Genomic DNA, 144,179 nt, shown 5'->3' with positions numbered 1-144,179 from the left:
TGAACAGATGATAAAAAACTGCTTTGCAAAATGGAACAGAATCAGTAATATTTTGGACTCTCAACTCAGTATGTTGTAGACTGACATACTTAAGAATAAGTAAACGAAGTCATTATTGATATTCTGCTTTATATCAATCCTTATTAGTTGGTGCACCTTTTGCTATTGATTTTCTCATTACATTAAACAAACATGACATATGAACACAGTGGTGTGAATTCCCATGCATTTGATTGAGAAATTAAATGGAGGATGAAGGCACACGACTTGAACTAACATGGTCATTAATTTTTAAATACAAGAAGATGAAAGATCTTCAAGATTAAAAATGGTCATTCATTTTGAAAAAACTTGATCATTATGAACATCAAGATAAACCATCAAATCTTAAAATTAAGCTTCTGGAATTATACAACTAGATCTTGAAGTTAAAATTTAATAGGTGCCTTTTATGTATTTGTTTATTGTGGGGAGAAGATTCCGCTGGGAACCTGAGAATCTTATGTATTTGTGTGTGCATAAATAGCTAAATTAGGTTATGCTGCCAAACCTGAATGGTTACTTTTATTGGGTGAAGTAAATTCCAACCACAAACAGAACAAATCGGTACTTGCCATTGCTGAACTTGTGCAGAATTGTATAGACAAACCAAAATCATGGTGATTCATGAGCTTTCATGGCATTATAAAATAATGTACCCTTTGGCTCTTCTGTGGGCCATATTCTGCAGGGTTGAATGCATCATAATGAGAGTCGTACTTCTGGCCAATCTCATACCGCAAAACGTTGAATGCCTGCAATATGGTGATATCCCCGCATTACTCAGACTAATAAAGAATTGACCTGAAATGAAAGGTTAATATATTTCAAATTTTTCAGGAAGATAACATAGGAAAACACAAAAGACGAAACATCAATTTTGTCAAGATACATTTTTTATGTTTTGTTTGTTGTATTAAAGAGACAAACCTAGGAGAATATATATGATATTCTTCGACATACACTTAAGATATGACATTCCCCACCAATGACAGATCAAATAGGCTACGTAAGGAGAAAATATATGTGGCTCAACTAAACCACAAAAACCAGGAACGTACAGAATTATTTTAGATAGCACAGTTTCATGGATGCATGATGCAAGCACTATGAAAGAATTGCAATGTGTTTCAGATTAAGAGAAAGCTAACTTAACCTAGGTCCCATTGTTCCTACAATATTCCCCCATTGTTGGCATGAATCAAATCATTATCAGAGAAGAATGTCCAGGATCTGGAGTTGTACATGCTATTGAATGGGAGAAGGCTTTAAGTTCAAACTGATAGTAGGAAACCTCAACATGAAATTGACCACATTTCTAGGACACACACACACACACACACACAAAAAAAGAAAAAAGAAAAAGGCAAACCATATACAGAAAAGTAGACTATAGAAAGATGATTCTTGAACAATATATAGATGATGTAACCAGCTCGACTCAAAAGAGACATTAACAATCATTATGAAGTGATTTCTATTGATAAAGACTATAATCTTAATCAAAAAGTGATTTCTCTTGATAAAGACTATAATCTTAATCAAAGCATCTTTAACTTTATTAGATATATATAAAACATGATTCTGTAGACATCTTTACATCTTTCTAACTCATCAAAGAGTATCCCTTAAACTGGAACGGTTTCATACATCCATTGTACGTGAACAAAGCAGATATTATTACACTGTCTGTGCAATTTATTTCCGTACTTTTAATGTCCTTAAAGAAAAAAAGAAAGGAAGGAGGCAAGTGACAGATTCGTATAAAATGTTCTAATAAAGAGAGATAAGAAAGAGGAAGACAAAGAAGAAGTAGAAGATATTTTATATTCATCTAGAAACCTACCTCTCCATGGGTTCTTGGTATCATTGTAACTTTAGAAATCTTTTGCTCAATAGCGTCCAAAATTCCTGCATCGTCTTCTGATGCACTAATAAATGTGCCTGAACTGTTATCAAGTACTAATAATATGTTAACTCCTACTAGCAAAAAAGAAAAAGCATATACGACATGAATACGTTCCAACTAATTGTTAATGCAAAATATAAAGGTAGAACCAAATAAACTTATTTTACAGAAAAAAATGGAATTACTTTGACAGCATATATGAGAATTGCTTTTCCATTCTTTTAATAGTTGCAACATACAACGTCGGTAAAGAATTTGTGATGCTTCGTGTAGAATCAAAGCATGTGTTTTAATGAAAAACTACGCAATTATCTGGCAGCAGGAATGAGAATGGCTTTTCTGTTTCCTAGATTATCACAAATATATAGGGTGGGTAAGAAAGAATTTGTAATACTTGTTTCAATAGCCACTTTTCTTATCTAAGAAAATAATTCATAAAAATAATATAAGAATGCCGATTTCATATTTATTCTCTAATTATTTATATGTAAAAGCAATACAGTGTAGTGACTCTATTCTACAAAGCGAACGTAAGGAAGGTTCTTTATAAAGATACCTTGTTCGGGTCCCCTTTGTGCTCTCATCAGTTTCTCCCTTCCGCAAAGCCAAGGTAGATGGCTTAAGATTAGACTTAGCCATCTCAATTATGCCTTCGCATTGTGCTGGTGTTGCAAATCGGGGGAAGTAAAGAGCTCGTGGTTTCCAGCTTAAAACCTGCATTCAAGTGTAATCAACAAACAAAATGAGATTAGGAAAATTAACAAATACTAACATCTCCTACAAACATTTGCATCTTTTCATTGTAAGTAACCAAACTATTCAAAGGACCCATACTCTTATCCCCAGTCGATGTTACACTTTCTCAGAAGCAACATTCTCATTTGAAATCCTAACATTCCTTGTGTTACTACTAATTTACTTCAATAACTTTATTGACACTTATCTGCGGACATGTTTCTCTTACAGTCTTTTACAGTTTCATATATACCAATACCACAATAGCAGCATAATGGTTGTAAAAAATCTGCCCTAAAAATTAATCAACTAAAATAGCATTGAAACTAATTGTTGAGCAGCTCAATAGCTTTAAGAAATGCAAAATAAGCAATTAGAAATTGAACCAAGGTTTGAACTTTGATGGGGAAGTAGATTGTGGATTCATGCAAAAAGGGTGTCTAAAACTAGGGATTGCATTGGAATCCAACAACACCAAAATCCAAGATTACATCGAAATCAGACGCAGAAAATTTCTAACTCTGAATTCAACTTTTTCACCTAATTGACTCGATCAGAATCTATCAATTCAGCATCAATCAATATATTAGCATAATTCCGACAAGCTAATTATATGCTACGCAAAGTGATTGAAAATTTTGGGACTTCCCAAAACAATAAAAGCATAATCAACGAACCTGTGTTCAAGTATAATCAACAAACAAAGAGATTAATTTAGCCAAAAAAACAAAAAACAAAAAACAAAAAGAAGCAAAAAATGAAAAAAACAAGCAAACAACAAGATTAGGAAAATGAACAAAGAGTAACATCTCCTATGAACAATTGCATCTCTTGCATCCTTACATTGTAAGCAACCAAACTATCCAAAGGACCTATATTCTTAACCCCAAATCGATGTTACGGTCTTTTATTAGAAGAAACATTCTCATTTGAAATCCTTTCTTATGTTTACACTGACTTACTTCCACAACTTTATTAACACTTACTGTGGACATGTTTCTTTTACAGTCTTTTTAATTACAGCTTAATCTGTACCACAATAGCAGCATATAATGGTTGTATAAAATCCTTCCTCAAAATCAATCGACAAAAATAACATAGAAACTACTTAATAATCACTGAGCCAAGTTTTGAACTTTGATGGGGAAGTAGATTTGTGGATTCAAGCAAAACGGGTGTCTAAAACTAGGAATTGCGTTGGAATCCAGCAACACCAAAATCTAAAACTACATAGAATCAGACCCAGAAAATTTCTAACCCCGAATTCAACTTTTTTTCATCTAGTTGACTCCATCAGAACGTATCAATTCAGCATCAATTGAAACACTAGCATAATCCCAACAAGCTGATTATAGTGCTACACGAAGTGATTGAAAAACTTGGGGACTTCCCCCCACCACCCCCAAAAAAAAAAAAAAAAAAAAAGCAGCAAATAAAGCACCTGAAATGGAATCGATTGGATATAACTATCTCCAGTCTCTCCGTGCGGCATGGCTTGGCTGTCTACTTCGACCGATTCCAGAATTCTCGAACCGTGTGGCAAACTTGGCGCATCCTGCGACTGTAATCAAATCCAAGCTCAACCCAAATCTCCAAATAGAACATGCATTCTAAAATAACATATTGTATATATTAATATAATTAGAGAGAAAAGAAAGAGAGACCTGAGAGAAAATGGTGGAGATGTAGAAACCAGCCAAGAAGAAGAGCAAACAAAGGAAGAAAACAATTGGTTTCCCAAACTTGGTCTTGGGGCTCTTAACTCTGCCTTTCATCTATTATGGTTATTATCTGAATATGACCGCCACCCTTTTCTTTCTTTCTTTCTTCTTATGATCCTTCAATGGAGGTCTATATGCATAACTATCATGTGGGGTTATGTGGGTTTTCGTCGATTCTATTTATTTATGTATGAATATTTTGAAACTCACACAGAGTTTCTGTTTGGTACTATTTTATAATTATTATTTTTGTGATTGTGCGTAGTTGGTTTTTCAACAATTGAAACACGAAACACGGTGATGGCGGGAGCGAGTTTTTCTTCAGTTTGACATCTGTGCGAGTCTTTTACATCCTTCCTCCCCACTAATCTCTGATAATAATGGTCCCTACCTTCCCTCCTCCTAGTCCTCCTCCTTGCGTCACCATTCCCATTTGTCCTTCTCCACTGCTTTTACTCTCCACCTTTCCCTTCCTATTTTTTTCATTTTTCCTTTTTCATACTATCGTTTACCAACAATTTTTTTTTTCCTAATAAAATAAGATAACTGATGAAGTTAGCCATCTTAATTATATTTGTGATCGACGAACCGGATAGCTTTAATAGTTGAGCAATTTTATTTATATTTATGAAAATATTAGTTCAAATAACATAGAATATGATTGATTTTGGATATTTTTGACATACCTAATGTATTTGATATAAAATACAGTTTTAGAGTTGTTTGATTTTTTTCATTTGCTGTTTTTATTATAGTAAGTATATTGTATGATTCAAACATTTTAAAAATTAGATTTAAAAATTAGATTTAAAAATAGTTTAAGGATCAAAATTGTTAAAGTAAATATACTTGTATGTTTTAAAATTGCTAAATATTAACTTGAAAATTAGTTTCAGGACCATAATGCATTAGAATATGAAGTTTAGGAATTAAAATATCAAAAGAAAATTTAAAGACTAAACTGCAAATATGAATATAATTAAAGTACCAACATTGCTGATTCTCCTAAAATTAAACTTACATAATTATATACATATTTATCAAAACCAAAAAAATAAATAAAAAATTACATGCATATTTGTTTTCGTAAGTACTATTTTTAAATTTATAATGAAATACATAATAATATAAACAATATTTAAGAATCCTATGTTCCAACTAAATTTTTAGTTTTAAATTTATTAATTAATGCATAGTTTATAAGACTTTTATTTTCTTTTTCTTTTTGGTGAATTGTAATGTCACCTAAGGCAATGATCTCGAATTAAATGTTTACATTAGAACGGTTATCAAATCATGTAAAGCAAGTTTGACATATAAATTGGCTAAATAAAAATAGTTATCCATGGAAATGCAAAAAAAAAAAATCATTCTTATTTATATATTTAGTAATAATATTGAATCAGTTTATAAGTTTAGCCTTCATAAAATATATATATATATAATTCAAAAATTTTCAAATTCAGTCAAAATTAATTAAAACTTAAGTTTTTATATTGATTTATATATTTTTATTATGCAATAATCCATCTTATTTAAATTTATTAAATATATAGTAAAGATATATTTAAATTTAACCCATATCATAACAAAAGAATAACAATTTTTGGAGGTCTTAAAAAGAATATTTATTCTCTTCAAAAGAAAAAATATATATTTATTCTCTTCAAAAGAAAAAGAAAATATTCTTAAAGACATATTTATTTCTATAGCTATTTCATCAAAAAATCTATCCAATAAAACAACTAAACATATAGAATATCTATTTTATTTTGCATACTAAATATGTCCATGTTTTAAAATGGATGGTTATAGAATTTTCTAGTTTATTTTTTGATTAAAGTTTGAACAAGTATTAAAAAAAAAAAAAAAAAGGAATAAAGAGCAAATTAATGATACGGTTAAATGTTCCCCACTTTCATAGGGAAGCATTTTTTTTGTGAAATTGTTTACAAGACGAGTACTTTAAGACCGTTGAATGTTTTGTGTTGGGTTTTCTTTAAATAAATACAAATTTCAAGTCACATGTCTAGGGTAGATTGGAAAAAAAGGTCAAGAAAAACATCAATTATCAAAGAGTTGGCTAAATTTTTTTCTTTCCTAAAAAGAGAATATTCAAAAATCTAATTATGAAAAGTCGGGCTGATAGTGTTGATCATGACCCTTGAAATTTATTTATTTATATTTTATGTTGGACTGGGGAAAAAAATAGTCATCGTATTAATAGTCTAAAATTAAACTTTGTATAATATAACATCGGATTAGATTGGGAGCACAGCAAAGTGTACGATTCCCAACAACATTTTTTTTAAGAGCAATATTCCCATTATTGATTCCGTGAAAGACTGAAAGTGGCTGCCATTTTGAACAAATTTTAAATTTTTTTTTTTAAATCGATTCCTAAGTATTTTCTTTATATTATTGAAATTAAAACCTGTTTAAAATAATTTGGTAAAAAATCACTTCTTCTCTAAGAAGTTGTTTAGCTAAAACTCTTTCCAGAAGGATAAAACCATTTTCTATTATATTTGGTAAAAAATTGTAGAATCACTTTTGGTGATTTTATTTTTGAAAAATCACCTATTTATAAGAATTATCAATTAAGAGAATTTTGAGAAATCATTAACTTATTAGTGATCCATTTTATAATTATATTATTTGCGTTGAATTGAATTCTTATGTTATGATTTAAATTGTCACTTTTAATATTAGTTAACTAACAATTATGAGAGTGAAAGATATATATATATATATATATAAATGCAAAATTAAATACAATTTCAAATTGTGTTTGCCATTGCAGTGATAAAGTCATCAGTTTTCCAGATAATAAGATGATTCAAATCCTCTCATCCCACCGTCAAGAAAAAAAATGTTGGTTTATTATTTATTATTATTATTATTTCATTTATGTTTTAGGTTAATTGGGCCGTAAATGGGTCACTACGTACAGATTTATCTTTGGACACATTACCATGTCCAAAAGGTCTGACGTTCATTTTTAACTATGTAAATCTGGCTTGTAAACAAGTTCCAGTTACAGTACTTAATTGGAAAAGAAAAATAATATTCCAATTCATCTTCACCTTTTGCTTTATTCAAAATGAATGTGCATTAATTAATCTTTTATTTTTATTTCTATAAAACATTCACCGCTTGTTAATTTACGGAACTTATTCCACATGCATGACCTATAAAGTACGCCACAACTTGTGTGTGGATATATGTATATATAGTGCATGTATTACTGCTAATTGATCTATGAGTCTCCCAAAACGCTTTCACAACTACATATACTACTCTCAATTGGTATAGAAATTTATACTCAAAAGCAATATGATGATGAGAGGTGGAGTCACCAAAACAAACATCTTCCTGCTTAGGTAATGTCATCATATATAGATTATACTTTTATACATACATACACACACACACACATACATATATATATATATGCTGTGTCTATGGTGTGGAGGATCCGCATGCGGATGATAAGTATTGATAGTTTTTTAAAAACCGTTATCAATATTTGTCTCTATATATGAGTATTGATTATAGTTTTTTAAATGGACTATGAGTATTCACGATGGTTTTTAAAAAAACCGTCATCAATATCTATGATCCACATGCGAACAGTTCACATTGTAGCATTTATATATATATATATAGTATACGAAAATTTTCAATTTGAGCTAATTAAAATAAAGTTAATAAATATTCTATTAGCGGCAATAGACCTCTATAACCACTAATAAATCAAGTTCATATAATTGTATCACTGCTGATAGAATGTTCTTGAATTTTAATTTTAACTAAAATCATATAGTATAAAAGTGCCTATGTATATATATATATATATATATATATGATCAAATCAAATGTTGTTTCATCGTTCTCCTCTTAATTAGGTGTTTTGTTTTATATATGCATGCACTAAGATTATAGTACTCTTAAGAAAATCCTTATTTAACATATTTGAATATGATTGACGAAGTAGATAGCTCTAGTAATTGAACATTCCTATTTATATCTATGAGTGCATGAGTTCGAATCACATGGAATATGGAGGATTTTGAATAGGTTGTAAATTAAGTAATTTGTTAAAAAGAAAAAAAAAACATATTTAAATATGACAATTCTTTTTATTATTATTATTACTATTATTATTTTTACATGTAGGGAAGCTAACAAGCAAGTAAAACGCCATTTTAACAAGCTCATGGGACGAGAAACTACGGCAGCAGAAAGTGGTAGAAACTCGAACAAAGGGCATGAAAAGGGTGCAGATCATGGTTTGTCATGCTGGGTTCCACATCCACATACAGGCATATATGTTCCCAAAGGCCATGAGAGGGTCATTGATGATGTTCCTGGTGGTGCTGCTTCTTTCAACCAAACTTACTGGTTGAGAGAAGTGGATGGTGTCGAAAAACCGGATTTTGATAATTTATCCGAATCTAACTTTCCAACAAATAATCTATGATTAAAATTAAAAATTAAAAAGAATTATATAAATTAATCTAGCATATGGTATGAATATATCTTAATTAGCTAGCTTATTAGCTAATAAAGTTGGGGATCATCAACTTCTTTTATATGTAGGAAAAACTAATGTCGGTTTTTAATTTCATCCTTGTAATACGGATATGCAATATTATGGTTATTAAGAAAGTGACTTTAAAACGGTACATGTCCTTTGTGAATATATGCTAATAACTTGAGTAATTGGGAATATGTTAGTATTCTATACATGTTTACTAAACTAGTAAGAATAAGATTAGTATTATTTCTTTACCCAAAAAAAAAAAAAAAAAAAAGATTAGTACTATTTCGTACGTCTCACAAAGAGGGGAAAAGAAAGTGCTTCAAATATATAATATGCCCAGGTTATGTATTCTATAATTTGAAATCATTATTCAGATGTATCTCTCTCAAATCATGAAAAATGTCCAACCAAAAATCTTTTATATAAGATTAATTGTTTGCGTGTGTTCCACACGTACGCCACCATATGAACCCAATGGACTAGCTCTAGTAATTGATTAATTTCGTCCAAGAATTGTATAATAAATCCTAAGAATTGGATAGGGTATATATGTTTGTACAAAAATTCTTTGGGTCACAAGTTCTGAATACGATATAAGTGTCATGGCAAATTGTGATCGTTCAGCCTGTTAGATTCGGATCAATCAATCACTTATAATTAAGGTATTCGTAACAACTTGTGATGCATAGTAAGTTGATGAATTTTAATTAAATTGAATATTGCGCATGCTGAGAGGGATACAATTTGACCTTTTCTTTCTACACTTTTCTTTCTTACATATAGATACAGACGCTTTCAAATTGTTAAGATCTTTACTAGATTTTATTCTCTCTATACTAAATAATAAGGGATTAATTTAACAAATTAAAAGCATTGAAACTTCTAAAAATACATTGCAAATTAAATCGAAATTGTTAATTCGAAAATAAAAATCAAGCAATGCTAACTGAGGTTGGAAGAATATCACTTGAGACTTATTTTACATCACTAAAATCATAATTTTGGGGGTAAAATTATAAAACTAATAAAAGATTAATTGTTTTAATTTTTTATTTTTTAATAAAACTTAAAAAGGAAAGTGTAACCCTGTCACATTTGTATGGAACTTACTGAAAATTGTTATCAAAGATTAATTGGATTATTTAAATTTGAATGATAATTTATTTTTCCTTGTGGCAACCAGCATGGATAATATGGTTTACCACATAGTATATTCTTATTATAAGATCTTCACAGCATACACTATGTCAAAATTATATAAGTTAGACTCATATCAAGACATATTATTAATATAAAATTTTATTTTATAAACCCTTTAATCAAATCAATAGCTAGAATTTAAAATTTTAAAAATTGTAAAATATCAGCACACGTTGTTAATATCAAGTTTTTCTTTAGTAATCTTGAATTATATCAATAACTAGAATTTAAAATTTTTAAAAAGATAAAATATAAATTTAATAACATATTAAACCATATTTAGGAAAAGTGAACCATTGAGACTTAGTGATTAATAAATTTAATTTTAAATTTTAGCTCATAATGCAATCTAAGGGCCAAAAAAAGAATTTCTAACATTAGTTTTAATATTAATGACTTGATTTGAGCCTAATTATACACATGTATATATATATATATATATATACACGGATTTAATATAGTAAAAGATTTATGGAGAGGAATTGTGAACAACATCTATCTATAACCATTAAATCACACAAATCATGTAGATCTAATAGATATTGTCTTATACAATCCTTTTTTATAAGTTTTTCGTTATATCAAAACTGTATAGTTTTGTATAATATATATCTATATATATTTTGGACAGTTTGCTTGATGTATGGGCCAACAAAAGAAACAAGAAGAAGAATATGAGTGAATACTAATAATTACGAAAAAAAAAAAAAAAAGAGTGCAAATTAATAAGGTCTATCTCATCTTGAACATCTTCCTTCTATTTGCAACTATTTAGTTTTGCCCACTTCTGATCCAATGCTATTTTAAATTCATTAGAATTCTAGAGAGATGATTCATGATACCGCAAATGGGGACTTGGATCCTCCACTTAATTTTTTTAATCTTTGTTTATGATACCCTTTTACTCATTGGCATTCATTTTCTAAGACATTGAATCTAAGGATCAAGACAAAAATCGCATTATAATTTAATATCATATGACTTATTCATGATCACTAAAACTAAAGTTATTGATTAAAACCCGCTACACAGCCAAACCTAACCGCAAATTCTCCATTTTCTTGCCAAACTGCCCCTACTTTCTTCACCATCAAATTCTCCATTTTTTTCATGAATGAAAAGATGTTCCATGATTGGCTGAAAGATTTTTTTTTCTTTTTATTTTTTATTTTTTATTTTTTATTTTATTTTATTTTATTTTTTTTGCATTTTCTTTTTGACATCAATTGGGTCTGTTAGATGATTTTCTAAAAGCCCAACAATTAAGAATCAAATAATCTTCTTTTTGGCCGGATGCAATTCTAAATTCTAATCCTTTTAAAGTTAATGTTTGTACTTGTTTTAAATAATATTATATTTCAATACTTTGTTTTTCCTTAATTGGCATCTTTGAAACTGATGCATAATCGTTGGCATACGTAGAAAGAGAATGAACTATTTTTTTTTTTTATTACCCTATTTATGTTGTATAAATACCACAATATGGGGAAAAAAACAAAAAAAAAGTCCCCAATAGTTGTTTATCTCTAAATCAAATTCCAAATAATGGACGGAGACTTCAATGCCACACAGGGAAACACAGTTTAACCCAAAAAAAAAAAAAAAAAAGGAAAAGAAAGAAAGAAAAGGAAACTATATATCGTAATACATTGTGGGGGTCCTCTAAGTGTACTAGTATTGCAATATGTATACTAGGAGTAGGACTCTTGCCTACCACCAAGTTAACCTGTTCTGTAAAATACCTAATCTCTCACTTCTGTAGAAGAAACTTTTACGAATAGAAAAAGTAGAAAAAAATTTCTCTTTCTGTTAAAAAGAAACAAATACAAATACAAATGGCTGAGGTTTCAAAGAAAAAGAAGATTACATTGAGGAGTTCGGATGGCGAGAGTTTTGAGGTAGAGGAGGCGATTGTAGTTCAATCACCGACGTTAAAGCACATGGTGGAGGATGTGCAATTGCACTGACAGTGGTATTCCTTTAACAAAAGTGAGCAATAAGATTTTGGCTATGCTCATCGGGTATTGCAACAAGTACAAGGACCATGAGGATCTTAAAACCTAGGACATCGACTACATAAAGTTGGACCACGCCACACTCTTCGATCTCATTCTGGCTGCCAATAATTGAACATCAAGAGGCTGCTGCACCTCATCATGTGCCAAACTCTTGCAGGCATGATCAACGAAAGTCCTTTACCAAGGATGACTTTACCGCATGACAGGTCTAAAAACCTTAAGAAGAATGAAGAGAAAAAAGAGAGAAACAGAGAAAAGAAAAAGAGAAGAAAAGGTGTCAGGACCCGTCCAAAATTCCTTATCGGAACCCTAGACAAGCCCTAATCCCAAGGAAACCTTACCGGACCCTCCAATGGAAAATCCGCCAGAACCTCCCCTAAGGGTTGGACTTACCACAAATTTCCTGCACTGAAAACACACTTCTATATTCATCCCCTTATTCCTCCCACATACTACAAATTGATTCCACAATTTTACAGCACTTCACAGGAATAACAATAATCCAGTGCATAAATAATACATAAGTGTCCAGAATAGTATACAGAGCTTCATGAAGTACTATTAAGCATAGAATACAACAGGGATGAAAGAAGTAATACAATTGAAATAAACGAATACAAAGGTACTTCTCGAACTACGATAGCGGCGGAGATTTGGTTCGCTCCGGAAGAACATCTACCACCCCTTGCATCTAAGGGAACGGAATTTAAAAATGTGAGATGCTAATCATCTCAGTGAGTGACCCTATCTACTGAACACTTTTAATATTAATAATATAACAAATAAGGGAATTTAATTAATACCGGCAATTAAATAGATAAATAAATAATAAACAATTGAAAGTAATAATTTCTCTCAAAACCCTCACTATTCACTCCGTGGGAAATGTTCCCTTTTTAAAACATTTTCTCAAAACCCGTTATTCGCATTTCCCGAAAACCAAGGGATCAAATAATTTAATAAACAATAGATAAATAAATACCCAAAATATAATTAAAATGTAATAAAATATGATAAATAATTTTGAACACTTTGGGGTTTGAAATTTCCATCCAAAAATTTATACTTGACGCACCACACCATATATCAGTGATGCCCTTCGATACCCAGCGTCCCGAGCACCGACTGGCGAGTGGTTAAAGAGAGAAACTTGCAAACGGCACTTCGGCGTCCCGACAGTACCGCTGTTGAAACCGTCATCCCGGCCAAGGAGGGGGACGGCTGTGGCCAATATCAAACTTGCCTGCTCACGGTCCAATGGCAACTCATGGGAGACATAATAACTTGCGCGCTAACCACATATACACCGGAACACCAATACTGTATGAGTGCGTCTAAAATAAATTATCAATTTAATTATTACCGTACCGATTTTCCAAAATCACCGTGGGAAATATACCAAATTTCAAATTTACCATCCCACATATTTTCCTTTAACATACCCAGTACGAAAACATCGATAACAATATACAAATAATTTTTCTCATAACATGAGGTTCAGCAAATAATATACCACGGACATAATTATAAAATTTAAACCACCAATTAAACAAATAATTTACTTAAAATATTTAAACCAATTATGCCCAAAAATAATATTAAAACCACATACGATTTATTACTGAAAGTACCTTGCTCATGCGTAATAAATAAAATTAAATCACAATAAAATAATAATTTTTCACAATTATAATTAAATTGCACCACATGAGCAAAATTCCAAATATCAATTAAACACCAATTAAATATAATTAATTGCCCCAAAATACTTTTAGAGGTGGGTCACTCATCTTAAGTACGTATATCAGCTAAGATCCTCCGCAGGATCAACTCCACTATCCCCACGTGCACCTAAAACATCCACAGTACACCAAATCAAATATATTAATATTTTAATCGGGTAACTCCCAAATGGGTACCTGGGGAGCGAACACAAACGACAACTAAAAATTACGAGTAATATACCGAATCGAAGCTTGAGTGACGAGGATCACGGATTTGGTCTTACTTCCCGGAGATCGAACCCGAGGTGGCCGGAATCTCGCTGGAAAGCTTTCGGGATTCAACTCCTTGATTCTCCCAAACCATCGCGAATTGGAGGAAAAGGATGCCGGATTTGGATTTAGGAGGTCGGAATTAGTGGAGAGAGACCGGCGGTGCAACTGGGTACTCGCCGGAACAGTGATTTCCGGCGAGCCGCCGCGGTCATCAGCAACCGTCGTTGGCGGCGGTGCGTCCGGTAGCCAATGGCTGAGATTTTTGGGGGTTTTGTAGATCGAGGGGATAGGGTTTCAATGGGACCGGCGGTGAGGCAAACGGAGGCCGGACGACAAAGAGATCGGGGTTTGAAGGTTTTCGGCACCTTGCCAAAAAATACTCCGATCCCAGCGCATCGGAGGTCCGGTGGCCATGAAATTTGGTAGGTAGGCCAGAATTCCCATGGGTGAGAGATCGGTCAAGCGCGTGTGGCTTGAAAATGGCCGGAAATGGGTCAAACGGCGGTGGAGGGGAAAAATCACCGCCGAGCTTCGCCAGCTCGATCTGGGCACGTCCGACGACCGGTGGTCATGAAATTTTGAGGGTTGGCTGGGAATGGAGAGCCGCTCTCGTCTGGCCAGCTCGTGTAGCAAGAATCGCTCGAAAAATTTGACAATTCCGGCAGCCAGTCGTTTCTCTCTCTCCCTCTCTCTCTCCTCTCTCTCTTTCTCTCTCCTCCTCGTCGTTTTTGCCAAATAAAAGCCACGTGGGTGACAATATTCACCCATGTGGACCAACCAGGTGTCGACACGTGGTGTTACTGTGCACTTAAGCCAGATATAATAAAATATTATGGTATCCGGCGAACTTCACACGTCCATAACTTTTTAACCAGATGTCTAATTTAAGCGTGCCACTAGTCTATGAACTCGTATCGACGAGTACTTTACAATCATACAAAAGTCAAAACAAAATTACACAATGATAAAAAGTCAACTCCCGACACCTTTTGGATAGTTTGCACCTCGACTTGCTTTGCCCATAACTTTCAAACCGTAGCTCCGTTTTCGACGTGCTACTAGTCTATAAACTCGGGGCATCATGTACTTCACCACGGTACCATGGTCAACTAGAAATGTCGACTGGAACAAAAATTAAACTTTTGACCCACTGGGTCAACGGTCAACGGTCAACCTCGGTCAATGTGCACGAATTCCGATGTGGTTTGGGTCGGGGTGTTACAAAAGGAGAGAATAACAGATTTTGTTTTTATTTTCTGGAAGTTTCAATTCTGTATTTTCATTAACCAAAATGGTATTTTATATGAAAGACAAACTACATATTCTTTTTTTACTAACAGAAACAGTTATTACCCATGTCATACCAGTAAACATTATGACGTGGCACTTCTTACAACATTTTGCTTTCAAACTCATTTTTGTCGTATGAAGAGATCTGACAAAAAAGAGTTTGAAAAAGAAAAAACATATTCCCCCTTTGATTTGGCTATCTTAAACGACAATAACAACCTTTAATTTTGTTTTTAAGCATAAAAACCTTATTGTGTCTAAAGCCTTTGTAGAAACATATGTTATCTATTCCTTTGTTTGTACATATCTAACTGTAATAAATTTGTCTAGTATCTTGTCTCAGACAAAATGTATATCAATTTCAATGTGTTTGGTTCTCTGAAGAAGAACAAGATTCAATGTCAAGGCAATAGCACTTCGACTATCTATCTAGATTAAAGGTGTTGACAGTTGAATTTGCAACTTTCTGAGTAAATTTTGCAACCAACATAATTCTAAAGTCATATAAGCTAAGGCTCTATATTCAGTTTCAATACTTGATCAAGCAACTACAGCTTACTTCTTAGAACTCAAAGAGATTAAATTTGAGCCAATAAAGATACCATAACTACTGGTGGATCTCCTAGCATCACGATCACTAGCCCAATCTGAAAAGAAGAAACCATGTATAACTAATTTTATAGAAGAATGTATCTATAAACGATGATCTACTATACCTTTTAAGTTTCTCGATAACCTTTCCCAATGAGAATAAGTTGGAGCATGAAAAAGTTGACTAAGTCTATTGACAGCAAAGCAAATGTCAGGTCTTGTTATAATGAGATATTGGAGACCTCTAATAATACTTCTAAAAGGTTCTGGATTTGATAGAACATCATCTTCGATCAAAGATAGAAGTTTGCGTACAATTATAGATAAAGGAGAAGGTTTAGCTCCATTTATTCCTGTTTTCTTAAGAAGTTCAAGAATATATTTAGTTTGAGTGAGTATCATGCCTTTTGAGCTTTGCTTAACTACAATTCTCAAGAAAAAATGTCAAGAAAAGATGTAAGTCACCCAAATCTTTTAAAGAAAATTGGGAATTAAGATCTAAAATTAGCTGCTTAATAAAAACATCATTAGATCCAGTAATGATAATATCATCAACATATACCAATGCCAAAGTATAAGCTAATTTAGTATTTAAAACAAACAAAGAAGAATCTGAGATAGAATTTTTGAACCCTTTAGCTAACAAAACTTGTTTTGACTTATCATATCAATCTCATGAAGCTTGTTTCAACCCATAAAAGGTCTTATGAAATTTGCACACATGAGTAAAAACTACTTACTTTCATAGTCTTGTGGTTCAGAAAGATAGACAACCTCATGCAAGTCACCACTAAGAAAAGTGTTGTTGAAGTCTAGCTACTTCACATCCCATCCTTGAGCAACAGCAATAGTAAGTACCAATCTGATAGTAGTAGGCTTGATAACGGGACTAAAAGTCTCATTAAAATCAAACTTAACTGCTAATGAAAGCTTTTATCCACCAGTCGAGCTTTATATCGTTCAACAAAACCATCTACGTTCCTTTTAATACGAAACACCCATTTATGGCTAACTACATTCATCACAGAGCAACAAGACACCAAAGACCAAGTATTATTTTTGATAAGAGCATCATACTCTTTATCCATTGCACTTTTTCACTTTAGATTGGACACGACTTCTTGAACAGACTTAGGTTCTATGTCTAACATAGTACTAGAAGATTGATGAATATTATAAGCTTTTGGTTTCAAATCCCTGCCTTCAGCCTCATTTGTATAAGATGAATAAAAGCTATTTTTGATTATTTTGAAGGTAATATTATGGAACCAGAATTAGAGATGTGGGGAGAAATTTTTGGTGAAATGACATCAAGTTATATGTCTGGCACATTTTAAGAATCTAAAATAACAGGCAAAGAAGTTGCATCGATAGGGGTAGAACTAGGATTCTCAAGATTTGAAGAATCATAAACAGGAGCAAACCCATCGGAAGATAATATGACAATGTCAAGTAACTAATAGAGCTTTAGAAGTTAAAAAAATCTGATGAAGTAGAAGTTCCTAGCAAGTTAAGTAGAGATGAAGAAGAAGCCTTTAAAGTACAATTACCAAAGGATTAAGACTTCAATAATACCTATGGAGTAGTTGACATTTATAAAGCTTAAGTCTTTTGCTTAGAAACATTTTGCAGAAAACCAATAGAGAATGGAAAATCTGCTTCATTGAAAATAACACTCCTGACAATATAGAGCTTGCCATTCTTGTTCAAGCACTTGTAGCCTTTGTGATCAGCATTTTAGCCTAGAAAAACATATTTTTCACTATGAAATTGTAACTTTTGCTGTTGAAATGGAGAAAAAAAGGATAATATGCACTGCCAAAAACCTTAAGAAAGCCATAATCGGGAATTTTGTGAAACAACAATTTATAAGGACTTTTACAATGAAGAATAACAATGGGCAGTCGATTAATGATATATACAGTTGTACTAAAAGCTTCCCACCAATATGGTAATGGCATGTGAGCTTGAGCAAGTAAATATAGACCCATTTTAACAATACATTTATGTTTTCTCTCAACTTTACCATTTTATTGATGCATATGAGGACAAGAATGTCGATATTGAATACCATAGCTCTGCAGATAAGGAAGAAAAGATCTATATTTGCCATTCCAGTATGATTGCAAGCATTTAATTTTAGCATTAAACATCTGCCCAACCATCAAATGAAAATGTTTAAAGATAGAAACAGCCTTGGATTTCACAATCATTAGATAAATCCAAGTATATCTTGAATAGTCATCAAAATGAATATAATATCGAAAATCACCCTTAGAAACAATAGATGCAAGAACCCGAATATGAGTATGAATTAATTCAAACGGCATAGATACTCTAGATTCAAATAAAGGAAAATGACAAAATGGCTCTTGCCATATTGACAAGCTTCAAAGAAAAACTTTTATAAAATTCCTACTTTAGTTTAACAATGATAGAATTTTGTGAACAACAGCTGCTAAAGCATGTCCTAAATATTGATGTAAAATATTAACTTCAACAGCCTTAGTGTTTTGACAAACCAAACTAATATCTAAAACATTAGAAGAAATAAAAGGAACAAATAGAGTTGATAAAACAATAGCAGTGCAAGAAAAATTATCACCAAAAGTACATGGTTTAAACTCAATGCTCTGCTGATCATCCAATTTTGAAGAACAAAGTACACCAGACAATACATTCATTGTCTTATTTTGTACTAAAGGTATGGCATTATTGTTATAGTGAGTAACCTATCAAACCAAGCGAGATTCACTTCTGTCCAAAGACTTTTTACATGGCACTTGAAGTGTATAGTGTCCATCCTCAAGAACTCCTTTGAGAACCACCAGACCCGTCTATCTATCCTTTATTAAGCAAACAATGACATCAAATTCAACAATAACATTGTTCTCAAAAACTAATTTTTATATGCTTAACAAATTCGTAGTAATAGAACGAGCAACTAACACATTCTTTAATACCAAAGCATAATTTGAATAGAAATGGAATAAACCAAGGCATTACCTATACCTGCAATGTCAAGGCTTTAACCATTTCCAACAAGAAGCTTATTACTGCCATTATACTCCAGTTTTTACAAAAGAATCACCATCACTAACAACATGATTAGTAGCACTACTATCCAAATACCAGCTAGGATCACCCATTAAAATAGGAGTCATTGTCATATTTGCAGATGTTGAACTAGAAAAACCATTCAAAGAAGACTTGTTATCTGCATAGTTATGCTAGCAGATGAGAAGCAGTTGATTTTGAATACCCAGCAGTAAAAGAAGGCATTCCTCCACCATACGGGCCAAAAGATTAGAGCTATCTGCAAAACGAGGTACAAAGGAACCACATTCCAGTATGCATCATGCCAAAAGATTGATTTGAAAAACCACCAAAGATAGGAGAAGGATTATAAAATTGAGAAAAATTAGCATTCACACCATGAAACAGAAAGGCAGATTGAAAAGTATTTGGAGAAGAATTAGGACTAGAAAAGCCTCAAAATACAGAATGGCCAAAATTTGAGTCATGATTATAGCACACACTCACTAGATGACCATAAATTCCAAAAAATTGACATTATGGTCTCCAAGATCTACCACTCCATCATCTACTTCTTCCTCTACCATAAAATCTTTGGCCTCTATTATCATCATACCTCCCTTGTTCACCAAATTTACCAAGACTAGAATCAACATGATTAAAGGTATGAAGAAATAGACTATTACTAGCAGCAGAATTCCCAACAGTAGGTAAAGAGGGTGAAGAAGTGTAAGAGCCTAGTTATAACTAATTATTAAAGGCACTAGCGAAATTTGCCAAAGTTGAACATATTCAGAGTATTATTTTGTTCAATTGTGGCTTCATAATGTAAAAGATAATTCTTTTCCTCATGTAAGCTTCGTAATGACAGTCAACGGTATATTTGACATAGATAATCTCATATTCAGACCCCAAACCCATTGAAATACACATAACCAACTCCTTTTCAGACACAAAGAAACCACTAGCATACGTTTGGTCTGCAATTTTCTTCATCTTCTTGCAATAATCAACAATCTTCATAGATCCTTTCGTGGAGTTTGCAATTGATTCCGAAGTTGAAGCTTTGCAATCTTAGATTGAGTTGCATGATTCTCTTCAATTGTAACCCAGAGTCTTCTTGAAGTTTTCAAGCCAATTAGATCTCCAAGGTCTTCTACCGTAATTGCTGAGACTTACTGATGTGTAAAATCAACTAGTAAGTGCACGAATCGTTTTCAAGTAATAAAGTGGAAAAATAGGATTGTCGTACCCAAGGGATTAAGAATTAAGTACCAAAGATAATTAGGTTTTGGTAATATTTGAACTAGCAATTAAGATGGCAATTGAAAATTAAATAAACTAAATTAAACAAAAGCAATCAATTAAAATTTTATCAATTTCAAGTAAAGAGAGAGTTAAATTAATAATTATGAATACTAGGGCATTTTATTTCACCACTACTATTCCATTTTAATTACTTAAATATGTGAATTTAATTAACTAGTAATTTTGTTAACCACACTTAATCACAAAATTAATTAAAAGTAGTTTCCACTCACAATTGATAATATTCACATAACCTAATTTATTCCTTTCGGCCTATAAATTAAATTATGCATATTCATCAAGCATAGATTAAGCAAATAATATGGCATGAGACATAACTATTTTCCAATCTTCATGTAAATCATTGGAGATCCATAATATTATCATTTTCCAAGCTCAAATATTATTAAAATCATTCATTCCTTCCAGCCTATGAAAGCATTAAGCATACCAATGATTTATTAACAAAACATATTACTAATTAAATAAAACTCAACATATATTAAAATAATTAAACCTTCATAGTTAGGGCTATGATATGAAAATTCGTTCATGGAAAAAATAAATTCAACATCCATAATTATTAAAATAATAAGATTCACAATTAAAGAGAAAAGAAAAGAAAAGAGAATAAAAACTATTGAAGAAATTCTCTTCCAAGAGCTCTCAAAGTCGTAGCCTTCTTCTCCAAACAAGCCCACGTCTCTATGCCTCCTCCAAACTCTCCAATTGATCTTATAAAATCTAAAACTTTAAAACCCTAGAACCCTTAAGAGAACCTTAGAAACTCCCAAAATTTGGTTTGTTTTTATTTAAGCCTCCTAAAAGCTCTTAAATAACTCTCTGAACTTGTATATCTTCCTTCAATGTGGTGGGGGCTATATATATAGAACCTTTGGAACATTTTTCTCTCTTTATTTTCAATGTGAGAGTCTTGGAAGATACTTTTTTTAGGCCATGAAGAGGGTTGGACAAATCTCATGTGTAAAAAGGAAACTCGATATTACTTGCTCTCTACTACTTTCTTTTTATCTAATTCCTCCTAAAAAAATAGTTAATTAGTCTAATTTATCCTTAATGAAGCATGTGATATGACATGTGCCTCATTAATGATAAATTAACCAATTATTGCCACTTGTTTTTATCTTGACCCTCAAATTGCCTTGATTCCCTCTTTTGATCAATGGTGGAGATTTAACTAGAATATTCCTTTTTATAAATTCCAAACTTTAAATGATGATAACTCTTTGCTCGCACCTCAAAATTCAAAAATGACAAGACATTTGAAATCCTCAGATTGTGATGATTCATATGACATCCACTTCCACCATGAAATTCCCGATAGAATCTTGATGGAATCTTCAAGTTATCTTTTTGAAATCTTTTTGATGCTTAGTCCGTTCGAGCGCAATCTTGCTTCCCACCATAATTCGACCCAAGGAATCCATCTTTATGGTTGTTTTCTTAAAATTCTTCCTTTTTCACCTCGATTAAGAAAAATATATAATTAAGTATTTTTCCATAACAAATTAACACAAACTAACAAATATTAAGTTATAAATATGGCATAAAATCATCAATATTTTAGACCTAACACTTACCAGCCAAGTAAAAACTGATCTTGCAAGATCCATAATTGTTGCTTAGAAGAAAAACTTGACAGACTCTTATCATTACCCTCCAAGTCACCATATACAAGATCTTGCATAAATTGAGGCTCATCAAGGAGAACAAACTTATCTAGCTTATATCCTCTTAGAATTGAAAGAATTTGCGACTTCCAGATGAGAAAATTCTTATCAATCAACTTCAAAATGCTGCTAGGAAAAGGAGACACTATAATCAATGAGGCACCAAGACGATCCATAATTGTGCTTCCAAAGGAATTCACCATGTTCGTAACCTTTGAGTTCGCCATAACCAGACCTAAGGATTAAATATCTGCTCTGATACCATGACATATCTGAAGCCCCTAAGAAGAAAGAAGAGAAAAAAGAGAGAAACATGCTATAGTTTTGGGCCAAATGTGAATGATTTTTCCTTTATGGGCCCTTAAAAGCTTTGGGCTTTGATTTTATTTCCTACGATTTGATTTGAGAAATTGGTGGGATTTTCAAAAATTAAAATAATATTTTAGAAAAGGTGTGTTCAAAGTTTTAAGGGAAAAAGAACTCTGTGTTAAGAGTTGGAGGTTAGCACATTCTTTCAACCTTCTTTTAGTTTTTGAGAAGTATGCGAAAAGGTTTTTGAGAAGTATGCAAAAACCTAGAGAGAAATTATAGTGATTTACATAGTGTGGTAAAGTGAAGGTACGCAGAAAGTTCGTAGGAAGATTTTGGAGGTGTCGTATCGAATTTCTTTGCAGCCGTTGTATCCTGGGAGACAATCGTCACAAAACACCTACATCGGTGGGCGAAAAACATCTTAAGGACATTGTGATATCACACAGACCTAGATAAAATTTACAAAAAGCAGATCAATATAAGGACATACAAGTTTTAATTTATTTTGATTATTTTATGTAATTTTATTTTACGTTATTTCATGTTATCCACATGTGTTTACATATATATTCATACATATTTTTCCCAACAATCTTAACACATTTTTTGCCCATGTTTATATATGTTTATATTTGTGGATTGTATTTGTTCTATGACCTGTGTGAATTGAAAAAAAAATTATTATTTTCTTTGTACCCGTGAGTATGAGGAATTTTTTTTTTTTTTTTTTGCTTGGACATTTTTTAATTTTTGTTTAATCAAACTCTATATGTCCATGATTATATAAATTCTTTTTGGGTCTTTGATGTTTTATATGTATTTGTTTGATTCGGGTATGGAAAGAAAGAAAAAAAAAATTGTTTTCTCGTAGGGTTTAAACATTTTTGGGCAAATATTTATTTTTGTTTGAAATCAAAAATTTTTCTCAAAATTAAATTGCCTATGAATTTCTAAATCTTTTGGTATTTTTCATCGCCAGAACAGTGGAAATCGGGTGAAAAATTGAAACCGGGTTGGAAAACCTGTTTAATAGAGAAACGGATCAAGAAAACCTGGCTAAAGGTTGAAGACGGGTCAGGAAAAGAGTTATTAGTCAGAAAAATGGGTATAGGCCAGTTCTGGATTAATGGGTTTGAATTTCAAAGTCCAATCCGTGGTTACAACAGATTACTTTTCAGCCTAAGACCTAGGGCCAATTCAGACTCAGGCCCATGAGAAAAACGACCCAATTGGTATGATGAAACGATGACAAGTGGCGCACAGTGGCAAGACCACATGTTGCCTAGGCGTGCAGCTACGTGGCGCACTATGAGTGGAGACACATGTCGACCTCTATCGAGTGCCACATGTCACATTACGGAGATGATAAGTGTTAACTATACAAGTGACATGTGTTGGCCTCTGGTGGGCAACACGTGTCAATCAGAGAAGGTGCCACATGTGTAGCTTGCACACAAGTGTGCGTGATGTTAGCGACACCTAATACCACATGCCGGTGCCACATTAGTCGCTATGTCATGTAGCGGACGACACGTCAGCTTTAGGTGCCACGTATCGCGACACCTTAGCACTTTGCCATAGCGTGGCAATGTGCCATATCATCATATGACGATGTGTTGGTGCACCACATCAGCATGGTGATGACATGGCATGGTGCCACGTTAGCAGAGAGCCACATCATCAGGGTGCCGCATCAACAATAGTGACATGTGGCAATGATGTCATCATTGATGTCATCCTTATATAATTGATGATGTCAGCCCTGGTGGGTGTATAAAGCAATTTTGTGAGTGTGTACAGCAATTTTGTGGGTGTATACAGTAATTTTTGTGATGTATACAGAAACCCTATAAAATCACATTTTTTATATTTTTCCTCTTGGAAATTGATTTTAATTAGTTTGTTGAGATAAAAATAACAACTAATTGATTTCTGTTTTGTGATTTTTACAAAAATAGCAAGTAGAGACAATAGGACTATGCCCACTCAGACTTCTGGGATATAGATGCCTCCTTATGCTAATCACGCAAAGAGACCTGAGAAGTTCAATGGAGTAAACTTCTAGAGGTTGCCATACAAAATGCTGTTTTACTTAACCACACTGGGACTTGCCAGGTACTTAACTGAAAATGCTCCACTTAATAATGAAGAGAGTGATAAGGAGACACTCATGGCAGTGGATACATGGAATAATTCCGATTACTTATGTCGGAATTATGTCCTGAATGGCTTGTTTGATGCCCTGTACGGATTATACTATGGCACGAAGTCAACAAAGGAGCTGTGGAAAACACTGGACCGAAAGTACAAGATTGAAAATGTGGGTTCAGAAAAGTTTATTATAGGCCGATTCTTGGACTACTTGATGGCGAATTCGAAGCCATTAATGAGTCAAGTTCACGAGTTGCAAGTGTTGATTGAAGAACTTCTTGGAGACGGGATGATTATGATTGAAGCCTTACAAGTGGCTTCTATGATTGAGAAACTACCTCCAAGTTTGAGTGACTTCATGAATTATTTGAAGCACAAAAGAAAGAAGATGGATATAGAGGCTCTTGTTAGCAAGCTTTGCATTGAAGATGACAATAGAAAATCTAATAAAAGAGCTTCGAAGGCCGTAATGAAGGCTAATGTTGTGGAGCATGGTTAGAGCTCTAAGAACAAGAAGAAAACTGGAAAAGCTTCCAGGTTGAGGCCTAAAGGAGGAATCTCCAAGAAGGCCAAGTTTCAATGCAGGTGCTTTAACTATGACAAGACAGGCCACAGAGTTACAGAATGTAGGCTGCCGAAGAGAAAAAAGAATAAAGAGACACATATGATGGAGGATATCACTTAAAAGGTTGATGACATTGACCTTAGTACTGTGATCTCTAAGGTGAACTTGGAAGAATCTAATCCTAAAGAGTGGTGGGTAGATACTGGTGCGACCCACTAAATGTGTTCAAATAGAAACATGTTCACTTTCTTCGAACCAAAGAAGAATGGGGAGAAGTTGTTCATGGATAACTCCGCCACTTTAGAAATTCAAGGTGAGGGCAAAATAATCCTGAAGATGAGATCTAGGAAGGAGTTGACTTTGAATAATGTACTGTATGTTCTAAACATTTGTAAGAATATGGTATTCGGATCGCTACTGAGCAAACATAGTTTTTGCTTAGTGTTTGAGTCAGATAAGGTTATTTTGTCCAAGTTTGGGATGTTTGTGGGAAAAGGCTATGTAGTCAAGGGTTTATTTAAACTCAATGTAATGACTGTAAAACCAAAAGAAATGAATAAAGATAGTATATCTTCTGTTTGCTTGCTTGAGGCTCCCACTTTGTGGCATAGTAGACTCGGACATATTAATTTTAATTTTCTGTGGAGATTAATTAACTTAAATCATATTCCTATGTTTGAAATTGATTCCAACCATAAGTATGAAATTTGTGTGGAAGCAAAATCAACGAGATCATCATATCAAACGATTGATAGAAATAATGAACCTTTGAATTTAATACATAGTAATGTATGTTATTTAAAATTCGCACTGATAAAAGGTAGTAATAAGTATTTTATCACCGTTATTGATGATAGCATGAACTATTGCTATGTGTACTTGCTTAAAAGCAAAGATGAGGTAATAGAGAAATTTATTTCTATAAAATAGAAGTTGAGAATCAACTCAACAGAAATGTTAAAATGATTAGAAGTGATCGTGGTGGAGAGTATTGTGCTTAACAAGGTATAAATATGAAATTACTCCACCATACTTGCCACAATCAAATGGTGTGGCTGAACAAAAAAATAGAACTTTGAAAGAAATGATGAATGCGATGCTGATAAGTTCTGGATTACCTCAGAACTTGTGGGGCGAAGCCATTTTGTCGGTAAACGACCTTTCAAATAAAATGTCCAGGAAAGATCAGGTAAAGATACCCTATGAGTTGTAAAAGGGAAGATAACATTCCTATAAATATTTACGAGTATGGGGGTGTCTAGCCAAATTAGTGGTATCTATACTTAAAAAGGTAAAGATAGGTCCCAAAACAGTTGATTGCATCTTCATAAAATATGCACAAAATAGTACTGCATATCAGTTTTTTGTGTATAGGTAGAAAATTCCTGACATACACAAATACACAATAATGGAATCGAAAAATGCATAATTTTTCGAACATATTTTTCCGTATAAAGTGGAAGAATGACCGAATTCGTCTAAACAAACTTACGATGTTATTAGTGATGATAATAATGATAGTGATCGAGAACAAGAGAATGAAGATAAGATTGAGGTTGAAATTAGATGTAACAAAAGAGACAGAACCAAAAAATCCTACGGTCCGGATTTTCTTACTTATATGTTAAAATGTGAACCTTAAAGCTTCCAAGAGGCTATAAATTCTCCTAAAGAAAATTTATAGAAAGAAGCCATAAAAAGTGAGATTAATTCCATCTTGCATCACATTTAAGAGTTGGTAGATCTTCCTTCAGGTTGTAAAACTTTGGGTTACAAATGGATTTTTGAAAAGAAGATGATAGTAAATGGAATAATAGATAAATACAAGGTAAGGCTTGTAATTAAGGGATACAAGCAAAAAAAAAGGCGTTGATTATTTTAACATTTATTCTCCAGTAATGAGGATAAATTCCATAAGGATAGTACTGGCGATCGCTGCATTGTGGGATCTTAAAGTACATCAAATAGATGTCAAAACAGCCTTTCTTAATGGAGATCTAGATGAAGAGATCTACATGGAGCAACTTGAGGGTTTCTTCGCTTCAGAACAAGAAAAGAAAGTATGTAGATTGGCAAAGTTTTTATATGAACTTAAACAAGCTCCAAAGTAATGGCATAAAAAATTTGATAATGCCATGTTAAAATATGGGTTTAAAATAAATGAATGTGATAAATGTATCTATGTAAGAGATATAGAGAATACTCATAGTAGGTAGTGATGACATTATGGTCCGAACTACAAAAGCCATATTAAATTTCAAATTTGATATGAAAGATATGGGGTTTACTGATGTGATTTTATGTATGAAAATCAGGAGGACTTCGAATGAAATCGTTCTTAGTCAAACACATTATGTGGATAAAATACTGGCTAAGTTTAGTAATGATGATACTAGTATAGGCAGAACACCCATAGATATGAGTTTACACTTATCCAAAAATAAAGGAGAAAGTGTATCTCAAGTGTAATACACAAGGGTGATTAGAAGTATAACGTACTTGATGAATTGTAGCAGACCAGACTTAGCCTACGTTATAGGTAGACTGAGTAGATACATGAGTAATTCAAATAATGATTATTGCAAAGGGATCATTAGAGTATTAAGATACTTACAATATATTCGTGAATACGGGCTACACTATACAAGATATCCTGCTATATTAGAAGGATACAATGATGAAATTGGATATCAGATATCAAAGATTCAAAATCCACTAGTGGATATGTGTTTACATTAGCGGGTACAGCCGTAACGTGGAAGTCCTCAAACCAAACTATGATAGCTCGATTCATAATGGAATATGAGTTTATCGGATTGGATAAATGTGGTGAAGAGATAGAATGACTACGCCAATTTTTAGAGACATTCCTAGGTGGTCTAAACTTATGCCGGCAATAAGTTTACATTATGATAGTCAATTTGTGATTGACAGGACATAGAATATTATGTATAATAGAAAGTCTACCATATTCGTCGTAGACACAATTCCATTAGACAGTTAATCTCAATTGAAGTTATCTCAATAGACTATGTAAAGTTGAAAGATAACATTGCGGATCCGCTAACCAAAGGGTTAAATAGATACTTAATTGAGATGGCACTAAGGGGAATGAGATTAAAGATCATGAGTAAAGTCATTACAATGGAAACCCAACCTAGTTAACTGGAGATCCCAAGATCTAGGTTCAATGGGATAATGCAATTGTAAAGACTGGTGTAGATCATTATGGGGGTTAATCCTCTATCCATTCCTATAATGAAACAGTGATAGAAAGAGGTTAAGCATAAAATATGCTTTTAATTATTCCTATAAGTATGTATGGGGTAATCTATGCATAGTCTTGTTGATTACAATAGATGTAGGAATAATCTATATGAGAGAGAAAAGTGGCCGCTTCAAAGGAGAATTGTTAAGGGCACAATTCTTAGAAACTCTTACAGAACCAGGGAGGTGTTCAAGGCCAAAATGAACACAATAGTAAAAATTAAAGTGTGCCAAGAAAGAATCATGTGTGGGCTATGTTGTCATTTATACAAAGGACAAAATGGTTAAAAGATATCGCATCTACCATAAGTCAGTAAAGTAGATGTAGTCTCACAAGGGAAGGTTCAAAAAGTAACATCTACCTATTCTATGCAGGTTCTAATTGTAGAGGTTTACCATCAGAGTCATGCTTTGTTTTAGTAGTCAAATAATTCATGTAGGGGATTGTTATAGTTTTGGGTCAAAATGTGAATGATTTTTCCTTTATGCAGCCTTAAAGGCTTTGGGCTTTGATTTTATTTCCTACAGTTTGTTTGGAGAAATTGGTGGGATTTTCAAAAATTAAAATAATATTTTGAAAAAAGGTGTATTGAGAGTTTTGAGGGAAAAAGAACTCTGTGTTGAGAGTTGGAGGTTGGCATGTTCTTTCAATGTTCTTTCAGTTTTTGGAGAAACACAGAGAAAAAGTTTTTGAGAAATATGTGAAAAACCAGAGAGAAATTATAGTGATTTACATAGCGTGATAAAGTGAAAGTACGCAGAAAATTCGTAGGAAGATTTTGGAGGTGCTGTGTTCAATTTCTTTCCAGCCATTGTATCCTGGGAGACGATCTCACAAAATACTTGCACTGATGGACAAAAAATGTCTTAAAGATACTATAGTATTACACAGGCCTCGATCAAATTTATATAGAGCAGATCAATATAAAGACTTACATATTTTAATTTATTTTGATTATTTTATATAATTTTATTATTCACATATATTTACATATATATTCATACGTATTTTTCCCAATAAAACATAAGAAAGAAAGAGAGAAGAAAAGGAGAGAAAAGAAGACTGTTTTTTTTTTTTTGGAAATTTCAGTTCTGTATTTTCATTAACCAAAACAGTAGTTTATAGAAAAGACAAACCAGATATTCTTCTTTCACTAAAACAATTATTACCCATGCCATATCAGCAAACATTACGACATGACACTTCTTGCAACATCCCTGGGGAAGAGGAGGCCATTCGCAACCACAACCAGTTGGCTTTTGAATAGTCATACCATGCAGATTTTATTTTATTTTATTTTTATTTTTTATTTTACATTTGAATGTGGACAAATATTAATCTAAGTTCAGGTTTAATTATTGGTTTGTTTTGATAACATAACTTGGTTATTTATATTGGATGTCCATAACTACAACTTATTATTATTACTTAGAAATTTCTTTTTTTTATGTTTAAATATTAAAAATTAAATTTGTATTTAAAAAATAAAGAAAACTATACAAAGATTATTTACGTTTAATGTTTATATGGCGAATCTTAGCCCCCAAAAAAAAAAATGTTCAATTTAGCCAAATTGATTTAATAAAATTTCTTTGATTTTAAAGTTATATAAGGTAATGAAACAAATACTATATTAATAGAAGTTTAGATGTGAAAGACAACAAATATCTTGTTAATAGAAGTTGGGATGTGAAAAGCATACTACTCAAACAATTTTAATTTTTTTCTATCCAATGTTAATGTAACTTATAAAATCGTATTAAAATAGCATAATCAAATGGATTATATTTTGGATAATTTGTAATATAAATTTAAAAATAAATAAATTAAAAATTATCCCCACTTTAATTAAATCAGTCAACATCCAAAAGTCTCTCTTTTAAAAGAAGTGAACATCAACCCGAGTCTTAAAAAGTAACCCCAGACTTAAAAAGTAATTAGTATCTCCGGATTATCTGCGACCTTGAGCACCTGTTTACCCTCCGAATGCCATGTCTATACTTCATAACATATATAGTCTACATCCAAAATTTGATATCAGGAAGCATCAACTAACAAAAGAAAGAAAGCACGCACAAATATACCAAAGGAAAATTGATGCAGCTGCAATATATTAGTCTAAACGCAACGTTTTATTTCCTTTTTCTTCCATTGCTGATATGGCTTGTTTTGTTATTTTAATTGCTGAGGTGGCTTCATGCCTTTTGTTTTTTTTTTATCCTCACCCTGCGTGGTGACAAAGAGGAATATAAAAGGTAGTTGTAAAAGACAGATTTGCTAATTTTGCTGAAAATAGACTGAAAATACTTGTTTTCTCTCATTTTTTTTTCGTGACTCATACTGGAATTGGACCAGAGTTGGATCTGGACAGGAATGAGAGCCTGAGATCTGCTCCTTGGTAATTCCCTCTAGGATTTTCTGCATCAAATTGGTATCAGAGCCCACAGGTCCCAGGTTATCCTCTCTGAAATTTCCATGGCTGGTTCCGGTGAAAGCTCTCAACGAAATTCTGGCGAAGACCCAAACTCGAAAATGCTCTTATCTGCAGTGGCTAAATTAGATCAGAAATTCGACACCCTTTCTAATGAGATTCGGCAACTCTGTGCTGCAATACATTCTGGTCTGACGTTGAAAACTGGAGCTGCTGGTTCTCATCTCCCAGAGCACTCCGGCGACCGATCTGCAGCAACACAGATGCCACAGACGCCCATTCCTTTGGCACACCCAGCAGATCCACACCTCCAAGATTCGCCTCCTCCTCGAATTCCCAGAACTCAACACCGACAATTTCTGGATGTTCAGCAACGTATTCCACTCTCAATCGACTCGGACTCGGAAGATGAGATGGAGACAATGGCTATGAATCGAGCCCCTCAAGCTGGTCCTCACAGGTATGCTCGAGACCACCAACCTTCAGACTACCGAATTAAAGTAGATATTCCAAATTTTGATGGGTCTCTGAATATTGAGGATTTTCTTGATTGGGTACAAACTGTTGAGTCTTTCTTTGAGTATATGTCCATACCGGAGGATAAACAGGTTCGTTTGGTGGCTTACAAATTCCGTGGGGGAGCCTCGGCATGGTGGGAACAGGTGTTGAGTAATAGACGAAAACAAGGAAAGGGTCCGATACAATCTTGGTCAAGGCTACGCAGAATGTTGCGAGCCAGATTTCTCCCCGTTGATTTTGAGCAGATCCTTTACCAGCAGTATCACCATTGCCACCAAGGTAACCGTTCTATTAGTGAGTATACTGAAGAATTTTATAGACTAAGTGCTCGGGTGAACTTGAATGAAAATGAAGGACAACTAGTTGCTAGATATGTGGCTGGGTTACTTACTCCAATTCAAGAAAGAATAGAGCTTAGTCCTGTGTGGAATCTGAGTGAAGCTGTCAATTTAGCTTTCAAGATTGAAAAGCAAATTGAGAGGCATGTAACTAAAACACCAGCTAAATGGAAACCCATGAGTGAACTGTACCCACCAAAAATTAAATCCATATCACCAGCAGCCCCTTACCAAAAGACCACCCCTGCTGATAATTCCATGAAAAATACCAGCAAACCCCAAAACCAACCCAACCGGCCTTCAAATCCTTATGCCCGACACTTTCCACTCAAGTGTTTCAAGTGTGGCCAGCAGGGGCACAAATCTAATGAATGTCCACTGCGAAAACAGATTAACATAGTGGAGACTCAAGACGATTCGGGAGAAGAGTTTGCCACCGTGGGGGATGAAACCGAGTTGGTGGATGAAGACCAAGATGAACCAGTTATTTGCATCATCCAGAAGCTATTGTTCTCTCCTAAACACCCCATGGAGCCTCAACGCCATTCAATTTTCAAAACCAAATGTACTATCAACAAGAAGGTGTGTGAGGTGATTATAGACAGCGGGAGCAGCGAGAACATAGTGTCCAAGTCCTTGGTTAAAACCTTGAAGCTCCCTACTATGAGTCACCCGAATCCTTACAAGGTGGGTTGGATTAAAAAGGGCATCGAAACCAAGGTCACTGAGCTGTGTAAAGTTCATTTCAGTATAGGAAAACATTATGCCGATGAGGTTGTTTGTGATGTTGTGGACATGGATGCATGCCATATTCTTTTAGGCCGACCTTGGCAGTTCGACAACTCTGTAACTCATGATGGTCGACAAAACACACATTCGTTTCAATGGAATGGGAAGAAAATTGTCCTACTTCCTTCCAAGCCCCAAAATGACCCTACTTTGCTGCCCACATCTGGAGTATCACCAGAACAACTCTCGGGAAAGGGTCCTATACTTTTAACAACCTCGGGAAAACATTTTGAGCTTCAAGCTAAACACTCACAGATCTGTTTCGGTATTGTAGCTTCACTTCAAGCTCCTGCAGATTCTCAATTTCCACAACCCATTCTCCAACTTCTTCAAGAGTTCGCTGAAATCTGTCCAAGTGAACTTCCGGATTCCCTACCACCCATGAGGGACATCCAACATGCTATTGACTTGCTACCCGGGGCCAAACTTCCTAATCTCCCTCACTACCGAATGCCACCAAAAGAAGTTCAAATCCTACAGCAAATGGTTGAGGACTTGCTGAAGAAGAACCTTATCCGAGAAAGCCTAAGTCCTTGTGCAGTACCAGCTCTTCTAGTCCACAAAAAGAATGGTGAATGGAGAATGTGTATTAACAGCCGTGCTATCAATAAGATAACTACCAAATATCGGTTTCCCATTCCCCGGTTGGAAGACATGTTAGACAAATTAAGTGGGGCTCAAGTGTTCTCTAAGTTGGATCTTCGCAGCGGCTACCATCAAATTCGAATAAGACCTGGAGATGAATGGAAGACCGCCTTCAAGACTCCTACGGGTCTCTACGAGTGGCAGGTCATGCCCTTCGGGTTATGCAATGCACCGAGTACCTTCATGCGTTTGATGAACCAAGTTCTACAACCTCTCATTGGCATCTGTGTGGTGGTATATTTCGACGATATTCTTGTGTACAGCCACTCAACCGAAGCCCACATTGAGCATGTGCAGCGGGTATTTGTGATACTCAAGGAAAACCATCTGTATCTTAACCTCAAGAAATGCGTATTCATGACCCCAGAACTTCTTTTCCTCGGGTTTATTGTGGGCAAGCATGGAATCAAGGCCGACCCCTCAAAGGTAGCTGCAATCCGTGATTGGAAAACACCCTCAACAGTCACTGAAGTTCGCAGCTTCCATGGACTCGCAACTTTCTATAGACGTTTTGTGCGCAACTTCAGTTCTATCGCAGGTCCACTAACAGACTGCCTCAAGAAAGGAAAGTTCCAATGGGGACCTGCTCAGCAGCAAAGCTTCGAAACTTTGAAAAAACATCTTACTGAGGCACCGGTATTGGCACTTCCAGATTTCGACAAAATCTTCGAAGTCGAAACGGACGCGTCTTCAACGGGCATAGGAGCTGTCCTTATGCAAGAACAGCGTGCTATTGAGTTTTTCAGTGAAAAGTTGTGCCCTACCCGTCAATTGTGGTCGGCCTACGAACAAGAATTATATGCTATCGTGAGAGCTTTCAAGCATTGGGAACATTACCTGATCCAGCGGGAGTTTGTCCTTCATTGTGACCACCAAGCTTTGCAACATTTCAGTTCACAAAAACACATCAACAAGATGCACATCCGATGGTCACAATTTCTTCAAAAATTTCCGTACTCATTCCACCACAAAGCTGGGAAACACAACCGAGTGGCAGATGCTCTCAGTCGCAAGGTGTGCCTCTTAAACAAGTTGCAAATTGAGGTTGTGGGATTCGACGCTCTCCAAGACCAATACCCCGATGATCCCGACCTAGGACACATTTGGCAAAAATGTCGTTTGCATGAGGCAGCCGGCGATTTTCATATTCATGACGGCTATCTCTTTAAAGGGCTCCAGCTATGTATCCCTCGAACTTCTCTTTGTTTTCAGCTTATAAGAGACCTTCATGGAGGTGGTTTGGCTGCTCATACTGGAAGGGACAAAACAATTTCCTTACTTGAAGAACGCTACTTTTGGCCTCACCTCAAACGAGATGTCACTAAATTTGTCAAACATTGTGCTATTTGTCAAACTGCTAAAAGCCAGCAACAAAACACCGGCCTCTACACACCCCTGCCTGTCCCAAATCATATTTGGGAGGACATTTCACTTGATTTTGTCCTCGGTCTGCCACTTTCACAACGCAAAGTCGACTCCATTTTGGTTGTAGTTGATCGGTTCTCCAAGATGGCTCATTTTCTTCCTTGCAAGAAAGCTGTCGATGCTTCGTATGTGGCCAACCTGTTTTTCCGTGAAATAGTGAGACTTCATGGCATACCGAAGTCCATCACCTCTGACAGAGATGTAAAGTTCATTAGCCATTTTTGGAAAACTTTGTGGCGCAAGTTTGATACGGTGCTTCAGTTTAACAGTGCTTATCACCCTCAAACGGATGGTCAAACCGAGGTTGTGAACCGAACTCTTGGTTCCATGCTGCGTAGCCTTGCAGGTGACTCTCCAAAACAGTGGGACTCCTACTTGCCCCAAGCTGAATTTGCCTATAACAGCATGGTCAATCGTTCCACAGGATTTAGTCCCTTTGCAATCGTCTATACCAAACCTCCCAACCATATTGTCGACCTTGTCTCCACCTCCTTCCCTCCTCACACAGCTGCTGACACTTTGGTCCATAGAATTCAAGATATTCACACCCGGGTCCAACACAATCTGAATGCCAGTAATGCTCGTTACAAGGCTGCAGCTGATCTCCACCGTCGCCATAAGACGTTTGAAGTTGGTGATCTTGTCATGGTTCATCTTCGGAAAGAGAGGTTTCCTGTCGGTGCCTACAACAAACTCCAAGCTAAAAAGATAGGTCCTTGTCGCATAATACAAAAACTTGGAGATAATGCCTACCAACTTGAGCTCCCTTCACATCTAAAGATTTCCAATACATTCAACGTTGCTGATCTTTTTGAATACCACCCCCCTGATGTTGCTGATTTATCTTCCTCGCTCGTGGTCGAGCCCTCTTCAAGTGTGGGTGAATGATGCAGCTGCAATATATTAGTCTAAACGCAACGTTTTATTTCCTTTTTCTTCCATTGCTGATATGGCTTGTTTTGTTATTTTAATTGCTGAGGTGGCTTCATGCCTTTTGTTTTTTTTTTTATCCTCACCCTGCGTGGTGACAAAGAGGAATATAAAAGGTAGTTGTAAAAGACAGATTTGCTAATTTTGCTGAAAATAGACTGAAAATACTTGTTTTCTCTCATTTTTTTTTTGTGACTCATACTGGAATTGGACCAGAGTTGGATCTGGACAGGAATGAGAGCCTGAGATCTGCTCCTTGGTAATTCCCTCTAGGATTTTCTGCATCAAAAATACTTCCTAAATAATTTTCAATCAAATTTCTTGGAAACCAAATGATAGAAAATAGTAGACAAAGTTTACGCACATATATATATTTGTATAGATTTCGCGGATCGCTTCTTACAGGATATTTGAAAGTTTTTGGTTGTTTTTTTCTATATATAATTTTTACATATTGGTTCAGAAGCATTAGAAAACAAAAAGGTTCCCATAAAAAAAAAAGAAATAATAATAATAAAAGAACTTTTATATTAACAACTATTTATTAGCTTCTATTTCTTAATAAAATTGCCCCTTTCGAATCAAATTTTGTTATTTCAATAAAAAATTTAAAAGAAGAAGAACATATGCATGCCATTACTCGAGAACAATTATGCGGGTAATGTGAAATGGTAACCGTTGAAGTAAGTTGGGATTTTTTTTTTTTTTCCGAAAAAAGTAAGTTGGGAATCGGAAATTGGATTTTTTTATCAGCATTCATATTTTTTTTCAATCCATGCCAATATATAGGATGATTATTTTTGACATGCAAATAATATATATTAAAATATTATTAATTGGTATATTTATATAATTTAAATATAAAAAAATAAATTTTTAAATGGACTAGTGAATTTAAAAAATAAACTAATTAAATATTATCACATCATTCATTGTATCATTTGACAAATAAATTTGATAAATATTTTAAAAAATCTAGATTATTGTATCAATAATTTCTACCACATATCTTCAAAATTTCTATTTTTTCAATAAGTCAAGAGGACATTTAGGTTCCAAAAAATAATGAGTAAAATCTTTATAAATTTTTTTTTCAAATTTTTTTATAATATATTCCTATGTCAATTCCTTCGTAAATTAATAAAAATTTCCATAATATTTATTAATATATCCAAAATTTTCTATAATAATTTTCATAGAATTTTAAAAATATTTGTTAAATTTTAAATTTTATTAATTTTCATCATAATTTTCATGAAATTTTAAATATATCCATTAAATTTCAATTTTTATTACATTTTAAAAATATTATTGAATATGTATAAAATATAAATTGAGCTTAAAGAAGCTGCGTCTAAATGTGACACGGAGTTACATGGGTACTTGTATAGTAACATTCGTTAAATTTAGAAATTATCATAACACCACTATAGCACTATCAGAATGGTCTCCTTTTGAAAAAGAAATGCTAAATGGAACAACTGTAAACTTAAAACTAAAAACTATTAAGTAAATTGTATTTCATCATGGGAACTAATGGGGACAAAAATCCCTACATATATAAATAAATAAATAAATAACATAATATTAAATACCACACTAAACCACTTCATAAATAAAAATAAAAATGTAGATATAAAGCCTAATATCATTTTTGATTTCGCCCAAATGCATAAAATCCCCTTCATTATCTAGGTAATAAAGTTTAAATCCAAAATTTCCATTGCTTAAGCTATCATTTAATACTGAGGATCCGTTTGGAATAGCTGATGAAAGTAGAATTTTAGTCTGTAGAGCTTTGTATAAAAGATTTTTTTTTAAAAATTTTTTTATTAAAAAACTAATAAGTGTTTGGTTGTAAATAAAAAAGTTGTATTAAATGCTCATTAAATTTCTATATAAAGTAAAAAAAAAAAAAAAAAATTTAGAGAAGCTCAAAATATGGACTTCTCTAAAACAGTTTAAAAAATCTCATTTTTTGATCAATAAGTACTTATTAATTTTTATCAAATATCTTTCTTTTTTGATAAAAAAAAGTTTTGGCCCTCAAATAGAGCTTTTAACAAAAAAGAACTCTACCAAACAGACCCTGAAACAACTTGTCACGTTCAAAATAAGCTCTTCATAACTTTTAAATTTAGATAAATACATTGATCTTCCTACCACAACACCGTGCTTGAACATTTGAAAGAAATCATAAAGTAAGCAATTACAACCAAAAAAATAAAAAATAAAAAATAAAAAAGATAACAAAACAGCTCCCATCTGAAAGGAATCATAAAGTAAGCAATTACAAAAATAAATAAATAATAATAATAATAATAGACAACAAAAACAGCTCCCTAAAAAGACAATATTTCCATACATCTCATAAAAAAAATAAAAAAAATTCAAATATAAGAATTATTAAAATTAAATAGAAAAATGCATAAAACACATCATACCTGCAAAATCAATAAATTATGTCTTATGTTTAAAAATAAAAGCAATTCAATCGAATAAGATATTAGCTTAAATCTAAAAATATATTATCTTTGCACTTTGTATAATTGTATAATATAATATAATTACAAATGAAATCATTTGTATAATTGTATGGAAGCCCTCTTTTTATGGAATATATGAAGCATCTTTATGGAATACATGAAGCTCTTTTTTAATAATATATTTATATATATATATATAATAATTATCCAGTTAGAATATTTTGATTTTATAAAAATTAAAAAATAATACAAAAATTTTAAATTGAAATAAAAATAACTAATTTATCCTAATCGATTTAAACTAATTTTATAAAATTAGAATATTTTAATTGGATTTTATATTTATATATATATATATATTTATTTATTTATTTGCATCACTTAAAATGAATAAAAAAAATCAATACCTTTTTTTCTTTCAATAGTCACTTATTAAATTAACCATTCATTTCATGCATTAGCTTTTTTAAATGTCTAAAATACCTATTTTTTCTTTTTTAAACAATAGCGGTAAAAATACTAAACTGGTATCAAATAATATGATAATATTGTATTGGTTTTTATTCTTTTTATTTACTTATATTGAGGTGAGAAAATCGGATACAAATTTCAGAACTAGTAAATTTGCCATTTATCCATATTTAACTTTATTAATTTTTCAACCACTAATTGATTGACACATTATTTATCACCTTATTTGATAAATAATTTGGTATTGGTAAGACAACTTTATTCATTATTGTTATGGATCTATTATTAGTCATTATTTTACTTTTTTTTTCTAAGAGCAATATTCCCACTATTGACTCTCCCAAAAAGGTTGCGGTTTTAACAAAATTTAAAGGTTTGCTTTTTTTTCTTAATCCGTTTATTAAATATATTCTTTATATATTTGAAATTAGGAACCTGTTTGGAAATAATTTGGTAAGAATAACGTTTTCTCCAAGGAGTTTATTCCAAAGGGATAAAATCATTTCCTATAATGTTTCGTAAGTAATTATAAAATAATTTTTGGTCATTTCATTTTTGGAAATCACCTATTCAATGATTTTAAAATAATCACATAATAGTGATTCCCATGAATTATTTCCAAATAAATATGATTTTTCGAAAACAAAAATAATAAAGAGCATTTTTTTCTTTTTTCTTTTTTCTTTTTTATGTTTTTTTCCCAAATACGATAGAGTGTTTTTATCTATAGTGTTTTCATCTTTTCAAAAATGATTTTTAAGCATGTCCATTTATGAAAGATTCCTAGGGATCATTTCCCCCTTTAAGAGCATATTGTGTCAAACAGTGTAAGAAATGTTTTTATTTCTTTAGATTGATTTTAGGCATTTTTAGACCATTCTCCAACAAACACTTATGGATTGTGTAAGGTGCTAATTTGGTAACCTAATGGATTCTTATTTTTTGTTTTTTTAAAAATTTTTTGTATCTGCTTGTTTATAATTTATTTACCTTAAATATATGTACGTGATAATTAGAGATTGCTAAGTATTTTAATTAACTAAACGTTAAAATGGGACAAAAATTCACAAAATTAGACACAATTTTAAAATATATTAGTTTTTGATAATTTTTTTCATTTAATTTTACAGTTAAGAAAGATGTCTAAAATTATTAAATTAACACTAACTAAAACTCATAAACATTTTAAATAAACAAATTACATATAACAACATAAAATATAGAATTTAAAAAAAAAAAATTGCCTTGTCAAAGAAAGTTAAGAAACCGAAACTAAAAATTTCGGATTTGATTGGAAGCCCGATTCGGTAATTGCAAAGCTTGAAGTTGAGAATTGGGCCCTAAATGGGCTCCATGAGTGCGTAGAGATTCGGCTTCTGGACATATCATATGGAAAGGTCCGAAGTTCGATTTTAACGATGAAAACCTTGCCTTGAGCAAATGCCACGTGCAGTACTTGTCTGAAAAAGAAAAATAATATATTCCACCAACTTTTTATTTTCTTTGATAAATAGATTATAGTATTCCACAACCACTTCAATTAAGAGCAAGCAAAACAAAACAAAAAGCAACAGTATCTTTAAGCTTTCTTTAATCCATACGTAGGATTATTATATATTTAAGCTTGAGAATTTTCAGTTGGAACCGTAGATTGTTAGAAGCCCATATGTCAGAAATGGCAAAAATTTACCAGATCGCTAAATGTTAATATTCCCATTCAGCTTCACCTTTTGCTTTATTCAAATCAATGTGCATTAATCTTTTTTTTTTCCTATAAAACATTCACCGCTTGTTAATTCAAGGAACTTATTCCACTTGCACATGTTCTTATGAACTATGCCACACCTTGTATATATATATATATATATATATTACTGCCAATCGATCTCTGGGTCTCCCAAAAAGCTTTTGCAACTTCATATACTACTCTCAATTGGTATAGAAATTTAAACTCAGAAGCAATATGGTGATGAGAGGCGGAGTCACCAAAACAAACATCTCTCTGCTTAGGTAATGTCATCATCATCATCATATATATATATACATATGTGTGTGTGTGTGTGTGTGTGTGTGTGTGTGTATATATATATATATATGTGTGTGTGTGTGTGTGTGTGTGTGTGTATATATATATATATATATGTGTGTGTACTCTTATATAGGATTTGAAAAAAAGTTTAGAAACATCCTGTCATGGTAATAGGCTCCTATAACAATTAATAAGTTGGACTTACATGACTGTTATCACTGTGGAAAGCATGTTTCTTATTTAATTGTTTTTGTAGCTAGGGATGTCACAAGCAGTTGTTTCATGCATGCACTAAATAGTACTTTTAAGAAATCTTGACGTACTATATTTAACTATGAGTTTTTTTTTTTTTTTTTTTTTTAATAACACGTAGGGAAGCTAACAAGCAAGTAAAACGCCATTTTAGCAAGCTTATGGGAGGAGAATCCATGGCAGCAATCTCAAACAAAGGGCATGAAAAGGCTGCAGACGGTTTGTCATACTGGGTTCCACATCCACGTACGGGCATATATGTTCCCAAAGGCCATGAGAGTGTCATTGATGATGTTCCCGATAGTGCTGCTTCTTTCAACCAGACTTATTGGTTGAGAGAAGTAGATGGTGTTGAGAAATTGGATCCAGATATCTTATTTGAACGTCACTTTCGAAATAAATAATCTGTAATCAAAATAATTAAAAATTGAAAAAAGATATAAATTAATCTATCATATATTATGATTAGATCTTAGTTAGCTAATTTAACTAATAAAGTTCTATATAAGGTGAGAGGGATAAACTTCTTATATTTGTAGGTAAAATTAATTGTTGAGTTCTACTTTCATTCCTTGTAATATGCACATGCAATGTTAAATATGGTTATTGAGAAGGTGACTTTCATACGGCAAATGTCCTTTGTGGAATATATGCTGCTTGAAAAGAAAGTACTGCTCCAAATATGTAATATGCGTCTGGTTATGTATTCTATAATATGAAATCATTGAACTGTATCTTTCTCAAATCATTAAAAATATCCAACCAAAGATCTATATATAAGATTAATCGTTTGCATGTGTTCCACACGCCATCATATGCATCAAATGGACTAGCTCTAGCTACTATATGTTTGTACAAAAATTCTTTGGGTCTCAAGTCGTGAATTTACGTGCGTTTTGCTTATAAATGACATGGCAAATTGTGGTTGGTCAGCCTATTAGACTCGGATCAAACAGTGTTGATGCATCTCATCGCTTATAAGGCATTTCCCAACTTGTGATGCATAGCAGTCCAATAAATTTTAATCAAAACGGATATTGTGTATGCTGAGAGAAGGATATAAATTGACATTTTCTTTGTATATTTTTCTAATAGGATAATCATCTTAACTATTTGAAAGTGTCACCATAAGAATAATTTAATAGTAAAACTATTATTTTACTAATTAAAAAGAAAGTGTCTATATAAGAACAATCTAATAGTAAAACTATTATTTTATTAATTTAAAAAAAAAAAAAAGGATAGCAACCGATTAAATATGAATAACTTATAAGTTTTGGACTACAATTAGAACTAAATCTCCTAAACAAACTTAATTGACCTTAAAATCACAGATTGTGCTGAAAACTTAGACTAGAGATTACAAAACAGTATATTAAATTAAGTCAAAAAGTCTTCGGAATTGAAAAAACGCTTTCAATATTAGAGAATAGATTCCTTTTGATATTCTTGTTCCTTGTCCAAAATGTTTGGTTTCGGAACCAAAAGCAACAAGGCAATATAGGCCAACGGGCACGAAATTTGAAATGGGAAAAACAGAAATTCAATATTAAAAAACTTGACACACTTTATTCCAATTATTGGTTTGAAAATCCATTGAATTAAACAAAAGAATATCCAAAAACAAATAATAGCTAAAGTGCCCAAGGAATATAATGCATTAAGTCAAAAAAAAAAAAGGATAAAATATATTATAAGAATCACATGTGGGAATTTATTCGGTTTTTCCATCATAAAGTTATTTTGAAATTGCAGAGAAAAATAAATAAATAAATAAATAATCATAAATGTTGAATTTTATAAAAGATATTTTTATAAATATATAAAAAAAATGTTATTTATTATTATTAGTGAATGAAATTTATATCAAAATAATAATTTAAATAATTATCATTAAAAAATTTTAAAATATAAATTAATAATATTAAATATTTCAATTAAATTTTTTGTAACATTAATATGAAGTAGCATAACTATATATTAAATATGCTGAAGTATATAGGTTATCATGCTGTCTAAATTGGCCGAACCCAAAATACTGGGCTTGTGATTCAATAATAAACAACCATACCGATAGGCAAAAATCAGAATCTATCAACTAGATTTTATTCTTACTTTCCAAAGCAATAATAAGGGATTTAACAAATTAGAAGCATTGTATATATCATCTTAAGAACATCGCGAATTAAATTGAAATTGTAAATTTGAAAATGAAAATTCAAAGCAATGCGAACTAAGATTGGAACAATATCACTTGAGACAGAGATAATAATACAACACTGTTATTAAACATCAGTAAAATAATAATGTGGGGGTTAATTTTAAATTCAAAGTTGTAAAAATAATAATTAAATCGACGTTAGTTACATAAAACACCTCCAAATAAAATCATAATGTGGGGGTTTAATTTTAAATTTGAAGTTGTAAAAATAATAATTAAAACGAGGTTAGTTACATAAAACACCTCCAAACACTTTCAAAGAGCAATTGGTCACACCATCCGTGATGCATGCTGACGTAAGAATAATAAATTTGATTTGATTTGAATTTTTCTTTTTGAATTTGAATGTTATAATAACGAGTAAATTTTATTTTTTTAAATAATTCACGTCTATAATATAACAGTCAGCTTATTGTCATAATATATGGAGGAAAATATTTTATAAATCTATGCATTCAACTAATTTATGAGCAAAAATAACAGACAAATTATTATTATTATTTTTTTAAAATTTTAAACTTTAAACATCATCTCTACTAGTCAAATAGTGGATCCACAGTTGAGATCTCGTGGCAAATGGTTAGTTATACTTATTTTTTCTAGCTTATACAAAAATAAAAATAATAATAATAAATAAATAAAATAAAATAAATCCCAATCGTTTTCAGTCAAAGCCGCTGACTGGCATCACGATTTTTGAGAACCGTCTAAAATGTCAAAAACGTACGTATCTAGACGCGGATTTCCCTTCTCATCCAATTTTGATATCTATAAATACGAATAGAAGAATACACCTTACTTATTTAAAAATATCGTACTCCACGTGTCCATATCTCAGGTAACCGTCTCTTTCTCTCTCTCATAAAATCCAAAGCCTTTCTAGCTCTCTCCCTCTCTCTACTGCGTTACTCGGAAGGCACAGGGCCATTGTTAAACTTCCCTGCTTCTTCTTCGAAACCCTCATCGAATTTTCCCAATCTCCCTTTCCCTTCAATTTCTTGGTTGATAAAATCGGATAGCTTTTTCGAGGCCCAAAAAAGCGATTGCAAACAGTGTGCGCTGTGTGCATGACGAGCGCTTCGGAGTTATTCTACACCAGGAGGTCTCGCTATGGTAGATCCACCGCCGCCGATGACCTAGGCGGGCTCCAACCTCTCTCTCCCGATCGAAATTCCCACCATACCAATACCTACAGTTACGCCCAGAACCGTCGCCACCAGCGTCATCTTCTTAATGGCAATGCTAGTGGTGGTGCTAATCATCGCCATGATTTCGATGCCTGTGATTCGCTCCGTCGGTCTGCCCCTCATCTGCGCCACAACCTCTGCCACCGCGTTTCCCTCCCGGTATGCTTGATTTCCCGAGTTGGGTTTTCGAGAAATGTGAATTTCGCTTTGCTTTTTGGATTGGATTTGGTTTCTGAAGCTAAATTGATTGGCATTCTTTCAATTTTATGGAATTTGTGAAAAAAGATTCTTCATTTTGTTTAGCTCAAATCGAATTCTGAACACTTTAGAAATTAAATTTTCGATCAGGGCTTATCCTTGTGATGGGTATGAGTTATACTATTTTACTTCGCAGATATCCGAAACGAACCGAATTGGGAAATAGCTTTTTTATATCTAAAACGGCATGTGGCAGTTTTGTTTTATAAATTCCTGTTACTCAATAATAATGGATAACAGATATGTGCTGGTGGTAGCATTCAGTGCGTGATTTTGGGGGTTGGTAGTTTCATATGCTTGTTGTATTGTGAATTTGAAAGGCGTAGTTATATGTCCATGTGGGTGTTGAGGTTTCGTTCATGGTCTGCCTCTGGATGGATTATGGTGTTTTTTAGAATGCCCTGATACTGTAATAATTACCAATTATGTTTTTAGGCATTTACTCAAGAGAATAGGCATGCACAGATTTGCTTTATGCTGTGGTATATCCGGCTACAAATCTTATGACCAAACTGTTTGCATTTTTCATATAAAAATGATATAATAATTGTAGTTACCAGATGAATTTGTTTTCCTAAAAAGGAATGTTGATTTGAAATTATTGTATCTGTTTTGTGATAGCTGAATTATAAATATATCTATATATATATATATATATGTATATACTTTCGTTGTACTACTATTTCACCTTTTTGACCGCTTATCGTGTTCATTGTTCTCGTTCAGGACCGGGCAGCATTTCAACTCGAGGAAGGTACAAGCCAATTTGTTAGCAGTAATAGGATTAATTTAGAAAATTTTAGCAGTGGAAGCAGGCCAAGATTGACTGGGAATGAAAGGCTTCCTGGTGCCGTGCTACTTGCAAGGGCTAGGCTTCTTGAAAGGTTGAGAGGCGTCCCTCCCCCTGGAAGCAGGTCAGTATGCTGCAATTTGGAAATATGATATACAAAATTGAATAATTTCAGCCAATTTTTATGAAGCTATGCTTGATTTTCAATTCACTAGACTAACTCAAAAAAATTTATTAATTATGCAAAGTATACTTTATTTTTATCAACTATTTTTTCTTAGATATCATCCTTCAGTGGATAATCTAATTTCATTTCCAAAATTGTCAGGATTTTCTTTTTGTTTTTTGTCCTTGACTTCTTCAGTTGTTCTTCGCTCTTGTTCAATTGATCTTTAGATTATTCTTCTTAAGACTTTTTAACTTATCTTTTCTGGCTTCATCCAATGTCATGACCTAAGACAAGTTCATGTGTTATAAAATAAATAAATAAATAAATAATTATTATGACTTTGGCTGTCATCAATCTTCATATTCCTGTTTACAAAGAAGTAACTCTCTCAGCCTTTATCTGTTCTTAGCTGTATGCTCCCTGGATCTTGGCCTTATACTGATGTTGTGGGTTACCTGTTTCTTTGGCTTTTTCAGGCCACGCAGTGGAGGCAGATTCCATATTTTTGGTGCGGAGGCAGTGCTTGATGACTTTTTAGGGCCTGTGGAGGCAAGGGACAGGAGGACTGAAAACTTGACAGGTGGGTCAGCCAATGGCTTCCCCTCAACCGACTTGAGCTCTGAAAATGAAAGACCAGGATTATTGCAAGAACCAAACAGGAAGCCAGATGGACTTACCCAAGAGGCCTTGGATTGTTTGCATGTTGAGCTTTTCAGCAGTACAGAAATTGCTGTCAAAGATTTGGTGTCGAGAACATCATTGGACTGCAGCATATGCCTGGAGAGTTTTGTGCAGGGAGACGAACTCATACGCTTGCCTTGTGGGCATAGATTCCACGCTGTTTGTCTGGATCCATGGGTTCGGGTTCGAGGGGACTGCCCTTATTGTCGAAGTGTTATAGTTGTAACAAATCAAAGAGCTAAATCAAGTACATAGTTTCTGTTTATATGTTTTATAACTTTGGGTGTTTTCAGTATAGGAAAGTTTTGGGACTTCAAAGCTAACTGGTTGCTTTGTAATCTTTTCTGGGTGAATTATACCAGTGTGTGTTCTGTTTTGTTATAAAGTAAGAGACTACATTGAATCCATTTCTTTCATCCCTTTTCATTTGAAACGAGCAGACCTTTTTGGTTGAAAATCTCAATTTTAAATAAATGATTTCCATTGTCGAGGTAAGGCATAGCTTTTATCCAGTGTATAAATTGAAAATTAACGTCTGCAAGGTTTAGGGGTTAGAATATATTCAATGACAAATAAAGCCAGCTAGATCCAAGACTTGTTTTCCTTGTATTTTCCTGGCGACCTAACAGATTTATTTATTTTTTATTAATTTTATGTGTATCAGTGTATAATGTGAATTGGCTAAAAAATTGCATGGTAAGCATTGAAAATGTATAAAATTCAGTGAGAGGGTGAATAAACATGATAATCAGTACAAATAAATAAAAATTTAACGCCAAACACTACTCTTGGAGAGAGAATCACTTCTAGACCGATGTCCCTGTGACAGTTCAAACATAATGGTCAATGTGGATTAGTGTTTATTTGCCATAACAATTAATATTGTCTAGATATATGACATAAATAAATTGTTAATTTTAAAATTGTACGTTGAGAAAATTATTTATAAATAATTAATTAATTACACATATTTTATAAATTTTTCTTTTTATAAAAAAAAATTGACCTTTTAAGAATAAATTTATTTTTTTAAAAAAATTATAATGTCTAAAAAGTTTTTAAAAGTAAAAAATCACCGATTTGAAAGTTTTTTAATGACAGTTTATTTTTCTGATATGGTAAGAAATTTTTTTTTTTTAATAATCAAAGTTATTAAAGATGTTTTTATATCCATTCATTCCATATAATTTCCTATTTGTGTTGCGGACTGAGTTTATCTATTTTAAATCTAAATCATAGAATGTTTTAAATTTATTCAACATAATTAAATAGGAATTATAATAATTTAATCTAATCCAATTCAATTTTAACTCAAGGATGAAAAAAAAATCTAAACTGACTTATTATTTTTTTTTTTCTAAGTTTTGTTTGTTATTTTTCCCAAGAGACTAATGTCAAATCAGACCCATAATCTATATTTTGGAGAAGAACTATTGGAAATATTACTCGGTGATTGGACAGCAAGAACATAGCTGCTCATTCCCTTTGGAAGTAATACGAATAATTCGAATAAATTCTGGAAATCGGTTGTCGAGCGTTCAATTGGCAAGATGACAAAGTTTGTGAATAAGCACTGACAGATAATGAAAGCCAACTAATGTGCCTTCTGTAACTTGTATCAAAAAGTTGGGAATTGAAACGTGTTTCAAATTCCACCCCCCCTCGGATCAGATCGATAACTTTTTATGGCAGGTGATTGTGAATGCAAAGTAGATTCTTTTCTTTTGAATAAAGTTCCTCACCCTCAAATCCTAACAAAATATTTTTCTTCCAATTTCAGTCTTTCATATTTTGACAAGTTATTATATATATACATATATGGCATAAGTCCATGACATTGCCTTATATGGGTTTAAGCCAAAAATAAACAAATAAATGAAATTACTTTATATCGTCTATTAACAAAAAAAGAAAAAAAGAAAAAACCTTTTGCTATTTGCCATTTATATAAATTACTTGCCAAGAATTTTGATTTAAAACCAAGGGGCAAAACTATGTGTTTGATATTTTTTATTGTTTATTTATTTATTTTTTTGGAAGGCAAGGGTTGGGAATGAAAGCAATGCAAACTTGCAATGCTTAGAAAACTAAAAGTAGACCAAAAAGGCTGAAAATTGAAGGGTAGGAAAAAAACTATAAAAAAAAAAAGTCAAAATAGAAATAAAAGAAAAACAATTAAAAAAAAAAAAAAAAAAAAAAACATTCTGATTTGTTAGTGGTTACATACAGACTTGGGAATGTGGAATTAACGCGGTTGAGTAATAGAATTCAGTGGGTCTTTTCCTTCCTCTTAACGCGTCGCTTTCCTCTCTGTTCCACTCTCTACACGCTCTCACTCTTTTTTTTTTTTTTTTTTTTTTTTTTTTTTTTTTTTTCTCTTTTTCTCTCTCTTTTAAGATTTTTCTTTACCAAACCATTTTCAACAAAAACCCCCAGAGAGCGACCAGACCAATTCAACCAAAACCCACAAACAGAGAATCGAAAACAGAAACAACAGACAGAAGAAGAAGAAGAAGAAGAAGAAGAAGAAGAAACCCAGTTGGAGATGATGTTGAGGTCGTGTTGTCGGCCACTGGAACGCTGCTTTGGACGGCGATGTGGTGGTGGTGGTGGTGGTGGAGATGGGCTTCTATGGCACACGGACTTGAAGCCTCATGCCTCTGGTGACTACTCGATCGCCGTGGTTCAGGCCAATTCTAACCTTGAGGATCAGAGTCAGGTCTTCACGTCTCCTTCTGCCACTTTTGTTGGTGTCTATGACGGCCATGGTGGCCCTGAAGCTTCTCGATTCGTCAATAACCATCTCTTCCCTTTTTTACATAGTATGATTCTCTCTCTTCATGCTCTTTCATAGCTTTTATGACTTCCTTGCATGCTCTGATCACGTTTTTACGATATGGGTTTTTTAGTTTATAGGAAGAAGGGGATACGTAGTTGTCAATTTTGTTTAACAACTTTATAGTTTATGATTTAGGATGATTCATTATGGGGCTTTTTGTTTTTTGGTTTGATTGAAAAAGTTTTATTCTGTGTGGCAAAAGTTTTTGTTATAATTGGGCTCTGTTTTGTCTCCGAAATTGCCGTTTACGAGTTTTGATTTCGTGAATATGACAAATTATAAACTTTGGCAAGAATAAAATAAAAAAAAAAAAGAAAGAATATGAAGTTTCATTGCTTCACCTCTGTTTACTTAGCAACCAAACAATCATGGGTTTTTGTTTTGTTTTTTATTTTCATTTTTCTTAACTACAGCAATTATTGGGATTCTCTTTTACTGAGTCCGTTTTGGTTGTACTTGTAGAGTTTTCTACAGAACAAGGAGGACTGTCAGCAGATGTCATAAAGAAAGCATTTAATGCCACCGAAGAGGAATTTGTACGTTTAGTGAAGCGATCATTGCCAGTGCGGCCACAAATTGCTTCAGTTGGATCATGCTGCCTTGTTGGTGCAATTTCAAATGATGTTTTATACGTGGCAAATCTAGGGGACTCAAGAGCAGTGCTTGGTCGGAGAGGTTCAGAGAGTAAGAAAAATCCTGTTGTTGCAGAACGGTTGTCCACTGATCACAATGTTGGAGTTGAGGAGGTGAGGAAAGAGGTTGAAGCTCTTCATCCTGATGATTCTCACATTGTGGTATATACACGTGGAGTGTGGCGGATTAAGGGTATAATTCAGGTAAGAGTATTTACGTATTTCATCTGCTTTAGTTAAACCATTTGTTTCTCACGAGGCATTGAAAGTTTGGATATTTGGAAATTATTCCTCTTACTGTCCCGTTAGATTTTTGTTGTTGTTGTTTTTGTTCTCTTTAATGCTAGGCAGTTATGTGTTAGTTTGACTTGTATGTATGTATATGTCATTCTTCTTTTTCCCAATATTGCCAAGATTAATATGACTTTGAGGCTATATTTGCTCTGTGTGAGAATCGAAAAGTGTGGCATTTGGCAATACCAAAGCTTCTGCTGTCATTTTTTCAAACGGTTATGAATATTTTTGTATAATTGTTTACCTTTCTAATTTCTAGGGGCCATTGCACGTAAGCCTAAGAACACATCCAAATCTTGAGTGTGTCTACATCATGCTAAATTGCTGTAGGCTTGGACTTTGTCCATATCTCCTCCAAAGATTCATTTCTTCTGGACTGAACAATGTTACCGATTAGCTTATAATTTTTATGATGAACAAAGGGTGGTAAGCATATGTTCAAGCATCTTTCATCAAGTCAGTAGATTAACATTGTTTACGTATTAATACTGTTGAGCTAAAGTCAGACTCACAGATGCTGTTCTTAACTGTTAAACATGTTTAAAATGAAATCCATTGGATTTTTGTTGTTCAGAATACAGATTTTGTTGGCTGTAGAGTTGCATATGACCATTAAAAAGGATTTAATATAGCAGATTAAAAGCCCCAGTGTTAATGTGATGTGGACTTTGGTCTAATCCTTCTCTTTTCTTCAGGTGTCAAGATCTATTGGTGATGTTTATCTGAAGAAACCCGAGTTTAACAGAGATCCAATTTTCCAGCAATTTGGAAACCCTGTTCCTTTGAGGAGACCTGTAATGACAGCGGAACCCTCAATCCTTATTAGAGACCTCGATGTGCAAGACTTGTTCCTGATATTTGCATCGGATGGCCTCTGGGAACAATTAAGCGATCAAGCAGCAGTAGAGATTGTTTTTAAAAACCCAAGAGCAGTGAGTACCAAATTAGCACTTATTTGTTAATGCTTCTTTATAATTTGTTTGAATAACATTAATACTAATACATGGTAAGACTTAATTTAACTTCTCTCGATGTTATTGATATTCATTCTAGGCGTTCAATTAGGATTGAATTGCATGGAAATGCAGGATTTATATTTGTGTTATTATCTGAACATACGCTCAATTTCCTTCTCTTCTTTCTTAAAAAGTTAAAAGAAGAAAGAAAGAATGCAAGATCATTTTTTTTCTGAAAGTTGTTCAAGACATGGGTTTCTTTATATCTCCATTAGAATTTGATCAATCGCATTACTGTTTTACCATTTGCAGGGAATTGCAAAGAGACTGGTTAGAGCTGCTCTTCAAGAGGCAGCCAAGAAGAGGGAGATGAGATATGATGACATAAAGAAAATCGAGAAAGGAATAAGGCGTCATTTTCACGACGATATTACTGTAGTTGTGGTCTATCTTGATCACCTTAAAAGCTCCTCAAGCTATAGATTTAAGCACCAGATTGTTAGCTGCACCACAGCACCTGTTGACATCTTCTCCCTGAGTGCAGATGAAACACCAGATGACCTGCAGCAGACTTTTTCCTAAACAAAAAGGAATAGAACACTTAGAAAAGTGAAAAAAGCTGCAATTCTTGGAAAAAAGTTTATATATATAATAATTTAAAACATGTAAGAAAAGGGGCTATTAATGGATGGATAAGAATGTTACAAATTGTGTACAGATATCCGAGTCTACTTCTACTAATGCATGCTGACAGGTTGAATTCTCATGGGAAGACTGTTACTGATTTTTTTTTTTTTTTTCCCTTCATTTTGAGGGTGTTATTTTCTCATTTTTAATTCATATTTTATTTTGTTTGGTTCGAGACACAAGCATGTAAAAAACCATTTTGTAACTTTTTCTTTTTTATCCCAAATCTTATAAGATGCAAGGATTTATCATATGGTGTTTGTTGTGTTACTGTTTAATTTCAATCAGCCATGCCGGCTAGACGACATGCAAGACATATCAACTTCCGGGGAAAACTACATTTATACCCTTCCGTCTTTCCACTTATTATTATTATTATTTTTTAATTAAATTACTATTAAATCAAGATCAAAGCTCATAATTTACAAATTATAGTTAGGTGAGTAATGCTAGATGTATTGAATAAGGCATTGAATAAAATGAATTTTTGAAAGGATAAATGTAATTAAATATAAATTTATTAAATGTTATCAATGATATTTGATATATATCTTAGTAATTTATCATCAACGTGTGATGATCATCAATAGAATTATTGTTGACATTTTAAATTTACAATATTTAATAATATAATGATTTTTTAATTTAAAGGTTTAATTTGAGAAAGTAAACCTTTTGGATTAACCATTAAAAATAATATATTGGTTTCACTCGTGATAAATAATATTTTTTATTTATTTAGTATCTCAAATATTATTACAATTTCATTTTTAATGAACTTCGCGAGTCTCTAAATTCAGGTTATGTGTCACTTTCTGTTCTGTAAGTTTGACATAAAGGTTGTAATTCAATAAATTTTAAAACTAAGAATATGATGAAATTGAATAATAAAATCCAACTTGAAGTTTTTCACAATTTTTTATTTATTTATTTATTTTTTAATTTAATGCTGTACCAAACGACATGCAAAAAGGTATATAACGATATCAGGCCGTGTACTTCACTAGACGACTGATAAAACGCTATCCTGCTCTACATCAAACCCCACCATTCCATATTTGAACCTCAGGTACGCCATAACCTCCTCATTCCCGATGGTTTATCATAATTTTGATTTTCACTCTTTTTCCGTTTGGTTCCCGAGAAACCAATCGAAATAGGCGGTCTCTTATGTGCGTAACTAAAAGAACTTGAGCTGTTTTTTTGGCTGTGGCATTAATACAAACATCTAAACTACCAGCTCAAATGGAACGGCCTTAAATGGTCAAGAACACTTAGCTTTCCCTCTGCAACTCTTCCAATTCTTCTGAAACTGCCATCTTTCTTCCTTGGAAAACAAAAATTCACATTGACTTGTTAGTTTCCCAAAATTGTTTGAACTTCTTCAGGGTGGGGCAGTGTTGAGAAACTAGAATGAGTGCTAGTAGTTTGGTTGCAGAGGCAGTGTGGAAAGAAATTCAATCAACTGGTTCAGGTCCTCTCTCTCTCTCTCTCTCTCTCTCTCTCTCTCTCTCTCTCTCACTTTTGTATTTATACTTGGAGACGTACAAATTAGGATAATGACTTTGCTTTTGATTATGATTTTGATGAGAGGAAACAAATAACAAGTTTGTTAAATGGGACAGTTACAGATGATCAGCTATCCATGTTAGTAAAACCATCTCCACCACACTGCTCTGTAATTCTTCATTGATTCTCAAAATGCATCCAAATGGGTGTTTAACTATTTAGTCTTTTGTTGTTTTTTGTTAATCCAGTTTGCATTTCTTGTTTGGTAAAAACTTTGAGCGAGCAACTAAGATTGTGGATCAAAGAGGTGTCAAGAGGGTCTCAGGACACCCTAGTGGACGTTCGGTCTTTCAGGTAAAACCCTTTTTTTTTTTTTTTTTTCATTTCACTGAAATCCATCCAAGAAAGGCATTTGGGTTGGCAATGCATCAAAATGGGTTTGCAAATTTGATAGATAGAAGATGGAAAAATTGTTTGCTCAAATTTGAGGGAAAATATCCCAATAGGTAGGGATGTCAACGGGGCGGGGCGGGGCCGGTTTTTAAAATCCCGTCCCCGTCCCTGCGGGGAATTTTACATCCCATCCCCGCGATTTTCCCCGTTTTTTTAGGTGCGGGACGGGATCGGGGATTTTACAGGACGGGGACGGGGCGGGACGGTTTTCCCCGTTTTGTTTTTTAATTGATATTTTTTAAAAAAATTTATATAAAAAAATTATTTTATGATTAAAATATAAAGAAAATGACTACAATGCAATAAAAATATAATAAAATAACAAATTTAAAATACATATTTAGAAAAATAAATATAAAAAAAAGAAGAAAATGATTTTACATAAATAAAATTTTATAAAAAAAAATAAGAAATAAATATATATATATATATCGGGGCGGGTTCGGGGTGGGGTTATTATTCCCCGTCCCCGACTCGGTTTTTAGGTATTTGCCCCGAGCCCGCCTTGCATCCCCGAATTTTCGGGGAAAAACCGCCCCGTTAGGGGCGGTGCACCGCGATTTCGGGGATGGGCGGGGCAAATTGACATCCCTACCAATAGGGATAGCCTAGTGGCAGAATTGCTAGTTCTTCTGGTAAAAGATTCAGGGTTTGAATCGTCCTCCTCCAAGATCAATAGAAAAATGATGCAGAAATTGAAGGAAAACAATTAATTTTGATTTCCATTATTGACGATGAGTGTGGTTTAGGTTGTGGGAGAATCACGAAGGAAGGAGGAATATTTATGTTTTGCAGAAGAGTTTTGTGCCTGCTATTCATTCTTCTATGACATTGTGAACAGAGGAGAGCAGCTTTGTGTGAGATTTTTCATCTTTTGCTTCTCTATAATTTTTATTTTAGTGTGAATTTGCAATCTTTCTTTTTTCTCTTCCCCGTCGTTGTTATGTTTACTCTTTTTCCATTTTTTTCTTTTTCTTGTTTGTCCAGTGTAAGCATCAATTAGCAGCAAGGCTTGCTGCTTCACTGGGATCATGCATTGAAGTAAAGGTATCTGATGAACAGCTAGCATTTTTACTTTGTAACCTCTAGAATTCAAATACAATTTTTAGGAAACATTAGACTTGTGGTGCCTCTTGAGTGAAGTTTATTTTTAGTTTGTTTTGTTTATCATTCTTATATATAGTCTTTCTTCGTAACATCCCTGTATTGTATTCTTTACTTTGCAATTTTAGTGTTTTGGTATAAATTTATTACTATTATTTCTAATAATAATAGTAATTCCAACCTCTAGTAACTATTTTATATGAGCTTTGGCATTGCCATAGCAGAACACTCGATTCAAAATTCACAACAGTACTTTAGCACTGGTTGTTGATTTTAATACGTAGAGAGATTGTGTTAGGCTGCATCAAATTGATATGATTATTTTAGCATCAGGTTTTTTTTTCCGTAAAACAGTACTTTAGCACCGGTTATTGATTTTAATACATAGACAGATTGTGTTAGGCTGCATCAAATTGATATGATGACTTTAGCACAGATTTTCTTTATAAACTATTGAATTGTTTTAAGAGTTAGAATTTGAAGATCAATAGATGACTTAATATGAATTTAACGAGTTGATAAAGAAAATTCTGATAGTAAAATTATCAAATTAAATTTATGCGAATATGATTCTTTGCTTATACATGAACAATCAAGCTCACATCAGTATGATCTGATCTGATAGTTTTAATATCAATAATTTTTTATTAGCTCTTAGATCACTTCAAAAGTTATAATTTAAAATTCAAAAAATATTAAAATATGAATTTAATGACATACTACAATTTTATTTATAGAAAGTGAATCATGTCGAGATTTGATGATTAATAAATATAATTTTAAATTTCAACTATTGATGCGATTCAAAAGGTTAAAAAGAAAATCTTGATGTTAGTCTTTATACTAAGGATCCAATTTGAGTTTGTTCGTATATATTAGATTTACATTGGGACGATATGATATTTTTAATATCAATTTTTTTTTTCCAGCTCTTGGATTACATAAAAAGCTATGATTTAAAATTTAAAAATGGTAAAATATATATTTAGTGATATATTAAAATTTTATTTAGAAAAAATAAATCTTACTGAGATTGGATAATTAATAATGTAATTTAAAAAAAAATCATGATATTAAGAATTTTATTTGAGCTTGATCATAAACATATATACCCATTATATCTATAATATATATATATATATATATATATATATGGGGAAGCTTTCCATATAAAGTTTTTTGACAAAATTATTTAATAAATAATTTAGTCTTTTCAATTTATCTAATCTAAAAATTCGTATTTGTCTATTTAAAGACTTTTTAATATCTCATATTCATAAGATTCTAAATAATATTTATTTTTTACCTAAATTATTAATTACTTCCAAAAAAATCTTTCTTTTTCCTTTATCTTGATCATCTATCTCTCTCCTTAATCGTCAATTCTTAATTTTTTTTCCTTTCTATATGTATTATTATTATTTTAAAAATAGATCGTTGTATTCTTGAAATCTCTCTATGATATATTATTTAAATAATAAAATGATGAAGTTGAAAAATCATTTACAAGATCAACAAAAGAAACACTTCTTTTATATATATATTAAACTCTTTTTTTAAGAAGAAAAAAACATACGATTTTTGTTGCCAAAAATCATTAAAGCCATGAAACTCTTCTTCACATATATCTACATATATATATATATATATTTATATATATATATATATATTTATATATATATATTTGTTCTTGTTGAGAAGAAAAGAAAATATTTATGTGTTAAAATTAGAGATTAGAAATCAAATAAGAGAAAGAAAAAGCATTTGAACTTAATTTGGAGAGAATGGAACTTAATTTGGAGAGAATGGATAGCAATTATAGTAGTAATAAATAATTTACATAATCAATAAATAATATAATAATATTTAAATATGGATATAAAATATTTAAAAAAGATAAATATGAATCTTTTAATTAAATTAATTAAAAGGTTTAGATTATTTGTTAAAAAAAACTTTATATGGGGGACGCTTACTTTTATATATATATATATATATATATATATATAAAGTTATTCTATGATCAAACATGGGAAAATGCTCAACCATTGAATTTTAAGGAGTCTCACGAACGGCTCAGATACTTCTTTATCATGCGTGAGAAAATTACACCTTCAAAAAACTTTTCTTTAACCTTCCCATTTTAAAATATCATTTCCTTTCTCACTCGCACTACTGTTTCACACAGACCTCACCATTTCAAAATTTTAAAATAAAATCTACCATCTCTGTTTTACATAGACCTTACCATTTCAAAATTCTCAATAAAATCCATAATCTCTCACTGTTTCAAAATTCCCAAAGTAAATCCACTATTTCTAAGCGTTTCGAAGTTCCTAAATAAAATCCACCATCTCCCGATCCGCTCACACCACTGTTCTTGCCCCAGATATTCTTCTATTGTTTCCATTACCCAAGCTTTCTTCTCGATAATCCCCAATTCATTGAGGACTTGGGTTAAATGTTAGTATTTCTGAGCCATTGGTTTTTTTTTTTTCCCTTCTTTTTGTGAGCCTTTGTTTATTATTATTTTTTTTAAAATGTGAACCAAATGCTTGTTAAATCCGGCATTGTCTTCTTTAGAAGTCACAACTGGAGATTAGTTGTGTAAGCATGTCAACAAGCACTAGTGAAGTTCAACCAATCCAGATGTGCTCATGTGGGTAATATATGTATTTAAAGATGTCAATGACAGATAAGAACCCAAATCGTCAATTTTGGAAATTCTTAGATGGAGAACAAGGCGTACAAAAATGTTAATTTGTTGAATTTTCATTTGTTTTCGCTTAAAAATAATTAAATTTTTTTATTTTTAATTGATACAGAAAAAAGAATGTGGTAAATTCATTTAGACAAAAGAAGGAGAACCTAAGCTTGACAAAATAGATATACTTATCGGTGAAATTGGTCGTTTATTTTTGCAAGTGGAGAAATCCAATAATATACTTAAAACAATTCAAAAGAATACTAAGAGGAGCCACTAATATGACCTTAAGATTGTTATAATTGTTATAATTTTATTTTTTGGTTTGTTTAAAATGTTTGGCCATTGACCTAGTGACCATATATGTATCTGTTGGTAAACTTATTTTGTACTAAATTTTGCTATATCCTTGTTAAGCACCATATGTATCCCACAAAAATATGACTTGTCTTGTTGAAATTGTGTTAAAATTATCTATGCAATATGACTTTTTATGTTCAATTGTTTTGTTAATTAAATAGCATTGTCGAATCTAAATGAATCACAAAAAGGGTAGTAATTGTTAAATATTGACACTGATTTATGTAAAACGAAACAATATCGAACTATTTTTAGGAGTGCGATGTTGATTGGGTTGAGTTCAAATTATCATTGCCATCTTGATGAGCCTTACTGCTTCTACAATACTTCCAATAATGTTTTAATGTATTAATGCAATGTCTTAGTTATGGCCTCCAAATCTAATGACAATGAAAATGTTGACTTTTGTATCGTAAAATAATGGTGCATTTGACATAATCTTTTTAGGACGAAAGCTAAATGATCAATGACTTATGGTTTTAAAATTTGTCAAAAATTTTTGTTTTAAAAGCTAGATATAGATTGACTGTTTATTTAATGTTGCAAGCAATATTGATTCAATGTTACATTGAAAATAATTAATATAATGGTTTAATATCTTGTTATGCAATAGATATGAAAGATGGTTTTCAAGCAAATAAAAGAAAGAATACAAATTTGAAAATGGCGTTAAAGTCGACATTTTATATGTTGAAAACATCGGCTTTGATAAAATATATGTTTTTAGTTAATTATTTATTATTATTATTTTTTTACATGGTGTTTACAATTTGTCACAATTTATTGTGTCTAAGCTAGATTGACTGTTTAGTTAATGCTGCAAGCTATATTGATAAATGTTGTCACTAAGCAATTTGTCACAATGATTTAATATCTTGTCACTCATTCAATTATATTCGTTTAGCACAGTTTATTGTGTCTAAGCTAAATATAGATATGTTAAACGAATGTGTTTTTATTTTTCTCTTTGCTTAGTCTTTTTCCTTATATTTAATAAAGATTGGACCGTTTAAAAGCTACCCACAAGCAAGAGAAATGAAAACAAATTTTCAAGTAAAAAATAAATAAACAAAAATATTGAAATTATTCTAAAGCCGACGTTTTTATATGACACAAGCATCGGCCTTGATAAAAAGTAATTTTTTAATTTGCATTGTATGTAGAATTTGTCAAAATTTACTGTGCCTAAGCTAAATAGAGATATTTTGAATGAAAGTATGTTCTTTTCCTTTTGTTTAGTTTTTTTCTTTTACTTAATCAAGATTGGACCGTTGAAATGAAATCTAAAAGCAAGAGAAATATAAATAAATATTCAAGGAAAAAAAATAAATAGAAATTTGAAAATTATGTCAAAGCCGACACTTTAACATATTAAAAGCAATTACAAAAAAACCAAAACGAAGGTTAGAAAAATGTTTAAAATAAATTACAACATTTATAAAAAATGAAACAAAGCCGACGCTTTTTGTTGGAAAGGCATCGGTTTAGCCCCATTTTAAAGAAATTAGATAAAATAATTACAAAGAATTTTAAACAAAAGTTACAAAATTATTAAAAAAAAAAAATTTACAAAAGAAATCAAAAGACTAAAAAAAACCAAATCCAACGCTTTTAACATGTAAAAGCGTCGGTGTAGGCCATATATTTTTATTTTATTTTATTTTTCTTCTTATCCTTCATTATTGTAATTCCATTGATGCTTGTAAAATTTTCTAATGATTTTAGGCAAAATAATTAAAAAAAATTTTAAATAAAAGTTACAAAATTGTTAAAAAAAAATTTACAAAAGAAATAAAAAATTTTAAAAAAACCAAAGCCAACGCTTTTAACATATAAAAGCATCGGCTTAGGCTTCATTTTTTATTTTTTTATTTTTTTATTATCTTTCACTATTATAATTCTATTGATGTTTATAAATTTTTCTAATAATTTTAGGCAAAATAATTATGAAGGATTTTAACATAAAAATTATAAAATTATTAAAAAAAAATGAAATTTACAAAGGAAATAAAAAATTAAAAAAAACCAAAGTCCACGCTTTTAAAACGTAAAAGTATCGACTTAGGCTTCCTTTTTTACTTTTAATTTCATTTTTCTTTTTATCCTTCACTATTGTAATTTCAGTTAAATTTTTCTAATAATTTTAGACAAAATAATTATAAAATATTTTAAACAAAAGTTACAAAATCATTTAAAAAAAAAATTACAAAAGAAATCAAAAATTAAAAAATAACCAAAGCGTTGTCAATGCTTTTAACATGTAAAAGCACCGATTTAGGCCCCTTTTTTATTTTTAATTTTATTTTTCTTCTTATCCGTCATTATTGTAATTTCCGTTGATGCTTATAAATTTTTTTAATGATTTTAGACAAAATAATTTTAAACAAAAATTACAAAATCATTACAAAAACAAATTTATAAAAGAAATCAAAAAATTAAAAAAAACCAAAGCCCATGCTTTTAACATGTAAAAGCGCCTGCTTAGGTCTCTTTTTATTTTTAAATTTATTTTTCTTCTTATCCTTTACTATTATAATTTCCGTTGATTCTTGTAAATTTTTCTAATGATTGTAGATAAAATAATTACCAAGAATTTTAAACAAAAGTTACAAAATCATTAAAAAAAAAAAATTTACAAAAGAAATCAAAAGATTAAAAAAAACCAAATCCAACGCTTTTAACTTGTAAAAGCGTCGGCGTAGGCTACATTTTTTTTTAATATTTTTTTTTTATCCTTTACTATTGTAATTTTCCTTGATACTTGTAAAATTTTCTAATGATTTTAGGCAAAATAATTAAAAAGGATTTTAACCCAAAGTTACAAAATCAATAAAAAATTTAACAAAATTTATAAAAGAAATCAAATAATTAAAAAATATGAAAGCCAACACTTTTAAAATGTAAAAGTGTCGGCTTAGGCCACCTTTTTTACTTTTAATTTTATTTTTTTCTTATCCTTCGCTATTATAATTTCCATTGATACTTGTAAAATTTTCTAATAATTTTACACAAAATAATTATAAAGGATTGTAAACAAAAGTTAGAATATCATTAAAAAAACTTACAATAGAAATCAAAAAAAAAAAAAAAGAAAAAAAAAAGCCAACGCTTTTAAAATGTAAAAGCATTGGCTTAGGCCCCTTTTTTTATTTTTTATTTTATTTTTCTTCTTATCCTTAACTATTGTAATTTCTATTGATATTTATAAATTTTTCTAATGATTTTAGACAAATTAATTGCAAAGGATTTTAAACAAAAGTTACAAAATCATTAAAAAAAAAAAGAACAAAATTTACAAAAGAAATAAAAAATTTAAGAAAAACCAAAGCCAACGCTTTTAACAAAAAAAAGCATCGGCTTAGGCTTCATTTTTATTTTTAATTTTATTTTTCTTCTTATCCTTCACTATTTTAATTTCCATTGATACATGTAAAAGTACAAAAAAAATTTGAGAAAACATTTACAACAGAATTAAAACAAAGTGGTAAAAGTTATTTACAAAATTTAACTTTATTACAATTTGATCAAGTATTGTATATGCACATCAAATTCACAAAAAATCAAAAAATAAAACTAAGCACCGAGGCTTTGCCCTTTTTTTTTTTTTGTTATTCCTAACTATTGTAATTTCCTATGATGCTTGTCAAAGTACTAAAAAATGTTGACCTTTACAACAAAATTAAAGGAAAATTGAAAAAACTATTGAAAAAATTTAACTTTATTACTATTTGTTTAAGTATTGTACATGTACATCAATAGCAATGTCAGGACCCGTCCAAAATTTCTCACCGGAACCCTAGACAAGCCCTGATCTCAGGGAAACCCTACCGAACCTTCCAATAGAAAATCCGGCAGAAGCTCCCCTAAGGGTTGGACTTACCACAATTTTCCTGCACTGGAAACACACTTCTATATACACCACCTTATTCCTCCCATCTTACTACAATTTGTTTCCACAAATTTACAGCACTCCAAAATAATAACAAGGAATTAATGCAGTATTTAATAAAATGTGTCCAATACAGTATACAGAGCATTATACAAATAAATATGAAATTAATACAATGACAGATAAAGTAATACAAGATGGAGATGAAAAAGGAAAGAAATGCTTCTTGGATTTTCGGCAATGAACTGAGACGTCGGGCTCGCCCCGGACGATCAACGTCTCCCAATCCTTGTACCTAGGGGAACGGAATTTAAAAATATGAGATGCTAATCATCTCAGTGAGTAACTCTATCTACTGTACAATTATAATAGTAACGATAATTATAGTACACTTGATTAATTAAGAATAAATAAATAAATAGAAAATAGTTAATTGGAAATAATATTTTCTCTCTAAATCCTCACCATTCACTCCGTTGGAAAAGTTCGCCTTTTAAAACATTTTCGTAAAACCCAATATTTTATGACCCAAAAATCAAGGAATAATTAATTTAATAAAAATTTAAGTAATCCAGATTTTAATGAAATAAATTGAAATAAAATAACTTATAACAATTATCAAATAATTAATCCATGTCATAACAATTAATACCAAAATATTAATAAAACTCATATTAAAACAATTCATAGAATAATTAAGTACTTAAAATAAATCAATTTATTGAACAATTAAGCAAAGGAAAAATCAAATCAATTTAAAACTTCCCTTTGAAATAAATAATAAAACAACATTAAATATATTCTTACTTTAGATACAATTTCAGAATATTTATTTTGAAATCCATATTCCGAAAATCACTTGATGCATCTACTATATACCAGTGGCGCTAACGGTACCCAGCGTCCCAAGGTACCGCCAGACAAGAGGTTAAAGAGAGAAACCAGCATACAGTCGCGTGGCGTCCCACTGCGCTGTTGCAAACAGGCGTCCTGGCCATGGAGGGATGGCCTACCCTCATCCGATGGCAACCACAAGACAACCCAATAAATCACCTGCGCGCTACTCACACCCACCTGCGCGCTAATCATATCCATGTGCGCACTAATCACATCCATATACATAGAACACCAGTACGTGTATGGTGCATCTAAAAACTCGTAAATCATAAATCAATATTTTTCAAAATCTCAAAATTTCATAAATATCATCGGGTTTATTCCATCCAATTAAACCCGTAAATTTTCCACAATTCCTTTATAAATCATCGTCATAAATCTATCACACAATTTCCATCAATTTCAAATCCATCAATTTCCTAATCCACAATATTCAAATGCGTAAGCATAGTTTTTTTTTAAAATAATATCCCTAAATCCTTAAAGGCATAATTTCATCAAACTCCCATAAAATTTCCAAAATTCATAAATCCATATAAATGCATTTTTATTAATCAAAATAAACTCACAAATAAATTCCACAATAAATCAATTAATATTAAAATCACAATTCCTTTAAATATCAAATCTCCATAAAATGTAAATTTTCATAATTTGTCAAAAACCATATATGATTTAATGCACATATACATTTCAATTTATTCAAAATGTGCCATCACAATTTCAAATATAATATTGATAAATATTTAACACATAAATATTAAATCCAAATATCTAATTATCACAAAATAAATATAATTTAACACCCGAAATAAATTTGAAGGTGGGTTACTCACCTCGAGCACGCAATTAACCCAATATCCTCTATGGGATCAATTTCACGACGTACACGTGCTCCTAGAACAATAATATTACACAACTAAAATAAATTAATATTTTATTAGGGTAAATAATATCTGGTACCTGGGAGATAACACAAACGTTAACCAAAATTTGCGAGTAATATACCGAATCGAAGCTTATGGAACGAGAATCGTATTATCGGCCTCCATTGACCCCAATTCCGCCGGTGGTAGTCGGAATTTGCCTGGGAAGTATCGGCTGAACTTCACCTCCTCATAGCTCGCGAACCACTTCGAATTTAGACAATTGGAGACCATATTTGAACTCAGAGAACCCAAAATAGAGGGAAAGGGGTGGAAGATCGGACTGGGTTGGCCGGAAACAGCGAGAATCACCGGAAAACTCAAAATGAGCTGCCGCCGGCTTTAACCGTCTATCTGGGTGCGTCAACGATCGGTTGGCCGCCAAAGTTGGCGCCTGAGCTCGCCGACGGCTGGGCTTCATAGGTGGCCGACGCGTGTGGCCGTCTGGTGGCCGAAAAAGATGCAGCAGGGAGAGAGATATCGACGGGAAAAAGAAAATGAAGAGAGAAGGAGAAGAAGGAAGAAGAAGAAGAAAGAAAGGAGGGGCCCATGGGCCTTTTTTCCCACGTGGGGAAAGGAAAAAAAAATAAAAAATAAAAAATAAAAAATAAAAAATAAAAAATAAAAAATAAAAAAGAAAAAAGAAAAAAGAAAAAGAAATAAAAAGAAAAGAAAAGAAAATAATATTATTGTATAGAATAATAATAAAATAATATGGTATTTAACCATAGTTGACATGTGGCATCTCACCGTTGTGACACATGACACCCTTTATTAAGCCACACGTGGCACACTGTTCACATATTTAAAAATAATATTAAAATAATACTGTATTTGAAAAATTCTATAGGTCCATAATTTTCAAACCACATGTCCAAATCGGACGTACCGCTAGTCTATGAACTCGTATCGATGAGTACTTCACAACCATACATGAGTGAAAGCTCAACTTTGCATGAACAAAAAGTCAACTCCGGCACCCCTTGGATAGTTTGGACGTCAACTTGTTTTGCTCATAACTTTTAAACCGTAGCTCCGTTTTTGATGTGCTACTAGTCTATGGACTCGTGACAATGTGTACTTTTTAACGGTACCTCGGTCAATGTGAAATTCCACCAGGAACAAAAAGTCAACATTTGACCCCTTCTCGGTCAACGACGATCAAACCCGGTCAACCTTGGTAAAATTTGAGAAATTTTCGGTGTACTTCGGGACGGGGTGTTACATGCAACAAGGCCAGCATGCAAACATTCATGTTGATGAAATACTTGTTAGCATATTTGATGCCCATTTAGCTCTTGATTGGTTGACCTTCTGTGGTGGCCATGTGACACCCTTGTACTGTATATGCAATTAGTTTATTAAGAATTGGATACAAATATACAGAAGAAATTAATAAAAACATTTATAAAAATCTTAGGTATAGGCAAAATAGTTTCATTACCATTGGTTTTATGTTTAGGCGAGGTACTTTTTGCCTAATGATGTCCCGCATTATCATAATAACGTAGTAGCTACATTCGGTATTCCCTAGAAGCCTAAATTTGCAAACATAAATTTATGTAAGTATGTAAATTAAGAAAAACTAATTTTCACTTTAACAATAGTATTTACCTTTGTATCGGTTTGCCATTTAATTTTTTTCTCGATTTTCTTCCATTTCCTCCATGCAAGGAATGCACTAAAACAACACATACATTGTATCTTTATTATAATAATTTAAAATGTTTATTAAATTTCATTATAAATGATTGATTGAATATAGTTGTTATTGAACTTACTTGTCAATCAAGAATTTAAAGTCCTTATGGATTTAATCCTTATGACTCTCCGAAAAATCAAAGAACCAAGTAAATGCTAACTATGGGTCGACAACCCCTAACATCTAATGATTGCTACAAACCAATAATAAATTATTAGTTAATATATACAGAACTATTAAATTAATTAAGTTACAAATTATTGGAACTTAACACCACATACCCTGCATGGTATGGAAAGAACCATAATTGACCTCGTGTTGCATACGTCCATCCATTCAAAACATATTTCAATCGATCTTTTGAGTTTTCATAAACAACCGATGCAGTCAGTGCGGGATGAACAAAGCAATACTTCGCTTCATCCATTGTGATTTTCAGGCCATTATATAAGTGTCTCCCAATATCCATTCGTCAATGTACAAGTAAATAAAAAATTTTATATTGATAAAAAAATTATTTTGATTGAATTGAAATATTAGATACACACACATTTTGTAGTTTTGTTACCTTATGTAGAACAGTACGCACTCTGAAGACAATTCTTGCAAGTTGCAAAAATCACTTATGTCAGTCTTCGATCCGTCTTATCAACTCCCGAATTGGTGGGGTAAAAATTAAGGGATCATAGTCGTCACCACCATGCTCACCTTGGACATTTGTCTCCTCCACACGTGGCACATGTGTCTTGTCCATAGGTGGTACATGTATCTTCTCCACATGTGTCTCGTCCATAGGTGGTACATGTGTCTCCTCCACATGTGTTAGGTTATAATCACCTAGAACTTCCTCCACATGTGCCTCCAAATATGTCTCATCCACATGTGATACCTGTGGTGGGTTGGACATTCCCTATAAATATTAATAGAAAATAATATAAGTACAATAACACCACACTGATTAAACTTATACATGCAATTATTGCAAAAAATTTCATGAAACTTTACTTGTAGAGATGGGAAAATGACAAGATTGAATGGCTATGCAATGATTGCACCTTTGGCTTATCCTACGTATCTAAAGCTAAATGTCAAAATAGGCAAAGGGGAAAATGCCATGAACAACTCCTCATGTATCACATCCTTATTATATGTCAATGCCTCATTGGGCGAAGACTGCTCCCCATGTGTTTGAGGTTGTGATTCGAGGGTAATACCACATGCAGCTGTTAATTGATTGAGCTTCTTAACGTTGGGATTCTGTTGAATGACCTTCAACAAACCAATGACCATAAACTCTAGATTGTTAATTCTGTCGGACTTATTCTTTTTTGGGAATGTCATAATACGAATCTAGGTCGACTTGCTCTTAAACCCATATTATATTAGCCTGGATCGAAAAATTAAGTTAAAGCTCTTATGGTCACCTCAACCCCTAATCAACCTATGACTAGAAACCTTAGTATATGATAAAAGACGCCACAATAGGTGATTGATGCCCTATTGATAAGTCAAACTAAAACACTCACTCTCTATTGGTGTTTTAGGTGTTCAAAGAGAACAATGAGAATTCGTTCTCACAAATAATTTTCTGTATAATATCTAAGCTGATTTCTCATTGAAAATAAGCCCTTAAATAGGCTTTGAAGGAACAAAATAATACCATAAAATTCTAGGGTAAAATTTGGCCAATAACAAAGGAAAGCAATGGCGGCCGAATTTCTCTAATTTCCTAATCGCATTTTGATTAATTAATTCCTTTATTTTGAATTAGGAATTAATTAATTTACAAGAAAAATAATAAAATTCTAACTTTCCTAAGTTGATTTTTCAAGCAAATAAACAAATAAAAACCAAAATAAAAGATAGTTTCCTAAAACAAAAAGTTAAATTTAAATAAGGAAACTAGTTGACTAATTTGACAACTAAGCTAACTTTGACCAATTTCCAGCTTGTAAATGCTCCAAATCAGATCGAATGTGCCATGCAGGATTCCAAATAGGATTAATTATGAGTCTGATACATTTTCCTTGATTGAAACAAAGAGAAAATACCAAATCAATAAATACAGCAAAGTCAGTGCCAGTTTGGTGCATTTTCGGCCAAATTGAGGTGTTGTACCCACAAGCTGAATGTAGACACTTTTGCTTATAACTTGACATGAGTCCATGGTTTCTTGACGATATCAATTGAATTAATGAAGTTACGAATCCATTCCTTGCTGTCCGGAGTCTAAAAATGCACTAAAACAGCTACCTCGGTCCATATCGGCCTCCACCACTTGGATGCTTAAAACAGGCTTTGAATTTTTAGGTATTGACAAGAACTTTTGAGAATTGATAACTCATTGTATAAAGCCACCCAGGTTGTTATTAAATCTCTTAACTTGAGCCCTAATGATTGGTCCAGTTTTCAACTGTATAGGATTTACACTTTAGTGGGTTGTGCGGATAGGACGGATTCTCATCATTCCCCTCCTATTGAAAAGGATTTGCCCTCAAATCAAAATAATCACCTGTAGCAAAATGAGATAAATCAGCAACATTAAATGTAACACTAACATTCCACTCACCCGATAAGTCAAGTTTATAAGCATTCTCATAAATCCGCTTCAAAACTTGAAAAGGTCCATCTCCATGCAGCATAAGCTTCAACTTTCTTTGTTCAGGAAACCTCTCATTTCTTAAATGCAACCAAACCCAATTTGTAGGTTCAAATACAACCTTCATTCATCCTTGATTAGGATTCTTTGCATATTGTTCCGTCATTCTCTCAATGTTTACTTTTGCCTTCTCATGAATCTGCTCCACAATCTCAAATCTAAAGGTGTCAAATCTAATGAGTTAAAAGATTAAAACCATAAACAATCTCAAATGGTGTGTATATAGTAGCTGAATGCAAAGATATATTACAGGCAAATTCAACATGTTGCAAACATTCTTCCCATGTTCTTAAATTTCTACTAATTAAATCCCTTAATAATGCAAACAAAGTCCTATTTACTACTTCAGTTTGTCTATCAGTTTGTGAATGACAAGTAGTTGAAAATAAAAGTTTAGTTCCTAACTCAGCCCGCAAAATTTTTCAAAAATAACTTCAGAACTTGGCATCCCTATTTGACACAATAGTTCTAGGCATACCATGCAACCTCACGATTTCATTAAAGAATAAATTAGCAATATTAGATGCATCATACATTTTATTACATGTAATAAAATGTGCCATATTAGAAAAGGGATATTGGCAGTTATGCACCCTGAACTTTATCGGGGTCGATACATTGTACCCTAAACTTTTTTTCCTGTCATTATGCACCTTAAACTTTCTTTTCCCTCGCACCATTGGTTCTTCTATAAAAAATGCTTAACAGAATGACCACGTGCGGCGCACGTGATCATCAAGCAAGGGTAGATCAGGTCATTTTACTGTCCTCATCATGTGCCTCTCATGTGCTTTATTGATTTTTTGTTTTTTATTTTTGGCTTTATGTGTAGATCTGCAACAGCTTTGATGATGGGTGCTAATGATTTGCACAAGTTTGGAAGATCTCTCCTTGAAAGGAATGATTTTTCGATGAATGGTAGTGCTGGAATGGTGAATCCAGCTTCTAGGCAAATTTATTTGACTTTCACAGTTGACAGCACTTTCGGGGAGGAAGATGTTTCAAATTATTTCAGGTTCTATTATCTTAAAATAGATTTTGTGGGTTCGTTTTTCTTTTTTGATTCAATGGATTATTATTCAATATGCTGACTTTTTTTTTTCTTTTTTTTTTTTTTCCAGTTGAAGCATTTATGGACCAGTTCAAGATGTGAGAATCCCATACCAGCAAAAGAGAATGTTTGGATTTGTGACTTTTGTCTGCCCAGAAACCGTGAAGCTTATCCTAGCTAGAGGAAACCCTCATTTTGTTTGTGATGCTAGAGTTCTTGTTAAGCCTTACGAAGAGAAAGGAAAAGTCTAGGACAAGTACAGAAAGATTCTGAAAGCTTTTGATCTATTTTTTTCTCTTTTATGTTGTCAGTAAAATAGTAAACTTTTTTGTTGCAAAAGCTATTTTCTTTTTTCTTTTTTGTTTTTTTTGTTTTTTTCTCATGATTTTCCAGGAAACAGCAACAGCAACAAGTTAAAAGAGGAGATTTTTCACCCTGTGGTACCCCAACTAGTTTGGATTCTAGAGACCCATATCATCTTCAACTTGGTAAGCGAAAACCCAGAAAAAAAAAATTAAATCGTCTGTCTGTTATCGCATTCAAAAGTGGATTTTTTTTTAACTCGTGGTTTTCTATATTTATGAGAAGAATGACATTCAAACCATTTTTGACACGATCTACCCTTGCTTGATGTTCCATTAAGCATTTTTGAGAGAAGAATCAACAGTGCAAGGGAAAAGGAAGTTTGGGGTGCATAATGCCAGGAAAAAAAGTTTAAGGTGCAATGTGTTAACTTCGATAAAGTTCGGGGTACATAGCTGCCAATATCTCATTAGAAAATCTATCCACAACAACAAAAATTGAATCCTTACTTATTTTAGACCTAGACAAACAAAGAATAAAATCCATAGACAAATCGATCCAAGGAAAGGATGGAATTGCCAATGGGAGGTACAAACCGTGCAACTTCAAGTTTGACTTGGATTTTTGGCATTTCAAGCATCTTTCACATATTCTTTCCATATCTCTCTTCATATTAGGCCAATAAAAATGTTCTTGCAGTAAGGATAAAGTTTTTAAGACACCAAAATGATCCATTAAACCACCACCATGATCTTCTTTCACTAACCCCTAATGCTATAATTAGGCACAAAAAATTTATTTCCCTTAAACAAATATCCATTGAAGATGTAAAATTTATTAAAACCATGTTTTTTACAGTTCCTAAATATTTCTCCAAAATCACTATCATGTTCATAAAGTTATTTCAATTGTTCAAATCCGAGCAATCTAGCATCTAAACTAGAAAACAATACATATCTTTGGGATAATACTTCGGCAATCACATTTTTCTTACCTCTCTTGTAGCGGATGACATAAGAAAAAGTCTCAATGAACTCAATCCACTTAGCATACTGTTGGTTAAGCTTCCCTTGGCCTTTTATGTGCTTCAATGATTCATGATCCATATGAATCATAAACTCCTTTGGTATTAAGTAATGCTGCCACATCTCCTAAGCACTCACCATCGCATACATCTCTTTATCATATATCGGGTACTTCAATGCCGTTCCATTTAGCTTCTCACTTAACTATGCTATGGGTCTTCTATTTTTCATTAAAACAGCTTCAATACCTACACTCGAAGCATCACATTCAATTCCAAAAGTTTTATAAAAATTAGGCAAAACAACTAAATGACCATTAGTTAATTTTTCTTTCAATAAATTAAAAGATTTTTCTTGTGCTTCCCCCTATTTGAAGCCAAGAATCTTCTTTACAACTTCGGTTAAAGGTGCTGCAATGGTGTTAAAATCCTTGACAAATCTTGAGTAGAAACTAGCCAAACCATGAAAGCTCCTCATTTGTGTAATAGATGTAGGTTTCGGCCACTTTTGGATTGCTTTTATGTTGGATTGATCAACTTTAATTCTTGCAGCATTTACAACAAATCCTAGAAAAACCAATTCATCTTTACAAAAATCACACTTTTTGAGATTATCAAATAATCTTTCCTTCTTAAGTACTACTAAAACTAACCTAAAATGTTCTACATCCTCATCTACATGTCTACTATATACAAGAATATTATCAAAATAAACAACCACAAATTTTCCAATGAATGGGTAGTAACATGGTTCATTAATCTCATAAAAGTGCTAAGTTAAACCAAAAGGCATTACTAACCACTCATATAAACCATATTTAGTTTTAAATACGGTTTTCCATTTATCACCTTTTTTCATCCTAATTTGACTATACCCACTCTTAAGATCAATTTTAGTAAACATGCATGCACCATGTAACTCATCTAACATATCATCTAACCTAGAAATTGAATGTCTATATTTAATGGTAATATTATTTCTAGCTCTACAATCCACACACAGACGCCATGAACCATCTTTGTTAGGTACTAACAAAACAGGAACAACACATGGACTCATACTCTCACGAATATAACATTTGTCAAACAACTCACTTACCTGCCTTTGTAGCTCCTTTGTTTCCTCAGGATTACTCCTATATGTAGGCCTATTAGGAATTGAAGCTCTCGGTACAAAATCAATTTGATGTTCAATCCCTCAGATAGGTAGTAAACCATTAGGAATTTTCTTTGGAAAGATATCTTCAAAATCCTATAAAAGAGAAGAGATAGAACTTGGCAATTCAAGTTTTTCGAGGTTAGCTTGATCATTTAAATAAACATATTTATAAATCATGAACAGCAAGGGTTTATCACTCAAAAATGCCTTTTTAATTTTCCTAAAAGTAAGATAAAAATTCTTCTTTTTCTTCTTTTTCCTCTCTCTTTCTTTGCCACTCATAGATTCCATTTTTTTACCCTCACTCTCGGCCTTAGCTTGAATTTTCTCACTCTCGGCTTTCTCTTTTATTTTCACCTCACAATTGGGATTAGAATACTTATCTTGGATAGCAAGCTCGGTTTTGTCCTCATCGATAGGTGGTGAAACCGTGAGTGCCACACTAGACCTCTCTTTTAGTTTTTCGGCATTCCCCCTTTGTTGCATTTGTAATTGGTCTCTAAATACCTTCTTTGGAGTTAATGGCTCTAGCTTAACCTTTTTACCCTTAAATTTAAAAACAATGGAATTCTCCCTTCCATAATGTATGACATCCTTATTAAAATGCATGGCCTTTCCAATAAAATATGACCAGCATGCATGGGAACAACATCACACAATACAACATCCACATATTTATCAATGCTGAATTTTACTTTGACTTGTTTGTTTACTTTCATCTCACCACTATCATTAAGCCATTATAATCTATATGGTTTAGGATGTTTAATGGTTGCTAATCCTAATTTATCCACTACCAAATTACTAATTACATTAGCACAACTTCCACTATCAACTATCATACTATAAATGTTACCTTGAATTTCACATTGAATTTGGAAGATATTCTCTTTTTGAATTTGATTATCATCTTTGTACACAGTTAGAACCCTTCTTGCCACCAAACTTAATTCAGCCCTTGAAGCCTTGAGTTTTTCAAATTCCCCATGTTCCTCACCTCCAAGTTCTTTTTCTTCATCAGCCTCACTTTCTTCACTTTCGGATTCCAAGTCTTCGTTACCTTTCAACACCATGATTCTCCTATTCGAGCATTGACTAGCAATGTTTCCTCGTCCCTGGCACTTAAGACACACAATGTCATGAATTCTAGAAGGTTTAGGATAAGCTTTACCTTCAATCTTAAATGCTTTGACAGATTCGATTTTTGCTTCACTTTTTGGCCAATTGGCGCTCTCATCACCATGTTTCGGTTTTGGTTTGGTGTCATATGTTGGATTGCTTCTCCAAACATTTGGATTTGTCTTCCTATTACTTGAACCACCTCCAAACCGTGAGCTTCCCCTTCTTTTGAATTGGTTTTCAATTTTGATGGACACGTGAAGCATCTCCTCCAATTCTACACATTGTTGAAGCTCCATTTGGTTGGCTATATCACGATTCAACCCAAAAACCTTGCCATGGTTGCTTCACGATCATCATTCATGCTCAACCTCATCATGACCATTTCTATCTCCTTATAGTAATCCTCCACGGTCCTACTTCCTTGAGTTAATGATTGAACCTTTTGATGCAGCAACATATGGTAATGACTTGGTACAAACCTCTTTCTCATGGCTCCTTTCATCTGTCGCCAAGTGGTAATGGGTTCATCTACAACTCTTATTCGGGTATCTTGCTCATTAGTCCACCGTTGGAGTGCATAATGTACAAACTCTAAAGCTGCCAATTTAACTTTTTTAGCCTCGGAATAGTTATGACAATCAAAAATCATCTCCATTCGCTCCTCCCACTACAAGTAAGCTTTTGGATCACTTTTTCCCACGAATAGTAGTATATTGACCTTAATGTTTCCCAGATCATCATCTTCTTCTCTAGCTGGTCTCCCATAGGTTGGCTTTCCTTGGTAAGCAAAAATATCATCAACCCCATCTTCAATATCATCTCCAAAATTACCTCCTTCAAATTCCTCCCTAGGCCTTCCTCGACCTCCTCGCCCTCGTCCTCACCCTCGGCCTCCATGAAATTCTTACCTTGGATTCAGTCTACCTTGAGATGTTTCTAACCTGTCTATCCTTTGATGTAGGTGATTAAAGCGAGCATTCATCTGTTGAAGTTGTTCTAAGACTGCCATCATGTTGGTAGGTTCACCTCCACTTTCTATTGCTCGAGAGTCACCTTTGAACCCTATGGATTCCTCTTCATCAATTCTAAATGATCCATCTCCTCTTCTCATTCTAGAATTTTCCATGTTAGTATAAATAATGCAAAAAACTTTACCAAAATCACTACCTCACGTGTTTCACTCAGACAAGGTCTCGACACTCTTGTTTACACACTAGTTTTGGCTTTTAACCTTTTTTAAGCTCACACTCTCGCTTTTTTGCACTCAAAGAATTTTCTCAAAGTTCTAATTAAAACCACACAAACAATAACTAGCTCACAAGTACGCCTTAATTTAACTTATCAACAAAACAGCAACTAAAACGAACAAATACCAAATGAATTGAGAAAACTTAGTCTCGGCCTAACTAATCCAAAACAAGGTCAATATTAATGAAATTTTGGAATTAATAAATGCTGGTTCAGAATATAAAGAACCCAAATTTAAGGATAAAATATAGAAAAGAGATTCAAACAACGAAGATGAATCAATTAGAGCAAAATAGGAAATAGATGATGATTGTTGTTCTTGTAATTTAAGTCTTTGTGTCCAATCCTTTATCAATTTTAATCTAAACAATTTAGCACTCAAATTTAATTTTCCAGCAACCAAATATTGAATAAATAGGCAACAACTCAGCAACTCCAACAATTTTCCAGCAAACAAATTCAAACTCCGAATTGTAACAACTGGCCTTTTATAATTTTTTTATCCCACAATTTCCAGCAGCACAATTCACCACCAGAAATACAATTTCAACACCCAAAAAGTCAACAAACCCGATCCAACTCCAAACAAAAATAAATTGCACAATTTTTAGGATCTATGCAATATGCTTTCAAATATCTTCTCTTTTTTGTTTTTTTTTTTTTGGAATATATGAATGCAACTAATTAAGATTAAAAAACAAAAGAAAAATCAATAATAAACCAAATTAACAAGCACTTTTATGAGAAGCAACCAACAAACTAGGAAGCAAAAATATGGTAAAACAAGAAAATCTAATTTGGCTATGAATGATTTTTTTTTTTTTTTTAAGATGCAGAACGTGTGTGAACTAAGAACAATATTAATCTAATGCTAAAATTGTAGATTAACACAAAACAAAATAAATCAAATAAGATAGATCAAACTTGAACAAAATCTAGCTTTGATAGAACTTAGGTCGACTTGCTCCTAAACCTGTATTATATTAGCTCGGATCGAAAAATCAAGTTCCAGTTTTTATGGTCACCTCAACCCCTAATCAACCTATGACTAGAAACCTTGGTATATGATGAAGATGCCTATTGATAAGTCAAACTAACAAACTCACTCTTTAATGGTGTTTTAGGTGTACAAAGAGAACAAAGAGAATTCTTTCTTACAAATAATTTTTTGTATAATATCTAAGATGATTCTTATTGAAAATAAGCCTTTAAATAGGCTTTGAATGAAAAAAATAAAACCCTAAAATTCTAGGGTTAATTCGGCCAATAACAAAGGAAAGCAATGGTGGCCGAATTTCTCTAGTTTCCTAATCATATTTTGATTAATTAGTTCCTTTATTTTGAATTAGAAATTAATTAATTTACAAGCAAAATAATAAAATTTTAAATCTTTTAAGTTGATTAGTCCAGCAAATAAACAAATAAAAACCAAAATAAAAGATAATTTTCTAAAACAAAAAGTCAAATTCAAATTAGGAAACTAGTTGACTAGTTTGACAACTAAGCTAACTTTGCCAATTTTCAACTTGTAAAGGTTCCAAATCAGATCCAATGTGCCATGTAGGATGAAAAATAGCATTAATTATGAGTCCTATACATTGCCTTTGATTGGAACAAAGTGAAAATACCAAAATAACAAAATACAGCAAAGTCAGCGTCAATTTGGTGCATTTTTGGACAATTGAGGTTTTGTGCGTACAAGCTGAATGTAGACACTTTTGCTTCTAACTTGACATGAATCCATGGCTTCTTGGTGATATATATTGAATTCATGAAGTTATGAATCCATTCCTTTCTTCATGGAGTCCAAAAATGCACTAAAACAGCGACTCGGGTCCATATTAGCCTCCACCATTTGGATGCTTAAAATAGGCTTTGAATATTTGGGTATTGGCAAGCCTTTTTGAGAATTGATAACTCCTTCTTTAAATCCAACCAAGTTCTCCTTAAATCTCTTAGCTTGAACCCTAGTGATTGGTTCAGTCTTCAACTGTATAGGATCTGCACCCCAGCAGGTTGTTCGTTATGCGAGTAAGGACAGATTCTCATCTCGTCGCCTAAGGATGTCGAAAAAATTGGACACGGTATAATGTTTGCCTCGACCCCTCAGCCGACCATACTCCTAGGTCTCCAATGCCTATGTAAGGATATCATCCGGAGGAGAGGACTCAATTTCCCCTTCATTAGCCTTGTTCCTTGGGCCATCCTATAAGTTAATAGTATAACGATGTGCATGTCAACAACAATAATGCTTTTCATTTAAGCATACGTAATTAATTGCAAACAATTGTATCATGAATAAAAGAACTCACAATCATTTCCACTATACGTGCAACATCTTCATTTGGAAATTTCCATCTTTTCCCATACAAGCCCGAGTCCATAGGTCCTCTGCCTATGTAATCTTGGGTGCATATTTCATTTTGCTACAAAGATTGAAAATAAATATTAATAATACATGTGATTAAAATCAATAATACATGAACTTAAAAACTAGCAAAATTAAAAATCGTACCATGAGCACTTCCAATCTCGCATATCCCATTGCACCTATTCGATGTGGATACTTGTTTAATTTTCTTCGTTCAATTAGTTGGTCACTTACTTTCAAAAAAAAATTTATACACATGAAATAAGTTAAATATTCCAATAAAAATTGAAGTTCATTCGTATTTATATTATAAAACTAAACATTAAGCTTACACGAAGACAAGATACCTTGCAGTTGTCGGTCAACCTCTGACTTACAAACTCATCCCACACATCTTGGGTTATAAAATTATATACTTGTGGTAGGTGCTTAAACACTTCAGGTGTGTCCAAATATGGTCTAATATATTTTACATACAAATCACTCTTGAATCTTCTCCATTTCACACCATAATCAGTAAAAGTTTTCTTCTTCAAACTCTCATCTTTGTTGGAATATTTCTGCAAATTACAAAAGAATAAAAACATTTAGTGTTTATATAAATACAGAATGAGCAATACCATTTCATAACTAACTAACAAATAAATTTTACATGTATTACCTTTATCAATTCCCATAGGTTGTTTTTCAGGTCTCAGGCATGGCTTTCCAATTACATAAACTTATTGGAATTGTACTTCTAACCAGTGAGCCCTCCAAGTTGTTTATGTGCATCCACATGGTTAATTGCAACTTCGACCTCATTATATTGAGGTGCCTCATCCGTCTTAAGACGTTGCATCCTTCTAGGTCCTCTTTGTTTGTGTCCTTTGGATGCAGGATTGGGTTCGACCATTTTATTCGATACTGGTCTATCATCATCAGTAGTAGTGGGGAGGACATGTTCATCACAGGGATCCATAATTATACTTAATCGCAGACAATATGAATGAAAATTGTAGAATCGTAGCCCACCAAAACTGAAATCAACCACAGCCCACAGACGGCAACGAGAACGTAAGAAGAAACCATGTTGCTGTACTGGCAAGCAGAGTAGTTGACACAGTACTTGAAAAGTTAGTTGATCGAAAAACGTACCTAAATGAATTTTAAACAGTAAATAATAAAGAAACCAAATGGCTACGAATGGAAAAAGCGTCTGCTTCAAAAATATTAAAGATGCTTATTAATATTTTGGTGTTAGGTACTTAAAAAATCTAAAAGAAGAAGATTACTAAAAATAAATATATCACATATAAGCCAACGCGTGTTGGTTCTTAAAGCGTTGGGTTTTAATCAACTAGGGCCAAATCCAACGCTTTTGACATGTAAAAGCGTCAGCTTTTATGTTTATTTATTTTGTGGATTTTTTGTAAACTTTGATAATTTTTTAAATTATTTTTGTAACTTTTGTTTAAAATATTTTGTAATTATTGATTCTAATTTTTTAGAAAATTTACAAGCATCATTGGAAATTTCAAAGATGAAGAATAAGAATAAAAAATAAATAAATAAAAGGGCACCAAAGCCGACACTTTTACATGTTAAATGTGTCGACTTTTATAATTTTTAAAAATTTTTGCTTTTTGTAAATTTTGTTAATTTTCTTAATTAGGTTCGTAGATGATGTTTTTTTTTACCTTTTGTAAAATTTGAAAGCCACAAAACACACGCTTCAACTCCTTGGTAGTCGTAGATTGCTTCCAATATAAGTTTTGCCATTAAAGCGGAGTGGTTGACAAAGTAAGTGAAAAGATGGTTGATTGAAGAACAGGATTGGGTAATTAATTGTTCAAATGTATTTGACACAGTGAGTGAAAAGATGGTTGAAAATGAGGTCTAAGCCGACGCTTTTACATGACAAAAGCATTGGCTTTGGTATTATTTAATTTTTTGTTTGTTTTTGTCAATTTTGTTAGTTTTTTTTTTTAATGATTTTTTGACTTTTGTTTAAAATCCTTTGTAACTATTTTGTCCAAAATCATTATAAAATTTTACAAGCATCAATGGAAATTAAAATAGTAAAGGATAACAAAAAACAACAAAAAGTTTTTTTTAAAAAAAAAGGCCTAAGCCGACGCTTTTATGTGTCAAAAGCGTTGGCTTTGGTGTTTTTAAATTGATTGTTGTTTTTTAAATTTTTTTATTTTTTTAATTATTTTCTAACTTTTGTTTAAAATATATTGTAATTATTTTGTCTAAAATCATTAGAAAATTTTACAAGCATCAATGGAAATTACAGTAGTGAAGGATAACAAGAAAAAAAAAAAAAAGGGCCTAAGCTAATGCTTTTACATGTCAAAAGCATTAGCTTTTGTATTTTTTTAATTTTATTATTGTTTTTTAAATTTTTGTTCTTGTTTTTTTTAATGATTTTGTAACTTTTGTTTAAAACACATTATAATTATTTTGTCTGAAATCATTAGAAAATTTTACAAGCATCAATGGAAATTACAATAGTGAAGAATAACAAAAAAAAAAAAAAAAATTTAAAAAAAGGGGACCTAAGCCGATGCTTTTACATGTCAAAAGCGTTGGCTTTGGTATTTTTTTAATTTTTGATTTCTTTTGAAAATTTTGTTAGATTTTTTAATCATTTTGTAAATTTTGCTTAAAATCCTTTCTAATTATTTTGTTTAAAATCATTAGTAGATTGCTTCCAACAATTCAACTCCTTGGTAGATTGCTTCCAAGATAAGTTTTACCATTAAAGCAAAGTAGTTGACACAAAATGAAAAGATAGTTTATCGAAAAATGCACTTAAATAATTTTTATAATGTAAATATTAAAGTCCTATCCAAGCACATGCGCCTAGTCTAATTGGACACTATGAGTTCTTGGTGATGTTCTTCAATTTGACAATGCTCCTACAGCCTTCATAGATCTTATGAGTAGGGTTTTTTTATCCATTATTGGATCAATTTGTCATAGTTTTTATTGACAACATCAAAGTAAAGAGGAGCATGAGGAGCATCTTAGGTTGCTGTTGTAGATTTTGAAGGAGCATTAGTTGTATGCTAGGTTTAGCAAGTATGAGTTTTAGTTTGATAGAGTGAGTTTTCTTGGGCATGTCATTTAAGCTAATAGCATTTATGTGGATCCTTAGAAAATCGAAGCGGTGTTGAATTATGAGCAGCTTACTATAGTGACTGAGGTGCGGAGTTTCCTGCATTTAGCGAGGTATTAGCTCAGGTTCATTAAGTGGTTCTCAAAGATAGTAAGACCACTTCACTATCTGACCAAAAAAGGAGTTATATTTGTATAGATGGGCAAATGTTAGCAGAGTTTACAAGAATCGAAGAAGAAGTTGATTTCGATACCTATTCTAATTTTACTAGAAGGCAATGAAAGGTTTGAGGTTTATAGTGATGGTTCTCACCAGGGCTTGGGATGTGTGTTAATGTAGTATAAGAAGGTAGTGGCTTATACTTTAGACAGTTAAAGAAGCATGAGTTGAACTATCTTATTCATGACTTGGAGCTTGTAACAATGATCTTTGCTTTAAAGACTTAGAGATATTACTTATATGGAACTACATGTTGGATCTACACCGACGATAAAAGCCTTAAATATCTATTATATAGAAATAGTTGAACTTAAAGTAAAGGAAATAGATGTAGGTACTTAAGGATTGTGGTTTACCATCTTGATAGGAAAAATATGGTAGCCGATGCATTAGGTTGAAAGGCGACAGATTCTTTAGCATACGTGTAGACAAAGCAGCTTCCTTTGATGGTAGAGTTAAGATTTATGTTGAAGATGGACCTACAAGGGACTATTTTAACTAGTTTTTGAGTTCAGTCCATGCTTATTGATTGCATTTGTGATGTCCAACTTCATGATCCCTTTTTCACCAAGTTGAGAGGCATGGTTATAGAGGGTTCGACTGCAACTTTCACAATGAGAGATGATCGAGTTTGGGTTATGGGTACCAAACTTTACATTCTTTCAAATAAAGGATTAAAGAGAGAGATTCTTGATGAGGCTCATAACTAAGCATAAGCCATGCATCCTGGCAACATCAAGATGTGTCGCACTTTGTGGGTATTATTGGTGGTGAAGGATGAAAAAGGATATTACTAATTATATAACCAAGTGTTTGGTATGTCAGCAGGTGAAGGCAAAGAGGCAAAAACTTTCAGGACTTTACAACCTTTGCTTATTCTAGAATGCGAGTGGGAACATATCACCATGGACTTCTTATTCAAGCTTCCTCATACTTAGTCAAGCCACGGTGGTATTTAGGTGATTGTTGACCGACTCACGAAGTCCGCTTAATTTTTGTAGATTCGTTAGATTTATATATTGCAGGATTTGGCCAAGCTTTATGTGAAGCAGATTGTGAGTTTACATGAAGTTCCGATACCTATTATCTCAGATAGGGACATGCAGTTCACATCCAGGTTTTGAGGGAGTCTATAGGCAACTTGGGTAATAAGCTACATTATAGTACTGCTTTCCACTACAGACAGATGGGCAGTCGGAAAGGATTATACAGACCTTAGAAGATATGTTAAGGTCTTGTGTACTACAGTTCAAAGGGATCTGGGAGTCTTATCTATAACAACAGTTATCATTCGAGCCTTAGTATGGCACCTTATGGGGCCTTGTTCGGGAGGTAGTGTACGGGAGATTGGTAGCCAAGAGGTCCTGACTATGTGCAATGGACAGTCGATAAAGTTAGGATCATTCATGAGAGGTTGAAGGCAATTCAAGATAGGTAGAAGAGTTATGCAGATGTTTAAAGGACTTTAGTTCAAGATTGAAGATAAAGTGTTCTTGAAGTTGTCACCTTGAAAAAAACTATTGCATTTTGAGAAGTGAAGAAAATTTGAGTCCAAGGTACATTAGGCCATATAAGATCACTAAGAGGATTAGGCTTGTAGCCTACCAACTTACTTTACTAATGGAACTCTTTCAGATTCGTGATCTTTTTTATGTGTCTATACTTCGCAAATATAGACCAAAACCCTTGCATATGTTGGAGATTTAGATTCAGTTAAAGGAAGACTTATCTTATGAGGAGTAGCCAATATAGATCATTGATCATAGAGATCAGAAGCTTTGTACTAAGACCATACTCTTGGTGAAGGTCATGTGGAGGAACCATGCAGTAAAAGAGGTAACATGAGAGCTAGAGGATCAGATTTGGAGTCAACATCCTTATCTTTTTTAGCACTAAGGTACGAATTTCGTAGATGAAATTTTTTTAAGATGGGTAAGTTATGAAGACTTGCCCTAAAAATAAAAAATTTAAATCTAAATTTTATTTGTTTTGACTGTAATTGATTAGTTGGACTATAAATAGGCCTAAGTTTGACTTTTTATTGGTAAATAGTTTTGGTTTGATCAGTATACTATAGCGTAGAGTTCATCGATACGAGTTCGTAGACTGGTGGCATGCCTAATTCTGATTAACGATTAGAAAGTTATAGTGTTAAGAAGTTATAGTGTCTGTATCCAAACCAGTCCTGAGTTTTATCATTTAACGAACCCTAAGCCTATATATATGCATTGAGAAGCATTCCTAACAGTAAATAATTAGAAAATACCCATAAAGTCTTAAAAACCCTATAGACCTGTGAATTCGACCTGACCAAGCCCACGACCTATTTTGACAGTGAACCATGTCATGCCGAATTCACTTGTTTTTTTATGCTAGAACCTTACATGAGCAAGCCACCCGGATAAGCCACATCCTAGACACCAAAACCCCAGAGTCTTACCACTAGCTGCTGCCATTGGACGTGCTAAGATCCGCCATTCGAAGCGAGTATCGGCGACAAATGGGTTTTGCCAGAGTTTGGCCATTTTTCGGTCATTCTAAACCTCCCCATATACCGTCCCCTTTATTTTAGATCCTCTGAACTCATTTTCAGCCTTCATTTTCTAATATTTCTCACCATTTGTAGGATTTAACAACATCAATTTTGGGTAACACTTTGGGAAATTTTTTCGGCCACCAGTGACTTTTTAGACAAGGTGAGTACACCATCATATTCCTCATCTCATGGATTTTCTATCAATATAAAATTTACAAATTTTTGACATTGTTTCATAATTTTTCCATTTTTAGATCAATTAGTTTAATTTCGAATAAATTTAGATTATGTTATGAAATAATTGGACAAATTGGAAAATTAAAATTAAATTAGTATAATTAGGTGTTAGTCGGATCTAATAGGAGGTTTAATTTCATGAATTGGCCTCCAAGTGAAAACTTTCAATTTTGGATATCAGGTATTTAAGGCTCACAATATAATTGAACTGTTATGTGTCCAATTTTAGAAAAGTTACTTTGGTACATTGGTATGCATCGAATTCTTTGGTTTAATTTTTTGAGCCAAAAAAATATTTTATTATTATTTTAGACATCCGGATTGATATTGAAGATGATCTGGTGGAGGAGCTGGTATAATCTGTGATCTATGAATGAACTTTATTTTTTAAAATGATTTTTGGAATTATGTTCTTGATTATATAAATTATATAAATTATCTTATTATTATTATTTGTAGAATTAGTTAATTCATATACTTTATTTCATGCTATAAAATAATTGTATTGATTTATTATATTTTGGTATATTAAAAGGAATGGGTTGGCATAAATAAATTTGGGTATATGGCTATATTAATTTATATGTGTATGTTGATATTTGAGAGAATATTTTGATATGATGAATATGGGAATTATTTGATAAATTATATATACATATATATATATATATATATTGGGTTATGAGTTGGATACTGGGTTATTGTACACCATACCATACTGTAGTTATGGATTCGTTCGATTATGATTATGCTACTTAATTGACTATTGTCTGCTTGTCATATGTTTTTTGAGGTTAGATAGAAGGTTCCAGTTTCTGACACCTTTAGGACATCAAGGATCGCATTGACAATTTCCTCCTCCATTGGTAGTCAACGAGACACTAGGACGTTTGTGTGTTTAGATGATAGGTTATTGTAATAGATATGATACACAAGAATTTTGTTGTTACTCTATTGTTACTGTATACGGTTATGTATATTTTGATTACCAATAACTATAATTCATAATTCTTAAAAATATTATTTTAGTACAAGGTAGAGGATCTTATCTAGTTTTACTTTTCGTATTCTACGATTTATAAAATTGTTATGTTGGGATAATTAAAGATTTTGTGAAAACTATTTGTCAAAATAGAGGAACTTTCAAATAGTGAAAGTGAGGTTTATAGAGAAATGATTTTTAAAAATAAATTTATTTTCATAATACCTTAATTGTTTACTCGTTGAGCTCGTTTCATAGTTTTATATATATTTTTTAATTGTTTCCCTTAGACCTCCGCTAACGGCTAGTATACTATGTCTAGGCACCATTCCATCATTATCACCTTCGTATTTTACATTATTATCGCATCTTCACATTCAACACATTTCCGCTGCTTATGTATTGCCTCTATTCTACTTTCTTATTAGACTGTTACACATTTTATTTTATTTATCTTTATACTCATTTGCGTTCTTTTAATATAATATAGTTGATTGACCTTGCATGTATGTTTATTTCTATTTTTCTTGCTCTTGAATTTAAACCCTTGATGGGTATGATTATGATTTTAGAATTCCTATTAAAAACGGTTATTTTATTTTTTTATACTATTGGGTTGGATCTAATTTATGGAGAAGTTCCATTGAACTCTCAGTATCAATTCAATAAGGTTTCCCCAAGCAAGGCCATTTTGAATGCCCAGAAAGGGCCCTGGGAGTGATCCTATTAATTATAGACCAAAATCAAAATGCAATTCTATAGGATTTAATCTTATCAATCCAGAAACTAAATACTAGAAACAAAATAAACAATTGAACATGTTTCATATGGTAAAACCACTGTTTTATTTGCCATGCTAATTGACACTCTATTACCACAGCCAATAAAAAAGAAAAAAAAATAGAGAAAGAAGCAAAACTAAAAATTTTTCAATATGCTAGAACTTGCTCATGTTAGTGACCAAAATCAAGGAAATAAATAAGGTGATAATAGGTCGCTTTGGTGTAGATCACACTGAGGCTTAATAATTAGACAATGAAAACCTTCATAAATCAATATTGAATAAGCAATTCATGAAATAAATGCATCTAATAACCAGATTAATCTACCGAATATCAAACCCCATTTCTCTCATCATGCAATCAAGAAAACACCAAACAATAAGATCATAAGCTTTACTTATGTCCAATTTAAGAGTTAGAAGACAATTGATCAATCATTCCTCTAAGCACCTATAGTGTGCATCATCTCAAATGCAACCATTATATTATCAATGATCTGGCGTGTAACACCCCGTCCCGAATCGCACCGGAATCCGTGCACGTTGACCGTTGACCGTTGACTGAAGGGGTCAAAAGTTGACTTTTTGACTCGGTGGGAATTTCGAGATGACTAGGGTACCGTGGCGAAGTGTACGATGCCACGAGTTCGTAGACTGGTAGCACGTCGAAAACGGAGCTACGGTTTGAAAGTTATGGACGAAACAAGTTGCGGTCCAAACTGTCCAAGGGGTGCTGGAGTTGACTTTTTGTTTATGGGGAATTGAGCTTTGACTCATGCATGGTTGTGAAGTGCTCGTCGATACGAGTTCACAGACTAGCGGCACGCTCAAAACGGACATCCGGTTAAAAAGTTATGGACGTTTGAAGTTTACCGGATACCGTATTATTTTAATATTTTTTTTGGGTCGTGAACAGTGAAATGCCACGTGTCAGCTTCTGAGTGGTCCACGTGGCATGAACAGTGTCACGCAGGGTTTTAATTTTGAAAAACTCTCGGGGAAGAGAGAGAAAGAGAGAGAAGAGAGAGAAAGAGAGAGAGGAGAGAGAAAGAGAGAGAGAGAGCCACCGCCGGCCACCGGATTTTGCCACTGTTCCGGCCGAGTTACTGTACACGCGCCGGACAGAAAGCTTGCCCACCTCATTTCCGGCAAAACCTCCAAGTTTCACGGTGAACGGCCGCCGGACGCGCCCGGATCGGACGTCCGAAGTTTGGCGGCGATTTTTCCCCTCCACCGCCGGCCACCGCGAATCGGCACTGTTCCGGCCATTTTCCAGCCACACGCGCCTGACAGCCTTGATCCTCTCCTCAAGTCCGGCCTACCCACCAAAAATCACGGCCATCGGACCACCGACGCGCCGGGATCGGAGCGTTTTCCGGCGAGGGGTCGAAAATCTTCAAACGGTGATTTCTCCGCCGTCCGACCTCCGTTTTGCTCACTGTCGGTCTCGTTGGATTGCTCTCCTCACGATCTACAAATCTGCAAAATTTCACAGCAAACGGCCACCGTCGGAAAATACTGTTCCGGTAACGGTTGCCGGTGACGTGGCGGCCTGCCGGAAATTACTGTTCCGGCGAGTACCCGAAAATTCCGGCCAGCTCCAGTCCGCAGTGTTCGACCTCCTGAACTCAAATCCGACTTCCGTTTCCGCCAATTCGCGACGGTTTGGGAGAATTGCGGAGCCGAAACTCGAAAAGCTTTCCGGCGAGATTCCGACCCCGTCGGGTTCGATCACCGGAAAGTAAGACCGAATCCGTGATCCTCATCACGCGAGCTTCGATTCGGTATATAACTCGTAACCCTTAGATGTCGCTTGGTGTTCGCTCCCCGGGTATCCATTTGGGAATTACCCGAATAAAATATTAATCTTTTTGGTTTGTGCACTGTGGTTGTTTAGGTGCACGCGCGAGTAGTGGAGTGGATCCCGAGGAGGATCTTAGTTGATTTGCGCTCTCCAGGTGAGTGACCCACCTTCAAAAATTATTTTGGGCAATTAATTAAATTTAATTGGTATTTAATTTAGTATTTAATTATGCTCATGTGGTGTGGTTTAATTATGATTTTAATGCGGTTTAATTTAAATTATTTGTTATGCATGAGCAAGGTATGTTTCGGTATAAATTTTACGTGGTTTCAAATGTGATTTCTCGGGCATAATTAGGTTAAATATTTTATGAAAATATTTGGTTAAATTTTATAAATTATGCCCGCGGTATTTTTATGGTTGCATTTTGTATTTCGAGAAAATTGTGGTTTGTTGTTATCGCTGTTTCGTACCGGGTGATTGGATAAAATATGTGGGATGGTGTTTTGTGAAATTTTGGTATACTTCCCACGGTGGTTTTTGGAAAAACGGTACGGTTGGTTGTTTATGTTTATTTTTAGACGCACTCATACAGTATTGGTGTTCTGGTGTATGGTGTATGGACACGTGGTAGTGCGCGGTTATTATCTGGTTTAGCGCACGGTTATTACTTCACCCGTGAGTTGCCATTGGACCGTGGGCAGGCAAGGTTATTGTTGCGCATAGCCGCCCCCCTCCTTGGCCGGGTGATGGTTTTTAGCAGTCGGTACTGTCGGGACGCCGAAGTGACCACTACAGGTTTCTCTCTTTAACCTCCCGCCAGTCGGTGCTCGGGACGCTGGGTATCAGAGGGCATCACCGGTATATGGTGTGGTGCGTCAGGTGTAATTGTCGGTGTAATTGCAAATAATGGTTTAAACCCCAAAGGTGTTCAAAATTTATTTATTATAATTTATTATATTTTTATTATATATTTGGGGTATGTATTTATTTAATTGTTGTTGTTAAATTATTTAATCCCTTGGTTTTTGGGAGGTATGCACATTGGGTTTTGCGAAAAGGTTTTAAAAAGGGAACATTTCAAACGGAGCGATTGGTGAGAGTTTTGAGGGAAATCATTATTTTCCAAAGGTTAATTGTTGGTATTTGTTCCACTCCTTAATTGTTATTATTTTATTATTATTATTAAAAGGTGTTCAGTAGTTCGGGTTACTCACGGAGATGATTAGCATCTCACACTCTTAAATTCCGTTCCCTTAGGTGCAAGTGGTGGTAGACGTTCTTTCGGAGCGAACCAAGTTTTCCGCTGCTGTTGTGTTTCGAGAAGTTTCTTCGTACTCTTTCATTTCAGTGTATTATTTCTTTTCAGCCTTGTTGTATTTCTGTTGTTTAGCACTTCTTAAAGCTCTGTATACTATTGGAATACTTCTGTTTTATTTATGCACTGGACTGTTGTTGCTTTGAGAAGTGCCGGAATTTGTGGAATCAGTTTGTAGTTTGTGGTAAGTAAATCCCTTAGGGGAGGCTCTGTCGGATTTTCCTTTGGAGGGTCCGGTAGGGTTTCCCTGGGATCAGGGCTGTCTAGGGTTCCGGGGAAGGAATTCTGGACGGATCCTGACATGGCGACTTGAGATAAAAGCATTTTGCTCACTTGAGTAATATAAGTAGTACTCCCTTTTAGGATTCATAATGGCTTTTCCAATAATTTCATAAACCACATATTACACAAATTGATTGTATCTAAATTTTAGAAACTCTCACTTGATCCTTGACCTTTGAACTAAGACAATTAATGTTTGATTAATTACCCCAACACCATTATTGTGATTTAGGACATTTGGACAAGCTTCAATTAAATCCGCTCCCACAATAAACCAATATCTTTAAAAGAACAAAGTCAGAATACCATCATTATCAAAAGCTTTAGAAGGATTCATTTGGAAAATACTCTATCTAATTTCTTCCTTAATAGACAGTTTACAAAATTCACATTCGTGGCTTCAATAAAATGACCATGAACCAAAGAAAATCTCGTCATCCAAAATCGAACCCACAATAGGGAAAAGAGTAGAGAAATAATCAACAAAATTTTTTAAAGGCCTCACCTCCAAGCCACCATCATCATTCTTTATCCCATGAACATTATTCCTTTAATGCCTTGAACTAGCATGATTATGAAAAAGAAAAAAGACGTAAGAATGTTGCTGTCGCATCAACTCCTCCTTCTCTTATAAAGTTTTTAAGCCTATTTTTTAGCTCTAAAACTCCGAACATTTTCTTCTAATCGGTTGGCGATTTGTAGTTCTTCCTGACGATGTCATAATAAGGGCTTCTTCTTGATATGTGCTTATTAATGGTGATGTGCTCTTGATGAAACTTGACCGAGGCCTGTGTGGTACCACAGTCTAGTTAAGACAATTTCTACTGACCAATGCGGTCATCTCCTAGGATACAACAGACACAAAAGCTATCAGATACATCACCTCTGAAGCTTTTCTCTTCGAACTATCAGTGTACCTTCACTTTACCATAGTTAATGTATTTTCTTTTTCTGGTTTTTCATATTGTATCTCAAAAACTATTTTTCTTTGCAAAACCCTTTTCCAACTAACCAGAACTCTGAAAAAGAACGTGAAAGCTAAAAACTCTCAACACAAAGTTGTGTTTCCTTAAAACTCTCAACCCTTTTCAAAAATATTATTTTATATAATTCAAAAACCATTATTTTCTCAATCATCAAAACGTAAGGGATATTCAAATAATTGAAAGCCCAAAATAAAATAAAAGCCCAAAATCATTCACACTAAACAGACCCAAGATATAACACTTCTTAGCTACGAGGGCTTGGTTCTTCTCAACTGGTGATCATGGAGGTTCTTGTCGACAACCATAAGATTTTTCTTTTTCAGCAACTTAGTAACTCAGATCTGTAATAGATCTCTATCCAAGTCTAAATCTAAAACCATCTGCATTTGAAAACCTAAAGACCAAAAAATATATCATGAAAAAATTTTAAAATATAATAGTTTCACTTGTGTAACTTTTTTCCTTAGGTCGAAGCACACCAATGGAGGAAGTTAATAGCCACAAAACATAGTTCCCACACACATTGGCACATTAGGACAAGCCTATGTTGTGTCCCAAGCATGCTGGGAGTCAACTTATGCCATGCCCAACATGCACCACTGAGACATCCTCTTAAAAAGCTTATTTAGCCATTTACTGTTTTGGCAGATTCAGATATCAATAAGTTCGAGGATTCATAATGCCCTTGACATGGCCCTCAATGCCGCAGCCATGCCAAACTTATGCTCCATCATGCCTAACATCATGCCAAGCTAAGTAACATGGCCAATGCATGTTTGCTTGATATTGCACCTGGTGGCCAATCTCAAATGCTCACTTGTCATGTTCCATCAGCATTGTGTGCCACAAGCTCAGGCACACATGAGGCCCATGCATTCCATGTGCCAACCACCATGCTTGGCCCATCTCCAAGCACAAGGCCTAACGGTATATTTCATAAAGTAAAACCTCTGTTTTATTTACCTTTACTAATTGACACTTTATTACCACATCCAAACAAAATAAAAATAAAAAGAGAAAAAGCACAAATAAACATATTTACAACATACTAGAACGTGCACTCCGTTAGTGACCAAAATCAAAGAACAATTCTATAGGATTTGATCTTATCAATCCAAGAACCAAAACTGGTTTTTGAATTCCTAAACCCAACAAAACCATACTCTTTGTTCTTGTTCATACTATCCAAGTGCAACTCATTTAGTCCAAGAATAATATCCGCAAACCACCAGCCTCCAATCTCTTCCAACTTGGTCGGGACCAGATTTTTCTCCTTCACGATCTCATCCCAAACCCAATCTTTACCCTTCATCATCTCCTCCAATGTCAATTTCACATCGAACTCTGCACTATATTCCAACCCAAACTTCTCCGCCAACACTTCCCACAAATGCTTCCACTTGAACACATCTCCATTGCTGCAATTGAAAGCTTGGTTCTTTGCAAACGGATCCACAGCTGCCCAAATCTCGTGCTCCGCAATCAAATCAGCATCCGAAGCGTCGCAGAAACCATCCCACGCTGCTTGACTTCCCGGAAACTTCAATGCCTGACCTTGGTGCTTGCAAATGGAGGCATAAGCGCACAGAGAGACTACGATGTTCATCAAGCTGTAAGGTGAGAACCCGAATATCACTCCGGGTCTATGCACCGACCATGTCAAGCCCTGTTTCTTATTCACCTCGGCGAGCAATATATCTTCTTGGGTATAGTAGAAGTTCGGAACTTTAAGTCGTGGAAGGTCCTCGTGAAATGGAGGTTCATGGGGTTTGATTTTTCCGAGCAATTCGAATGGACCCATGTAGTGTTTTCGACCCGTTTGCAAGCAAATGTGAAGTAGATTCGGAGCAATTGGAATGACGGTGTTTAGCACATTCAATAGCATTCTGCCATTGATGTCGCTGTTCTCAGCTTCGGTGGGTCTGCTGGTCCACGCGACGTAGAAGATGTGGGTTACGTCAGTGAGGTCGGAAAGTTTTTCATTGGTTTGTTGGGAATCGGACACGTCGCATTGGATGTAGTGGATTGGATGGTCAGCGTTCCAGGGAGGCCGAGGCCGGCGGGCAACGCCGTAGACTTTCCATGGTCCGCCGGGTGTATCGGAGAGAGGAAGAATCTCGGCGAGACTGTTGCCGACGATACCAGTCACGCCGACGACGAGTGCCACGCTGTGGTGCTTGGCCGGAGCATTGTCGGAATCGAATTTTTTCTGCTAACAATTGATTATTTTTCAAACCAAAAATTAAAAAAAAAAAATTAAAAAAATGGAGAAATTGGAATTGGAAATACTTGCCTTTGCAGCTCCTATTGCTCCTGCCCACCACCAGCTCATTATTGTTTTTTCTTTTTTTTTTTGGGTTAATTTTCTTTCTTTTTTGATGATTAATTATGTGAAATATTAGAGAAACAGAGAAGAACACAGAACAGAGATTCGGAGAAACAGAGGAGGAGGTGGTTTGGGAGTTTTTAGAGACTGTTTTTTTTCTGTTTTTGATTTTTGTGTTGGGTATTTTGAAATTTAAAGAGTTGTGGAGAGTTTTTCATTTTCTGTATTTATAAGCACAACTACTTGGGCTGCTTTCCACTCAAAATTTAGTGATATCGGTAGAGATGGTTTTTCCCTATTTTGGAAATTACAACTATTTATATTTGAACAAAACAGAACCTTATTTCTTATAGATTTGGTAAACTGATTTGTAATGAGAATAAATTCTCCGTCAAATTGTCTGACAATTCTCCCCCCCCCCCAACCCAACCCAACCAAATATTAACCACTTCGTTCATGCGTGCAAAAGTTAAAAAGTGTTTTATATTACTTGGCACAAAAAATTTGCATTGTAAGCGAAAGTAATAGAACATAATGACTGTAAAAATGGTTCTCATATATGCTTCGATTATTTTGTTTACGTAAAGGTTTGAAATACGGTCCAAGAAAATGTCTAGCATATCATCCACATATACAGGTCCACATCTTGATTCAATAAATTATGTTCATTGCACATATAGCAATAATTAGAAATTTCAATTTAGGATCAACGTTATCCTTAATAGATTTTAAAATGGAAGTCTTCCGCTTCAAATTACATAATATTAAACCCAAAAAACAAAAAAACAAAAAAACAAAAAAACAAAAAAAAAAAAAAAAGAGCAAAGAACATTTCATTTATATTTCTTTTTTTGGTCGAGAGCAAACATTTTAGGATAGAATACGTTGTTGATTGACAAATAAAATGGACATCCTCGAACAAGTAAAGGAATACGTATGACCGATTAAAGAAAAAACAAAGTTAGCAGCACAAGGATTTAATAATAATAATAAATCCATGAAGTAATTGCTTCGGCCACCCTTACGACACGCAAGGGCTGAAAACCATGTTGCGTGTACATATAAATTGGTGGATTTTATCCGTTTCATTTTGTCAATGAAGAAGACCAGGTTGTAGGCAGAGGATGAAGATCAATGCATGGCAATGCTATCGTGGAAGCCATAAGAGAATCCTTATCTATCACTTAAACAAGGATAAGTACAAAACCAGATATATTAGTTTTTACAATCTCAAATCCTATTGTGCATTTTTTGTTATTTTTGGTGTTTTATGTCCAGTAGGACAAATTGACCATGTTACTGAAGATGGTTCAAGAAGAAAGTAAGTCGGTTAGACATTCATTTTCCAAAATTTAAAGGCTCTGCTGGAGTTTTCAGGTCTACCATGTCTCTCTTAGCACTAAGAGGAATGCAGTCCCTGGCACTGTTGCGTGTTACCTAACATAAATAGCAAAAGAACAGCCAGTTACCAGATTATATCAGTCCAAAAAGTAACCTTAATTAACACGTATTTCAGAGACCAACTTTATAGCAAAAAGAATAGAGAGTAAAATTCACCCCCCAAAAAAAAAAAAATGTAAAAAACAAAAAGAAAAAAAGAGAGACCAAATTTAACTACATGCTGAATAGAAGAATATATGTTATCTTAGTCTTTTGGTCAATATAAAGGCATTCGCAATATTGTAATCTGATCCTATGTAATAGTTTAAGTAGTTTTTCTTTACTCAATTTTTTGAAGTGCTTCAACACGTCTCTCTCATAATTCATAGCGTACCAATTCCTTTTAGATCCCATTCAATTGCAGTGTTCTAAGATAACTTGCCCTCATGCTATTTCCTTGACGCAAAGTCCAGACTTGATTTGATATTATTTCGACGTGATCATAAATCGACTAGAAGCCACCCTTCACTTAGTTCAACTTGCAAACATACACAGACCAATAATTATATTGCCTTAGATATGGTTGAAGAATAAAGAAAACATAAAATGACAGAGTCAATTGACCCAAAAAAGGAACAGACAGGCTTTAGCTGATAAGTACCAGTCATTCAAAAAGTTTTTATAATTTACAGTTATCAGATATCGTGAGACAAATAAACAGCCATCACATAGAAGCCCAAAACATTACAATGTGAATGCACTTGTTGGCTCTGTCTACTTGATACCAAGGTAATTTTACATACCTTGAAATTTCTCAACTTGGGTCCTCATGTCTCATCTTGATCCATGCAAGAACTGCGAGCCAAGTATGTTGAACAAATATTTAGTTCATGACCCTCAATACATAGTCACAGATTGTCTCCGGTATGAGTTAAATTCATGTACAATGTTCTATCTCTCCTCATCGCCATGCCCACACGATATATAACATGGGCATTAAAAGGAGGAACTAGGACAATGCATACAAGTGTTCTGCAGAAAAAGTATGCCAATAAACCGGCAATCCCACTGATAAAGGAAAATCGACTATGACCATTTGTTTCTTATACGTTCTAATAATCTGCCTTCCTCCTCCTTAGGAATATGGGGATCAAGATTGCGAAGGTTATTAACAAACATATTTGCCTCATCCCGTCGACTGAGCTTACAATACCAATCCACAATAGAATTGTAGGTGTTTTGGTTTGGTCTACAGCCATGCTTGATCATGTATCGAACCACATCGACAGCTTCCACAAACATTGAGTCACCTGCATAACTCGCAACGAATGTATTATAAGTTATTGCATCTGGAACAATCCCTGAATCCCTCATTTCTGAGAGTATCCGAGAAGCTTCTCTCATCCGACCATTTCTACAGTATGCATACATAACAGTATTATAAGAAATAATATCAGGCTTCATTCCCTTTTCCAGGATCTCCCTTAAAATTCTTTCTGATCTCTCAAAATCTTCAGAGCGACTGTACATATACATCAAACTATTGTAAGTCGTCAAGCTAGGAGTGAACCCACTCTCATTCATGAAGTTAAGAATCTCATTAGTTTTGGCAACCATCTGCCTCCTTCCATATATTGCAAGCATAGCATTCAGAGCAGTTATGTCAGGAGAAAACCCTTTTCTCCTCAATTCCAAGAAAGCACGTTCTGTTTCCATTAGAAGGTCACTTTTGCTACAAACAAGAATAAGAGTCTTCAAAAGAACAGCATGGGGTTCAATCTCACCAGTGTATATTTCTTCAGCAAGAACACACATTCGCTCAATCTGTTTTCCATTGGCATAAGCATGAAGCAGAGAAGAATATGTAAGCTCATTGGGTTTACATCGACCATCCTTCATTTCAGAAAGTATTTTCTCAGAGTGTTCCCATAGCCCTCCCCGAGCCAACGCTGCCAAAACAGCATTATAAGTGGAAAGGTCAGGGGTGACACCAGCTTCTAGCATCCTCTTATAAACTGCCATGGCTTGGTCAAAGGAACCACACCGGCTATACGCACTGATAAGGGTGTTGAAAGTGTCTCGCTCTGGCACAAATCCTGCCCTCTTCATCTCCTTGAAAACTCCTGACACTTCTGAGTCCATCCCATTTTGGCCAAATACTGCCAAAAGTGTGTTCCAAGTGACGATATCAGGGGCACATTTACATGCATTGATCTCTTCAAATACTTTCATCATTTCTGTAAATTTTCCCCGATTGCCATGCATCTTAATTAAAGCATTGAACGTACAGATATTTGGTTTGCAGCATGCACTTCTCATCTCCTCGAAAACCTTCATTGCTGACTCATCCTTCCCAGCCTTCTCAAATCCAGAAAAAAGGGTGGTGAAGGTAAAAACATCAGGCTCAATCCCTTTTTCCACCATCTGGGTTTTCAATTCCATTGCTTCTTCCAATAAACCATCTCTAGCATATGCCGATATCAAAGAATTGTAAGTCACAATGCTAGGAGAAAACCCATTTATCTCCATCTCTTTCAGTACCTCCATCGCCTCCTTTGGTCGCCTGGACTTCCCATAAACATCTAATAACGCATTATAAGTAACTTTATCAGGTGCAAACCCAGCTAACTTCATCTCCTTGAAAACCTCGGCGGCTTCACCATACAAAGACCCGCGCCGACAACAACTTATAAGAGTATTATAAGTATACGAATCAGGGGCAATCCCAGCATTCTTCATACCCTCAACACGAGCCATAATCTTATTCCAAGGCATACCCATCTTTCCATAAACATTCAATATCACATTGTAAGTTATCAAAGTAGGCTTACACCCTTCTTCCTCCATTTTGTTAAAAACCGACATAGCGTCTCTGTATCTCCCATTACCAGCACAAGCAGTTATCAAAGAAGTATAAGCATAAACATCAAGCTCAAAACCATTTTTGTGAAGATTGTGAAACAAAGAAGCCGCAGCCGAAACCCGGCCTTCTTTACCTAGCATGCTGATAAGCACAGCAACAACAGAACCATCTAGAATCGATTCACAATCATCACGGTTCCGTACCCACTCGAACACACTCAATGCCAAGTCACATTTCTTGTAAAACCCTAAACCCTTAATTATACCTAGTATATCCAAAGACAGAGACTCGATTCCAGAACCAACCACATCTTTATGGGTATCATATAACTGAAGCAGAAGTTGATCTAAGTTTGAAGAAACGAATTTAGAGTCGATTAAGGAATTGAGAATTTGCTGACCTTTAGCAGATAGACGGTGGTTGGACCAAGGCTTGCCACGGTTGGGATCACGCGACTTGCCGATACGGGTGCGGGTCCTGGGAATGGGAGCTGGGATATGGAGCTTGTGTGGTTGTGGTGGGGTTTTGGAATTGGGATTGGAATTGGAGTGTTCGTGAAGAAGAAAGTCGTGAAGAAGAGGGGCAATGGGTGGTGATGAAGAGGGTATGGTGGTGGTGGTGGGGTTGCGTTGGTGGCTTGGGAAGAGGGGTTTGGAGGGTGATGGAGGGTTTGGGAGAAGCAGAGGAAGAGCCAATTTCTCTGCCATTGCACAGAGAGAGAGAGAGAGAGAGAGAGAGGATTTTTGTGTTTTGGGTCAGTGATAGGATATGAGACCTACAGGACGGAGATTTTCTTTTCTTTTTTATTTTTAATTATATTTTTGGGTTGGGAAAGAAGAGGATATTTGTTGCATGGTACTGGGGGACAAAGCGACAGAGTTTATAATTCATAGTATTTCTTCAAATTTTTTCTTTTTTTTTTTTTCCTTTAACAATTCAGGGTTACTAGCTATCTTCCATAATTGCACTATAATACCTGCTTTTTTTATCATTTTGTTTCTTAAATTATTTTTGACTTTTTTTATTTTTTATTAATAATTAAAAATGTGTAATGTATTTGGTGCAATAAATATGGGATCTTATAGCTATAGGGATGTCTGGTGTTTTTGTAATTTTTTTTATTAATGAGTTTGTAATTTTTGTTGTTTAAATATATTGGAAGTTCAGAGCTACTAAAAATAGTTTAAAAAGTTTGTTTAAAAAAAAAAAAAAACTTAAATATTAAAGTGTCAAAAAAAATTCAAAATTAAAATGCAACTATTATTAATATAATTCAACGGCAAACAAAACCAATAACACTATTGATTTTCTATGTTTTTGTGGTTTTTTCCTGCATGTTGGTAGTGGGAATTCCAAAATCTCACAAATATATTTGATTTCCTACTGCAGATGGTAGCACTGTAACAAACAATATTTAAATCAACTTAATCATTAAAATAACTGGGGAAATTATACAAATATCTTCTGTAGTTTATATGTATCTTTTAATTTCTAATAATTGCATATATTTTCCTTAACATCTTTCTTTTTTTTTTCTGAAAAGAACATCTTAAATTTGTTGTAAAAAAAAAAAAAACCTTTATATTAGTCAACTTATAACATAAACCCTGTTTACTAGTAATTATATAATTTGAACGATGAAATGATATTTTTTGCAAACAAAATTATAATATAAAGCAATAGGATGTATGTAGGGGTATGCAAAAAAATTGATCAACTAATGAAACTTATCGATTTAATATAATCCAATTTGTTTAGATCAATTTTGAAAATTAAAATCTGACTATTAGTTGAACTGAAAAACTAATAAAATCGTACCAATTGACAATATATATAATAAAATTGTATATATTTAAATTTATGTTATTGTCTGCAATTTTATTGGTTGATTATATGATTGTAATGTGATATGCAAAATTTTAACTGTTGAAAAAATGACACAGGGAAAAGAAATATCTGTTAACATAAACATCATTCATTAATAAATAACAAATAAATAAACATAATTATATAAATCATAGCTTGTAAATAATTGATTAAGGCACGCATTATGTGTTGTTCTTAGGAAAGATATGTCTCCTTCTGCACTAACAATATTGATGCATTCTTCTTTAGAAATACAATACAATGATCTTTCAAAAGTTTTAAAGTGCAGTAATAAAACTTCCCATGAACCCTTTAGTATCCCTGTAATATCCAAAATATATATAAACACAATATAAATAAATATTTAATAAAATATATTTTTACTGCCTAAAACACACACAAAATTAATTGATAGAGAGTAGCATTAGTCAGAGGTTAAAAGCTTGTATATATCTTCAAGTAAAAAATGCAACTCTATTTACAGAGCTAAAAAATAGTTGTTATAAGAGTATGGAAATATACGTTGTTGTTTTAGTGCGACCAAAACCAGCCATTATCTCAAAATTAATTTAATAAGAAAACTAATATCGACGGAATAAATACGTTACACGTCACGTACTTGTTGCAATCAACCCATTATACATATAGATATAGTGGATGATAGCTAATTTTGCACAACTTAGAAATAAATGGTAAAATATGTTAATATATACATTACTATTCTATTTAACCATATCAACGTTCATAAAAGGATAAAATTAAGAAAACTAATTTGACTAAAATTCAACTAGAGATATAATTCAAAAGGACTTGGTCTTCTAGTCCAAACCAAATTTATCATAATATTAAAATAATAATATTTTTAAATAGAAATATAACAATTCCCCACTTTATTTAAAAATTATAAAAATAAAATTTTATAAAATAAATCTTTAAATAATACACTTTGAACATCTTTTATTGTGTTATGGGTGGTGGTGCTTTATGAGTTTAAACCATCACTTAGTATTTATAAGTTTCCATCTGAAAAGACTTCAATGAACTTAAGTTTTAAACTAGGCTTTTTAAATCAAATTTTTACCTATAATACACACAGTATAGGTAAACTTTTTTAAGTTTTAGTCTGGTTTGCACTTTAACAATAAATGCACACATATCTCTATTATGAGTATTTTTAGAGAGTAATCAAATCTCCCATGGTAACAATCGCACTACAACACTATTTATGTGAAACCTCCAAAAGTAGTCTGCGATCAACTCCTTGCATATAAACATACCTTAATTTCATTCAAAGTTAAAATATCTCCCTATACCATCACATATTGTAAGCAATATCACCATAGGAATGAAGCCAAGAAATTCTCCTTAATTCAAAATAGTGCTTCATTGTCACATTCTAGTTTTGTTCTTATCCATTAAACCTCCTTCATGAGATCTTCAATCACAAAAATTGGATGTCTACTGTGGTGACTATATTTATAGGCCTCAGCTTCATTTTTCTCAATTATTTACAAATATATATCAACATGCCAATTGCATGTGTCCATAAAAAATTCCAAATAAGTATAAGTGAAATCCACCTGACAAAGACTTAAGCCTTCTAGAAAAATAATATAACCTCTCCGCTTGAAAAAGTTATCAAAATAGCAAAAAATCCTAGCTTGAGAAAGCTATCAAGAAATCCAATGCTCTTTTTAATATTGATAGTTCTCATACTCTTCTTAATAGTAATAATAGTTGAGCAAGAATTAAATTCACTATGTTTCATAATAGAGATTTTTGTCAGCTGGAAAATACTAAAAGATATATTCATCATGGTAGTGGAAGAACAATAACATGTAACCATGATAATCTAATCTTCAACGAACATAAATAAAGAAGATAAAACAACACCATTTAGTGGTGATAGAAGGAAACTCCAAAAAATTCCAAAAAATATATATATATTCAAAAATTTTGTAGGAATTATATTGACAATGTCAATATCCATATCATCTCCTACGAAACATGAATTAAAAATTAGTACATCAACATAAAATCAGAATGCAACTTAGGTAATAACAGTTACCTCCACATTTAAAAATTTGTCATAAAAGACATAGTTACAGCTACAAAAAATAAACCACAAAAAAAAAAAAATATTAGCAAGATAATAATAATAACAACAATAATAAACTAAATAATATAGCATTAAAGAATCCATAAAACAATCTTTATATACTCACAATCCCATTAAAATAATATCTAGCAATATCAAATTATAATGTCAAAAATATACAACTTAAGAACTACACAAAGTGATAAAATGATATATGAACAATAAGACTATATGCGATCATAATCTCGGAACAACTAGTATAGTATACATGCTAAGCTATTTAAAGAGAGTGGATATATAAATATAGATAAATACACGTATACACAACTGACATTAAAAGATTAAGGTCTTTCACTACAATAGAATACCATGTTACTACTATAAAAAACTACGTGTAAGGACTATGCCAGCAACTACATAAGCCTTAACAACATAGTTCAAAACATAGCAATTTATGCATATTAACAATATGGAGCTAATTCACAGCTTACTAATAAACATTTTGAACATGATACTAGTGAAATTACAAAAGGAAGCAACACTCCATATCTCAAACATGGGCACTGTCACGAGGGTGAGGAATTCTCCCAAATCTTTCACATCTCTGTGTGGCCTAGATCACCAACTCTAGTTAGCCTTCTCACATGCACACCTTACACATCGCAGCAGAATCAATGTGCAACTCATGCACACACATTCGGCCAAAGGTACCAACCTTCGCCTACCTCTCAAACTCACGTAATCCGTCACAAAGTTTCATGTGCCACCATCAAGCACACCCATACACAAGCGCAAGGGTCACAGCATGCACTCCACACACACTATGTTAATGGGTAAATCACACAAACAAGCATACAATAAGGCACACATGTTTATGGGGTTACTCCTTTGGCCCAACCTTTTCTTTGTCCATCAAGAAATAAGGATACAATGGCCTTAAAATCGCAAGGATCACCACAACACCCTTTTCCACCCCCTTGGGGACTTCTTTCCCACTCACAGGGGTACAATTTTATAGGTTTAGTCTGCTCATCCCTTACACTAATCCCTACTCCTATTTATACAAAATAGAATGCAACTAACATCCTAGTTGTGTGGGATTTGCAATTATCTTATCCTTAGTTACATGGTATCACAACTAACACTTATCCCTAACTGTTGGGATCACAACTTACTCTCCTAGTTGTGCAGAACTCTTGGACACTAGTGATCTCATGCCATCTGGCCCTGGTAGTTATCCACCCCATAACTGCCTCTGACGTGTCATGCGTCCATCCATGGCACATGTCTTCTTTAGCTAAATCTTCTATCCTTTTGAATTCAAACTCATGTTAATCTAAATTTAAACTCATTTCCTTCGAATTCAAACTCACCTTCAAATTCGAACCAAGATAGAGTTTTAACAACCTACCTTAATTTCCACATATCAAAGCTTACAACCACCTTTCAAATTTGGCGAAATCCTCCTATGATCATGATAGCCTTTCAAATTCGGCCTAATCCTTCAAGGATCATGGTAGCATTCAAAATGCAACCACCCCACAGACTTATCTCCTTATCCCGCATTTGTGCTAACAAACCCTAATATATATGGCTCAAATGCACCTACGTGTTTATCTAGCCAGCAACCCACATTCATGCACGCCTAGCAGCCATGCGCCTCGTGCATTCATGCAACCTACACCTCTCATGCAAACCTAGCAGCTTCACGCATCCTCCACATTAGCCTTGGAACCTTTAGGCATGCTGCTTCATGTTGCATCTCACAGCTTGCTGCTTGCACGTTGCCACTAGTACTCATGCCACGCCAAATGAGTCGCTCCTCTTCGGCTTGTCATGCCTCTGCTTGTGCATCATGTGCATGCTCCACTCATGCACACTTCTCACGGCCACATCATGTACATGCACCCCCGCGCACATGCACATCTACCATGCTTGTTCTCACCAACATGCATACTTGGCTGCTCACTCAGCCACAGCTAGTACCAGTGCTCGCCCACGGTCTCCCTACTATGCACTAAGTCAGTCCGCACTCATGCATAGTCTATCATGCATGCCACCTACCAACACCTCATCGTGTCTTCGGCCAACCTTCTAGCACCTCATCGTATCTTCGGTTTACATCATGATGCATAGTCCATCATGCACCTCCTTACCATGTCCTAGGCATCCGCTAATGCCTACCATGCTGCATCGCGCCGTGCCACCCATATAGCTTCGTTTCACCACAACAATATTGTGTACCACCCTCAAAGCACACCACGCATCCAAGCATGGCACATGCCCACCATGCCTGCCTAATCATTGAGGCTTAAAGGGCTTATAGGCAGCAACTAGCAATAATATATATTGACTTATGACAACATCATCCACATCTTCGTATTTTTCCTTTTACCGAATAGGAAGGAAAGGTCACCAGCTTATCCACTGTAGAAGTAACAAAATACACTGTGATACAAATTTAAGACTAGGGGAAAAAATAATAATAAATAATAATTATAACAAAATATTTTATCATTGCTTCATATAAAGATATTTTTTTCAATATTAAATACATAGCAACATAGATATACATTTAAATATAGGACATGCAAACGTACATATAAGGTACTAATTAATATACCATTTATCCAAAATAAATAAATAAATAAAATAAACTGATTTTTTTCCCACTTACAACAATATGATATCAAAATAATTTTGCTTCCTAAGATAAAGCAAATACATTTGCACCATAGAAACTCATTCATTGCATATTTGTGTATATATTCACAAACATAAATAAGTTCCAAAAATTCAAGAATACAACTATCAAAACTTACGAAATAGGCTCTTTCATTTTTTTATTAAATAATAATAATAATAAGAATAAGAATAAGAATAATAAGCAAAACAAGCAATCCAATAAAAGAGTAAGAAAAATTAAAAATAACATTTAAAAATATTATAGCCTTAAAAAACTTAAAGTAATCAAATAATATTATAACTTCTTAGAAATTATTGACTTGTCTGAACATATATAAAACTATGAATAGAATCCAAACCCTGAACATATATAAAAGCACTGAATATGAACAAATGTAAATAACGGATACTTTAAAACCTTATATTATCTAAGAATGTTGGAAAAATAATATAAAGAGAAGAAATATTTGTTAACATAAATATGTATTCATTAATAATCAAAAAATAAATAAACACAATTAAATAAGTTCATAGTTTGTAAATAATGGATTGAGGCATGCATAATGCATTATCGGTAAAGAAGATACATCCTCTTCTGCATTGGTAATATTAATGCGTTCTTCTTTAGAGATACAACGATATTTCAGGAGTTCTAAGGTGCAGCAATTGAACTTCTCATGAACCCTTTTAGCATTTCTGTAATGCCCAAAGTATATATTAAACATAATATAAATAAATATTTAATCAAATATATTTTTACCACCTAAAACACACAAAAAATCATTTGACAAAGAGAAGTATTAGTTAAAGATTAAAAGCTTGTAAATATCTTCAAATGAAAAATGGAACTCTATTTATAGAGTTAGAAAAATAGTTGTTATAGAATATTAATATACGTTGCTGATTTAGTGCAACAAAAACCAATGTTATCTCAAATCTATTTAATAGGAAAACTAGTATTTATGGAGTAAAAATTTTATACGTCGTCTATTTATCGCAATCAAACCGATATTTATATATATATATATATATATATATAGAGAGAGAGAGAGAGAGAGAGAGGATAATAGCTAATTTTGCTTAAATTAAAACAAGAAATACATGGTAAAACACGTTAATATATATGTTACTGTTTTATTTAACCATATCATCGTTCATAAAAAAAATATAATTAAGAAAACCAATTTGACTAAAATTCAGCTAAAGATAAGTCCAAAAGGACTTGGTCTTCCAGTCCAAACCAAAATTTGCCATAATATTAAAATAATAATTTTTAAATAAAAATATAACATTAACTTACTATTAAGCTCTAACTTATGTTGTTTTTTGTTTTAACAGTTATAAATTCCTATGTATTAGTTCTTTTTTTAGATAATCTATTCATTTTAGAAAAATAAATATTTTATATGATTTGCATTGTATTTCATAAATATATATATATATATATATAAGTTTGATTTGGATTAAAAAAATCAAACCGATCATTAATTAAATTGGATTGAATATTCACAAATTAGATTGGTACCAAATCGATGAACACCCTTAGATGTATGTGCAACACCCTGCATATACTTGTAGACATGTCATCCTCTATCGATATTGCCCTTAATTTAGCCACTACATTCAGGATGGGGATTTTTGTTTAAGGCTTCACAAGATGTCACTCATCTCAGTACTACTCTTACCCAAATACACTTAAAAGTCAACTGCTTTGAAAAGATCATGCATTATGAGAGTAACTTTAGAGTTCTTTCAAATCTTAAAGCCAATCGTTCTAAAAATACCTTAAAATGATGAGAATGACTATCATTACATTTGAATCATCCTAAGCTCCACATTCAGATAATATGGGATTAGACACCAATTAACCTGCCAATCCTCTTGTACCCGTCCACACTAATCGTCCCAATCCAAACTTTAGTGGTCCAGCATCCTTGTTGACATACTTTCAGCTGGGTATACAGGTTTTAATATCATTTATAACACCCTGCCACTACTGGTGAACCGGTCACTCTCTATTGAAGATGCTTGTTCCTTTGTTACTCGGGCTTACAATTCACCTTGTGACTCGGATAAGTGTTCTTCGGACGTCGATCAATCTATCACAGGCCACTTTGTCATTCTCCAATTTAGCTAAGCACTCGGTATGTGTTTTTTGGTTCAGGCTTCTTAGATGGCTACCCATTCAAGTACAACTCTAGCCCAACGTCCTCACTTGCACACTTTTGACCAAGTACTATTTATAGCACCTACCACCATTGGCGGATCTGTCATTCTCTGCCAATATTATTCCCAATTTAGCTACTGCATTTGATATGTGATTTTTTATTCAAGCCTTTCTAGGAAATCATCCATCCCATTACTACTTTTGCCTAAGCACACTTAATTTTAGAGTTCTTTTGAATCTTAAAGCCAACCATTCTGAAAAGATATCGACGTTATGAGAGTAACTATAATTACATTTGGAGTATCCCTTGTCCCATAACCGGGCAATATAAGATTGAATATCAGGTAATCTAGGAGTGGGCAAAATTCGATCTGAACCGACCAAACCGACCAAATCGAAATATTTGGTTCAGTTTGGGTTGGTTTTTATTGTTTAATCGGTTTGGATCGGTTATACATATAAAAAATTTTAAATTTTCAGTTCGGGTTATGGGTTGAAAGGAATTTTAACCCACCCAACCCGAACCGAACCGATTCATACCCACTTAAAGCATTTTGCAAAAATTATTTTTATTAAATTATTTCTATGAAATTTTGTAAGCCCTTGATCTTTCACAATCTAATTACCACTGTTGGATTCCTCATCTCATAAAACATAATACACAACACAATCTCATAAAACAAAATTGAAATTGAAACCCTAGCAGGCAGTAGCCACTGACCAACCACCACTCCACACGATTGAACTCCCAAGGAACACCACCACTTGAACAACCGCACCGGACCCAATCCACTCGTCACTCCCTCGCCGATCGCCACCACCTGCAAGTAACTCAAGCTCTGCATCTGTTCAATTTGAATTGATTTTTTTTTCTCCCTGGATGCATTTAACTGTTCTTTACCTGGATGTAGCAGTAGCCACCAGCCAGCCACCACTCTACAGTTGAACTCCCAAGCAACGCCGCCACTTGAACAACTGCACCGGACCCAGTCCACTCATCGCTCCTTCGTCGATCGCCACCACCTGCAGGTAACTCAAGCTCTGCATCTATTCAATTTGAATTGAATTTTATTTTTTTTCTCCCTGGATGAGTTAGACTGTTCTTTCCCTGCATGTAGCAGCAGCCACTAGCCAGCCACCACTCCACAGTTGAACTCCCAAGCCACACCACCACTTGAACAACCGCATCGCACCCAGTCCACTCGTTACTCCCTCGCCAATCGCCACCACCTGTAGGTAACCTGTCAATTCTCTTCCTTTAGCTTCTTCTCTATGGTTGATGTGTTGTTAATCACAATCTAGACAAAATTACATAAACCATTTGTTATACTTACATTATTATATATTGATATTTGTACTTACGAGGTGGATTTATCATCTGCATAAAGTGAAATGGTTTATGCATGCGGGCAATTTTGTTGGTTAGATTGTAACATATCTCTGTAGAACAAATTTATGTAAACATGGATGTTAAATTAAATTTAGATTTTTCAATGTCTTTTTGTTTTTAATTGAACACACATCTTTTTGTTACTTCAGCCTTTCATTTCTTTTCATTTTTTATTTTACCAGCCTTTCATACAAGTTGGTTTTAAGGCAGACTCTCCAATAGTCAGATGTCTAGCTTGTAAAACGGTATGTATAGTTATTAATTTATGCATATGACTTAATGCCTACTTGTGTTAGAATTGGCATTGTTGGATACTTCAACCATGCAATCTTCTTTTACATTTTTAGGAATGCAAGTCCTCCCCCACCCCCCAAGAGAAAAACTTTGTTGTTACCATTTTAACAAACGACCTTTTAATTTCATATGTATGGTTATATGTTTAGCAGTTCTGTTTAAAGAGTATGTCTTACTGATTAATCCGAGTTATACAACATTTATTAGGATTTAGGGTGGACTAGGAGATGATAGAAATCATGGAAGCGAGGAGTATCTAATCAAGCCACCTGGTATTTGTAGTCTTTTCATCCATTTTCTTAGGTTGTACAAAAACAAGATAGCAGTTTTTTCAAATGTAATCTTAATATAGTTTGTTTGTGTTAAATTTTTAAATAAGTTACTTGTTATGAATCTAAGCATTTGGAACCAAATCAGTAAGACAGTGGATGAGCAAAGTTGCTTTGTGTAATTTTTTTCGTTCTTTGCCAATGTTGTTACTTTCTGTCCACTTTTGCTACATAATAAGGTCGATGGGTTTACACCTCCTTTTTTTTCTTTTTTTCTTTTTTTTTTTCCCTTTACTGAATTTCATGTTTCCCCATGTGAGATTGCTTAATTTGTTGTTGCCTATCTGTTCACTTTGCTGTTTTCTTTGCCATAGGATTACAAAACAAAGTTTACCTCCACCTAATTGATCTATGATTGCTTGGTAAGTTTGTTGTTAATTCCAAATCATCAATTATCTTTTACGTTAGATAATATTTTAGTAATACATTTAATATTTATTGATTGCTAATTCATTCCATTTAATGCTTAATGTTTAATGTTTATTTATAATTTTAAGGTTTGTTGAAGGATGAATGGAATTTGGTTTATTGAGGTAGTGGGCTTTGCATGGCATATTGTGAGATTGAGCTTGTGGTTACTGCTGGTGGCTTTCCATGGAATGGAGAATGTGGAAGAAAACAATATTTAAAATAATTTTCATTTTTATGGATTATTAGTTTATTTAATTATAAGTTTATTTTAAAATTTAAGATTTCAAATATAGGTTATATTTTATTTTGTAGCTAATAATGGTTGTAGACTTGTTATAGAATTTATTTGTTGTGTATAATTAGGTGGTGGTAGTTGTAGATTTGTATTATAGTTGTATTATTTTATGTTGTATTATTTAATATGTTTGATGCTTAATAGTTAACTTATTTGGTATTTTTGTTTAGGTGGATGGATGAATGTTAAAATTATTTAATTTAAAGAATAACTTGAAAAAGATACCTAATTCAAAATATAGATTGATGATTAAAAAAGTCTAAAAAAAACTTTATATAATTTTGGTCCAAAAACATACCAAATTCGAAATATATATATACAATTTGGGCCGGGGCCCAACACGAGGCCCAAATAGGCCCAAACCGCGAACCCAACCCAAACCGACCAAGTATGGTCGGTTCGGTCGGTTTTTGGATTGCATATGGGGTTCGGTTCGGTTCGGTTATGTATCCAACTCAAACCAAATTGGTCGGTTAGTTTTAAAAAAATCCATTAAACCGAACCAACCCGCACCGAGCCCATCCCTATCAGGTACACACTAATTGTCACATATGTGAGGGGAAAAGAAATTAAAGTCAAAGGGAGTGTCAATATAATTTATTAAATGTAATTGAAGAAATTAAAATCTAAACTGAAATTTATAAACTACAATAAAGTATTTTTATTTTTTTTTCTTTTGGTGAATAACTACACGAAGAAGTTAGGGCAAGAAAAAGAATTAAATGCATTAAAAAGAAGTTAAGTAAAATTTCAGTACACCCGATGTATAAACGTACTTTCCCACATAGGTGTATGGAACTCATATTTCAAGTGTGAAAGAGGGTGAACATGATGTACTAAGCTTTTCTCTTGTTGTATGATATTAGGGAGTAAGAGACTAGTGTAGGGTGGTTCAATTAATTGCTCTCTCTTTGCGGAACATATAAATTATCCTTTACACTCTCTTTCGTATATTGTTTAGATTGCTGGAGACTACTTTCTCTTTGTGGAACATATAAATGATATATATATATATATATATATATATTTATTTATTTCACATGATTTTAAACTTTCAGTTCACAAAATTTGTGGATTAAAGATTATTTATTTCTTCATCCATAATTATTAGTCCAAATTGTGCAATGATCAATCATATATATATATATAGCTGCCATATATAACATCCTGTCTCTCTATTTATATATGTTTAAGGTATAAATATTTATGGTAAATTGGCATTTTGAAGTTTCAGAATTGTGCAACTTCTGCCTTAAACTATGAATTTATGTGAATTAGACCTTGAAGTTTCAAAATCGTTACAAATTGGTACAATTTTTAACGATGGTATTAAAATTTACGATAATGATGTCAGTATGATATCATACTGACATCATAATTATTTTCAAAAATTAAAAAAATAGTTTAAAAAAATAGTTTAAAAAAATACATCTGTTATTTTTCCATTCTACATTTATGGTCTTTTTATTTAAAAAATTGTATCTATTCATTTTTTATTTAAACTAAAATACCAACAATCATAATTAAATATTTTTACACCTAAAAATAGACCCAAAAAATTAAAATAAAATTGGAATTTTTGATCTAATAAAAATAACTTTATTGGACCGAAATTATAAATAATTTTTACGGCCAAATCAAAAAAAAAAAAAAAAACCAAATACCTATATAAAAATTAGACCAACAATTAAAAAATAAAAATAACTTTTTTTTAAAAAAAATCATTTTTACAAAAAATATTGAAAAAATATATTTGTTATTTTTCCATTTTATATTCATGGTTTTTTATTTGGAAAATTTTTCCATTTCTTTTTTATTTAAATTAAAGAACCTACAATCATAATTAAATATTTTTTAACCTTAAATTAGATTGAAAAATTAAATTAAAATACAACTAGAATTTTTGATCTGATAAACTAATTTTATTAGATCAAAAATTATAAATAATTAGATCAAAATATCAAAATAAAAATTTGGCCAAAAATTAAAAATAAAAATAAAAATTGGACTATTTTATAAACCAAAACTGAGGCCAAAAATCGAAAAATGGAGAAATTGACTAGAATAGATCAAAATGTAAAAATGGAAAAACTTTTCAAAAATGAAAATATGGCCTCCATCTTAGGTTTTTTTGGTATAATTTTTATTTTTCCATTTTTAATGGCTTATATTTTGTCAAATGGAAATTTTTTTCAAATATGGAAGATAATTCTTTTATTCATTTACATATTGGTATTTTGGTCTACAATTTATTAGATCAAATGACATTTTTTTTTTCAAAAATTGAAAAGTTAAAGCAGTTTGGTCTGCAAAATGAAAAAATAACAAATTTATTATTTTCAAAATTTTAAAAATTATATATATATATATATATATATATTTTTTTTGTTTCTGAAAGTGAATTATGGTAAAAAATTAGACCAAAGAATTTTTATTTTTTTTTGGTCTTTTTTCTTTTTTTTTTTTCTGGTTTGGGCGTAAAACTATTTTTAATTTTTGGTCAAATAAAATTATTTTTATTTGACCAGAAATTCCAAATTTATTTTAATTTTTGTTGATCTAATTTTAGGTCCAAAAATATTTAATTATGATTATAGATATTTTGATTTAAATAAAAAAAATATTTCAATAAATTAAAATACTAATTTGGAAAATTAATATTATGGTCTAAACAATAGTGTTGTAAGTTGTAATTAGAAGCTTGGAATGTAAATGATGGAGGCTTGGAGCTAAGGATTTTGAGGTTTTGGAGTTGTAAGATCGTGGAGATTGAAGCTTTTGGATGATAATTAATATGGTATTTTTTTTTTTTTTTTTTTTTTGGGTATGTGATTTAAGTTGGGACATCTAATTTATCATCTTGGATGTAAGGAGTTTGTATGTGGTAAATAATTGAATTTTTATTTACACATCATGTGCTAGCTATTTGGAATTCTATTTACCTTTGGTGTGCTAACTATTTGATTTTATTATTTTGTGTGTGATGGCTGTAAATTGCTTTGTAGGTTTGTACAGTTTAACCGTTAAACCATGGTGACCAACTGACGATTGGCGATGACCGTTGTCCGACTGGTCGATTAACCGGCACCGATCAAGGTGTTTCGGTCGGTAATGGTTATCGATGTTAAAAAACCGATGGTGACTGAAACCGACCGATTCCCTTATCTACAAAATTTCAAAAATTGCAGATATATATATAGGCTTGCGATTTTGTTAATAGTAAAAAAAGCATCTTATATATGTGTGTGTGTGTATATATGTGCAAATATATACACAAGCAGAATTGAAAAGAATCTGAAGGTAGTTTGATGGAGGAACAACAGCAGCAACGGCAACAAAATCAGCAGCAACAGCAACAGTGCAACACAAACAGCAGAAACAACAACAGCAACACTGCAGCAGAAACCGCAACAACAACACAAACAGCAGCAACATCAGCAGAAACAGCAGCAGCAGCGGAAACAGTAGCAGCAACACCAAAAACAGAGTGAACAGAGTGCTACAGCAGCAAATAATAGAATCAATTCAAAACCAGCCACACATACCAGCTTTAAAACCAGCTTCAATACTGCACCGTTTTAGTTCTTTATGTTGAGTTTAAACGCAGCGTTTTGGTAGAAAAGCATATAAGAAAGCCAGCTTGTTCACTGTAGGTTACCACCTTTTCTCCTTCGTCTTTGTAAAGACCATATAAGCTTGAGCATCAGTTTAGAACAGCAGCTTTCTAGATTGAATGTTTTGAAAAATAAATCATTATTTTCATTTTATTAATAGCTTTTACATCACAGTTGCTCTCTTTCTTTGTTTGACAGGTTCAACGTACCGATGCTCACATATGAGAAAATGAAGAACTAGTTAATTGAATGCCTTTTCAAAACCGAAAACTGACCGACAACCGATCGGCAACCGAACTTCAACGACCGATTAGTTTTAAAAGTTGAAAAAAAAATTTCGGATCAATAACCGACTGACCAATCACATTTCATCGGATGCAAAAACCGACCGGTGCACACCCCTATTACTTTGCTTCAGATCTTAAAAATGTAGAATTTATTTAAAACCCAGGTAAGTTGAAAGTTTCAGTCATAAACAAATATTATTGGATTGTGGCCCAGCCCAACCATCATTAAATTGGGTTGGGTTGGTAGGATTTGTTGGATTGTATCGAATCCAAACCTGATCAAGAGGTAGGATTAGGGATGGCAATTTTCCACGCACACCCCAAAAACCTCGGTGCACCACTCATAATAGGGCGATTTTTTTCCAAAAAATCGAGGTGACTGGGTGGGGTCGGGCCCAGGGGAATAAATACCCCAACCCGAACCCAGCCCGATATATATATATATATATATATATATATATATATTTTTTATCATTCCCAATTTTTTATTAACAAAAAAACCGTACCCCTGTAGCCCTTCATTTCATTTTCTTCTTGCCTCGACACACACTGCCGCCACCTGCAGCTACTGCTTCAGCCTTCACAGCCACCTGCTGCTTCACTACTGGCGCCACCTATTGCAGCAATACAGTTGAGCTCCTTATGCTGTTGGTAGGATCTCTCTTTCCTTCTTGTTTTTTTGCTCTTGTAAGAGCTTTCTCTGTCATTGCTCTAAATCAGACATTTTGTTTTTTACTTTTCCATTTGTGGGAAGGCATTTGGGGTTTGTGGATTGGGATTGGGGGTTTGGGCCGGCTGACATTTGGGAAGGGGCGACCAGCTCGAGTTAGCAAGATGGAAAGCGGTTGGTTTTCTAAAACGGGTCGGGGGCACTCTATTTCTATTTTATTACTTTCCATTTTCTATTTTTCCTTTCTTCTAATTATTTCATTTTCTTACTTTTTATTTTTCATTTTTTATTTTTCCCCTATAAGAAATAATTCTAATCCAATTTTTTCTTTTTTTTTTTTTTCCAAAATAATAATTTTAAAACATTTCTTCTTTAGTGATTGGATCATAGCATTTCTTCTATTTATTTTTATCCTTACAAAATATTTTAATTTTATATTTTGCATCCGATTCATTCATTGAAGTATACTTATTTAATCCCCTTTAATGCTATGAAATCTTTGTCTCCATGACAAAACTCTATATATATATATATATATATGCATTTGGTCACTACGGAAAAACTGCCTTGAATATATAATTGTTTATTTTAATTTCCTCTTACACTTATCATCATTCAATGAAAAAAAAAAAATATGGCCGAAGTATGTGCACTTGTTTTTTTTTTTATTTTTGTTAGCATCATGATATTGTGTTAATAATTAAACATGGTCTTGCTAACACTCATTGCATTATGGAAAATAAGATTGACTCTTTAGATTTTCCAAAATAATTCATGCAAGACCATAATAATTAATTTTTTTGGAAATAATATATATATATATATATATATCAATTAAAAACGGGAAAAACTCCGCTGTCCCGTCTCCTCCCCGCAAAATCCCCATCCCCGCCCTGTATCTAAAGAAACGGAGAAAACCGCGGGAATGGGATGGAAAATTCCCCGTGGGAACGGGGAAGGTATTTTAACAACCGATCCCGCCCCACTCCATTGACATTCCTAGGTAGGATTGATTATATTTTTTTTTTTTTTTGGGATAAAATCCATCCTACCCAATCTATATACACCCAATGCTAAATTTTAAAAATGGAAATGCTAAAATGGCGTTTGCCATTAAAAATGCTCCAAGATGCTCTGTATATGTATTCAATTTTAGGCTCAGTTGTTGATGCCCAATTTATAAAATTATCTACATGCTGCCTAAAGAGAGTCATATGGTTGCTAATTTGTTAGCTTCATTTAGATTTAGTATTTAAACATAATAAAGGCTTAGCTATTTTAGATGAGGTTTCCATGCCTAAATGTTGAATCTTCTCTCAGATCTGCAAACCAATCCAAATCTCCTTAACAAAACTGCAACATGCATAAAAAAGCAAACCTATAAATTGACTGATACCAGACAATCCTGTGAATTGGTTTTCATCGCAATAGTGATGAAAAGTTTTATGTCTGCATTTGTGAAACAAAACTTTCAGACCATAGTTGCTAGCTGCTATGATATTTTAAAAAGATATATTTAAAAAATATAATAATCTAATAGGTAGCAACGTACTTAGAAGTAAAATTTACAAAGCTAGTTATATAAATAAGGGTAATAAGATTTGAATCTCTAAAAATATTAAACTTTTATTAGATGGTAAAAGTGTGAGTACAAGTAAACTATGACCTCTAGACAACCAACTTATAACATAATTACATTATTAAATCATATATTACACTAATTACAAATAGACAAAGATTGATCCAATCAAATTAGTGTATTACAAACAGTTATTGATTTTATGAATATTATTCAATATTTAAATTTAAAAATATATTTGACAGAAAATATTGATTTGAAAATTTTATTATGAGTTATAAAAAAAGAAAAAAAAATTCTAAAATTTGTGATTGTCTAACCCTTCATTTATATTAAAATTTATCAATTGTGTTTTCAAATAATTTTTTTTGGTTGTAATGTATTAATTTTCTTCTATAAAGTAGTTTATTTAAATGTTTAAAAATTTTTACCTTACTTTGTAAATTTTATTAATACAGACTTAGTTTATACAACTTTTAAACCCTCATTGCTAGCAAATATTTCAAAAAAAAAAAATATATATATATATATATATTGGTTTTGCCGATTAAATTTCCTTTATTTATAATCCTACAAAAATAATGAAATTTCCGTTATTTATAATCCTACAAAAACATATTGAACCATTCATTGTTCAAGATATGTACAAGTGGAATGTGCAGAACGTGACCTTTCTATGATAATATGGCTAAATTATGTATGTAAATTATAAATGCATGCATCTTTATCTACAAAACCATAGATGTTGTCCAAGAAACTATAAAATCTTCCACAAAATTATAGAATATTGGTGGGATGGGATGGATATAGAATCCCACAAAATGTGTGATAAAATACTTGTGTTGGGACAATACCTATGGTTATGGTTTTTTTAGTGTTTCATTAATTTGTATTTCTTTTAAATAATTGTATGCTAGATATTCTACTAAAATCATATTTCAATTACAGTAAGTATTAATTTATTTCTTGTGCATCACATTACAAGTCAAAAGAATAATAAAGTTTATTAATTTTCTCATATTATATACGGATATTTCAATGCATTAATCAATTAAAACTTTATGTTTGTTACTTGAAATTAATTATTATCAAAAGTGAAAGAAAACTTATAAATAGGTTGACTATCTTCCATCTGTTTGATAGTAATTTTAAAATATGCCTAATTTTTTGAAAAAAAAAATAGATAGATAGATGCACTTTCTATAATATTAATAAAAAAATAGTGTTAACTGTATTTTAATAACTGTACTTTAAACACTTTCTATAATATTAATAAAAAAAAATAGTGTTAGTTGTATTTTAGTAGCTTGTTTTTTGATGAGATTGCACTTAGACTTCCATATTTAAAATGTTTCACATCAAGCTTTTAATTTACAATTTGTTTCAAACTAGTTTAATTTCTAAATTGTTTCTTAATTTGACTAATAAAAAGTCTAAAAATTAATAAAATTTACTAGTTTTTTCAATTACAAACAAAATAAGAAAAAAAAAAGTTAGATTAATTGATTAACAAAAAGTTAGATTAACAACCTACCCTAATGTAAAATAAATTATAAATTAAGATTCAATATAAAATATTTTAAATTTGAAATCATATAATCAAAATACAAAATATTAAAATGTGCAATTAGTTCTAAAAGATAATAAAAATAAAAAATTTTAATGATTTTGTTTTCAAAAAATCACTTCCTAAAAAATAGTGACTCCCAAACCTTAAAACTATTGTCGAGGAAGAGGAGGAGGATATTTTGTTGCACGTATTGGAGGATGCCGATTTGTGTGAATGAAATACAGTCAAAGGTTTGGGTCCAGTTACATTTTTACCATCTTAAATCACCATATATCACCAAAGAGGACAAAAAAAAAATAATAATAATAAAAATAAAAATAAAAATAAAAATTCTTAATCTACCATATATCTTCAAATCACTTCTTTTTTTTCTTTTAACAGTTAATGTTTTACTAAATTATTTATTAATATTTTTCATGCATGTTAATCATGGGTGAGAGATATAAATGTTGATAAGTTTATTTGATGTCTATAATGACACTAAAAGCAATATTAATACAACTTAAAAATCATTAGACGGATTTTACAAATATCTCCTCTTATTTTCTATAATATATATTATTTTTTGTTTGACTTTGAATCTAAAATCATTGTCTATATTGAAAAACAGAATTTTATTTTCTAGTAATTGCATACATTTTCTTTTAACGTATTAAATTTTTAAATGACCTCTGTTAAAATCAGAATTAGTGATAAAATCTCCTCCTCCTAATTTATCCTAAAAAAAAAAAAAACTAAAACTAAAAAATTAAAATAAAAATTAGAAAAAAAAAAAAAAAAAAAAAAAAAAAAAAAAAAAACTCTATTGACCAGTAAGCATGCATAATGCATTTTAGTAGCTTCAGTGACCAAACAAATACGCATGTGGCATTACAATTTTTTCACTTTCCTTTTTCTTTGTTTGAAGCATATATATATTAGTTCCAGACTTCTAGTCGTTAATATATATATATATATATTCAAAAAATAAAAAAAAAGTTGTTAATTTATATCCCATACTGGGACAGAGATTTCAGGGTTCTTTCTTTAATACCTATACGAATCCAAGCATAATTTCAATTGTATGATCAATGTTCTATGTCTCTTTTACTCGAAGATGAAATTATCAGTTTTTTGTTTTTGTTTCTTTTTTTTTTTTTTTTTTTTTTTTTTTTTTTTTGGTTTGGGCGAAACAGAAGGAAGAAAATAACCCAACGTTATTTAGCATAAATGTAATGGAATAGTCATAAATAGTAATCTTGGAGTAAGATATTTCATCTCTTTAGGATGAGCCATTACTGGAATTTGGATCCATTTTGAGCTTCATTGTCCTGAGTTTCCCCCTAACCTCTTTTACAGAGTAGAATCGTAATTAGAAAAGGTTGTTTCTGGGATGCTCTGCAAATGTGTAAATTCTTAGGCAAGTTGGAAAATTTGCTGATGTCCAATTTGTGAAATTGTCTTTATGAACAAACTCTTTCCACTCCAGCCATTAACTTTCAATCCAAATTCTTCCCCAGCCGTAGCCAAACATGCCGCAAGAGAGAAAGTAATGGTGGTAGCTTATACTGGCAAAATTGAAATATTGAGGCTTACATATTCAAGATGAAGGTCCATGCCCAAGTAGTGAAATCTAATTTAAATGATATGGTGAATCTTATATGTATTTACTTTGCCCTCCTTACCATAAAAAAGCGAAAAATAACTAAAGCTAGAATCAGCAAACCAGTCGGATCTCCTCTAACAAAACTGCCCCATAGATAAAATGGTGAGCCTCCCACATAAAACGCAGTCGTATAGAGATAAGTAGGATGGTACTAGATGATCCTATGAATTGGTTTTCCACATGCCACGGTGAAAGATCCCAAGAGTGACCCAAAGTTGTTTGCATGCGTATATGAAATGAAATATAGCAACTCAACAAAACTTCAGAATGCATGATACCAAAAACTTTAGACAAAGCTCTAATTGCTTTAAAGAACCTGATACATAACAAGGAATTCAGAGGCAAAATTCTTACAAAAAGCCGGTTCTGTAAGCAAATACTATATGACTAAAGACTTCTAAGTTGCATAAGTCAGAAATTACAAGGTCCATAATTCAGAAATTCCGAATTTTTACTAGTATCATCAACCAAAACACGGCCCCCACATACAAAAGATTTACTTCATTACATGATCCACAACCCCGTTCAGTCCTGCAAAACTTTATCCATCAAAGGAAGTGAGGAGTAATTAGTCCTGCAATCTCAAGAAATCCAACACGATCCCTCCCTTTAAATATCTTCTTCAGCTTCTCATCACAAACGATAATCTTCTTGTTTTCAGGGTCCTAACAGAAAAAAGAGAAAGGTAATGAAACATATTGCAACAGACAATAAAAAGGTAGTATTAACTTGGTGAAAGTATGAACTTGGTGGAAGTATGACCTCGGTGGAAGCAGAGCAACAATGGATGTCAACTTCCACATACACATGTCAATCTTGACTTTCATTTTACATTTTCAAATATATGGCAGGGTATGGTAAAATAAGCAACTACGCAATTTGAAAAGAGTGTGTGTGTGTGTGTGTGTGTGTGTGTATGTGGTTGCACGTGCACGCAATTGTAATTAACTTATAAGACATCTAATATTTCAGGCTGCAGCCTCTTAAGAAGGGGCTCCTGTGTTAAGGTCCATTATAACTCATAGTCAAAGTGTCTCTTAGTATGACTACAACCAACAAGTCAGAGTTCCAATAGCAGCCAAGCTTTTTTGTGGTTCTTAAACAAACCCTAATTATAACAAATACAATCGCCAGGTTTTCCATAAGTGGATGAATGCCTTTATCGACTTCAAAAATTCATATTTAGGCATATTGCAGATTTCAAACATTATAACAGCAAAAGGTTTGGAATGCATACTGCTCATAAATTCTTCCAAAAAATGTGGGCCAACAATGTTCACTTTGGAAAATAAATAATATAAAAAAATTAAAAAATAAAACCACAAAACAAGGAAAGAAAACAAAACAAAACAAGCATTACAAATTAATGTTTGAATAAACCAGCCAAGAATATCCACACTACCAACAATGCAATCAAAGGATATTTCTACAAATTAACATACATTTGCCTTTCATTTCTCTGGCTTGGATGGATATATTTATCAATTTAAAAGATCTTTTTCATTGTATTCACTCAAAATATTCATCTTAATATGGATGAGCATCAGTACAAATTCAAAGTTTTCCAACAAGAAACCTTATCTGAATTTTTCGAATGAACATCCAATGAAAACTTATACGATTTTATCAAAAGATTAGAAGCATTTATAGTCAGTACCAAATTTCATGAGCTTACACAAAATATGAATAGGCCAGCCTCAAGTGGGTAACATAGAAAAGTCACTTTCAATCCACAGCAGTAAATACAAGTATTCACATACATAAAACAGCAACAACAACATATTAGACATCATACGTTCATAAAGAAATACAAGCAGCGCATAAAAACCAGTTCACCAACCCAATAGAACCAAACCAATCTCCCTCAATAGCAGAAACCACATTTCATCCACAATATGAGTAGAACAACTTAATTCCCCCAAACCTACCAAGAATAAAAAATTATTTTATATACAAATAAAAAAAATTATAAAAAATAAAAATAAAATAAAATAAGAGAGAAAGAAAAACCATGATAACAAAACCCACGAGAACAAACTGGAATTTTGATAAACACTGTTAACTATTTCTCGTCCACACAAACGCAGTAAGTAATCCATAAATATCCACAAGAAAAACAGCATATAGTATAAGACCCAGCAGAAAATGAACTCAAAATTAAAACACCAAAAGATTCATATGCGCTCGAAATACTCCGCCGACTAAAAAATAATCCATATGCGCCCTAAAAAACCAAATAAACAAGCAAAACGCTTGAGAACCAATTAATCACTGAAATAATACAAACCATTTAATTTCCAGAAAACAGAGCCTTATCCAAACACCAAACCCCAAAAGTAAAGTAATCAACAAAACAAACCCCAAAAAAGCGAAGCACAAAAAGGGTTTCAAAAACTTAACAACAGGTAGCAAAAATCGAGGAAAAGGAAGGGGGGTTAGGGCTGGATTAAACCTGAAGATTATTCTGCTTAATGTGGGCCCAGATAAGCTTAAGGGCTTGAGTGCGAGAAATCTCAGGGGAACCAACAATGGCTTCCATCTCCGGAGTGACTCTGCGGGGCTTCATGATGCCACGGAGCTCGCCTCTGCCAGTGGTGGCCTGCTTGGAAGCGGGGGCGAGGGTTTGGAAACGCACCCTGCGCAGGTTAGCAGGGGGCTGACAGTGGATGAGCCTGGGACAAGGAGAAGAATAAGAAGATGTGGTGGAAAACGGCATGGCGAGTGACGCCGTTTCGCCGGAGACAAAGGCCGAGAAGAGACCAGTAGAGACGGCCATTTCCTCCTCGTCGTTTAGTCTGTCAAAAGGGATAAGAGTTTTTTTTCCTGTGAAATGCCTCTTTGAATTTTTGAGTGTGTGTGTGTTGGGGAGAGTGTGAGGAGAGCGTATTCTGAGCCCGCCTAATAACTCTGGCGTACCATTTTTCAGCTTCCTCCAGACCTTTGAAATTACGTCAATACCCTTTATCCCTGGGTTTTGTTTTTTGTTTTGTTTTGTTTTTTTTTTTTTTTTTTCAATATCTTTTTTGGATCATATGATTGCAAAGTTGGATCACATTTTTTTCAGTTGACCATGGGCTGCAAATTCTGTTGGATTTTTGTTGTCTTGGGCTTTCAGTTTTGGGGCACCAATCAGATTCGATTTATAGTAAAAGAAATTTTAGCTGGAGTACTAAAATTCTCAAATATGTATGGAAACAGTATGTACTTGACCTCTTTCATTTTATATATTCCCAATATTAAACATCTGACAAGAACGACGATGAGGGGTAGACATGGACAAAGATTAGTAACTCCACGTAAGGTGTAGCTACAAAATCGTGTCATTGTATCTCGCTCAGCATTATTCACCATATTTAAAAGCATAATTGAACAAATTATTAAACAACCGCTAAGGAAAATAATATGATCAAGATGACGATCATCGAAATTTGGGTACGTGTCGTTTGCCATTGCTATACTTTCGCAATCATTTTTTTTTTTTTCCCTTTCTCTGATGAAACATTGCAATTATGGGCAATAGTATTTTTTTTGCCAAATTTGGTACCAAATTTATCATTGGTAAAATTTGGCATTGGATCCCATCATCTATAAAGTTTGTGGGCTTCTCATTTACTGGATTAATTAATTAATATTTTTGTTTCCAATTGGTAAAAAGTAATCTAAAAGCAGGCTTAATTACAGTTTAATAAAATTTATAATTTGACACAATAACTTTTTTTTTTAGTATGTGCTGTTAGAAAATCAATGCCAAAAATTTGAATTGGCATTAGCATTTGCCATTGATGATCTCATGTTAATTCCAAAAGGGGATTTGTAAGAGCATATTTTGACCAATGTCGCTGTAACTATAGTATACAAATTGTCAAAGTTTATATTTAATAAACAAAATGAAAAAGTTTGATTACATCACATAAACATCGTATATAGAATGATAACATCCACCCAAAAGATTTCACATAACAAAATACCCAAAAGGAAATATATCATTGGTACCAAATACGGCTTAAAATTGACCAATAAAGTACGTTTGAAACTATGACCAAATCTCTCAAGTGCAGCGCCCAATTCATCTGTTTCAACTTTACGAACATTGCGACGAACTCCGATATTCGAAACCAATCTAAATATACAGTATATGAAGAATCCTACAAATGCCAGCCAAGTAGAAATAGTAGTTGACTGTCGAAGTAGAGAAGAAACAAATACAACAATGGCAGCCAACCATGACACTGCCTGCCCACTCCTTCCAATGCTTCTGCAGACACAATTGCTATCATCAACTGGCTGCCAATTTTGCAATATATTGCAAAGTCTTCACAATTGTTTTCTGAAAGGTTGTATACACCAAACCCTTTTTTAAGGATGGTAGTCGCATAGTACATGATGACTTCAGGTGGAACGCTTGGAGCAAGAGAACATGTACCTCCTTGAGTTTTGGCCAGAAAGAAAACTAGATCAACATGATGAGAACGTGGGTTCATGGGACATGCATGGGGAGGGGTTGCTTTGTTCTTTGACTTGGTCCTTTGACCTGGTCTTGAGCAAACACGTTATATTTGTTATTTTGTAATGTTTGTTACGTGGTTTCACTTAGTAGGCTAGGCTAACGTTTATTTTGTTATGCTGATTAGTTAGTGGGCTAATATTTCTCTGTTTCTGTTAATTATGTGCCTATAAAAAGCTTAGGATTGTCAATAACAGGTCAACAATAAAGAACCCGAATTCCCTCTTTCTCTCTCTAGTTTCTCTCTCTAATTCCTCTCACTAGATTTCCCTCTCTGTTTTGCTCTGTTTCTCACTAACCAAAACAGAGGACTCCTTCACACCAAGCCTCCCAACATTTTGGTATCAGAGCAGGTTCCGCATTCCATGGAGACCCGAGGAAAGACAAATGCAGAGTTTCGAAATGAAGTTAACGAGATGTTGGCTCGGCATGAGTCTAACTTTGATCAAGTGCATTCCACGTTGCAGCAGTTAATGACAGAAGTTCAACATCTGCGGCTCCAAAATTCCCATATGAGTGGGGGAACCCAGGATGTTAATCCTTTTGCTCCTGCTGAGCCCACCCAACCTCTTCCTCCTCCACGGACGAATTCTTCAGGAACAGACCAAACTCCTCACCTGTCTTTCCCACAGTTCAACGGTGAAGAACCTTTGGCCTGGCTTTATCGAGCAGAACAATATTTCGAGTTCAAAAATATACCGGCAGATCAACACGTCCAGCTTGCTTCCTTCCACTTGGATGGAATTGCTTTGCAGTGGTACCGTTGGTTAACGAAAATCCAAGGCTCATCAACATGGCTAGAGTTCTCTAAGTCATTGCTTCACCGCTTTGGTCCCACAGACTATGAAGATCCCTCGAAGGCATTAACCCGACTTAAACAAACCACGACCGTGGAAGCCTACCAAGAATCCTTTGAGAAGCTCTCTCATCAAGTGGACGGGTTGCCTGAAAGATTCTTGATTGGGTGTTTTGTAGCTGGTCTTAAAGATGAAGTCCGACTCGATGTCAAGATTAAGCATCCACATTCTTTAGCTGAGGCCATTGGAGTAGCCCGATTGATAGAAGAAAGAAACTATTTACACCGTCGGACTACCACAAACCTAAGAGCAATACCCACTGCAGTAACCCCTAAGGCCAACGTAAATCCAACACCTGGGCTTTTGGGTCCCCCACCGGTAACTCGAAACAACTCCATTAGACCAGGTCCTGCTGCTCGATGAGTCTCTGCTCAAGAAGCCCGGGAGCGACGGGAGAAAGGACTTTGTTATTACTGTGATGAGAAATTCGCTCCAGGACATCGATGCATGAAACCACAGCTATTCATGATTGAGGACTCATTGGAGATGGAGGAAGAAGAGAACGTACCATAAGAGGATGACCAGGACGTTATTCCAGAAATTTCTTTCCATGCTATCTCAGGAACTGATCATCCGCAGACTCTCCGAGTGACCGGGAGAATTAAAAGCCGAGATCTTATGGTACTCATCGACGGGGGAAGCTCGCATAATTTCATCGATCAATCCGTGGTGCAGAAGCTGGGCATACCCATAGATCATACCAAGAAGTTTAGTGTGATCGTCGCCAATAAGGAACGCATTGAGTGCGTTGGAGTGTGCCGCTCCCTTCAGGTACGAATACAAGGATATACCCTTTTTGCTGATTATTATGTTCTTCCAGTCGCAGCTTGTCCCTTAGTTCTGGGAGTTCAATGGTTGGAGACTCTGGACCCTGTAAAGGTGGACTATAAGAACCTAACCATGTCATTCAAACAAGGAGAGAAGGAGTATACATTCCAAGGGATAAAACAGCAAGGTTTGGAAGCACTTAACAACAAGGAGATTCAAAAATTAAAAGGCCTCTGTGGGACTGGGTTTCTAATCCAGCTCATGCCCACGAACTTGTCTACCGAAAGCCAAGTTTATCCCGATGAGTTGAATGATCTCTTATATCAATTTCAGCCAGTATTTGAAACCCCCAAGACTCTCCCACCTCATCGTAGTCAAGATCACCATATTCCTCTCTTGCCCAATACTAAGCCCGTTAATGTGCGTCCCTACCGTTACCCATATTATCAGAAAGCTAAGATTGAGCGTCAAGTGCAAGAACTTCTGCAGGCTGGTCTCATCCGCCCAAGTCGAAGTCCATTCTCTTCTCCTGTTTTGCTTGTCAAGAAAGTCGATGGCGAGTGGCATTTTTGTGTTGACTATCGTGCATTGAACAAAATGACTGTCAAGGATAAATTTCCGATACCTGTGGTGGACGAACTTTTGGACGAACTCCATGGCGCCATATACTTCTCCAAATTGGACCTTCGTGCAGGTTACCACCAGATTCGAGTTTGTGAAAATGACATTCCTAAAATGGCGTTCCGAACCCATGAAGGTCATTACGAGTTCGTCGTAATGCCATTCGGATTAACGAATGCCCCTGCAACCTTCCAGAGTATCATGAACGACCTTTTTCGGCCGTATCTACGAAAATTTATTTTAGTTTTTTTTGATGATATACTGGTATATTCTAACTCATGGGAAGACCATCTCAGGCACCTCCACATTGTCCTAACAATTTTGATTGCAAACCAGTTATATGCGAAAAAGACTAAATGCCGCTTTGGAGTCACATCTGTCAACTACTTGGGACATATAATTTCAGCAGGTGGAGTCTCTGTAGATCCTTCCAAAGTGCATGCAGTCGAAGAATGGCCCACACCAAAGTCCGTTCGAGACGTTTGAGGCTTTTTGGGACTCGCCGGTTATTATCGAAAATTCATTCGAAACTTTGGAACCATGGCCGCTCCTTTGAACCGGCTATTGACTAAAGATGGTTTCCAATGGAACAAAGAAACTGAGACTGCCTTTCAGGACTTGAAAGTGGCATTGACAACAGCTCCTGTCTTAATCCTCCCCAATTTCTCCAAACCCTTCGTGGTGGAATGTGATGCAAGTGGCGTGGGCATTGGGGCGGTACTTACCCAGGATGGAAGAGCCATAGCTTATTTTAGCAAGGCTCTCAAAGGGGCAACACTTAATCTCTCTACATATGAGAAAGAGATGATAGTCATTGTGAAAGCTGTACGAAAGTGGAGACCATATCTGTTGGGCAAATCCTTCACCGTTCGAACTGACCAGCGGAGTTTAAAATTCTTAATGGAGCAGAGGATCACCACCCCAGCCCAAGCACGGTGGCTTCCGAAGCTTATAGGGTACGACTACACCATTGAGTATAAAAAAGGACTTGAAAACCAATCTGCTGACTCTTTGTCCAGGAGAGTAGAAATTCAATTTATATCTGTGTCAAAACCCCAATCAGATTGGTGGATTCAATTGCAGCAAGAGCACCAAGAGGACCCATTCTATCAATCACTCACTCCCAACTTGCAGGTTGTTAATAGAGATGGAGTTTGGTTCCACCACGATAAAATTCTTCTTAATTCCACATCTTCTTTGGTTCCTATGTTAATCACCGAATGTCATTCTTCCCCTATGGGCGGCCATTTTGGAATCCAGAAGACATTCTCTCGGCTTCGAAGTGATTTTTATTGGGTAGGCATGAGAAAGATGGTCAAAGAATTTATTCAGCAATGTGGAATATGCCAAAGAAACAAGTATGATAACATGTCACCAGCGGGACTCCTCCAACCGCTTCCAATTCCTGAACAAATTTAGTCCAATGTGTCCATGGACTTCGTTGAAGGGTTGCCACTTTCCTTTGGCTGTTTTGCCATTATGGTGGTTGTGGATCGACTTAGTAAGTATGCTCACTTTGCTCCTCTTAAACATCCTTTTACTGCATTGAAAGTAGCAAAATTGTTTGTACAACATATTGTACGGTTACATGGGATGCCAACCTCCATTGTGAGTGATAGAGATAAGGTTTTTGTGAGCACGTTCTGGAAGACCCTCTTCCAATTACAAGGAACCAAGCTGAGAATAAGTTCTAGTTACCACCCACAAACAAATGGTCAAACAAAAGTGGTGAATCGAACTCTAGAGCAATATTTGAGGTGTTTTGTAAGTGACCAGCCTCATAAATGGGTGGAATGGTTACCGTGGGCTGAGTATTGCTACAATACAACGGTTCATTCTTCTACCAAAATGACTCCTTTCGAAAGTGTATATGGAGTTCCTCCGCCCACTCTTCGGACATATACCCCGGGGACTTCGAAGGTAGAGGCTGTTGATGGTTATTTGCAAGAACGAGATGCACTGCTTCGAGCTCTTCGAACTAACTTACAGCAAGCCCAGGAGCGAATGAAAAATCAGGCCAATCAACATCGCCGAGATGTCATCTTTCACGTTGGAGATTATGTTTATCTAAAACTCCACCCTTATCGGCAATCATCGGTCGCATTCCGAAGCTCCCTAAAGCTTTCTCCTCGGTTTTATGGCCCTTATAAGGTATTGGAATGCATTGGCCAGGTTGCCTATCGGCTTGACTTACCATCTGGCTCAAAGATCCACAATGTTTTCCATGTTAGCCTCCTACGCAAGCACATGGGTGCTATTCCTGTTGTCTCATCCCAGTTACCTTCTACATCTGAGAATTCCACTGTCCTCCCGCAGCCGGAAGCCGTTTTGGATCGTCGGGTGGTGCAGAAGGGGCGTTACCGGCCACGCACTGGAGTTCTGATTAAATGGCAAGGAGCTCCTGCAGAGGATGCCACGTGGGAAAATGCCTGGAGATTGAACCGAACCTATCCTAATTTCATCCTTGAGGACAAGGATTCTTAAGGGGAGGGGAGTTGATGAGGACGTGGGTTCATGGGACATGCATGGGGAGGGGTTGCTTTGTTCTTTGACTTGGTCCTTTGACCTGGTCTTGAGCAAACACGTTATATTTGTTATTTTGTAATGTTTGTTACGTGGTTTCACTAAGTAGGCTAGGCTAACGTTTATTTTGTTATGCTGATTAGTTAGTGGGCTAATATTTCTCTGTTTCTGTTAATTATGTGCCTATAAAAGGCTTAGGATTGTCAATAACAGGTCAACAATAAAGAACCCGAATTCCCTCTTTCTCTCTCTAATTCCTCTCACTAGATTTCCCTCTCTGTTTTGCTCTGTTTCTCACTAACCAAAACAGAGGACTCCTTCACACCAAGCCTCCCAACACAACACCATATTCAAAGCAATAGAGATCCCCACCAGACAGAAAAATATATAAGCTGGACAAGACCACATGATCGTATGTTGATTGATCAGCACTTATTTGACCACAGGGATTGTCCGACGAATGGGAGCGAGATAAGCTTAATAGAATATGGCATGTTCCTCGAGTCAGATGGATCACCACTTCACTCACAAATATCCCTAGGGTCACATTATAAGTAAATTGAGTGGCAGTGAATTCGTATAACATTGATTATGTTATCATAAGAAGCAGATGAATTCTCATAATATGTAAAACAGGATTGCAAAGAACCAAATACAGTACAAGTGAAAGAGATCGAGCAATAAAAGTGCAAACCTTACAAAATGTGTGTTCAATTACAAATCAATTCTGGAAAAACATGCTATTGGACATTCGAGCTAAATCTAAGAAAAATCTTCCCAAACTGGTAGAGCTTCTAAATAACTTACCACATATTGCAATCAGATTAAGTTGAAATAAAAAGCGTTTGTGTTTTCTTATAAGATAGACGTTTATAAGATCTACATTTACAGGGGAGTGAATTACTAAATTTCTCAATCCTAGTTCTGAAGAAGCAATGCTTTGTTCCAACTCCACTTCATAACACAGGCACGTGCCTCATCAACCATTTCCATTTGTTCATATAGATTATCCCAACATAAACGAAAAGCTAAACAAAATATATATAAGTGGTTGTCTTTTCTATCATCTATGTTCTTGACCATCAATCTTTTGTGCTCCCCAAATTTTTATCTTCCTGAGGTAAAATTTCAAATTTGTAATGCAGAATGGCTAATAGACAACCAGTAAATCACTTTCTCATCCCTCATTTGATTTATCCCCATTAAACTAGTAAATAAGGGCAGGATATATATCAATGCCTTGTTTCTCATGACAAAAGACAAACACTACAAGAGGCTAGGGGCTCTTCTTAAAAGTCTCTACTTTGTTTTATTTCATTTTATTGAAAAAATAATATAATAATAATAATAATAAATAACAAACTAGATTAACAAAATAAGAAAATCAAAAAATAAACAACCAAAGAAATAATAAAGTAAATCTTAGCCAAAGTAGGAATAGGGTGAACTATAAATCTATTAAAGTAATAACATCAAGTTAATCAACAAATTACCAAAAAAGAAAAACAAATCACACTAGTGAAACTTTGGAAGTAAAAACCACATTGTTTAGCACAAATGAGAAAATCAAAAGCAGACATTTAAATTAAACAATAGTTATAAGTTAGAAGAAGAAGTTCACCGTGATGGGCAAAATTGTAGGCACACCTCCATGTATATATGTGATCACCACATTTGAGTTCGTTCATCTGGATCTTGTTTGACAACACCTTCAGGATCATGTCCTTACACTCTTCCATCAAAAATACGAAACCATACAGTCCGACAACTAGCCAAAGTAAAAGCCAAAAGAGGTGAGAAAGGAGAAATTTTAGGCAAAGGATACTAAGGATAAGAAGACGAAGAAGAAGACGGCGGCCATGGGATGATTTGTATGTGCTCCTCCAAGTGCTGATGTCCTTCAGCTGCTCCCACGGAAAGTAAATCGACTCCACCTTCTAAATGATGATGATGATAATGTTCTTCCCCTCCCATAATTTCATCATTGAACAATTGAATTGGAGAAAAAGCAATTCAGCAATGTAAGGTTTCTTAAATAAAAGAAATAATATATGCAAAGACTTGAATATTTACATTGATACTAGAATAGTTATATACACGGTACAAGATAAGAATAGCAACAACTGATAAGGATTACACCAGCAACAGCAAGTGATATATACACCAGTAGTGATAAGAATACTATCAAAATAAGTGTTGGACTACAACCAAACTTCTCTTAACCAATCTAACACAAGCAGCACAACCTTACACACTTAACCCGTGAGTTTCAATTTCTCTAACATCCCTCCTCAAACTGGACAAGAAAGATTTCAAATTCAGTTTGTCTCGAAGAAACAGAAAACGAGTAAAAGACAACACCTTGGTAAAAATGTCTGCAAGCTGATTGGTACTGGGAACAAAATTAACTTGTAACTTCTGTTGGAGCACCCTATCACGAACAAAGTGCACATCAATCTCAATGTGTTTGGTCCGAGCAGGAAAAACTAGATTAGAGGCTAAAGCTCGAGCACTCATATTGTCACACCAAAGAATAGGAAGATGAGTCATGGGGACACAAATTTTAAGAAGTAAAAACTCAATCCAAGTAAGCTCGGCAGCACCATCGGCTAAGGCACGATATTCAGATTCAGTACTTGAACGTGCAACAACATGCTGTTTTCAGGATGACCAAGAAACCAAGTTATCACCGAGGTAGATGCAGTAGCCACTCGTTGAACACCTATCATCGACATTAGATGCCCAGTTAGCATTGGTATAGCCATAGAGTGAAAAAGACGATGAAGGCCGAATATGAAGTCCCAACTGGAGAGTCCCTTTTAAATAACGCAAGACTCGTTTACATGCAACCCAATGAACTTCTATTGGGTTTGGCATGAACTGACTGAGCTTATTGAATATGAATGCCAACTCTGGCCTTGTGAGCAGCAAGTACTGTAAGGCACCAATTATACTTTGATAGAGCAGTTTATCAGCAAAGGGAGCACCGATATCTTTGCCAAGTTGAACGGTAGTAGAAGCAGGTGTGGGACTGGTCTTGCACTCAAGCATGCCAGTTTTGGTAAGAAGTTCACGTACATACTTGGCTTGAGACAGGTAAAGGCCAGTAAATTTTTGAGAAACCTCTATTCCAAGAAAAAAAGACAAAGGTCCCAAGTTTTTAAGAGAAAAAGAAGCATTGAGTCGAGCAACAAAGCGGGCAATGGAACATGAGTCACTGCCAGTAATAAGTATGTCGTTAACATAGATTAGAATCCAAATGACCAAGGTGGAGCAACGGAAAATGAACAAGGAAGAATCCAATTTGGACCTAACAAAACCCCATTGACAAAGGGTGAAGTGCAACTGATCATACCAGGCACGGGGGGCTTGATTCAATCCATAGAGAAACTTGTGAAGCTTACAAACATGCATCAGCTTGGAGGAATCTAAAAAACCAGCAGGTTGCTTCATATACACAACCTCACTCAAATGTCCATTCAAAAATGCGTTGTCTATATCCAACTTACGGATACTCTATCCACGAGAAACTGCAAGAGATAAGATTATTTGAATGGTGGAAGGCTTAATCACGGGACTAAAGGTCTCTTTGAAATTGATTTCGGGATTTTGATGGAACCCCTTAGCTACCAACCCAGCTTTGTAGCGGTTTGTAGTGCCATCAGGATTTCGCTTAATCTTAAACACCCACTTGGTACCAATGATGTTCATACCTTCAGTCTGAAGAACAAGCATCCAAGTCTTATTACGATGCAAAGCAGCAACTTCTTCTTGCATGGCATGAGCCCATTTAGGATGAGATAGGGCCTGTGTGACAGAAGTGGGTTCATAATTATCAAGATCTGCAAGTTTCTCATGGAGAAACACTTTCTTTTTGGAGATGCCTGCCTTGAGCTGCATGGTCATATGATGGGTAGGCCGTGTTGGTGGAGAGGAGGAGCGACCGGCAGAAGGAGCAGCACCAGATTGACAAGGATTGGAGGCAACAGGTTCGGAACAAGCCGGAGAAGGTGATAGTACTGATCGGACTGAACATCTAGTAAGGATGCCGATGCCAAGGGATGGATTCCCGGCCTCCAAGGAAGAAGTAACTGGTGGATGTCTTGTAAGGGAAGAAGGAGACTGCACGACAGCAAACTGATCAATCTGGTGGGGAGCAAGAAACTGAGAAGTATCCGTCAGGTTGGGTGTAGACTCATGCTGTGAGTTGGAAGGACTAGATGAGGATGACCCACTATGGTGCCCAAGAGATGGACGTGGCTGCTTATTTGGATGAGAAGAAATTAAAGAATTAAGATGCACAAAAAAAGAAGAAGTGGAGTTAGAATAGGACTCCTGATTGTGGGAGCTACTGTAGGGAAAAAGGACTCATTGAAAATCACATTCGGTGTAATATAAATTTTTCCAGTTATTAAACTACAGCATTTATACCCTTTGCAAATGGAACTATATCCTAAAAAGATACATTTCTCAGAATGGTAAGAAAATTTATTATTTTGATACGACCGAAGATAGGAAAAATATTCGCAACCAAAACATTTTAAAAAAGAAATATTAAAATGTTTCTTAAATAACGTTTGAAGTGGGGATTTGTTTTGCAAGACTTTAGTTGGGAGTCTATTAATTAAATACACAGCTATGGAACAAGCATTCCACCAATCTTTAAGAGGTAAGGAGCTGTGAGCTAGAAGAGAGAGTGTTGTTTCAGTGATGTGCCTATATTTCCTTTCAATTTTACCATTTTGATTATGTGTATGGGGACATCGATGCTGGAAAGCTATACCAAAATTTTTTAATATAGGAGCTAAAGGCCTATACTCACCCCCCCTCCCCCCTTTAAATTCCAAGAAAATTTTAGATATTTCAGATTTTAATTTTAAAGCGAAAATCCACGAATACCTCGAATAATCATATTCAAAAAGTACTTAATATCTGTAACCTTCAGCAGAAATAACAAGGGCAAGTCCCCAAATATCAGAAAAAATTAAGTCAAGAAGATGAGTACTTTTTGTATGAGAACGAGATGTAAAAAATCTATGGGATTTGCTAGAGGACAGATAGAACAAAAGTTATCTTTATTGGACACTGAAAATTTTTTACAACCGTCAGCAACAATTTTCATAGTAGAAATAGAAAGATGTCCAAGGCGAATATGCCACAATTTATATGTAGATAGATCGGAATAAAAGGAACTAAATTTATCACTTGCACAGAAGGCTGAAGTAGGTGCTTTATACCGTAATAAGACGTGGATGCTTGTTCTCCCGACTGAAGGTATGAACATCATTGGACGCTGTGATACCATGTAAGGTTTCTTTATTAAACTTAGGCAAATAAATTTGATAAAGTCCATCTCTAAGGGTTCTTTTCAGTAGGAGCTTCCTCGTAGCCAGATCCTTCCCAAACACAGAACGAGCATTAAACTTAACAATAACATCATTATCACGAGTTAATCTTGCAATACTTAAAAGGTTTTTCTTAATTTTAGGAGTATACAACATACGATCTAGTTTAATACTCTTAGATCCAATGTTTAAGATAGAAAAACCAGTAGAAATGATATCCAAACCTTGTCCGCTGCCAACAACTAATTTATCCATGCCTCTGTAATCCATTTTTTGATGTAAATTTGATGGATCAACTGTGACATGGTTAGTTGCACCACTGTCTATCAGCCACTCTGGATTAGTCACAAGTTCAAGACTAGAGAAATAGACAAATGACCTATTGTTTTTGTGTTGTGGAGCTTGAAATTCCTTGTCAAATCTATGGCAACAATTAGGAGCAATATGACCTGGTTGTCGACATTACTGACAGAAAACTCGAGATCCAAAGCAGCGACCCCTTCCACGGCTTCGTCCTCCTCTAGTTGAAAATGCTCCACCACGGCTAAGACTAGTCTGATCTGATTTTTTGCTTGTCCTTTCTACAGCATGGATAGCAGGTTGTATGACTGGTGTGGCACTTGAAATTCGTATCTCTTGGCTTAATAAAAGTGCCTGCACATCTTCAATTTCTAAAGGCAAACTGTGAGAGTTAATATTTACTATGACAACATCATATTCAAGGGACAAACCTTGTAAAAGATACATAATGAAGTCTTCATTATTAAGATTATAACCAGCCATATTGAGACTAACTGAGATTTCTTTCATTTTCATGTAATATTCAGTGATAGTCATTGATTCTTTCTTTGTGGAATGAAGTTGTAACTTCAACTGCATAATCCTTGCACATGAATGACTTCCAAATAATCTGCCTATCAAATTCCATAACTCAAAGCATGTATTAGTATGTGATAATTAGATATGTACCTCTCTGGAGATTGAAGATCGAATCCATGGGAAAAGTGCTTGGTCTAACCGTCTCCACAACAAGAATTCTGGGTTTGGAACTTGTTTTGATGATCCTCCATCCTTTGATTCTTCAATAATCAGTGTTTGTGGTGTCTTGATTGCACCTGTTACAAATCCCTCTAGATTGCTGCCAACAATAGCTGGGTAAATCTGAGATTTCCAGAGTAGATAACTATCTTTTTCAAGTTTGAAAGGAAAAGGATAGTTTGGCAAGGAGACTTCGTTGAGTTGAGGTATTTCATAGGAAACTGTAGGAATGATCGCCATGATGTTTGTCTGAGGCTCTGATACCATGTAAGGTTTCTTAAATAAAAGAAATAATATATGCAAAGACTTGAATATTTACATTGATACTAGAATAGTTATATATACAGTACAAGATAAGAATAATAACAACTGATAAGGATTACACTAGCAACAGCAACTGATATATATACCAGTAGTGATAAGAATACTATCAAGATAAGTGTTGGACTACAACCAAACTTCTCTTAACCAATCTAACACAAACAGCACAACCTTACACACTTAACCCGTGAGTTTCAGTTTCTCTAACAAACAAAGACATCAAAATCTTCAACATCTTAATAGTGATCTTTGAGAAAACAAAGTTCAGAATGAAGATTCAACTCTTTAGTATTTGAAGTAAACCAAAACAAGGGTGGGTGACAAAGAACTTCAATACAGTTGTCAATATATTTGAGTTTTGACTGGGCAAAGCTGTACCTGGCCTTATCTGAGATGGGGGAATTCAATTGCTTGATCCTGATCTTCATCAATTGAGCCTTCCAGATCCGCTGCTTTGGAATAGCACTCGCCTAGACACTTGTCGACTTCTCCATATTTTTTTCAAAATGAGGATGCAATTTACATACATAAAAGGCTGCCCATTATTATCATATTGCCATTGAATCAATTCCAATACAAAAACCTTCTTTCACTTATTTTTTCTTTTCTATTTTTTTGCTTCACATGTATTTTTTAAATGTTATATAACATATCTAATTTAATTATAAAACTGATTCATCCTATGTCTTTAACCAAAGCAAAATAACAGTTACACTCATCAATATTAAACTAAAATCCAACCAAAAAAAAAAAACACTCTTCAATGTAAAATAAAGAAGAAAAAGTAGCAACAGATACACATTATGCACTTCATCAAATAGTAAACATTAATAGTCATCACCTCACTCTTACAAATTAAATTAAAATTATTAAAACAAATAATGTAAAATATTATATTCAGTAAAATTCAATACTCAAGAATCAATTCAGAAAAAAAAATACATTAAAAATTAATATATAAAATGAAAAAAATATAGAAATATATAATTTTTTAATCATATAATATATGATTAGGGTTGGATTGGATTGGATTGTATTGTATTTATATTTCTAACCCAATAACTAATCAAATTCAAATAATTTTTTATATTTTAAATCCAATCCAATCGAATATATATAAAAATCCAATCTAAACTGCTAAAAGTGGATTAAATTAATCGGTTTAAATGGGTTGAATTAGATTTTACCTACTCCTAATCCCCATTATGAAGGAAAAAAAAAAAAAGTAAAAAGCAGAGGACAACTGGCTATAGATCTGGTTAGTTAGATTGTTTTTCCCCTAATTAGTCTGTAAACTCCTGTAACGCTGAAAATTACATTTTCGTGGTAAGTAATTATCTTAACAATTAAGATTTTCAATATCCAAAAACTTAAGTAGTTGAAATAGAGATGAAACCAAGCCCGCCGGAGCTGAAGTAATATTTTTTGTGGTGGGGCAATTTATTTATTTATTTTTTTTTTTAAAAGAGATGTTCAATCGGATCTCATGTATGAAAGAGGGCATTTGTTTAATTAGTGGTATGTTGAAGGAGGAATGGTGGGGAGCGATTCTTCTTGAATCCATGAACACCCACTATTTCAGAGAAAGAACAGAAGAAGGTGGGTGTTGAACTAGTTGCACAGGTCACAAGTTTCCTCATAAATTTCATAGTGCCCACCAAATTAATTTATGTTGTAATCTAATTATTTTTTTTACTACTATATTTCATTTTATTTCTTGCCTTTCCTTTCTTTTATCAAGAGGATACAGCAGCATCTACAAGAATTAAAATAATTATTTTTTCTTTTTATTATTATTTTTTAATATATATATATATAGATATATATAAACAAAATTTATATTATTAATTAATAATTTTAACGTCTAAATTTATGAAATTAAACAAACATCACAGCTCTCCATAAAGAAACGATGGTTATAATCCAGAGAATATCCATGCATCCCCATAATTCAAATTATGAGTATCAAGAAATGTAAGAAAGATGTATTTAAAAACAGAATTTATTTAGGAATTATATAATGTACGAACAAATTTATAAAAAAAATGCTGTAGAATGCAGATAGTGTTTTTGAGCAGCATTTTAAATTTTTCGGGGAAAAAAAAAATACTTTTTAATAATGCCGTAAAAATAGTGCGACAACAACCCATTTCCCTTGTAGTGTACTCCGTCCACATCATATTATTTTCCATCACTGTATTCCGATATATGAGTATCCGGCAAAAATGAAAGAAACTCTAGGTACCATCATAAACAAAAAGTGTAGGAAGCCATGGACATGACTACGACCAAGTCTTAGCCTCAGATCAGCAACTAATCTCTCAACAAGTCTCACTCTCGAAGCAATACTACTAGTTGTAAGATTCAAAAAATTGGTATTCTAATAAAATAAAAATTTTAAATACAAAAATATCCATGCAAAGATTGAAAATAATTGAACATCTATGAAAATTTATAAAAAATTATAAAAATTGGTTTCGAAAATAAATTTTTTTATTGAAAATTTAAAATTAGTTTACTTAATTAATTATTTGTTAAATTAACTAGATTAATTATAAAAATATTGAATGAATTTTATATTTTTCTTTAGTCAATAAATATATAATAAACGTTGATGATCATAAATATAATATTATCAATAAAAAATGAAAAAAAAATATAAATATATATATATATATTTGATAAAAATATTGATATAAAAATTATTATAAATTAGATATATATAAATGAACACTTAAAGGAGTAGCAAAATAAAATATAAAACAATAAAATAATCATGTATATCATTATTTAGGGATCCATATCTTTTAAAATTTTATTATTTATCATAAATAATAATGATCACCAATAAAATTCATATTAAGATAGCACATATTAATTGAATGCATTTAATGATGTATTGATTTTTTATACAGTTAAGAGTTAACTTTTTAATAGAGTTGATACAGTTGCTAATTTGGCAAGGTCCAAAATATCAAATAACTATAACTTGGCCTGAACATTGGGTTTCTTTTTTGTGAGAGAGCTAAGGGCACCTGAAGATCATATGAAGTCTTTCCATGGCATACTTCGTTACAAATACAACAAATCATAGCTAAAATACCAATCCATCAACATTAACAACTAGATATATATAATTTCAACAAGAAATAAATTAGAGCTTATAAATAAGGAAAATAGGAGAAAAACCATGATAGCATCTAGGTGACTAAAGAAAGAGCATTTATGGTGCGTATGGCTCAGGTGTTTGGAAAATAGGGTAAATCAACAGAAATTTGGGTCGTTTGTCGAAAGAACATAGTAAATGCAACTGACAACTCATAAGAACTAAACAGATGTTTGCAAGGAACCATCCATTAAATGGTTCTACCCCTTTTTGGATAAGAATAGTTATTCTTTAAATAGTAAATAGACAGAACCTCTAGCTCATTTTTCCTCCTTTCTTTTGATTAATCTAGCAGCCATAGTATTTTCTCATAAATACTTTAGTCTCTCCCTGTTTAGTCTCTTTAGCAGACCAAACTTTCTTTTAGTCTCTACCCGATTAGAAATCGTATATTGGGAAGTTCACTGATTTTTAGACATGGTTTTCCTTTTAATAAAGCTTTACAATTTACTTGGAAACAAAAGATTTTGTTTTCATCCTTTTTACACAAAATATTTTGAAGCCATTGGATTACTCAAAGGAAGGAATGTAAAATTAGTTTTCCAGGAGAATGAAAACTTACAGCTACTGCTTGTTTGTTGCTAGATAACCTTTTCCACCCTTTTTAGAAATAAAAAAGTTGTCTATCTCAATTGTGTATCTTAAGAAAAGCTTAATAGGGGAGCAATACGTTTTCCTAGGAAAATATTATTCATTGAATGTTGAGAAAGCAGAAAGCTGAATATTTTGACTTTATTTTCATCGGATGGAAGACAAAGTAAAGGTCAAAGAAAACATGCATGGAGTAGCTCAGTTTAGTCTTGGGATCTAATAAAGCTTTAATAATTTAGCTTTGGGCTTAGTTTAACAAATTTTGGTGATTCATATTTAGGCTCAAGTTTAAAGTTTAGGCCTTGAAATTTGTTAGGTCTGATATAAAAGAAGATATTTTAATGTGGTCCATATTTCTAAAATCATGTGTTTTATCCTAAATGTTATTGAAAGCCTGTTATTCGTTTATTTTACATTATAAGTTCACAAGCACCGAAAGATTTCTAGTACTCCCGGAGCACTGTACAGCTGGTTACTCCTGCCATTGATTAATTGACATCTGTTTAAGTAGGCCACATTAGCTATCTTACTAAACGGCTGTGAAAACGTAACCTTCTTCCTCCTAATTCCTCTGTTGCTAATGACCTCAGGCTCTGCAACATCTTCTCTTTTCATTCTACTTTATTTTTTCTTTTAATTTATAATCCCAGTGCCAATGATCAAATTACCTGGAAACAAAAATACATATATATAGGAAAAACCTTGTAAGCTATGTATATATATATATATATATATAGGAGAAACCTTGTAAGCTACTACACAGGAGGGACTTTGATTTTTCCCAATTTTTAGTGAAAGGAGAAAAAATAACGTCTGCTCCCTGTGCGCCCCTTCTTCTTAATGGTCTACTCCTTTTCTCTCTTCTCTTTACTCACTTTTACCTCAATATTTTTTTCCCTCAAATATTTGAATAAACACCACAGAGAACTTCAATTTTTTATTTTTTTTCTTTCTTTTTCTTTCGGTTTTTCTAACTTCCAAACTAGCCTTAGAACAATTTAAACTGCTTTAAAGAAATATATAAAATTAAGAAATAGGTAGAAAAATCGAAAAAAATCCCCCAGCATCTCATACTTAGAAACCTTGGAATCCTTACGATTTTCAATCGGCTATAGCTCTAGCTTAATATTCCCTTCCCGCTTGCTTTGAATCTGCTTCAGTTTTGAAAGTCTGGAAGTTTTCTTTTTCTGGTCATGTTGCACATAAGAAGCCCTACAATAAACTTCAAAAACTGGAATATCAACTTAAGTCCATAATTGATATCTAAAGAGAGATCTGAACATATTGAAGCAAAAAAACCTTGAGATTTTCATCAAACCCAGAACTAGGTTCAGATGGACAAGAGACGAGGACAAGCGAGACGCTCCGCCTTTTGACGTTTTTAAACGACGTCTTCATAGAGATTTCGTTAGATAGCTGATGTGGCCTACTTAAACAGATGTCAATTAATCAATGGCACGAGTAGCCAGCTGTAAAGTACTCCGGGAGTATTAGAATTTTTCCCACAAGCACCTCCAAGTCGGTTTATTCGATGTAAGATAAATGGGTTGAACTCCAGTCGTGATTTTTATGTTAACCGATCAATTTATTCTCGTTTAGAAACCCCAACAAAGCAGCTTAGGTCTACTATCTTATATAATATTTTTTTGATAAACTACTATCTCATATAATAACTAAGTTATAAGAAATACAATTAAAATAAATGGGCCCATTGGGTTTACTATCACAAAATTGGATATTAACATATAACCTAACTAAGAAAAGTTATTAAATTATCAAATGATATATGAATCACACTAATAATCGATCACGAATTATGACAAATAGTATTTTTATTATTATTTTTTATTTTTATTCTTGTCGATGTTAGTATAATGCCATATTATTTCAAAATATTATTAAAAAATTAAAAATAACCAAGTAAATTGTTTTTCAAAATGAGATATTGATTCTATTACTAATGGAATAGAATAGAGAACAGAGATAGAAGATTTTTATCAGTCATTTTGTGCAAGGTTCAAAAAATCGATATCGATGGAAATATCGAAAGTTTAAAATACAGAAATTTCTATGAAAAAATCGAAAAAAATCGAAAAATATCGAATATCAATAAAAAAATTGTAAAAAAATGATGAAAATTTGTTTTAAAAAAATAAAAATTTTTATTTAAATTTTAGAATTAACTTATTTAATCCATTAATTACCAAATTAATTATAAAAATTGCTAAAATATTGAATGGATGTTATATTCTTCTTAGTGAATTGATTTCTAATAAGTATTAATGATCATAGATAAATTATTATTAATAAAAATATGTCAAAAAATACATATATGATAAAATTATTTATTAAAATTATTTATTAACTAAAATATATAAAACAATTATTACAATTATGTTATAGTTCATAAATGTCATCTTAATACCATATAGAATTTCTAGATGGTTGAAAATCATCGGCTTCTTCCTCATTTTGATTTTGAGATGTGAAATGTGAGAAATAATTATAAAAAGATGTATCTCCCTGATAATTTTGCATATAATTATTAATATGCCAACTATATGAATCTTACATTACTGGTTGACTATGTGCATAACTACTACTACTCTCTGATAGTTGAGTTTGAGATGGTACCCATGAGTTGCTACTTGATGACATTTCATAAATATCCATTAAATAAAGATTATGAAAATGACTTCAAACACTCATAAAACCAAAATTCATCTATTCGAATCTTTTTCTTGTTATGACATCTCCATTATAGATTTTTCTTTATGTATATAGTCTTTTCCAACACTACCGAATATTTTACCTGCATCTCTACTCTCATAATCTTTATCTTGTGTTGCATGTGTATAATATTGTTCACGGGTAAATGGACTTAATCCCACTTGTCGACTTGGTGATTCCTTTTAGCCACTACCTCTTCTAACTTCTTCAAAAATGTAAAAAAATAAATAAATAAAAATAAAAATTGTGAATTGTTAGGAATTTTTTTTTCATTTTTGAAACAAACATTATTATTTTCACATATATATATTTCATCATCTCTTTACCCACATTTGTAAAACGGATATTTCCGACAATAAAATTTGCTAGGTTAAAAAATAAAAACTACAATCTTTGTATTTTTGCTTTATTGATATTCAATAAGTAGAACTTATTAAGATTATTCAATTCAATTTATTCTATTTTTCTTATATCATTAAATGCCTAAAAAGAAATATCAATAAAGTTAATTTGATAAAAAAATTTACTAAATATTAATAATATTTATGAATTTTTTTAAAAAATTTAAAAAAATTTCTTAAATATTTTTGAAATTTCAGTAGAAATTTCATATAAATTTCAAAAAATTTCATGTATATTATAGATTTTTTAACCAAATTATTAAAGATTTGATGTGGATATTTTACGAAAATTTCAATGGAAATTTTGATGAAATTTCAAAAATTTCAATAAATATTATGGAAATTCTATTTGATTCCATTTCGAAGTTAAATTTTATTTCGTCCCCTTTAAAAAATGAAAATATGAAAAAAAATTTGAAGAAATATCAAATATTTTAAAATTTGATTTTGTGAACAATGTACTTAAAACATTATTGAAAAACTAATTATATTAAAAATGAAATTTAGAAGAAATTAAATTCCCTAAATATGTTGGCACTAAATGGTTTACCAATTTATTTATCAGATGGTGTAGTATTATTTTATTGATTATATATAGTTTCACTTATCCTTTTTAAAATTTTACTTCTCCATATATAGATTACAAAAAATTTTCAACTAACACAATAATATCACGTTACTTTTACTATAAACAAATCAACAAACAATTTGCTGTGTATAGAATTTTTATTTTAAAATTTATATATATATATATATATATATATATTTTATATTGAATACGGGATTCAAATTCTGAAATCATTATCATAATAAACAATATTTTTCCATATGTATTTTAAAGTTTAAAACTTCACATATATTTAAAATTCAAAAATATCATCGATATTTTTATACCATTTATTTAACTTTTGAAAAAGTCCAAAGGTGGGTAATGATTTAAGTTTTGAGAGAAACCCACACGAATTCGTTAAGTAATATTTATGTTATTGGTTAAGTAAGTAATATTTATGTTATTGGGGCAACATCCTACCAGAAAGGACCCAGTACTTGTAACCAACCATGTATCTTTTGTGATGTGTTGGAGTCCAACGCCAAAATCTCTTTTCACCATCACTCTCTGACTTTCCTACACGCACATCATCTTCTTGAATTCTTTACGCATATTGGTTTGGTAGATGCAATCAAACCAATAATATAAAAGTCACTAATTATGCTTCATAATAACAATAGGGAATGTGTTACCAAAAATAATAATAATTAGGAATGATGTGATCGCTTTGAGATTTTTATAGCATACGCTTCGTTATAACTAAATATCTGATACCCCTGTTTTACTTAACTATTCGTAATATAATTTTCCTTTTCTATATTTTCCTAATGATAGAGGTTGGGTTGGCTATTTTTGCAATCTTGAATGGTGTGCCTATTTGCATCAACAAGTTAATATGTGTATGTATATATATATATATATATACATTCTATCGGTCCGTCTATGGTGCGAACCATAGTATTGGTGACGATTTTTCATAGTATTGGTGACGATTTTCTAAGAAACCGTCGTTAATATTATAAAAAATCATCACTAATACTGCGGTCCTTATGCGGACCGTCCTCACCATACAATTTTCGTACATTCTATAGAGGATCCAGAAATTTTATATGGAAGGCACTGTGTTCTTATGAAATACATTTTATAAAGCTATGAAATGTATATTATTGTGTTAAAGTAATAATTTATATAAAATAATTTCATTTAAATGGATTTAAAATTTAAGAGTAATTTGTTTGCTACGATTTTGAATCAAACTAGATAAAAAGAAAAAAAGAAAATTGTAAATATATTAACAATATAGAGACCAATAACTAGATAAAAAAGAAAGAAATATGTTAGTTGTTATCATTAATAACTAATAACTATTATCATGTGGTACATGTATAATTTGATAATTTAAATAGTTTTTTAAAATAATTTATTTTTTTCATATTCCAATTTTAGAATAAAAAACTAATACATATAAAATGCTGCCAATTATTAATTGTATGTTAGCATAGATCCCGTTAACAATAAATAGCAAAATTCAACAAGAAAATTTGAATTGAGAAATGATAAAAATTCATTTTACTTATTCAATTTCACATAGAAAGTTTTAAGTAGCTTTATATAACTATTATTAAAAGAATACTCCGAAAATAAAATGAATATAATACATATTTTTTATAAAAAAATAAATAAATAAAGGGCCACTATTTATTTTTTTTATTTCTTTTAGAGGGTTTAATTACCATTAAGGATTATTTAAAGAAATATTACAAATAAAAAATAATAATAATAATAATTATGGGAAGCACTTGCCCAATCCTAGCCTACTGTGGATATTTTTCCTTTGTGATTTTAACTGCAAAAATCCTAGTCTCTATCTTCTTTGAGTACTAGCTAAATCTAGAAATGGTCATCTTCCTTCAATTCTTTTTATCTTTACCGTCTACTTATTTATTTCTGATCCGCTCTTTTCTTATCTTTTATTACTGTTTAGTTCTGTGCTGATGATACTCAAAATATTTGCCTTCTTAATCAGAATTCAACCACCTTACCTATCCATCTATTAGCATTCATATGTTTTTTTTTTTTCTTTTTAAATGAAAAATTATAGTTATGCTGTGGAGCACTAAACTACACCTCAACCATTTTGTTTTCTTTTTGGAAAAATGTATAACAATCTTTATATTGAGAATGCATTTTTTTAAAAAAACCAATTTTCTTTCTTCATAGAACTAATTTTTCTATGGAATAAGTACTCAACTTAAAGTTTTATTTCTTATGTAGTAATTATTGGTGTCTAAATTATTAAAAACTGTAATCTATTAACAATAATATTATCTTTATCAAAATATTTACTAATTGATGTATCAATATTTAATTTATTTATTTATTTATTTATGTATTTTTATCATGGTTACTTAAGTGCATGATCCTACATACGATGGACATTACTACTAGCCTGTCTTTGTAAGAATTGATTTATTTTTTTATTCACTAATTTATTTAAATGTTTATTTATTTATATATTTAAGTGATATAAATATATCAATTAATAATATATTAATATATATCATTTTGTAAATTTTTTCATAAACATTTTAATATCAGTAACATTATTGTTTTATTAATTAAATTAGCTTTTTTTAATATTGGTTAAAAGTTAAAGATAATGTTTAAAATTTCGATATTGATGGAAATATTAAATGTTCAAAATATAAAAATTTCTATGGATATATTAAAAAAGATCGAATATTGATAAAAATTCACAAAAAATAATAGAAATATATGGAAATTTATTTAAAAAATAAAAAAATTTATTGAAACTTTAGAATTAGCTTATTCAATCAATCAATTATCAAACTAATTATAAAAATTATAAATATTGAATAAATATTATATTTCTCTTAATGAATTTAATTTATAATAAATAGTAATGATTGTAAATAAATTATTATTAATAAAAATATTAAAATATATATATATATATATATAAAAGATAAAAAAAATTGTTTATTAATTAAGATAAAATAGTTATTATAATTATATTATATTTCATAAATCTCATCTCAATACTTATAAATTCTTAGGTGATTAAAAATAGTTAGTCTCTTTCTCGTTTTCATTTTAAAATGTGAAACGTAAAATTAATTATTAAAAGACATATTTCCTTAATAATTTTTTTATATAATTATTAATATGTCGACTATAAGGATCTTATATTAAATGTTGTCTTTGATGTTTAGTATAATATATTCTGTCATCTTTGTATTTTTATTTGATTAATGTTATTAATTTAAATACAATCAATATCAATTTTACAAAATATTGTATTTTTATGTTATTATTTTATGTTATTATTTTTCATTCGTATATGATCAACTGTATACTAACTTATAATTATGCAAGTAGATATATACTTTATCAATGAATAAAACATATCAAGGCTATTCAATTTAATTCACTTCATTTTATTTATATCATTAAATATTTGAAAGATAATTAAAAAATAAAAATAAAAACTATCACTAAAATTAATTTAGTAAAATAATTTACTAAACATCAATAATAGTTATAAAACAAATTAAAAAATTTCATAGATATTCTCAAAATTTTCATGGAAATTTTAAAAATTTCTGGAAATTTTATAAATTTACATGGAAATTTTTAAAATTTCAATGGATATTATTGATTTTTGAAGCAAATTGTTAAGAATTTAATATGGATATTTTGATTAAAATTTTGGTGAAATTTTAAAAATTTTATAGATATTATGAAAATTTTATTCGTTTCCATTTGAATCCTAAATTTCTTTTAAATCCCTTAAAAAAATGAAAATTTAAAAAAAAAATTGGTGAAAATTTCATATATTTAAAACATTGGTTCTAATTAGTATATATATGTACAATCAAGGGAAGAAGGAAGTTATGCTGAAAAGGCTTTAAAATATCTTTTCCTACTTAATGGAAAATGATAAACTTGACTTCAAAAGTGTTTTTGGTAAAATTTACTAGTGGATCTTACTATTTAAAAGTTTGTGGATCCATATATTTATTAAATTTAATTTTGTATTGGTTAAAAAAATATTTAAATATGGTTTGATACCTCTTACCTTTAGTTCACACACCTTCACTCTCTTTCTCTTTTACCTTTGTTAACCTCTCTTTTACAGTCTTCTGCATTTTTATATGCATTTCTTTCACTTCCACTTTTCGTTTCATTGACATAAAGGGAGAATTTCATCAACAACTCGAAGTTTGATGAAAATTCATTAACACATTTAAAATATGAAAAATAATCACTTACACTCCTAAGGTTTGGAAAAATCATTATTTATCACTTTAAGGTTTTTGAGTAAATTTATTTATGAAAACTTTATATTACCCTTTAATTTCAAAATGGATATCAAAGCTTTATTTTATGGTCTTTTATATAATATTATATATTAAAAATTGTAATTTATTTATCATTTATTTAATTACATTGTTTATCATTTATATTAGGATTTTATTCTTGTATAAGCGTTTTCTTAAAAAGGAGTAGAATATCTCATTCAATCACTATGTGGAAAAAAAAAAGTAAATAAATAAAGCCCATTTCAATTTAACTCAAAATTATAAGAAATAAAGGAGAATATTTATATAAGATAAGAAAACAATAAATCAGTTTGTTGGAGTATGAAGAAAAACAAAAGGAAAAGAGTCAAACTAGTGCAAATATCTTCGTATTGGCATCTAATAGCATAGGTTTAACTTCAAACTAAATTGGCATCCTCCGAAGTAATATCATTCACACACTACTTCAAGTCGCATGCAAAAACTAACATTCTTCCACCTATCAAGCAAATTAATCTCTCTCTTGAAGATCAACCAACAATATATCTTCAAGATCAACCAGAAATATGTCTTCAATATCAACCAGAAACATGTCATCCTTGACATAGGATAGAAATAAACACCAATAAAAGATAAGAAAATAACATATTAAAGATAAACAAATAGTAAAGAAAGAAAATTGAAGGTAGATGACCATTATAATTCTAGTTTTGACTAGTACTCCCAAAAAAAATAAATAAATAAAGACTAGGGTTTGAGCAGTTAAAAATCACAAAGGAAAAATAACTACAGCAGAGTACAATGGGCCTTTCGCCCAACTGCCCAAGAAATTGCA

The 144,179-nt window shown here is 32.9% G+C and overlaps 9 protein-coding genes across 13 annotated transcripts in view; 5 read left to right on the top strand and 4 right to left on the bottom strand.

The window, feature by feature from the left end:
• LOC107427141 (probable prolyl 4-hydroxylase 9) overlaps positions 1–4,889 on the bottom strand; it is a 6,619-nt gene extending 1,730 nt beyond the window's left edge. Inside the window, exons 1-5 of one of the 2 annotated variants that reach the window (XM_048481250.2) lie at positions 4,348–4,889; positions 4,125–4,244; positions 2,505–2,662; positions 1,886–1,988; positions 699–794 (exon numbers count right to left, since the gene is read on the bottom strand). In XM_048481250.2, coding sequence (XP_048337207.2) covers positions 699–794; positions 1,886–1,988; positions 2,505–2,662; positions 4,125–4,244; positions 4,348–4,458 — 588 coding nt within the window. In that variant the 5' untranslated portion in view covers positions 4,459–4,889. The remainder of the gene's footprint in view (positions 1–698; positions 795–1,885; positions 1,989–2,504; positions 2,663–4,124; positions 4,245–4,347) is intronic. The other variant, XM_016037491.4, reaches the window with a different exon arrangement.
• A 2,739-nt stretch (positions 4,890–7,628) lies between these two features.
• On the top strand, positions 7,629–9,092 carry LOC107427135 (uncharacterized). The gene is made up of 2 exons (XM_016037483.4): positions 7,629–7,787; positions 8,584–9,092. The coding sequence occupies exons 1-2, from the start codon at positions 7,741–7,743 to the stop codon at positions 8,885–8,887; spliced, it is 351 nt and encodes a 116-aa protein (XP_015892969.1). The 5' UTR covers positions 7,629–7,740; the 3' UTR covers positions 8,888–9,092.
• A 31,160-nt stretch (positions 9,093–40,252) lies between these two features.
• Positions 40,253–41,426, top strand: LOC125424310 (uncharacterized). Its single transcript, XM_060811403.1, has 2 exons — positions 40,253–40,421; positions 40,814–41,426. Exons 1-2 carry the CDS (start codon positions 40,375–40,377, stop codon positions 41,094–41,096), a joined length of 330 nt encoding a protein of 109 aa, XP_060667386.1. The 5' UTR covers positions 40,253–40,374; the 3' UTR covers positions 41,097–41,426.
• A 2,310-nt stretch (positions 41,427–43,736) lies between these two features.
• LOC107427133 (probable E3 ubiquitin-protein ligase RHY1A) lies at positions 43,737–46,414 on the top strand. The gene is made up of 3 exons (XM_016037481.4): positions 43,737–44,259; positions 45,085–45,272; positions 45,794–46,414. The coding sequence occupies exons 1-3, from the start codon at positions 43,981–43,983 to the stop codon at positions 46,251–46,253; spliced, it is 927 nt and encodes a 308-aa protein (XP_015892967.1). The 5' UTR covers positions 43,737–43,980; the 3' UTR covers positions 46,254–46,414.
• A 1,960-nt stretch (positions 46,415–48,374) lies between these two features.
• Positions 48,375–51,657, top strand: LOC107427140 (probable protein phosphatase 2C 63). The gene is made up of 4 exons (XM_016037490.4): positions 48,375–48,820; positions 49,300–49,673; positions 50,459–50,695; positions 51,032–51,657. The coding sequence occupies exons 1-4, from the start codon at positions 48,544–48,546 to the stop codon at positions 51,299–51,301; spliced, it is 1,158 nt and encodes a 385-aa protein (XP_015892976.1). The 5' UTR covers positions 48,375–48,543; the 3' UTR covers positions 51,302–51,657.
• Positions 51,658–52,305: 648 nt separating this feature from the next.
• LOC107427136 (uncharacterized) lies at positions 52,306–54,654 on the top strand. Of its 4 annotated transcripts, none has more exons than XM_025077172.3 (6): positions 52,306–52,475; positions 52,795–52,880; positions 53,038–53,053; positions 53,164–53,269; positions 54,118–54,225; positions 54,356–54,654. In XM_025077172.3, exons 2-6 carry the CDS (start codon positions 52,820–52,822, stop codon positions 54,455–54,457), a joined length of 393 nt encoding a protein of 130 aa, XP_024932940.1. In that variant the 5' UTR covers positions 52,306–52,475; positions 52,795–52,819; the 3' UTR covers positions 54,458–54,654. The 4 variants fall into 4 exon arrangements, with proteins under 4 accessions (XP_024932940.1, XP_060667389.1, XP_015892971.1 ...); XM_016037485.4 differs by having other exon boundaries at positions 52,310–52,475; positions 53,032–53,053; XM_060811406.1 differs by having other exon boundaries at positions 52,307–52,880.
• Positions 54,655–89,070: 34,416 nt separating this feature from the next.
• LOC107415767 ((S)-8-oxocitronellyl enol synthase ISY1) lies at positions 89,071–90,573 on the bottom strand. Its single transcript, XM_016024156.4, has 2 exons — positions 90,432–90,573; positions 89,071–90,347 (listed from the first exon to the last, which is right to left on the bottom strand). The coding sequence occupies exons 1-2, from the start codon at positions 90,468–90,470 to the stop codon at positions 89,217–89,219; spliced, it is 1,170 nt and encodes a 389-aa protein (XP_015879642.3). The 5' UTR covers positions 90,471–90,573; the 3' UTR covers positions 89,071–89,216.
• Positions 90,432–95,524, bottom strand: LOC107415813 (pentatricopeptide repeat-containing protein At5g02860). The gene is made up of 2 exons (XM_016024212.4): positions 92,648–95,524; positions 90,432–91,901 (listed from the first exon to the last, which is right to left on the bottom strand). Exon 1 carries the CDS (start codon positions 95,412–95,414, stop codon positions 92,931–92,933), a length of 2,484 nt encoding a protein of 827 aa, XP_015879698.1. The 5' UTR covers positions 95,415–95,524; the 3' UTR covers positions 90,432–91,901; positions 92,648–92,930.
• A 20,358-nt stretch (positions 95,525–115,882) lies between these two features.
• Positions 115,883–118,505, bottom strand: LOC107415769 (uncharacterized). Its single transcript, XM_016024159.4, has 2 exons — positions 118,060–118,505; positions 115,883–116,272 (listed from the first exon to the last, which is right to left on the bottom strand). Exons 1-2 carry the CDS (start codon positions 118,381–118,383, stop codon positions 116,156–116,158), a joined length of 441 nt encoding a protein of 146 aa, XP_015879645.1. The 5' UTR covers positions 118,384–118,505; the 3' UTR covers positions 115,883–116,155.
• Positions 118,506–144,179: the final 25,674 nt, after the last annotated feature.

The sequence above is a fragment of the Ziziphus jujuba genome, chromosome 9 (assembly GCF_031755915.1).
Source record: "Ziziphus jujuba cultivar Dongzao chromosome 9, ASM3175591v1".
NCBI lineage: Eukaryota > Viridiplantae > Streptophyta > Magnoliopsida > Rosales > Rhamnaceae > Ziziphus > Ziziphus jujuba.
This window is presented reverse-complemented; position numbering and strand designations above follow the sequence as displayed.

Excerpts from the sequence above, each read along its gene's own strand:
- LOC125424310 (XM_060811403.1), top strand. The coding sequence starts at position 40,375 with ATGGTGATGAGAGGCGGAGTCACCAAAACAAACATCTCTCTGCTTAG. Across the intron at positions 40,422-40,813 it reads ACAAACATCTCTCTGCTTAG|GGAAGCTAACAAGCAAGTAA; the intron begins GTAATGTCATCA and ends AATAACACGTAG.
- LOC107427136 (XM_016037485.4), top strand. The coding sequence starts at position 52,820 with ATGAGTGCTAGTAGTTTGGTTGCAGAGGCAGTGTGGAAAGAAATTCAA. Across the intron at positions 53,270-54,117 it reads GTGGACGTTCGGTCTTTCAG|GTTGTGGGAGAATCACGAAG; the intron begins GTAAAACCCTTT and ends AGTGTGGTTTAG. Across the intron at positions 54,226-54,355 it reads ACAGAGGAGAGCAGCTTTGT|TGTAAGCATCAATTAGCAGC; the intron begins GTGAGATTTTTC and ends TTGTTTGTCCAG.
- LOC107415767 (XM_016024156.4), bottom strand. The coding sequence starts at position 90,470 with ATGAGCTGGTGGTGGGCAGGAGCAATAGGAGCTGCAAAG. Across the intron at positions 90,348-90,431 it reads GAGCAATAGGAGCTGCAAAG|AAAAAATTCGATTCCGACAA; the intron begins GCAAGTATTTCC and ends AATTGTTAGCAG.
- LOC107415769 (XM_016024159.4), bottom strand. The coding sequence starts at position 118,383 with ATGGCCGTCTCTACTGGTCTCTTCTCGGCCTTTGTCTCCGGCGAAACG. Across the intron at positions 116,273-118,059 it reads TTAAGCAGAATAATCTTCAG|GACCCTGAAAACAAGAAGAT; the intron begins GTTTAATCCAGC and ends TTTTTCTGTTAG.
- LOC107427140 (XM_016037490.4), top strand. The coding sequence starts at position 48,544 with ATGATGTTGAGGTCGTGTTGTCGGCCACTGGAACGCTGCTTTGGACGG. Across the intron at positions 48,821-49,299 it reads TCTCTTCCCTTTTTTACATA|AGTTTTCTACAGAACAAGGA; the intron begins GTATGATTCTCT and ends TTGTACTTGTAG. Across the intron at positions 50,696-51,031 it reads TTTTTAAAAACCCAAGAGCA|GGAATTGCAAAGAGACTGGT; the intron begins GTGAGTACCAAA and ends TACCATTTGCAG.
- LOC107415813 (XM_016024212.4), bottom strand. The coding sequence starts at position 95,414 with ATGGCAGAGAAATTGGCTCTTCCTCTGCTTCTCCCAAACCCTCCATCA.
- LOC107427135 (XM_016037483.4), top strand. The coding sequence starts at position 7,741 with ATGATGATGAGAGGTGGAGTCACCAAAACAAACATCTTCCTGCTTAG. Across the intron at positions 7,788-8,583 it reads ACAAACATCTTCCTGCTTAG|GGAAGCTAACAAGCAAGTAA; the intron begins GTAATGTCATCA and ends TTTTACATGTAG.
- LOC107427133 (XM_016037481.4), top strand. The coding sequence starts at position 43,981 with ATGACGAGCGCTTCGGAGTTATTCTACACCAGGAGGTCTCGCTATGGT. Across the intron at positions 44,260-45,084 it reads GCCACCGCGTTTCCCTCCCG|GACCGGGCAGCATTTCAACT; the intron begins GTATGCTTGATT and ends GTTCTCGTTCAG. Across the intron at positions 45,273-45,793 it reads GTCCCTCCCCCTGGAAGCAG|GCCACGCAGTGGAGGCAGAT; the intron begins GTCAGTATGCTG and ends TGGCTTTTTCAG.